This window comes from Juglans regia, chromosome 13 (genome assembly GCF_001411555.2).
Source record: "Juglans regia cultivar Chandler chromosome 13, Walnut 2.0, whole genome shotgun sequence".
Classification (NCBI taxonomy): Eukaryota; Viridiplantae; Streptophyta; class Magnoliopsida; order Fagales; family Juglandaceae; genus Juglans; species Juglans regia.
The window spans coordinates 31,403,277-31,513,049 of NC_049913.1; the positions used below are offsets into that span (position 1 = coordinate 31,403,277).

Sequence of the window (109,773 nt, forward strand, 5' to 3'; positions counted from 1 at the left end):
CTACTTCTGGAGCACCGCAACGTCTTTGCCTGTGCCATGATGAAATGCCAAGTATCGACGGATCGGTAATAGAGCACTGGTTCAATGTAAATCCTGAAGCCAAGAGAGTCAAGCAAAAATGCCATAGTTTCAGTTCAGAGAAGTATGCAGCCGTTGCTGAAGAGGTAGAACGCATACTCGCTGCGGGGTTTATTCGGAAAGTTTACTATCCCGAATGGCTCTCTAACGTTGTATTGGTCAAGAAGCGAGTGGGAAATGGAGGATGTGTGTCGACTTCACCGACTTAAACAAAGCCCATCCCAAAGATAGTTTCCCTCTTCCAAGGATTGACCTGATAGTAGATTCGATAGCCAAACACCCATTGCTCAGCTTCATGGACGCGTACTCTGGCTACAATCAGATCAGAATGAGTCTCGAGGACGAGGAGAAAAAGGCGTTTATCACCGATCGTGGACTTTATTGCTATATGGCGATGCCGCTCAGTCTCAAGAACACGGGAGCAATGTACCAGCGCTTGGTCAACCGAATGTTCAAGAACCAGATTGGGAGAAACATGGAGATCTATGTAGACGACCTTCTGGTTAAGAGCAAGAGGGCTGAAGATCACCATGATGACCTCCGTGAAGCTTTCACAGTACTGAGAAAGTATAGAATGAAGCTAAACCAGCAAAAATGCACCTTTGGAGTCGAATCGGGAAAATTTCTGGGCTTCATGGTCTCTGAGTGAGGAACCGAGGCCAATCCTGGGAAGATTAGGGAAATTATGGATATGCACCACCAAGGATTATCAATGAAGTCCAGAAGCTGACAGGAAGGGTAGCTGCCCTAGGTCGCTTCATTGCAAGGTCAACCGACCGGTTCCTCCCTTTCTTCAGTGTCCTTTGGAAAGAACGCGAATGGGAAAATGATTGTGGTAGGGCTTTCGACGAATTGAATGAGTATTTGGCTCACCCATCGCTGTTCAGCCAAACCACAACAGGAGAGGACTTGACCGTCTACCTGGCGGTGTAGCCCAATGTGGTATCCTCTGTGCTAACCCAAGTGGAGGAAGGTGTTCAACACCCGGTTTACTATGTGAGCAGAGCCTTTTGAGGGGAAGAAACTAGATATCCCCGAACAGAGATGCTGGCCTTCGTTTCAGTAGTCACTGCCAAGCAGTTAAGGCCTTATTTTCAAGCTCACCCCGTAAAGGTCCAAACTGATATTCCCCTGTGAAAAATATCGCAGAAACCAGATACTTCGAGTCGAATGACTAATTGAGCGATTGAGCTAAGCGAGTATGAGGTCGAGTATCTTCCATGAATGGCAATAAAATGACAAGTACTAGCAGATTTCGTAGCTAAATTCTCAGATTTTCCCGAGGAAATGGTCATCAGGCCCAAGGGCAAGCCATGGCAGGTTTACGTCGACGGCTCATCCTGCCGAACATGGGGCAGAGTGTGAAAAACTGGATTACGCGCTCAAACTCGGATTCAAAGTCACTAAAAACGAAGCCAAGTATGAGGCGCTCTTGTCGGGTCTAACAATTGCCAGGTTTATAGGCGCAACTGAAGTTGAAGTGAAAGCCGACTCTCAGATAGTGGTGGGGCAGGTGACCAGAAAGTTCGTCAGGAAGGGAGAAAATCTGAAAAATTATCTTCAACGGGTTGGAGAAGAGCAGCATCTCTTCCAGTATTCTATTATCCATCACATACCAAGAGGAGAAACATGGAGGCGGATTGGCTAGCCAAAACGGCCTCAGGGCAAGGACAAGTCCCACTCTCAGATCATGTGGTAATCCGAACTATTGATATGGCGACAGTAGGAGTCCGAGTGTCGACTATCGAGGTTCTACAACCCCAAGAATGGGCCACTGATATTTTAAAATTCCTTCAAGAGGAAATCCTTCCGGACGTTTGGGAGGAAGCCTACAAGATTAGGAACCAAGTGGCCAGGTTCACTATAGTAAAGGGACTCCTATACAAAAGTGGCTACGCCGAACCTCTGCTTAGATGCATCTCTTTCGAACAAGCTCAGTACATATTGGCTGAAATTTATGAAGGAGTTTGTGGGAATCACGCGAGCAGGAGGGCATTGGCATTACGAACTACTCGAGCAGGATACTACTGGCCTAACGCTCACAAGGATGCCGACGAGTTCGCCCGGAAGTGTCTTAAATGCCAAGAAAATGCCCCTATACCTCGTTGCCCTTCCAAAAAACTCACTTATGTCACTGCCCCATGGCCCTTCGCCCAATGGGGGTTGGACCTCATTGGCCCTCTCCCTGCGGGCAAAGGAGGAGTATAAAGCACAGGAACCGAGCCATGAGCTCTGACCTGCTAATAGCTATTCTCAACGCAATCTAATTGACTTGCCGAGTTTCGTGCAAAAAGAAAAAAGGAAAGCATTGGTGAGGGAGCAGGGCCCTCGAGCTCTGCCAACCTATAAGTGCCAATCCACAAAGCATATAGCACAGGAACTGAGCCATGAGCTCTGACCTGCTAACAACTATTCTCAACGCAGTCTAAATGACTTGCCGAGCTTCATGCAAAAAGAAAAAAGGAACGCGTTGGTGAGGGAGCATGGCCCTCGGGCTCTGCCAACCTATAAGTGCCAATCTACAAAATATAAAGTACAGGAACCGAGCCATGAGCTCTGACCTACTAATAGCTATTCTCAACGTAGTCTAAATGACTTACCGAGTTTTGTGCAAAGGTACAAAGACAAACGACCAGGTATACAAATATTTGTCTTATGAATAAAATCCCATTTTCGCAGGATTCTAGCTCGGTCACCTAACTAAGCTCGTAATTAGCGGGAAAAGGCAACAAGGAAAATTTTACATTGACCACAGCGGGACAAGAGAGAGGTGTAGTACAAAAAGTCTACGAAAGAAAAACAAACAAAATTCTTTATATCCCAAACAAGGTTACAAGCAGGGCAACAAGAAAACTTTTACATCGACAAAGTGGGACGAGGGCAAAGTGTACTACAAAAGGTCTACAAAAGAAAAAAAAAAAAAACAAAATTATTTGTATCCCGAACAGGGTTACAAGTAGGGCAACTATGAAAATCTTACATCGACCATGGTGGGACAAAGGTACAAAAAAAAAACTACTACAAAATTCAAACAACAGCAGTACAAAGTCTCCATCAATCAGAAAGGCATTGAGTGGGAACCCCGCCTTGGCCAGGCGGGGTTGGGAAAACGGTTAAAACCTCCCCTAGGGAAGACGGGCGCCCTGTAGATTCAGCGATGCATATCTTTCTTTCGTGGGAGAGAGGTCCGGCGGCACCTTTTCAAGGATCTCCGAGACGCAAACTGGGATTCAGGGTTGAGCCGGGAGGCGACAGCGTCTTTAGCAACAGAAGGTCAGTGGGGAAGCAACTTCTAAGATTTGATTGCTCCCCTGAACTGTTTGTTCCTACCCTCCTCAGCCATGGGTGCCGCGCCACCGCCTTGATCGAGCACCATACAGAATCTATGGGATGCAGGTTCTAGTTCAATGCTCACGGATCTTGACCCCCATAAGTAAGGGGGCAAGAACAAGCGAGGCGTCATAAGCAAAAGGGCAAGGATAGGAGATGTGTGAAGTTTGTTTTGTTTGCAACATCCGAATCGCCATAACCAATGGCATCCTGAGCACTAGGATAGAAGGTGTTGCCCCCCATAAACTACAGGAGGGAAGAAAGAGGCCATGGGAGGTCGGCAAAGTTGGGAAAGAAGAGAGAGGGCGGGGTTGGACACATTCCAGTGGAAGACAGAAAAGCCCCTTTTTATAGGTGGGAATGACTCTGGGCGTCCCCAGGGCTCCACGACTCCTAAGAGCTCCCTGGGCTCCCACATGTCCGTGGGGCCTCCCGGGTTGTCAACGCGTCCCTCATGATAATGTAGTTAATAAGGAGATTGATTACGGAAAGTCGCAACAATCAAGTTATACAGAGTCCAGGGTGCAGTTAATAAGGAGATTAATTACGGAAAGTCCCAACATGCGAGTTACAAAGAGTCCAGGGTGTAGTTAATGAGGAGGATTGATTGTGGGAAACCATAGTCGGCGCATAAAATGGGTTTTAAAGGGCGATTAAGGAAAAGGTTAAATGCAAAACTTAAGTCATGGGCATGATAATAACAGTTGGCATGACTATGCCGACAGAAGCGAAACAGCATTCAAATCAAACAAGGAAGGAAGAGGTGTCAGTAAAAAGTAGCTCCAAGATAAACATAAAATTGACAGTAAATCAAGATGCCCACGTGCGTGCATATGATATCGTATGACTCGGTAATCACTTGGACAAATATGGTTGTTACACGGTAGAATTCCCAGGTAGGGTTTACATTTAAAGAACCAAAGAATGCGAATTGACGTCATGCACCCGCACTTACGTGAAAACACAACGGAAATTTAGGCCAATATGTGGAAGTGCCCTCCAAGCAAGCAACTTCGCAAGGGTATCTGCTCGGTACGCGACAATGGCTGCCGCACGAAAAAATGGGGGGTAGACAGAACTATGCCAAAGGTCCCGTACGGGGTTAAAAACGGTGGAAGTGGCACCCACGCCATTACTACAAATCCATGCAATATGGAAACTTAGCAGGAATTAAGATCCTTATGTAGGAGAGCCTTGCTCGCCATTCGGTTCAATGACATTTGATACCAACGAATTGCGACAAGCGAAGCAAAAAAAAAAAATCACATGTGCGCACCAAGATAATGGGATCATTATCATTACAGTAGGCGGATTTACAAAAACAAACAAAAAAATAAAACAAAACACAACAACAACAAAAACTGGGAATTAAGAGGGGGCGCCATGAAAAGCCAAGGGCATTTCCTTTATACCCCATGTCAGCATCTTCTCGTAGGCCTTCACATTTGGTGCAATCCCTCAAAGATTCAAAGTGTTAAGATCTATCTTGGGGTTCTGAAGAAGCATTCCCTGAAGACGCTCAAGGCCATCCCTTTACCCGTTGATCCAAGCCTAGTTGCGGAGGGCAAGGGCCCTCATGAGTTGGGATTCCAGCAAGTCTGCACGACCTTGAGTTGCCTTCAAAGAGGACTCCAGGCAGGAAACGGAGGCACGGGCTACAGCCTTGGTTGTGATTCAAGATTTGGCTATTCCCATGTACCGATAGAACATACGAACCTGAATCCGGGTCGCACGCTTCTTCTTAGCCGCTAGCGTCTCAATTGTTCCCTCACTTTGCCTTAATGCTTCCTGAGTGAACTCCAGCTCGTTGTAGCTCGGTCGCGCATCTTTCCTCATCCGCCAACGCTTCGGCAACCCCAGTGCTCCTCTCCAAACCTTGCCGAGCAAAATCCAACTCACGCTCCATCCTCTAAATGTCAGTACGAGCATTTTCCCTCTCAGCCAAAAGGGTACCAGATCAGGCTCGAAGGTCCTCGAGATCTTTCTGTGCGGACTCCAAATCTGTGACCTCTGAGGCCATTTTAGCTTGGAGTGTGTCTATCTCCAAGCCCTTAAGCTGGAGCTCCTTGCCCTTAAGCTCGAGTTCTAGGCCCATAATCTTCATCAACTCTCCCATCTCCTTATTCAGCTTCCTCTGATCGCGAATCTTCTCAAGGCGGAGCACATTGCTCTCTCTCAGGGACTCATTCTCCACTTCTAAAGCCTGTTTCTCGTTCAACAACTTCACCACACGAAGATTCAGCAACTTGTTCAACACCCTCCTAAGTCTTGAAATCCTCTTCTAGAGCCTCTTGCTCTCGGGAAAATAGATCGGCAAACTGCTCAGCAGCCTGGGAAATCAACGTCAACCCAGATTCGTTAGCAAAAAAGGGAAGGAAGAACAAAAGGAGAAATGATTGTGCGTGAAGAACACTTACATTGGCAAAAAGGGGCTTGAACCTCTGGGCGTGTGATTCAAAATAAGCTACCACGGCATTCGCATGGCTGGGCCCGGGACCCTGTGATGTCCTTGGCTCAGACGAAGAAGATGGCTCGGCATGCATCAATGACATAATAACCTCCGCATGTGTGGGAGGTGGGGTATTTTCTCCCTCATTTAGAGAAGAAACCTCAATGGGAGGATCCTGTGGAAGGAAAAATTGAGAGCCTGGCAGACCCTCAGCTTGGGGTGAGCTCTCACCCTAAATGGCACCCTGGCGAAGGGGGCTGCAGCTCGGGGAAGGATCGTCCTCCGCCTCCACTGTCACGACGCCTTGTTGTAGAGGAGAGGGCTCAGCCTGAGGAACCTGGCATTCCTGAGTCAAACATCTGGCTCAGCATAAGGTAAGCCAACAAGTCACGAATAAAAGAAGAAAAACAGAGAATGAAGAACAGATACCTGGGCAACCTTTGCCGAAGGAAGAGTTTGTTCTGGGGTCGTTGAGGGGCCTGGCTCGACAATTGGCGCCAATACTGGTAAGGGAGCTGGGATCTCAGGAGGAATGGGTTTTGTAACCCCCTGGGAACTTGGCTCTAAGGTCTCCGACCTATTGGCAACCCCATCGAGGCGCGTCTCCATAGCCTCTGGGAAACCTAGTCCCTCGCCAAAGGAAACCTCCATCTCCGAAGGTAGAATGGTAGGAATGGGGATCGGGGAGCCACCAGAGTGAGCCGGACTAGAGGGCTCTAAAACTGGAACGGGGGGATAAAGAAAACACCCTTCTAAAGACGCTTCATACTCGACAAGCATCTCCTCAAACGGGGTTGGTCGCTTGCGTTGGGGGTCTTCTTCCTCGAGAAAAGCCTCCTCAAAAGAAGTAAAGACGCCCAGTGCCTGCGTCGTTCCCCAAGACTCTGGGCCTTCAAAATTCGAAGCAAAGAGAGAGGCAACGGCAACTTCTGCACCTCCTTCCTCCGCAGGACCTATTTTAGAAGGGTGAACGCCATTACCCACGATTCAAATGGATTTAAGCAAAAGGAAAGAACTTGAAAATTCACGATGGTTTACCTCCAGAAGGGCCGATATCTTAAACGGCTAGGCAGGAGCTATCCTTGGGAATAGCTCGGTGGGAGCTATCCTTAGGAACAGCTCGATGGGAGCTATCCTTGGGAACGGCTTGGCGGGAGCTATCCTTGGGTACAGCTCGATAAGAGCTGTCCTTGGGAGCAACCCGGCCAGAATCACCTTCAGGGGCAACTCGCTGAGAGTCCTTTCCCCCCTTATGAGTGGCGTCTGGTTTGATGGTACTTGGCAAAGTGGCTGGAATCTCCTTGGAAGGAATTAATTGGGTGGGGACAAATATCTCCTCCTTCGTGCGGGAACGCTTGGAATGGCTACCTTCGAGAGGGGAGGCTGGGCGACGTTTCTCCCTCGTTGGGGAAAGTGAACCCGATAAGAAGTCCCAACCCAACACATGGTTACGGGGCGGGAGAACGAGATAACGACGAATGAAGTCGTTGTTTAGTAATGCATCAGTCTCAGCTAGGTCTGGATGAGCCAATACCCAGGATACTACCGAGGCTATTCTAAATTCCTCCCTCTCCGACAACGTAATTGCGAGAGACTTAGTGGTTGGGACCTTACCCCAAACGGATCGGACTGGGAACTCGCCATATTCCCTCTCCCCCTCGAGGCATTCCCAACTAGTACCCCTTACAAAGAAGAATCGCCGATGTCATTCCTTTATTGAAGAATAACGCCTCTCCAAAGTGGTGAAGCATCTTTCGGCGGAATAAGATTCGAAGCTACAGCAATTCCCGTCAAGCCGATTGATTCAGTACACGCTTAGAAACTCATGGGCAGTTAGGTCGGGGTAATCTTCTGAGCCGCTCAGAAAGACCCAAAAGGCCACACAACTAGCCAAGAGTAAACGTCAGGCATTAGGGTTGAGTTGCGCCGAGGCAAGTTTCAGGAACTCTAGAACATCGCGCACTGGACGGCAAAATGGAAAACCCAATAGAAAACATATGGGGATAAAACGCCGCCGCCATCGCCAGGCCCTGCACGTCCACCATGGTGACTCAAGATGAGGGGACTTCCACAATGGTCCCATCGGGAAGGGGAAACTCCCTGCAAAACGCATGGAGTTCAGTTTTAGTCATGGTTGAGGTCCATCGATGCCCTGCAAAGTAGTTGAAGCGAGCTTCATTGGTACTCAACTTAAACATGATGAGAGGAGACAGGAGAAACTAGAAGAATGGATGGGAATTCAAGCAAACGGGAAGAACAAGACGAAAGCAGTAGAGAAGAAGAAAAGAAGAGACGGAAAATGGATATAAATGGGGGACAACAAAGGTGTCTTTTCGAGCGACAACACAAGATTCGAAGAGACACCTCTATGGTAAGGAGACTGCGTGACGTTTGCCTACCACACGCATGCACAGAACAAACCAATACCGAGTGATATGGGTATGCCACGAAGCCACATTCATTAATGAACTAGAACTGATGATTACGGTAAGAAAGAAGAAAGTTTTTGAATTTCCAACCCACAAGTATACTGAAAATTTGAGGGGTACTGTGAAGGGAGAAAATCCTTTATACTGGGCCTGAGTTGCAATAAGGGTATGGGGTAGGAGTCGGGTCGAGAATTAGGCCCAATCGTATCATCTAGTCTGGGCCGGTGAGATAAAGGCCCAGATCAAGGCGCGGCTAGGAGGCTCTGGTCGAGCTATGCTAATGGGACGGAAGATACGAATAAAGACTGGGAGGGAATGACACGACGTATGTCACCAAATGGAAGGTACATAGGATGAAAAGCATGCCGCATTAATGCAACCCAGAACAGAGGCTGCACAACATTCAATGTAGCCTAGAAATAAGACCATGATGCATTCAATGCGGCCAAGAGCAGAGGGTGTGCTGCATTCAATGTGACCCAAGACCTGAGCAGTGTACAGTAAGCCTGAGACCTTCACTGCTCGGCAAGATGACAACATAGAGGCTGCTCGGTGAATCAATTGCGAAGAGCGTATTATCCCCTGCTATGCAACACCCCACTATGGTGGGGGCCTTGTCGGTAACTATAAATAAGGGCCAACTAAAAACAAATAAGGTAATGAGAAAAATCTATCACTATCGTTACACGTTATTATTTTGATTTTGTTTCATCATCATCTTCACTATACTGACTTAAGCATCGGAGGATCAATGGACCCCGAGGCCCCCCTAGTTACTGTGTAGGTGATCACTCGTATACCAAGGGTGTGAAGTTGCCCAGGCCCGCGAAACACGACATCAACAATCACCTTTTTCTTTATCTCGACAACTTCCCCTTCTCTTTTGTTAGACAGCTCTTCTCTCTGGACAAAAGCCCAAACGGCTCTCTCTGTCTACTAAAACCCACCAGCGTAGGTTTGATCTTGCTACAGAATCGGTAAGATTTCTTCATTCTGTATTTGTTTGCATCCTAGATCTCATTCTTTCTGGCTCTTCTTTTTGGATGTCTTCATTTTCTCTCTCTGGCCAAGTGAGGCTTTCCTAAAATTGTCTCCCAAAACTAAAACACCCGATCATTGGTGGTTATAGGTATCATCGGCATAGCTATTCATCACTACCGCCACTGCACTTGCTTGTGGGTCCTCCATCACAGAATCTAGGGTAAATGAAACTCTCTCTCTCTCTCTATTTTCCAATCATTTTTATTATAATGATTTGAGGATGAAATTGATTTTGCCTAGTTTTGCTTAATCTAGTGTTTATTTTTAGGGATGATTTTAGGGTTTTGATTTACTATTTTTTTTAAATCAGTTATGCATTTGCTTCAACTTTGTTATAGTTTACTATAATTAATGATTGAGTATTGACATTAATTGGTGTTTTGCAGGCTTTTTTGCTTGGTCCTCTGATTTTAATTGGTGCTTTGCTTGGTCCTCTGATTTTAATTAGTGTTTTGCTTTTTCTTTTTTCTTTTTTATTGGTACTCTGATTTTTACAAACATGTAGGAGCAATGGTCGAGTATTGACATTAATTGGTGTTATATAAGCTTGTTGTTTTGCTTGGTCCTCTAATTTTAATTGGTGTTTCGCTTGGTGTTTTTGCTTGGTGTTTTAGCTGGAGTTTGTTGTTGTTAGCTAGCTTTGGAAGTTTAGTTCAAGTAGAATATTTTTTGCTTCAAACAAGAATCTATACATATATATATATATGAGAAATGATACTTGCAGTCGTGAGCGTGCAGTCGCCGTGCAGTCGCTTTGAAAAAAGTGAATAAATAAGGGACCCACCTGAAAAGAAATTAATTTTTTAATAGTAGACCCCACTCTTTTTCAAAGCGACTGCACGGCGTTTGCGCATTCCACGACTGTATATAGCATTACTCTATATATATATATATATATGTATATTTTGACTTGCTTGTGGGTTGGCTGAGTTTTGTTTTTCGTATTAGACTTCCTGATTTTTTTACTATACTGGACTTGTTGGAGTTGCTAGTTGGTTGCTGCTTCAAAGCTGGTTGTTGGTTGGAAGCTGGAAGCTGGTTGATGGTTGTTGGTTTCTGGTGCTTGGTTTCTCTTCGACCAATTGATAGAATTTTTTATATTGCATAGATATTCATGTAATGTAATGGAATGTCACTGATTTTGATACATAAAATTTGTATTTTTTGAAATTTTTATTAAGTTGATTTTGATACGTAAAATTTGTATTAATTTGATGAAATTGGTGTTGGCAGCACATGTTTTGATTTGTTGATGAAATTGGTGTATATTTGTTAATGTTCAATTTTAAGACAGCACAATTGATGCAAATTTATAGATCTTATGTATTGGGTTTTAATCAAGGTTTTTAATGTTGTGTTGTACGGGCCGGTAGGGCCAATATTTAGTGTGCCAAACCAGACTTACAGTAACATGCAAGAGGGAGATAGGTGTTTCGTACTGGGTCAAATACCGGCCATTTCGATGCGTTTCGTTTAATACCGACCAGTTTTTGGTGTACTGTCTGATTTTTCTATGTGCCAGCTGAAATTTTACATTTTTTTATTTTTAGTATATTTTCGTAATTTTCACTCCTGTTCTCACACTGAAAACTATTTTTTTAACTTTTTTTTTAATTTCCTTATCTCAAGGACTAAAAATCATATTTCTGCTCCCCTTTTCATGATGAAGAATGAAGATAAGTGATTATTTTTTTTAATAGTTGGATTGAGAACTTAGAAATATGTATTTTAACTTTTTTAAGACTTGCATTTATGTTATTTTAAAAAATAATTTGTGCATATATAATTAATTTATCTATATATAAAATATCTCGAAATGGTACTGGTATCAAAATATTTCGTTCTAAACGGTCACCGAAACGATATTCAAAACTTTGATTTTAATTACAAAATATATAAATAAAAAAATTAATTTTAGGATAAAAAATTAATACTAATAAAAAGATAATATCTTATTATTATTTTGACTAAAAGATACATAATTCAATATGTGAACCTTTTTCAAATGATAAAGACAACTTCCAAAACTTATAATTTTATATTTATATTTGGCTATACCAAATTCATTTTCCTTTGAAGAACATAGCAGGTTTGAAACCTGTTCAAGTTCTATGAAATCTTACCACTTTTTCAGAACCGAAAGCAGTTAAATAATAAACATGTCGGCCAATTACTATGTTAGCAATATTCATGATAAGATTTAAAGTCCACCTGTTGAAATTAAGGGAAACCGCAATACAATACGCCAAACACTTGATTGTGATCTCAGTTTTGAAATTTTAAAATGTGAACTTCAATTCTAATGCTTCCAAAACCTTTTGGCTTTTCTTTCTGCCGAAAGCTGAGACAGCCGAAATTGACATTCGTAAATGTTTCGGATAACAATCTTGCTTGGCACCGGCAGAGCTATCCAATGGGCATTGAAACGTGTTCTATTTATTCACCAATTACAAAATACATATCTTCCAATTCTCTACCGCTCAAATTAAACGTGCTTATCTTTTCATACACCAATATCTTGTAATTTATCTACCATTCTAATTAAATAATGCAGTTAATCTTCCTAGTCATCTAAATCTTATTAATCAAATCTTATCATTTAAATGATATGAATAATGTGTTCTACACAATGACATGAAAATAGAATAACTCCTTTCAATTACTTAATCTAGATTCCATTTTGATACAGAAGAATTCATAAGTATTGAATTTTAAGGTTTTTACATCACACACTGTTTATCATGTAGTATAATTTGACTTGAAAGATAAACTTTAAAATTTGAATATTACAAATCAAATCATATCATTTAAGCGATGTCGATGAGTTACTCTACACATCGACTTGAGAATATAATAACTCAAAATTCATATATGCATTTAATACTTTATCTATCACTTTGGATTGGATCATTTAGATTCATAAAAAAAAAAAAAAAAAAAAAAAAAAAATTAGAGAACATCTCATCAATTGTATCTTTCATACATATGTGATACAAAAAAAATGATAAAAAATGTAACAATTTTTACACTACTTTTCAATTAGTATTATTATATATTTGAGTTTATTTGATTTTAATGGATTTGAATTCAAAAATATTTATTTTACTGAAAAGTTATGAAAAATTATAAAATAATTGTCTGTATAAACATGAGGGATGATTCTGGGTAGGAGGTAATTAGAGCTGGTTTTCCTACTTGATTTGGTCATGATGATAGCATCGATCCTACTTGCTGTAACCAGACATGTAGAGGGATCTAGACTGCGAGAAGTCGTGAACACTACTCCGAGTTGGCCGATTTTAGACATGATAGCTAAGATCTTAGCCTCACAAAAAAAAATCAATAAACTATTTGGCGACTAAGATGAATATATATTTAAATTCAAACTTTACTACATATCAAATTACCATTCGATATATAATGACTCAAAAATCAGACATCAATCTTACTCATTTGTCATATTATAAGAAAAATGAATATTTACAACGAGAATAACTATTTACGATAAAAATAGACTGATTTTGATAAAAAAATAACTTATAATAAATAAATAAATTTTTTTTTTTTTTATAATTTCAACTTTGGAGTTTCGCAGTTTGATGAGTTCAATGAAAGCTTATCAGACTGCTAGCTAAGAGGACCCCCCTAAGAAGAAATGGCACATGGATACAATAAATACCTAATGTAGGTACAATGCACCACCTTATTATTGCGGACGAGTGGTCAATGCGAACCACCCATTCATGCAACCCCACTGCATGCACCGTCGATCGTGATTATGTTACTATCTCCCACAACACGTACATCTGTATGATGTGTTTTATGTCTTGCAATATGCAGTACGGATCGAACATAATCCCTAAAAGGACTCCCAACTGTCCCAAGTCTTGAAAACTGAAAGTTTAATTTGGATTGATCACATGGAACCAAGATCTTCTTAAGAATCAAGAAGATCTAGTTCGGTATAATCTAGGTATCGTTCACTGAATGGTAAATAATTATAAATAGGTTAGATCAAATTAGAATTACCAAGTGAACATCTAATATTGTGGGATAATCGAAATAATTATGAATCAAGTTTTCACAAAATGAATAGAGAAGTGCTATAGTCGCAAAGAGTTCTCATAAAAGTAAACTTACAACCTAACATATTTTTATATGATACGTTAGATTTATTTTATAATAAAAATAGTTTTATAATTTGACATAAAAAATTATATATATATATATAATAAAATTTCTTTGATGATTGTAAGAATATAACATATAAAATTAAGAATAAATCTTGTTATCAGTCACTATTCACTACTCCATATCACACACCCTACGTTGCCACTATTCTTTTTGGGGAGAGCTTGAGGAGAGAGAGAGATGTCGAAGAGAGACAGACAAAGGTTGAGGATAGCTTGAGGAGAGAGAGAGGTCAAAGAGAGAGAAAGCTTGAGGAGAAAGAGACGGTCGAAGAGAGCTTGAGAAGGGAGAGAGAGAGAGAGGTCGGAGAGAGAGATTGAGGAAAGAGAGAAGTTGCAGATTATGGCGATGAGTCTAACATATAGCTGAAAAAACAAGAAAGAAAAACAAAAAGTGTGAGGTGTGAGTAGGGGTGTGCAAAATTTCGAGATTCCCGACTCCATCCGACATCCGATCCAATTCTGACTCCATCGAGGTCAGAGTGATCGGAAAACGGAGTCGAAGGGCGGAATGGCTCCGAATAAGAAGTCGGAGTCGGACTCTGATTTTTTTTTTTTTTTTTGGAAAAAAATCCAGATGTAAAACGATGTCGTCATTTCATCATACCGGGGGGGTCCAAAACGTAGGACCACCCTTCCCTTCCCTTCCCTTCCCTTCCCGTCCCTTCTCCATTCTTCCTTCTTCCTTCTTCCTCCTTCTCTCTCAAGTCTCACGTCTGAAGTTTGAACAGCTGAACTAGTGAACCTCCACCTCGCCGCCTCGTTCCCTCTCTATTGCCGCCATGAGTCTTTGCTCATTCGTAGTGCGCAACTTCAATCCGAGCTTCAGCCTACGGTGAGAACCCGATTTCGAGCCCTAAAATTAATATGATTCATAAATTGCTTAATCCGATTCCGATTCCGATTCCGAGTCCGATTCCAATTCTGGGTATTTTATTGTGATTGAAATGAATTTTTTTTGTAAATTTGTAGTAAGGAAATGTGTTTGTAAGTTGTGTTGTATGCATGCATGCAATGTGTTTGATAAAATATGTAAGATATGTTTCTATGAAAGTAAACAGTTTCTCCTTAACACTTGTTTAATTTATAGGCCTTTTTTATGTTAAAAACATAGATTCATTTAATTGAGGTGCTGTTATTAATTTATAAAAACATATTAGCAATATATTGTTGCTAATTAATCAAGCACTGGCTAATTAATCATGCATCGTGGAGATGGCTTTTTTTCTTTCAAACAAAACCCAAGAAAACTTATGTGTTTTTACTCCCAAAAGAAACCACAGAAGCTTATTGACTCCCATCCAAGAAAACTCTATGTGTCCTAAGATACAGAACAAGGAAAAATCTAGGATGCCATAATCATGCGGCTATCTGGATCCAAATATACAACGGCGAACTCATTCTTCAGCGAGCTCTCGGAGCTTCACTTTCAGTTGGAAAATAATTATACTGACTCTAGTGGATTGTTATCTGCTATGGCTACGATGATGAAGACCAAATATGATAAATATTGAGAGAATATTGAGAAGATAAATAGATTGCTATTTGTGGCTGTGATCCTTGACTCCCGATATAAGTTGGTCGTTCTAGAATTTTGGATAAATTTCGTCCTTGAGGCAGTGAAGGATGCAAAGTTTATTAGATTTCTAAAAAGTGATATTGATGACCTATATAATCACTATAATAATAGTTGTCAGCCTTTATCTGTAACTGGTAACTCCTCACATTCGAGGCCGACGAGATCGACAGCTTTCCCAAGTGATACTGACCCATCTGTAGGGGTTAGAGGCCATCGTATTATACGGCAGTATCATCAACTCATGTCAACAAGAAATATTATGCATTGTACATCTGAGGTTGAATGATATTTTATGGAAGCTATTGAGGCACCTAGTGATGTATTTCAGTTATTATTTATTAACTTGGTGGAAAGTTAATTCCATCAAGTATCCAGTCATTTCCCGTATAGTCCAAGATGTGCTAGTCATTCTTGTTACTACGGTTGCCTCAGAGTCGGCATTTAGCAATAGAGGTCGGGTGTTGGATGCTTATTGGAGTTCATTGTCACCGTCAATCGTGGAGGCCCTCGTTTGCACACAGAATTGGATAAGTGAACTGCCCATTGGACTAGATATCGTTGGCGTTGATGCCGAGAGCTATAGGCTTGAATTGGGTAAGTTTATATGTTTTTAAATGATGATTTAATTATTTTTAATGTTTATAACTTCTACTTTTTATGATTTTATAGATCTAATTGTGAACCTAACATAATTGCCGATGACTGAGAGTCTGGAACGAACTCCCCTTGAGAGTTGGAATGGAGTTGAGAGAACCTCCTTTCTTGATAAGAATCAAATTATACTTTTACCGTATTTAATTTTTTATTATCAATTTTTTTCATTTATTGATTGCAACTTTCTATCTTCATTTCAAACATGACCAATGGAACAAAAAACATTTGAGTGAAATCCGTGTTTAATTTTTATGTAGTTATATTTCAAGGCTAAGTCAATGCTGTTATTACGTTATAAATGTGACTGTTATAACTTATGACTACATCATACATGTTATTTAGTTTTTAAACTATTGTATTTAAGGTTTTTTTTTTCTTTTTTTTTTACTTTTCAGTATTTTTTTTTTTTTTTTACAAATTTGGACTTGGGCTTTGGTGATCATACTTATGTAGTTATATTTATGTAGTTATATCCCGAGCAAAGACGTGGGATAAGTACTCTTTATTCTATTAGTACTTATCCATCCTCTCTCAAACGTTTATAATTTATTATCCAACTAAAATTAATCGAATTATATAGATTTGTACCATCATTCTTCTCTATATATACATACATGCATGAATATTATTCACACGCATTTACATACATGTATCTGATATGGTGATGAAGTTAATCTAGATTAATTAGCTCGAAGTACTACCTTTGATGGGCATAAAATAATCACCCCAACGACACCTGACTAAAGTTTAAAGACCCCACATGAGAAATTAAAGGCATATCGGTCACCATCCGCTTTTCTTTTTTCATTTTATTTTGTATATATTAAATGGACCACCAACATAAGCTTGTCCTTCAATTTCAACAATACAAAACATTAACAAGTAATTTATTATATATTTCCCACCATATAATTTTGCCGTCCCAATTGATTCATCCGTCTAAATACATTTTGAACTGTAAAAAATGTAGAGAAATAAACGGTCCAACTCTGAATAGAGGTCGGAGTTTCCGTTCAGAGGTCGGAGTCGGACTTCGACTCTAGTTCGAGTCGGAGTCGGAAGAACAATTTGGCTCCAACTTTTGTTAGAGTCGGAGGTCGGAAACGACAACTCCGACACCATTGAGTCGGAGCTCAGCCCTAGGTGTGAGGTAAAATAGTGCTTGATGTATAGCAGGCTCTAAAAGTAAATCCGGAGTGTGACTGATCATCCATCATGTACACAACTTTATCCTCAATAAACTTAGCATGAAGCAAGTAAATGAGCAATACTAATGATCTTACATCAATATTTGTTAAGTGGTGGTATTGTAGTGAAGCACTAGTCTTGAAGTGAATGTTTAATTTGGATTGATCGATGCATATTAGTGGTATTCAATGATGAATGGATTAGGATGCAGATCCATATATTTGATCATATTGTGGAGTCGATAGATAGTGTCTATCTATTTTTTAATTGTAGAAAGTATTTCGTTTAAAATACCAAATAGGATATTGATAAGAACTAACGATTTTTGGATATCATTCTATGATGGCAAATAATTCAAGTTCAATGAACGTTTATGGTGGGACAGTCCAGACTGTGAAATTATGAATGGACCAAGTTTCATAAAAATGAATGTCTTTAATTAATGAGTACTGCTATATCCACAAAAAAATTACACAAAAACAATTCTACAAACTGACGTGGCTTCATTTGATCCATTAGATTTACTTTATAATAAAAATAACTTTATAATCTGACGACCCACATCAAGGCACGTCAATTTGTGTGATTACTTTTATGTAATCTCTTTGTGACTAAAGTATTTCCCTTAATTAATACTTTTCCAAGTCAAGGTCTTGCACCAAATATATATATATATATATATATATATATATAATTAGTTTGCATCCAATAAATAGTGGAAAACTTAAACAAGTTGAATCAAATTAGAACATCTTGTTGGGATTAACTGGTTTCCAACGGCTAATTTGAAGTATAATAGCATAAGTAAACAAAAAAAAAATTAGACTATCACACAAACAATACCAAAATTTACATGGTTTGGCTTGAACAAGCCTACGTCTACTGGCGGAGTCAATCTCAAGGAATTCACTATCACAAAGATGAAATAAAAGAAAGAAATCATAAATCACTCATCAATTCCAAAAGCCCTAATACACCCAATAAGCTTTAGAAATCTCATAAAATGAGTTCTCTCTCTTTTATTTTTGTTCTAGCTGCAACATTTTTCAAAATTGTGCAAACCGTGTGTATTTATACTCAACGGTGCAAGAACCCTGTTTTACAAACATTCGCTCTACAGCCATTGAGCTGGGGGCTACAAAAATTTCAGCAAGAGCCACTAGTGGTGGCCACCAGCGAGAAGAGTAGCTTTTTCCAAACAAGATATATATATATATATATATATATATATATATTATAAAAAAACAAAAAACAAAAAAGGCTAGTTAGAATAAATTGAAAATCAACTGTAAATTAGGTTTTGTTTGTTTCAAAGTATATATACATGAGAAAAAGGAAAAAATGTTCTAAAAGATAATTTCATTTGTCTGTTGGCTTGAAAATCATTAGCACGCAGAAAATAATTTCAGATGATGACATCATGTCACTATCACTTTTCCGTAATTAAAAATCTAATTCGAACGATTGTATAACTTAAAACTATACGGTATATCTAGGACTACTCATAACCATTCTTTACGTCACAAAAATCAACATCTATTTTATCTCTCAAGAAAAACTTCCACGGATTGAATTACGACCCCCACTTCCATTTTTGTATTTGGAGCCAATCTATTTTCATAAATTTCTTTCCATAATTTCTGTCGAATAGTTGGCACTGCATTTATTTAGAATTTCTCCTCATAATGATATGGGTCCAGAAAATGACTAGACTACTTTTGCAGGTGTCAAGTCATTTTCAGGATTAAGAATCAAAGTGTCCACAAGAAATGAATGTTCCGAATAATTTTACATATAATTATAAAATATATAAATATTATATAATTATTTAAAAAAAATAAAATTTATTATGAAAAATTTATTATTTTATTTAAATCCTATATTTTATTCAGTAATTCACGATTGTAAATATTTTTTCTTATATATATATAAATTGGGTTATATAATATTTATTATTTACTTAATACGATCCAAAAATTTTATACAAACAAAATAAATGTTGTAGGCTGACTTCTTATATATCCCTTCTGCTTGGGACCCTTAAGTTAGGGCAATAACTTAAAAGGGATTTTTTGGTTAATCTGCATCATTTGCTCTTATCAAGTATAAGAGAAAGTAAATATAGTCTAATGTGTCTGTCGGATAAAGCTTTTCAGAGAGGAATTTTTAATTATTTGGTAAATATACTTTTAAAGTTAGTACATGAGCTTTTCAACAAAGTTTCAATTGGTGAAAGATCATTATGGGGCTTTACAAGCTTCCATTTTTGCAGTTGAGCTTGGATTGAGGAATATCATTTTGGAAAGAGATGCTCTCCAAGTCATCAAGAGCATTACACTGGCTAGAACTTCTTGGCATAACTCAGTGTCATAATTCTTGATGTAAAACAGCCTTCACAATTAGGTTTTGTTATACATCAGATATTATTCACATTCACACTTCACGTCTGATAGTTTTTATATATATATATATATATATATATATATATTTTTTTTTTTTGTCAGATTCATCACCTTCGAGCTCTCTCTCTCATCGAATCCCCTCTCTCTCATCAAGCTCTCTCTCTCTTTGATCTCTCTCCCTCAAGCTCTCTCTCTTCGACCTTTCTCTTAGCTTCGACCTATCTCTCTCTCTTCAAACCGCCCTCTCTCATCAAGCTCTCTCTCTTCGTGCTTCCTTTCGATGAGACTGGGATGGTGGGGTTGGGGCAAGAATTGATTCACTTGTTAGCTAACTCAGTTTGTCATATAGAGTGTGGGATGTGAGGTAGTGAATAATTATTAATGGATAGATTAATTTTTCACAACTTGTTAGTTGGTCTACCCAACACACTAGTAGGGGTCAATGCAAATGTTGCTACCCGCATTTTAGCAAAGAATTCTTTAGACCTTTTGGAGGATATAATTGATATGGATTACTATTCTTCTTGTATTCATTCTTTTATTTAACGAAGGCTATCAATAAAATTTGATTTTTTCTTTTTAAAAAAAAAGTTTCAATTGGTGTTTTGTATTTTTTAAAAAATGAGTTTTCAGTATTTTTTTTAGGTATTTCAAGCAAAATTTTCTTTAAATTTACCTGTTTAGAATAACTTTTACACTGTTAAAAATAGTTTTAAGCTTTCAAACACAAATCCAAACAGACAATAAATAGGATAGAAGAAGCAAAGAAAAGTTTTTGGATTTTTTATGACAGTCCTAAACTTCTGTCTGCCATTTTCCCCCAACAGGATTTTATAGTGACGTGGCTTATACACCATCGCAAACACGTTCATGTTGTACATGTGGTATGGCTACAACGGCGATCACACGGCAAACTCTTCGGTTGACTTATGAAATGAATTTGACTTATGTCCAATAAAAGATTATTGAACACGTTACACTACGCAAATGAATCGATGAGATGATTGAATTAGTCGAAGGGGTAAATCTCATTTGTTTATTTAAAATAATAAATTGCAAAATCAGCATCTAGACTTAAAAGTCTATGGTGTCTGGTGATTTATTGAAAAAAATTTTAAAAATATCTATTTGAAATAAAATAGTATCTGAAAATATAAAAAGAAAAAGACTTAAAAGGTTTAAAATGTTAGATTCTCTATCCTTTTATATTTATATTATTATTATTTTTAAATAAGGCTGTCATGTGGTGTCACGTATATTAAAAAATAAAATGAGTGATATAAATTAGAGAAATAGTAATCTTACTATTTTCATCTCTCTCATTATTAAAACTAATAGAAAAATTGTCACTTGTTGGCTATGTGTCACATGTGAGTCTCTGTTAGCTGACACAGGAAACAAATTAACGCAGGAATTAAGTTTTCGCTAAGGCCTGATTTGATTAGTGAAATCATCTTAATTCATTGTATCTTATATTATTTTATTTGATTATTATAATTTTCTCAAATTTTAAAATAAAATATAATAAATTATTTAAATTATTTAAATATTAAAATAAAAATAATATTAAAAAATAATATTTTATTTAATTTTTATCTAATCTCAATTAACTATTTAAAACTAGATCTAAATACATATACAAACCCAAACTTTACGGAAACAACGTCACGTCCAATTGCGTATAAGTTAAGTTTTGATAAAAAAATTGAGATAAAAATTAAAAATTGTATAAAATATTATTAGAATATTATTTTTTAATATTATTATTATTTTAAAATTTAAAAAAATAAATTATTTATTATATTTTATATAATAATTATAATAATAAGATGACTAAATCCAAAGAAAGAAAGTTAGTTGGCTGAATAGCTAGCAACGTTTTCCTCACGTCTGAGAGCGAGCTGCCATAACATCACCTTTTCTGGCAAGTGGGGAAGGACGCTCGTCATCAGGACAGGTATGTCAGCAATGGCAGATTAATGCAATGTCGTTTCAATTCTTCAAGGACAAATTAGGATCCTCTTTTTTATCTGACAGAATTAAGGGTGTGTTTGGACCAAACTCATCTCAACTCATCTCAACTCATTATTACAATTTTTTTAAATTTTAATATAAAATATAATAAATAATTTAATTTTTTCAAATTCTAAAATAATAATAATATTAAAAAATAATATTTTAATAATATTTTATCATCTCAACTCAACTCAACTCAACTCACTTCAATATCCAAACACAACCTTAAACGTCCCCACGAGACATGTGAATTTGTACAAGCCCTACAAAAAGATTGCCTAATTTGTGAGGCAACTCAAATTTCAATGGTACTACTGGAATACTTTGGGACATCCAGAGCTTGGTCTTTCTTATTTTCGTTAGTCATGTACGGGTTTAATAATAATTGATCTAAATGGTCAGATAAATACCACTCACGCATCATGTGGACTGAACAAAAAGTGCATGCATTAGCGCCTAGCTAGCTAATTTATCATGAATATACAAAACTAATTAACGCTAATACTTTTCTCAAACACACTAAAAAAAATAAGTATTTATAATTAATTATTTACAACAATAATAATTATTTACGGTAAAATAGATTTATTTTGTTTGAGTAATATTATTCATCATTTTAATTTCTATCATCTTTCCGTTATTTTATGATGAGGTATTAAGTGATTGAAAATTATTTATTATATTTTATTTATAAATTTAATATTTAATATCACATTATAAAATGATGAGAAGATAATAAAAATTATAATGATAAATAAATATTTTCATTTTGTTGACGCATTGCCATTGACTTCATAGTGATCAGGCCGAGTACCTGACACCTGTGTAAAGATATCCACATGTCATGACATGCAATACCAATCACACATATTCGAAGTCCGTGATTAAATACGTCACTACCAATCACAATCATTCCTAGTGGGTATCATTTCATGATACCACGTTACTATTTATTATTATTTATAAATAATTTTTTATTATTTATTAATTATTTATTACTTTTTAACTTTTATTTACATATTATTTGAGATCATCTTAACATTCAAAGATAACAAGCAATCACATAATAGCAAAAAGTTGCATATTCTCATCATTGATGTATCCACAAAATTAGGTTTAGGTTGTATTTAGTTGTTAAGTTAATCTCCGATAATTTGAATCAATCTGTGAATAATAATATTTTGTAGGTCATATTAAAATATGTTTGAATGTATTAAGTAGTTAGGTTGAGATATATATTTGAATACATAAAATAGGTTAAAATATATTTAACTTTTTATAAAAAGTTGAAAAAGTAATGAATTTTATTAATAATTAATTTGAGATAGAATAAAATGGATTCGACACCCAAACATACCCTTAGTCAGGTTGCCTTGGCAATTTCAATCAAGTTGTGGCATTATATATGCAATTAAATTAAGAATTAATTTGTGCATCAGTCGGAAGTCTCAGCACATTTAACGCATTGAGTGAAAAAAAAATAAAAAATATGTGAGGTATGCTGCGGCTTCTGGCTGATGCCCAGCAAGCCTATTAAATTAAATGGATTCTTCGTTGGCAACGTTCTATCTCATCATTCCCCCTTTTTTTTTTTTAACTACTAATAATTAATTATTAAATACTTTTGAAATATAAACATACAATACTTTCACTCTATCATAGGATATTTTATCATTACAAATTAAGGGTCATATAAGCAATTTTAATCTTGATATAATATTATGCGATACGATGATATATAGTGTATATCATAATTAATCCATATTTTGAGAATACTTAATAAATTAATACATTTCTCATATATAATATTTTCCATATTTTCTTAGTGGGTATATATATATAATTTTCTCAATTAAAAAAAATTGATAATTAATTTTAAAAAAAATAATATTTATAATTTTAAAATATATAAATATCGCATATTTTTTTTAAATAATAAATTTCATTTAAAAAAAAAAAGGACGCGAGACTTACTTTAACATTATTCTAATTTCTATTCATCCGATGACTGATAGATGTGGTCTTCCATCTGCCACATCGATTGTACAGTACCACCCATTTCCGTTCGATCAATAATAACATGTATATACTATATATTGCACTGCAGGCCTTGTTTTCCGTGTTAATTACTCATGCATCTAATTCCCTGAAGTATACTTATTTTTCAATCGAGAATCAACAAGCTAACTACTATAAATAGATCGATTAGTAAAAAATCACAACCTAATAAAGGTAACTAGACCATATATATTAATTAATTTTGTAACAATAAACTGAGATCAAGAATTGTTTCATGTATATATGAACTGATATTCGACTTAATTTAGTTTCATGGATTCTGTTACTTATAAATCGATCAGTAAACATATTATTTATTATTATATCTATTACATGCAGCTGCAAAATAAAAATATTCATAATTCTTTGAAAATATTTTAATCACAAATAGATTAAAATATATTTAAAATTAACGTAATTTGATGCGGTACGTCAAATTATAAATTAGTTACTTAACATATCATATAAAATCACGTCAACTCGTAAGTTTATTTTTATATAATTTCTTTGTGTCTATAACACATTTCTAATTCTTTATGTTAATTGATAGCTTGCCATCAATAATATGTTATATATATAACAGATTTACAAATTTTTTTTTTTTTTTTAAGCCTCGTTATCCTTAAGATCCGCAACAAAAAGGAAAGAAGACAAGTTGTTCCTACTTCCCTCTAATGACTTAGGTGTGTGTATATATATTATATATATATATATGTGCTCTAATTTTGATACATGATCTGGTAGTGCTAGTCGGATGCATTACTTGGTTTCCGTTAATATATACTTCCCTTTTGACCATCATGTTTTAGCCACAACCAAAATCCCAGGGCCATCCTGCCTCTGGAAAGGCCAGCCTCATGCTCAACTTCATAATTCCCACCACAATTTCACTCACTGATCTGCATCCACTTCTCTATCATGCATGTTTTCCTTTTTCCCAAGTTCAGTTCTTAAGTTGACCTAAAATATCTTAATACCCATAAACTGACCAAATACATCACGTTCCAGGCCCAATATTCCAGCATATATCAACCAGACAGTACTGAAATCAGCTAATTTTCTGCATCTGGCCTCAAATTCTTTCAACCCCACAAAAAGATTATAGTTCACAAAATTACCTAAATGATTTAATATGTGATATATATATATATATGTAGATCATAAAGTCGAAAAGTATATTTATATGTCCTTCTGCAAGCAAACTATATATGTAGACTGTACGAAATCTCTAGAACAAGCTTTGTAATAAAGATTGTAACCAATCAAACCAATTAGAACTAGAACCCAAGTTTACGGCACAAACCCATGCCGAAAAGCCCAAGATGCACTCGTGCCCTGGGTGTATAAATATATGCTCTTATCACCTTCCTGGAAACTACACAAAGTCTAAGCACACAGAGAGAGAGATCTACCACATCTGTGAGCAGCCTAGCTCTACCTAAATACTAACTTTGCTTGTCGTTTTTGGGTTTCCCCCCCCCCCCATATATATACATGGATACCAAGGTTTTATCCACCGGAGTTCGCTACACGAGCTTGCCGCAAAGCTACATCAGACCAGAATCCGAGCGGCCTCGGCTGTCTGAAATATCTGCTTGTGAAGATGTTCCCATCATCGACTTGGGTATTGCAGATAGAAGCAAAATTGTCAAGCAAATTAGAGATGCCTGCAAATCTTTTGGCTTTTTCCAGGTACTTTCCATACACATGAGATCAGAGTTCACTTAATTTTTTGAAAGAGAACTGTAGGATTATTTTGCCATTTTATTAAATATTTTTAGGTGATCAATCACGGCGTGTCACCGGAGGCAGTGCAGAAAATGTTAGAGGTGGCTATTGAGTTCTTTAGCCTGCCGGTGGAAGAGAAGTTGAAGCTCTATTCGGATGACCCTTCAAAAACAGTGAGACTTTCAACAAGTTTTAACGTGAAAAAAGAAAAGGTTCACAATTGGAGAGATTATCTTAGACTTCATTGTTATCCTCTAGACAAGTACGTACTTGAGTGGCCCTCCAATCCTCCTACCTTCAAGTAAGTCTTACTATCCTACTCTCCTTCTCTCACGGACACAAACACGCATAAAAAATTCACATTTGAAGAAAACTACACTTTTGCCACGTCCTTTTCCTCCGTAATAATAAAATCTCAACCTACATCCAATAGTTATTTTGGAGATAGTTTTATTTTCATGCCACATGGCGTATTTATTGAACATTAAATACTGCGTCAAATAAAATATTCTTTTAAGACGATCGATTGTACTAGGAATCTAAATAACAGAAAACTGTCTGATTAACTACGATCTTTAGTACTTTGCATGATTCTTTGGAATATTATTTTTGTCTTTACAATATTGATTTTAGCGAAATTAATGATTAATTTTAGAGTATTCCAACCATGCATCTTCTAAATAACAATGGAGATTCTAACTCATCTTTATTTCATAATAGGCGCTTTTAACAATGTCATTAATATGTGTTTTGACAGATAACTCCTTGAGTTGGTCATGCTTTAGCTATGTAGATAGCTATAATGTTCTCAAAATCATCTCAATATGATAGAATACCATTTCTATAGTAACTCCTTCATTTCTCTTACCATTATGCATGCCCTAAAAAACTTTAGGGTTTGGAGTTCTGATGTTCATCGCATGAGATATATTCTCTGTCCTTTCGACGTGTCAATTAAAACCACCAAGTCAAGTCCACTCTTGATATAACCTCATGGCCAGCCCATGTGCTTCGATCGTTCGATCGTGCGATTCCCGAACGTGGTTTCTGAAAAATCCAAGATACATCCAATTAGCATGTACTACTAAAAAAAATATAGAAAAGACACGCACACGCACATGCACTTTCTTCTTTCTTGATTTTCCTCCGAATAATGTTTTGTTTTTTGTTATTTGTTTTTTGAAAATACAGCACTAAAATGCTCATATAATGCCACCAATTGAGCTTTTATTTGTCCCGATGCCATATTTTTAAGATATGCGTGTCACAAATTATTCCATTCAGGACCCGTTTAAAATAATAAATGTCAATGCTTTATAAAATATTAAATACTTAATTTGAAAACAATCGAGAAGAGCCAAAAGAAATTTACTAAAATAATTCTAATATATCTTAATCAATAAAATATATATATACTTTTTATTCAAAGTTCATGCTTGCTTATGACAGTGAAAGAGACAGGAAATTGTATATATCTTTTGACACTAGAGCATTATGATTGGACCAAATATAATATCATCTTATTGGACCAAACTTTATTTTTATAATTTATACAAATTTTAAAAATAATATTATATACAATTGTCTAGTGCGTAAGTGTCATACAGTTATCTTGAAAAAGAGTCATGTGGTCCATTATTAAAAGAAAAAAAATTCAAGTGGGTCCCATATATATTTACATTTTTTAAAATAATTGTACGACGCTTACGCATTTACTACTACAATTATCATTTTTAAAATTTTTTAATATACAAATGTCGTGCATTTTTTTTAAAAAAATAAATTTTATCATAAAAAATATTAAAAAATAACTCTTTTTTAATAGGATTCACATTTTTATAAAAGATTTGCAAGAATCTTGTACATTTAAAATTTAAACAAATCCTTATTTTTTTTAATAAAAAATAAGTTTAATTTAACTTAATTTAATTTAAAGGAAAATACTAGTGTTTCTGAGGGAGCTCCTACGGGACTTTTACTGAAATTTATTTATTTATTTTTATTTTTTAAGAAAATATTTTTTTAATAATATTGTGAATTTTTTATTTTTTAATAATATTAAAAAATATTAAAAAAAATGTATGAAAATATAAAATACAATAGCGGAGGTCCCGCGTGGCTGTAGATGCACCATATTAAAGTAGCTTTTTCAATTACTGCTACACAAATTTCAAACAACCATCGGGGTTGGCGGGTCAACCCAGCTAAATGTGTGATTTTGTCATACTAGTTTTCAGAGTGGGACCCATGAATTAGAGTCATTTCATAAAGTTATAAACATTAATTTGCCGGTGGGATACGCGTATTGGAATTAAATATGGAGGTGAGACTTTTTAGACAGATCGGACGGTAAGGACACCACCCTAGTAGTAGACCAGGCTGACATCAGTACTATCGAGAATCGACCACGTAGTCAACACGTTACTCGTTAATAGTGGCTGACATCACGGAAACAAACCGTGTTGTCGTCAGCCCTATTCGAATCTCACGATCAAAATCTTGTTTATCTCTTGAACTCTGATTTTTGTCCAACCAACCATTGAAAACCAATTTGCATAGTTTACTTAGAAACAGAATTAAAATATTTCTTATTCTTGCATATTGACGAGCATGATTCAGATCCTACTAGATTGATTGATTATGCTCATATACTAACATTATAATTAATAGACTATGCAATTATTTTTGTCCTGTTCTAAGGTATTAATTTTTTTAAAGTGATAGTTGTAATCGTCAGTATATAAATATCGAATAATTATTTTAAAAAAAATATAAATAAATATAAAATTTATATAAAAAAATAATAATTTTTAATAATAAATTATATATTTTTTAAAATGATTGGACAGTATTTATATATTCTTCAATTATATGTACAATTTTTTTTTTTGTTTTTTTTTATTGTAAGTGGAGAGAAAAACGACAATAAGAGTTAAAAGTTCACTAATATGGCAGTCTTTTTTAGAATCACTACACATTACTCTGTTCGTATCTGACAAAACCTTGGAATTAGTGGAGACAAAACCTTGGATATCCTAGTGATAAAAAGAATACGTTTTCTTTTTTCACTATGGTGATATTTTTAGGTCTTGTTTGTTTTCCAAAAATATTTCATCTCATCTCATCTCATCTCACCTCATCATTATAATTTTTTTAAATTCTCACACAAAATAAAATAAACAATTCAACTTTTTCAAATCCTAAAACAACAATAATATTAAAAAATATATTTTAATAATATTTTATTCAACTTTTTGACTTTAATCTCAACTCATCTCTGAAAACAAACGGGCCCTTAAAGTAAAGTCCTTTTTTTTTTTTTTTTAGTTGAAAAGGTAAATAAAATAGAAAATGAAGTTTTCTGAAACTTAAGTTCAAGGAATGAGTTCTTTTTTTTTTTTTTCAACAAAAAAAAAAACCCCCCCTATTTCGGGGAAACAATATAGAGGCAAATAGTGTTTGTGAATTAAAGTTTAACCGATGATCTTTGTAAAATATTAAGAAATCTATTTTGGAAAAAATAGGGTGGCACATGCCTTTTTTAGGGGAATACTGCTAAATATAGTTCTTGGATATGCAACTTTTGTGTATTTTTTTTAAAAAAAATTGATAAATTTGTGATCCACGCAAAAAAAAAAAACTCACTTTTTAATAGTGTGTTTTACTATTTTTCAAAACAAGTACGTGATACTTGTACACTTTATGACTGTATTTATAATATTATTTTTTTAAGACATTTTTTTATCAATATGTTTTAAAAGATATTGATAAAAAAAATATTGATAAAAAAAATGTCTTAAAAGATTTTTTTTTAAAAAAATGTATACTAAATCAACACTTGCTTTTTTTTTTCTTTTCTTGGAGAAGAGAACAGTCAGGTTCCTTTCATAGACAAAGATATCAAGAGAATATGCTAAGAAATCAATGGAAAAAAAGGCACGAAGATGACTCTGTCTCATTGTCTGGAGTAAAATGAAAAATAATTGCATTTAACGTCATTTGTTACGTACGAAGCAGTGATTAAGATCTCTCTGTTTTCGTGGGTCAAGCTTTGAAAACATATCTTGTTTATAAAACTTGGTTATTATGATCATGCATCATCATCCTTGTCTTTGTCATCATCTGTTTTATTGTGAATTTTATTTTTTAGTGCTTATAATATTATATATTATTACCATTGTTTAATTGGACTACTTGTACTTCTTGTAATTATACGTCTCGTAAGCTTCTTTGTCGATTAACAATTATTTGTAATTGAGGGATTTGTGGGTCTCGATTTATAATTCCATTCTATTTCTTAATTATTAAGTTCGATCATGGATGATGTCTCCTTACGGCCACCCTATGCGAATAAAAAAGTCAAGAAAAATATATAAATAGTAATTGGAAAAACAAATATCAGGTCTTTGTGCTTGTAAGTTTCATAGATTCTCAGATCAAGCTACAATCTTCTTACCCAAATATACAATTTAGAGATATATAGACTCGTTGTATTTAATATTGGGGTTTACAGTAATCACGGGCAATTCATAAACCACGTATGTCTCTTTTCGAATTGTAGAAAATGTTTTAATAAAAGATTATAGAGGATGTTGATCTTAGATTCTCTTCCAAGATACTGCTTGCTTACAACATATTTTATTTTGCATTCAACTCAATTGGATCTGGGTTTGTAGCTCCCGGCCATTTCAATGTCTTCTTTCATATCAAGTTCAAACATACCTAATGTTCCCTGCTTTTGCTGTGTGAGATAGAGCTGTGTAGAACCAGCAATCAATTAGAGCATTACCAAGTTTGTGCATATCTGAACGAGACCAGATCGACATATTGCAGTGTTTACTGGCATTAATTCCAAGTTGATTGAATGTTTAAATGCTTATGTTTTCTCAGTAATGTACTCAAACAATCGGATTGGCACCCATAATTGATGAAGCTAATGTAACATTGTCTTGCATTGATAGGGAAATTGTGAGCAATTATTGCATGGAAGTAAGGGAACTCGGGTACAGAATACAAGAACTCATAGCAGAAAGCTTAGGCGTGGAAAAGGATTCTATAAAGAATATATTGGGAGAGCAAGGACAGCATATGGCTGTGAACTATTATCCACCTTGTCCCGAGCCAGAACTCACCTATGGATTGCCTGGACATACTGATCCCAATGCCCTCACAATCCTACTTCAAGACCTCCACGTAGCAGGCCTTCAAGTTCTCATAGATGGCAAGTGGCTTGCTGTTAATCCTCACCCAAATGCTTTTGTCATTAATCTCGGCGATCAATTGCAGGTAACGGCGATACATTACATTATGTGAAATCACCACATGTCCCAAAAACTTAAACCAATGGGAATACATAAATTTAATTACTTTCACTGAGCTTCCAACTTAGATATTATTATACAAGACAATTTTTAAAACTAATAATGTAATGTCGGTAAGAGATTTTGTCTGGTTTCCTAAGGATTTGAATTTGACATGAGAACGAGTGATTGCAGGCATTAAGTAATGGCATTTATAAGAGTGTTTGGCACAGAGCAGTAGTGAATGCTGAGAAGCCAAGGCTATCGGTAGCTTCGTTCCTCTGCCCATGTGACGACGCTTTAATCAGCGCCCCAACAGCACTCACAGAAGATGGATCTGCAGCAGTGTACAGGGGTTTCACATATGCAGAGTATTACAAGAAGTTTTGGAGTCGGGACTTGGAAAAAGAACACTGTCTCGAACTTTTCAAGAATCAGTAGTAGCCTTAATTAATAATTGCCCACTTCTCGATCGTCAATTGTTTCTTTTTCTTTTTCTTTTGTCTACTTCTAGTTTGGATTTTTCTTTTTACAGACGGAGCTCGTCCGCTTTGCTACACACTGACCATCAATTTATTTAAGAAAACTCCCCCATTGCTTTTTGGGGAATGATGGCAGCGGTGTACTTCTCTCCTCTGTTTAATATGTAACAAGTTGTATTGAACCATAAACTAGGTAGAATTATCTGATCTGTTAGCCATAAATTTAAATACTTTGGCTGGTTGTTATGGTTTTTGGACGAAGCTGTAGTGCAAGGTTATATTTTGTGTAGTGTAAGGTTATATTTTGCCACTTTCTTTGTGGAATACAAAGCATCAGAGAGGAGCGACGTTGAGAGCGGGTATAAAGCGGGGTTAATCACTACTTGTTCGAACTCAAGATCTCTGTCCATAACTCAACATCTCCATAGCTTCACCACCATGAGAGGGGAGACTCCCTTTCAAGATAATATTCAAAACCTTTGAAAGATAATTTCCATTACAATCCCAAGTCAGCAATGCTGGCCACTTTTAAGGGTCACTTGAAGTACCCTCTTTTATGCAATCTCCTCGACTCTAATTAATTTCTGGGTTTACAGCTTTCTGCAAAGTTTTCAAATGAATCTTCTTTACATTCTTCCTTAATTTCTGCATTTTTCATGCCAATGCACACTCCATTTCTTATATAGCTTCATCGAAGAGCTTGCCTGATTAAGTGCTAAAACTTTTAAAACAAATCCTTGCTCTATGGAAAACCCACGGAGCCAAAGACCGTTAACTACAGACTGCTATAATAATTCTTGTTCATTGTTCACGCTTTGATAAGCTGCCAACAGGATGAAGCACGGCGCCCACGGTAAGTTTCCAAGATTTCATTCAATCTAATTTTAAGAAATCAATCTACTTTATTACTTTTCCATTGTTTCTTTATATATATATTATATTGTTTTTTATGGAAGATGATTATTCCCTGATATTCGCTACTCTCATTCTTTACAGAGGAATACCTTATACATGTAAAGAACTTTTGGGGTTATGGATAATCGCAATTATGGATAATCGCAAAACCAAAGTTTTGTAAAATAGCCTTTTCCTAGACATAAAACTAAGAAGAAGTAAACTTTACAATGGCCATGCAGATAACAGAGTATTACAATCAAATCTAAATGTCTACTGCCTAAGGTATACCGGTTTTATCCAAAATTAAGATGAATGTCATCCAAAATATTAAGAAACTCAGTAGCTAATGAAAAAATAGCATTATATCCTGCAGCCCATAGTTTAGCCATCAGCCAAGCACTTACTTTCTCTATAAAAGTGATGAAGCTCAAAAAGGAAGCGTGCATAGAAAGTTTTGAAGAAGGGTCTGGTTCAATGAATATACCAGAGCCGAGAAGATGATTTTTATATATAAAAGTGCGCACGGAATTAGTCAGCTAAGTAATGGCCTAATACTTACAAAAGGAAAAAGTTCCTTTTAAGAATACTTACAAAAGGAAAAAGTGCCTTTAAACAACTAAAAAGGGAAAGCAATAAAATGTAGTCAAAGATTTGCTCTTCGGAATTCACTGCGTGCCGTGATGCTTGATTTACGGGAGTTGCTTGCTTGACTTTCCAGATCTGATATTGCTTGATTTATGGGATCTGGTTTATTGAGACTTGCTTGACTTATGTTAACATCCCCCCACAAGCGAATGGGGGGGCGCTCGCAAACCATGAGCTTGTCTCGCAAAAAACAGAAATGAGAGGAGAGTCCTTTGGTAAAGAGGTCTGCCAACTGGTCAACATGGAAATAAAACGAAGAGTAACATCCTTGCTGTGGACTTTCTCCCGAATGAAATGAACATCAACTTCAACATGCTTCCTACGGGCATGGAAAACCGAATTAGAGGCTAAAGAAATAGTTGTTAGTATTTTTAATAATTTCTTTTCTTTCCAGTCACTCTAGTAGCCGTTGGTTAACGGGCTTAACTTTATTATGGCCTTAGTTTTACTTTATTGATTTTACTTTATTATGACTTTATTATAATTGGACGTTGGCCTTTAATTCTTTTTTCCCGTTGTATCCATTTTCGTCCAGAGTTATTCTTTGTCCCCTTTATATATATATATATATATATATATATATATATATATTATATATACTTTTAAAAAAAGTGAGATAAGAAAAAATAGGTTTAGAGAGTATATATTTTTTTAGAGTATTTTCACATAAAAGAAATGTATTCTTTTGGTGCAGCTTTGAGCTCAACTACTTGTGCAGAGTTGGTTCGGACTATACGACGATCATTTGGGCTGTTGTATCCTAGATGAGTCAATTGAAGAAGAGTTCTGTTGCACCGGTTAATTTGATACTTTGTACACCGCAGAGGACTTGAATCTCTTTAAAAAGAGCGATATTTCCGTGCCTCAGTCCAAACTGGTTTCGTTTGAATGTTAATTTCATTGTAATTTTCATTACATTATTGTATATTTTACTAACAATTTTAAGGAGAGTTCAGATGGAGCCTATAATTGAAAAATAAACGGAAAGCGATGGACTTCTCAATAAGTCATTTCAATTTGTTGAAGGGTGGTGGACAGATTTTGGTGCCAATAGGCATATCTTCTATGATAAACGTATGTTTAAAAATTATACTCATTTTAAAGTAGAGAAAGATATTACACTTGGTGATTCTAGTAAAACTAAGGTTGTTGGGAGTGGTGAGGTTGAACTGAAATTTACCCCTGGGTGTATATTGACGCTTAAAGATGTGCTTTATATGCCGTATATGAGGAAGAATTTGATGTCAAGTTTTTTACTCAACAAAGTGGGTTTCAAACAAACTATTGAATCCGATAATTTTGTTATAACGAAAAATGGAGTTTTTGTGGGCAATGGCTATGCATGTGATGATATGTTTAAATTGAATGTTGAGCATAAAGCATCAAATGTTTCTATTTACATGCTTTAATTTTTGGCATGCACGTTTATGTCATATCAATAGTAGATATGTTGCTATCATGAGTAGTTTAAGATTAATTTCCAATATGACAAAGGATTTTAAAAAATATGAAGTTTGTAGTCAAGCAAAAATTACAAAACGGTCTCATAGAAGTGTTGAAAAAAATATCAAATTGTTATATTTATTTCACACCAATCTTTGTGAATTTGAAGGAATTTTAACTCGTGGAGGAAATAGATATTTTATCACATTTATTGATGATTTTTCAAAAAATACGTTTGTTTATTTATTAAAAAAATAAAAGTGATGCTTTTGAAAAATTCAAAGAATTCATCCATGAAGTTGAAAATCAATTTGGTAGAAAGATTAAAAGATTTAGAAGTGATAGAGGCCGAGAGTATGATTCAAATGAGTTTAATACTTTTGTTCAGTCTTTGAGAATTATTCATGAAACTACTGCACCATACTCACCTACATCTAACGGTGTCGCTGAGAGAAAAAATAGAACATTGATTGAGTTGACGAATGCTATACTTATTGATTCAGGCACTGCTTTAAGTTTTTGGGGTGAAACAGTTTTAACTGTTTGTCATGTTTTAAATATGGTGCTTTACAAAAATTCAAAAACTACACATTTTGAATTATGGACAGGGTATAAGCCAAATTTGGGATATTTTAAAATTTGGGGTTGTCTGGTTTTTGTAAGGCTAACTGATCCTAAAAGGCCCAAATTGGGTGATAGAACTACCACTTGTATCTTTCTTGGATATGCAAAAAATAGCACAGCGTATAGATTTTTTCATATTGGAAATAAAGTTATTTTTGAATCAGGCGATGCAATTTTTCATGAAGAAAAAATTCCTTTTAAATAAAAAAAATAGTGGGGGTCAAGAATTTAGAAAATTTATTTTTTTCTGAAACTAATTCTTCTACTCTTTAGAAAGTGAAGAATTTTTTAATTAAGGAGTAAGAGAGCTAAAATTGAAAAAAATTTTGGTCCCGACTATTATATTTACAATATTGAGAAAAATCTAAAGAATTTACAAGAAGCCTTAGCATCACCTAGTTTTGTATTTTGGAAAGAAGTTGTGGATGATGAGATGGATTCACTAATTTATAATAAAACTTGGAAATTAGTTGAATTACCAACGGGTTGCAAATCCATAGGGTGTAAATGGGTCATTAGAAAAAAATTTAGGCCAGATGGAAAAGTTGAAAAATTCAAGGCAAGGCTAGTTGCAAAAAGTTTTAAACAAAAAGCCGACCTTGATTTTTTCAACACTTTTTCTCCAATTACAAGAATAACATCTATTAGATTATTGATTGCCATTGCAGCAATTTTTAATTTAAGGATTCATCAAATGGATGTTAAAACAATTTTTTTAAATGAGGACCTAGATGAAGAAATTTATATGGACCACCCCGAAGGCTTTGTAAAGCCTGGCCAAAAAAGCAAAATGTATAAGTTGACAAAATCTCTATATGGCTTAAAGCATGCCCCTAAACAATGGCATGAGAAATCTGACTCTTGCATGATTGAAAATGGCTATAAGTCAAATGAAAGCGATAAATGTATTTATCATAAATCTTGAAAAAATTCACATGTTATTATTAGCTTATATATTGATGATTTATTGATATTTGGTTCTAATTTGCATGTCATAGATGAAACAAAAAGCATACTTAGTAACCATTTTGATATGAAAGATCTTGGTGAGGCTAATTTTATTTTGGGTATGAAAATCATCAAAACAAGTGATGGTATTTTCCTTGATCAATCGCATTACGTAGAAAAATTATTGAAAAAATATAATTATGTTGGATGCAAGCATGTTGTTACTCCTTTTGATTCTAGTGTTCATTTATTTTCTATTGAAAATGATGATTATGTGATTAATCAAGAGAAATATGCTAGCATGATTGGGAGTTTACATTATGCGACTGATTGTACTAGACCTGACATTGGTTATGCAGTAGGAGTACTTAGTAGATTTACTACCAAGCCTGGAAGAGACCATTGGTATGCAATGGATCGGATAATGAAATATTTATCCGGTACAAAATATTATAGCTTGTTTTATAAAAGGTATTCTGCTGTACTTGAAAGTTTTAGTGATGCTGATTGGAATACCTTGTCAGGTGATTCTCTTTCAACAACTGGTTATATTTTCACCTTGGGTGGTGGGGATGTATGTTGGAAGTCTAAAAAACAAACGATTATTGCTAACTCAACCATGGAAAGTGAGCTTATAGCTTTAGCTTCAGCAAGTGAAGAAGCAAATTGGTTGAGAGATTTATTACATGAGATTCCCTTATAGGAAAAACCAATTCCACCAATTTTAATTCATTGTGATTGTACTGCTACTATTGGTAGGGTACAAAACCGTTACTATAATGGTAAATCTAGATCCATAAGAAAAAACTACAGTACTGTGAGATCTTATTTGACTGATGATGTTATTAACGTGGATTATGTTAAATCTTGTGATAATCTTGCAGATCTACTTACAAAGGCCTTGACAAGAGAAAGGGTCTGGAATACATTGAGGGGAATGTGATTAAAACCCATAAATTCATGAGCCATATATGAGGATACACAACTTGGGGACTAGAGATCCTGAGAACCGGGTTCAATGGAAAAAACGAATCATGTAATGGTCGTAAGGAATGCACTATTTATTTTATTTCTCATTCCTATGATGTGGGGTAATGTTGTAGAGGATGAGTTTTTGTTGAAACTCTTAATGAAATTTTGTATCTCTTATGAGTAGGGTGTAAGAATTACATGAGCATCCTTGACATATTTCACCTATGTGAATGTGAGAGTGAGGCCGCTCTCTATGAGATTTGGATTTATTCTCAAATACACTCATGAAACTGGGATTAGCACAAGGTCGTAATGTGCTGGCTAATAAAACTCATGTCAACACCTGGGTTATTGTGTGTGAGTAATACTTCTTTATTTCCCTTAAGCAGTCAGTAGTAAAGGTTTTTATTTTATTAAGTGAGGGTTCAATGCAGAGCATACCTTCATGATGCATAATAATCATTTTTTGTCTAGAAGTATCTCTTATTTATATTTTATTATTATTAAAAATAGGGGGAAAATGTTAATATTTTTAATAATTTATTTTCTTTCCATTGGCTTTAGTAGCTGTTGGTTAATGGGCTTATCTTTATTTTAGCCTTAGTTTTACTTTATTGGTTTTACTTTATTATGGCTTTATTACATTTGGACGTTGGCCTTTAATTATTTTTCCCGTTATATCCATTTTCGTCCAGAGTTAATTCTTTGTCCCATTTATATCCATATTTTTGAGAGAAAGTGAGATAAGAAAAATAAGTTTAGAGAGTATATATTTTTTAGAGTATTTCCAGATAAAAGAAATGTGTTCTTTTGGTGGAGATTTGAGCTAAACCACTTGTGCAGAGTTGGTTCGGGCTATACGACGATCTGTTGGGCTGTTGTATCCTAGAGGAGTTGATGGGAACCAAGATGGGCCTAGTCTTAAAGATCATTTGCAACTTCCAGATGGGCCAAGAAGATTAAGGAGATAATGCAAGGATTGATGCAATCCACTTGGGACAAGTTTAGCAAGAGCCCACCATTCAAGCTGGGGCTTGAAGGATAAATATCCAGTTTTAATTCATTTGATCAGCTACGAAAGAGGGCAACGACAAGACTGGTTCATATCAGGAGTCAAGTCAAGAAGAGTTCTGCTGCACCGGTTAATTTGAGACTTTGTACACCGCATAGGGTTTGAATCTTCTTAAAGAGAGCGATATTTCCGTGCCTCAGTCCAAACTGGTTTCATTTGAATGTTAATTTTACTGTAATTTTTATTACATTATTTTATATTTTACTAACAATTACCACAATGAATAATAGGAGGAAAAACTAGGAAATGGACAGGTCCTTGAGAACCATTCGAATCCAATAAACTTTAGCGACAATCATGGCAAAAGCACAGTATTTAGCCTCCGTACTTATTGGGAAACAATGGATTGCTTCTTGGTACACCAGGAGACCAAGCAATGACCCATAAAAACACCATAACCCTTAGTAGATCGGCGAACATTTGGATTACCGGCCCAATCCGAATCACTAAAGGCCTATAAGGGGAGAGAATATAATCCATGATCAATAGTGCCTTTTAAATAGCGTAAGACACGATTGGCGGAGGACCAATGTACAGTGGCTGGAGTCTGGAGATGCTGGCACAATTGATTGACCAAGTAGGAAATCTCAGGTCGAGTGAGAGTGCAGTATTGAAGAGCCCCTACAATTTGTCGATATTTGGTGATATCAAGGAGAGGTTCCCCAGAATGAAAGGAAAGTTTGCTGCCTGCAACACAAGGGGCAGTATAGAGCTTGGCTCCGATCATTTTAGCACGATGCAACACATCAAGAATGTACTTTCGTTGACGAAGATGAAGACCATGAGCATCGCGAACTACTTGAATGCCAAGGAAAAAGGCAAGGGGACCAAGATCCTCCTTCAAGGCAAACTCTGTTTGGAGCTTAGAAATTGAAGAAGAAACAAACGCATCACTTGAACCTGTGATTAGTATATCATCAACATATATTAAAATGTAAATGATAATACCACCTTGGTGAAAAGTGAAAAGTGAAAAGTGAGTAATCCACCTGAAAACCAATAAACCCAAGATCAACAAGAGATTGAGAAAGCAGTTTAAACCATGCTCTTGGGGTCTGTTTAAGGCCATAGAGAGCCTTGTTGAACTTGCACACATAATCAAGAAACTGGAGATCAACATAGCCATGTGGTTGTTCAATATACACCTCCTCATCAATGGTCCCATGCAAGAATGCATTGGAAACATCCAATTGATGAATTTTCCAACCAAAGTGAACAGCGATAGCCAAGACTAGCCAGACAATGGAAGGTTTGATAATAGGGCTAAAAGTCTCTGAGAAATCAATACCAGGAACTTGTTCAAAACCCTTGGCTACCAATCGAGCCTTGCGACGATACCAATCGAGCCTTGCAATGATCAAGAGACCCATCCTCATTTTGTTTAGTTTTGTACACCCATTTAGTATCAATAATATTCTGGTAAGTGAGATGTGGACAAAGGGTCCAAGTATTATTTCTCACCAATGCAACATAGTCTTGGTTCAAGGCATTTCTCCACTGATTAGAAATTACGGCTTGAGAAAAGGTTTTGGGCTTAGGTAAGAAGTGGTTGTATTAAGAATAAGAAGCAGATGTTCTGTTGAGTAAAAAGAAGTGTAATCAGGGAAAGATTTGGGGCGTAGAGAACCGGTTTGGGAACGAGTGGTCATGCGTGTAGGGGGAGGAAAGTCAGGTATGAAAAGTGTGGAAAGATAGAAAATCTCAAGATTGAGGGAGGATTTTGACTGAGGGGAGATTGTATCCGAAGAGGGAAGGATGGGAGAGGATGTTTCGGTGAGAGGAGAGATTATAGAGAATTGGTAAATTAATGGAGATTGGGAGGAATTATTATCCGAAAGAGTAGATAGAGAATGATTTTCGGTGGAGTGATTTTGGTGGAGAGATTTATGGGTGAGTGATTGTCGGTGAGATGTTGGCTAAAAGAGGAAGGTGCAGTTGAGATATGGAGGGAGGAATTACCGTAATTGAAGATGGAGTTGTGCCAGCCAAATTTGAGGATGGTATAAGTAGAGTTTGACGTGTGGGAAAATAAAGAAGGTCATGTTGATCACGTTGGGATGAACTGGAGAGTTGAGAGAAATCCACCTTTCTCTGTGCAGGAAATAAATGTTCACCAAATACCACATGTCGTGAAAAATAAACCTTTTTTTATATTGGATCAATCAAGACAACGATATCCCTTATGGTTAGAAAAATAACCTAAAAAGATACATTGTTTGCTTCTAAAGGCAAGTTTATTGGCGGCATAGGGTCTTAACAAAGGGTAGCATGCACACCTAAACGTCTTAAGTTGGGAATAATCAGGCGGTTTTTTAAACAATTACTGTCCAATCTCCATGATATGCTGGTGTTTACGCTTAGCAATCCCATTTTGTTGTGGTGTATATGGACAAATCAACCGATGGTGAATCCCATTTGAATTTAGAAAAGAGATAAATTGACTGGATGTGAATTCACCACCATTGTTAGATTGAAATTGTTTAATCTTGCATGAGAACAAATTTTCAACTAAAAGCTTGAATTTAACAAAGCAAGAATAACCATATGATTTTTGAGAAATAGGATACAACCATGTAAATCGAGAGTTGTCGTTAATAAAAATTACATAATAGAGACAACCGCCTTGAGATTTAACAGGTGATACCCATACATTAGAATTGATAATTTTAAAGGAACTAGAGACACCCTATTAGAATCATTGAAAGGAAGTTCTTGTGCTTTTCCCAACTAGCAAGTAGAACAAAGATATCCTTGAGAGGCCAGCCCTTGAAGAGGAATCTTGAAGGAATCTATGACACAATGAGTAATTCGAGTTGAAGGATATCCTAGTCTCGCATGCCAGACGTCTATGGAAGTTTTAACGCCAAAAAGAGCTACTTGTGCACAACATCTTTTTAAGGTATTTTGATTGAGATGCACAGGATAGAGGCCATCTCTACTCAGACCCTCCAGCAAGGTGGTTCCTGTTTTGTTGTCCTTGACAAAGAAATAGGAATCTGTTAGAATAAAAAGCAATCATTATCAACACAAAGTTGTTTTATGGAAAGAAGGTTGGTCATGGCATCGGGTGAATGTAAAACACGATTAAAGATTAAATTTGTTTGTGGAGTGTTTAGAGAAAAAGAACTTGTGTTTTGGATTATAAGGCCATTATCATTACCCACAGCTACCGTTCCAGTGCCACCATAAGTCTCCTAAAGGGTGAGATTTGCTAAGTCATTCATGATATGTTGATTGGCTCCACTGTAGGCAAACCATGTGTTGTTTTCATGGTGTGCATTATTATGTGCCACCATAGCAGCAAGTTGAGAGGGAGGATGTCTCCTTTGATAGCTGTAATCCATCCTATGATAGCAGTCCAAGGCATTATGGTTAAATCTTCTGCAGATCTGACAAGGTACACATGCAGGAGAGTAGTTGTGTTGAGGAGAATGTTCACTGGAAGTGTCATTAAGGTTCGGCTGCTGGATTAAGGGCCCAAAGTTTTTAGGCTTTGGCTGCAAGGTCCTTGGTGGAAATTGATTCCAGTCAGGAGGGAAGTTGTTGTTGTTTTTAGGCTTCCTTGGACCATTCTTAAATTGATTTTTAGAGGCTGCCACCATAGCAAAATTTTGTAGCTTCATAGTTCTATGATGTCGAGTTTGATTCTTAAAAATAATCTCATAAGACAAGAGCTCTGATTGAAAGTCATCTAGATTCATCATGTTATTTCATAGAGCAAAAGAGTAGGAGATAGTAAATGGATTAAAGGAAGGATTGAGACCTCCTATAATGTAGTTGATTAAATCCTCTTCACCAAAAGGCTTTCCAACAACAACTAGTTGATCGGCACTCATCTTGGCAGTGTTCAAGAATTGGTGCAACTTTGTTCTACTTGATGCAAGTTTTATAAAATACGCTTCAAATGGTTAATTCGAGAACGAGCATGAGATGCGTATTTGTTTGCCAAGGTGTTCTATACTTGCTTTGCCGAGTTTAAACCATACACAGATGGTAAGACTTGATTAGCAAGTGGAGTTGATTAATCCAAGAACGAATTGGTTCTTCTTAAGCCAGAGCAGGAAGGCATGATTGATTTCAGTTGATGGTTCGCCTTGACTGTCAAGCACAAATTTCCACGGCCACAGTTCAGATCCATCCATGAAACCCAAGAGATCATAACTTCTCAATGCTAGTAAAAACTAAGAGGTCCAGTTTAAATAATTTCCACCATCCATTTTCACCGAAATGAGTTGAGCTACATTTGGTGGTTTGAAAACAATTGGAGTGGTAGTGTTTGAAGAGGCCATTTTTGCAGGATCAAGCGTGAGCAATATTTGCTCTGACACCAAAAAATATTGTAAGAAGGGTCTGGTTCAATGAATATACCAAAGCCGAGAAGATGATTTTTATTATAGAAGTGCACACGGAATTAGTCAGCCAAGTAATGGCCTAATACTTACAACAGGAAAAAGTGCCTTTAAACAACTAAAAAAGGAAAGAAATAAAATGCAGGCAAAGAATTGCTCTTCAGAACTCATTGTGTGCCGCGATGCTTGATTTACGGGAGTTGCTTGCTTGACTTTCCAGATCTGATATTGCTTGATTTACTAGATCTGGTTTATTGGGACTTGCTTGACTTATGTTAACATGCATAAAGAGAGATTTTGTGTCATTCTAGATCTCAAAAATTATGTTGGGGATGGTGTTTCTTATTGAACCAGTTAACATTGGTTAGAGAATCAGATTCAGTAATCAATATGATAATGCCATATTTAGGAGGCAGAAAGTTCAACATATGAGTTTGTTCCCCCCTTCAAAAATAGGAAAACCTATGAACAAAACAACCATCAAGTAGAGGTTTTCTACTGTCGGCCGTGCAGTTGTCTTCCTTGCATAGATTTTGGTCTCTTCTGGTCAAGATCTACGGAGGAAAACCTAGAGGATTTGTATACACAACTCTTGTTGACGATTGTGGTGGAGCCGAAAAAGTTAGAAGATGCTATCATAAGTGGGGGTAAGTGTTTGATACTAAAGGTGTTAACAGATAAGTATTTCAACAAGGAAGTCTTCAAATCCACGATGAGGAAAGTCTGGAGGCCTGAGAAGCGAGTTAGTTTCGAGATTTGAGTTCTTCTTTGTTTCTTGTTGATTTTGATGATCGCATAGACAAAGAACGCGTGGTTAGAGAGGGCCCTTGGTCGTTTGACAAGCAAATTGTATTGGTAAATGGGGTAGATGGCTGTCAACAGGTACAACAAATTCAAATAACAGAGGCTTTGTTTTGGATTCAACTTCATGATCTCCCTCTTATGGCTATGAATGAATATATAGGGTGTTTGGTAAGGAATAAAATAGGTAAAGTAGAGGAGGTAGACCTGGATGAGGGTGAAATGGCATGGGGGAGTACATGCGCATCCGAGTTGCTGTTAATGTTCTAGAGCCTCTGTTAAGAGGTATAAAAATCTCCATTGGTGTAGGCAAGTCTTGTTGGGTCAGATTTTCCTATGAAAAAATTCCTAATTTTTGTTATGGGTGTGGTCGTTTGGGCCATGCAGACAAAGAGTGTAGTGAATTGAAACAAACGTCCATGCAAGCTGATGGTATAGTGTTTCCATATGGTGCATGGCTGAGAGCTCGAGGTTTGGTGAACGTAGAAATGGCTTAAAGAAGAGGGAAGCTGCCCAAGACAAACCAAAAGTTCTTCCGGCGGGGTTACGACTGGAGCGGCCGAGAGAGGAGGGGAATATGGTGTGAATTACGGCCTGGATTATTATGAGGGGTTTCAAATTGCAAGGGAAAATGAGATAATGGTCTCCGCAAAAAAAGATAAACAATTGGTGAAATTAGTGGAGAAAAGCTCTGAGAAGATTGATGTTATGAGTAAAGAAGGGACCTCTAAATCGAACGATGAGATAAACTGTAATTGGAATGGAAGAGAAGAATTGTTAATCAATGAGGGTGGGCAGGACTTAGATGGGCCTATTATAACAGATCTCTCCAAAGGGGGGTTTATAGCTATGCAATCAAGTGATGGGCTTCCGGGGGCCCAAATGCCCACTATGAAGGGCTTTGGTATTAAGCAGAAACCAGATAGTCTCAATAGTAGGAAGTGGAAACAAGTGTCTTTTTCTCCACGAAACGGCAGACCAAAGTAAAGTGACAAAACGATCGGTATCTGGTTCAAGAAAAAGGAAAGGGGGTGCTAGCGTAGAAGAAGGGATTGATGAGCTCAAGGGCGGTTTGGCCAAGTATCGTATCATCACCTTGTTTGCTGTGGAAAAAGATGAGGTCTTTACAGTAGATAGATTGGTGGTGGCAGGGGTCCAGCATTGCTGGGAACAATGAAGATTATGAGCTGGAATGCACGTGGGCTTGGGAACCCACAGGTCATTCGAACCCTCTGTGATTTGACCAAGAGGGAAGGTCCCGATGTGTTGTTCTTGCAAGAAACTAGACTCATGGTCTGTGAGTTTGAGAACTGTAAGTACAAATTAGGTTTTTTAAATTGTTTACCGATTGGCTCTTGTGGAAGGAAAGGAGGTCTTACAATACTATGGAGAAGGGAAATAGATTTATCTATTATTAATTTTTCTAATTTGCATATTGATGCCGTGGTAAAATGTGATACTGTAAGAAACAGGTTCTGGTTTTTAATTGGCATATATGGAAATCCAGACTCAAACTTAGACACAAATAGTGGGATTTGATTAGATCATTATGTAGAAATAGTGGGAATCCTTGGTTGATTCTAGGAGATTTTAACTAAGTCTTACATCATCATGAGAAGAGGGGTGGGAGGCCAAGAATTGAAAGGCAAATTGCATCTTTTAGGGAGGTGTTGGAGGAGTGTGGTTTGAGAGATTTGGGTTTTAAAGGGTACTCTTTTACATGGTGTAATCGTAGAGAAGGGGCTATATCAGTGAGAGGCTAGATAGTGGTCTGGCCAACTCTAAATGGTGGCACATGTATCCTAATGCTAGTGTTACTCATGGATTGATGGCATATTTAGATCATATCCCTATATAGGTGGACTTGGAGGGGCAATGGAGGTTTTTTTTTATATTTTATTTTATAAGAATGTTTAAGTTTGAGGCTATGTGGGTGGGTAAGCCAGCATATGAGGATATTATAAAAAATACATGGGGTAGATGTGATTCTCAGACGAAAATGATTGAGGTGAAAGGGCTAATAAAGTCTTGTGATAATCAGTTGGCTGTATGGAATAGACATTCTTTTGGTCATGTGCAAAAAAAGCTTCATCAAGCAAAACAACACATGTTAATGCTTCAGGAAAAGGTTCATTTGGGGGCTAATAGAGAGGAAGTTGATTTGGCATGGGACGAGGTGCAGAAATGGCTTGAAAGGGATTAGGTTATGTGGAGACAAAGATCAAAGGCCTTGTGGCTCAAATAAGGTGACCAAATATCAAAGTACTTTCACATGAAGGCTTCTCAGAGGAGAAAAAAGAATAAGATAGGAAAACTTCAAGATGATAATGGGGTGTGGCAGGAGTTAGAAGGCAGGGATATGCTTATCATGGATGATTTTAGAAATTTATGCACAACTTCTAGTCCACTGAACTTTTTGGAGCCTCTTGTTGGTAGAGTGAGTAACAGTATGAATGAGGAGCTATGCAAGGATTATTCTACATAAGAGGTAAAAGCAGCTCTACAGCAAATGAATCCCACAAAACCTCCATGCCCAGATGGCATGTCTCTAGTTTTTTTTCAAAAACACTGGAATGTGGTGGGTGAGTCAGTGACTTCAGCTGTCTTGGATGCATTAAATATAGGTTCTTTTCTAGCTTCTTTAAATCATACACATATTATTCTTGTCCAAAAAAGAAGTCTCATTTAAAAGTTTGTGACTATAGACCCATTAGTCTTCGTAATGTGGCTTATAAATTGATTGCAAATGTGCTATCCAATAGATTAAAATCTATTTTGTCTTGTATTATTGGAGAGAGTCAAAGTGCATTTGTTCCTAGTCAATTAATTACGGATAATGTTCTAATTGCCTATGAGACAAAATGGGTTCTAAAACAAAAAAAGAGAGGGAAAAATGGGTTTATGTCTTTGAAACTATATATGAGCAAGGCATATGATAAAGTGGATGGAGTTTTATAAAATCAGTGATGGAGGTTATGGGGTTTAATCAGAATTTTATTCACATGATCATGTACTACATCAGCTCAGTATCTTTCTTTGTGTTGATAAATGGTGATGCAAAAGGGTCAATTGTTCCAAGTAGAGGATTGAAACAAGGGGACCCTTTGTCCCCTTATATCTTTGTTATTTGTACTGAAGGTTTGACTACTCTTTTAAAAGAAGCTGGGATGAGGGGGGATCTCGGGACTGAAGATTTGTAGGTGTGCTCCAATTATAAATCATCTATTATTTACAGATGACAGTGTTATTTTCTGCAAAGCTGAGGTAGGGGAGAACAAAAGAGTGCAGGCCGTTTTAGAGAATATGAAAATGTGTCTGGTCAAAAAATTAATAAGGAAAAAACTATCATGGTGTTTAGTGGAAATGTCAGTAGGGAGGTGAGAGAAGAGATAAGGCTGCGGTGGGGAAATAGTGAAATCCAACAATATGAAAGGTATTTAGGCATTCCACCAATTGTGGGTAGGTCAAAACACCGAGCCTTTCAATCCATAAAACAAAGAGCAATACAAAAACTTCAATGTTGGAAAGAAAAATTGCTATCACATGGGGGAAAGGAAGTGCTTTTAATGGCAGTGGCTTTATCTATCCCTACTTACTTTATGAGTTGTTTTTTGCTACCCTCAAGTCTGTGTTCTGAGTTAAAGGGTCTCATGTCTAAGTTTTGGTGGGGTCAAAAGGGAGAAGAAAGAAAATTTTATTGGCTGAGTTGGTCCTAAATGTGTGAGATGAAATCATGTGGAGGGATGGGTTTTAAAGGTCTTAGGGCCTTTAATCTGGCTCTTTTGGCAAAACAAGGATGGAGGCTAATGAAGGATAATAAATCATTATTTTCCAGATTGTTAAAAGCTAGATATTTTCCAAATTCTAGTTTTTAGCAAGCTGGTTTGGGAAATAATCTATCTTATACTTGGAGGGGCATGTGTGAAGCAAAGAATGGATGTTTGCTGGTTGTAGATGGAGAATCGGAGATGGAAGAACTTAAGAGTTTGGAGTGATCAGTGGATACTAGGGCATGCTGAGCTAGTTTCAAATGGGGTATTTAGACCAGATGATACGCAAGATGACTTGGTGGCAACACTTATTGATCATACTGATACAAGAATGTGAAATGTAAATAAGCTTAGAACTCTCTTCAATCCAAGTGGGGTGGTTGATATTCTTAAAGTAGTGATCTGTCCAAGAGATTCAATGGATAGCAGAATTTGGGCCCATGAGAGGAGTGGCTCATTTAGTGTGAGAAGTTGTTATAGATTCATCAAGGCAAGACAGGGCTCAAATAGTGTTGAATCCTCAACAGTTGGTACTTATAAGGTCTTATGGAAATAATTATGGAAGATGAAGGTGCCAAGTAAGAAATTTTTTTTGCTTGGCGTGCTTGTAATGATGGGCTCCCTACAAAAGAGAATTTATTAAGAATACATGTATTAACTGAAGGGAAATGCTGTTTTTGTGGGGCCGAGGGTGAGGATCTACATCATGCTTTGGTTAGTTGTACTAGTCTTTAGAAGGTATGGAAAGCACTGTTGCCAGGCATTGTTATTAATCCTAGAACGAAATTTTATGAGGTTGCATTGAAGTTCTGTGAGGGCAAATCAAAGGAGAAGCTGCCAATTTTGTTTTGTTTTGGCATGGAGTTTTTGGTATAGAAGAAACAAGATGGTGCATGACAAGGTGCTGTTGAATCCAAAGAAAGCTGCTGAGAATGGTATTGTGTTGGTCAGAAGCTTTAAGAAGGTCAGACTCAAATCAAGTACCCAACTGAAGAATCACTTTCGATGGAAGCCCCCTCTAGTAGATGTGCTGAAACTCAATGTTGGTGGTGGTATTTTTGAATATCAAAATAAATCTGGTTCTAGGGAAATTTTGAGAGATGACCAAGGTATTGTGTTAATGGCAACTAGTCTGGTTGAGAATGAGGTTGAGGAAGCTGAAGCTATCGAATTAATTGCTATATTCAGAGGGCTTCAGCTGTTTGTTAGCATGGGCATCTCAAAACTTATGGTAGAATCAGACTTCTTGCTGGTAGTGGAGGCCTTAAGGCAAAACAGCATGAAGGGATCATTGTTAGGCTTATTATGTAGAGAGATAGAGTCTCTTTCTTCCTGTTTTGTTGAATGTGATTTTGTGTATGTGCATAGGGAAGGTAACATGGTTGCTCATAGGCTAGCTAGAAATACAAAAAATGTGGAAAACATTACTATGTGGTAGGGTAGTGTTCCAGACTTTCTTTCTCAAGTCCTGTAGTTTGAAAAGTGCCTCTAATCTCCTTTTAATGAAATTTCTTTTCTTAAAAAAAAAATACAAAAAAAATACAAAAAACAAAAAACAAAAAAAAAACAACCATCAAGTGTTAAGATCCCACTACAACATTGCTGAGTCCGGGTTATCCTAGGGGCACCATCAAAATTCTCCATTCTTTTCTTTATAATTTCTTCACTCTTTCTTTTTCAATGATTATATTTTTAAATATTTACCAATCATATTCCTTATTTTCAAATGTCAGAGTTTTTTTAAATGGTCATCTTTTAATTATCATATTTTTCAAGGCCATATTCCCCAACAGTGGTTTCATTCATGCATGCCATTTTCTCCAAGTAAAAGCACTAGAGAAATCCAAGAAAAAGGCGTAGCTAATGGGAAAACAAGATACAACTATGTGAAGCATGTATTAGCTTAATCAAAGATACTCAAGAACTGTCCATTTATATACGACGTTCATGGATAAAATGTGCCTTAAAAACTATAGGAGTGAGTAAAAGAACAATTTTAGCTAATACATCTTAAATTTAGGAGAAGAAAAATAAATTTTAGCGATATGGTGTGCTATAGTGCCATTATAAATTTAGGGTGGAGCTTTTACAAAATGCCATTGTTGAACCCCACTCAACATAATATGGAGGTACTTGGGAAAGGTTACTGTAACACTCCCTTCGCGTAGGTTAGGTGTGTCACGTATTTTTCATGAAAATAAACCCGACAAGCGATTCTCTAATTTCATAATTGAAAAATAAACTGAAATAATTTATTATGAAATAAATTGTCTAATAAAAATTTGTCTTCCAAAAACATTAAAGGAATAAACTGAATAAATTCATGTCATAAAAGACACGTTTTATTTGAAAAAGTCTGAACTAAAACTAAAATGCTCCTTCTACTCCTGGCTTGCCTGCTCGTAATCATCATCTTCACCTAGGTGGTTAAAAACATGAAAATAAACTAAAATGAGTCGATGACTTAGTAAGAAATCTATCACAACGAAAACGTAATAAACATAAGATTTTCATAAGAACTTTCATGCTGAGCTTAAAAATTCATGACTATTCATGCTGATGCTTATGCTATATATAATTGGTTTATCTGAACTAACTGACTGATTTATCTGACTGGCCAACACACTTAACCCTGTGTGCAAGGTTGTGCACCAGCCCCACATCCCGCTGCAGCAAGGGGAACTGCTGATAGTATTCTAGCATACTATGGTGGACCACGACTGAGTTCGTGGCTTGCACACCATCCTGAAACTGAACTGCATTGGTACCATGCATCTGAATGACCATCTTATTAACTGATATGATCTTATCTTACACTTGAATTTAAGATGGCTTACGTGTCTTATACACATGAGATGCATGACATAATACATACATAATTATAATTTCTGAATTTAAACGTGATGCGGAATGATATGATCGTATGGTATGCTGGATGACATGCTTGCATATGATATGAGCGGTTCATAAATAATGGCTATCAAAGAACTGGCTTGAATAATACATACATGTAAGCTAACTGTGATGATCCTAATTTATGATCAAATTTACTTACCTCGCTGTGCTTCTTCCTGAATATCACTTTGTAACTCGACACCTATACGCAATAAAATTATCACTAAATCTGTTTGGAAACAATATTTACTAATATCCTACTAAATCAAATTCACAATCTAATAGGTAGTCAAATAAATCTTTGTGTAACACCATAATCAATAAAAGTATTTAAATTACTTAAAGTACTAATAACATATTATAATTTAGTAGAATACTTTAGCTATTTTAAAATAAGTCATAAAACTTCAATTCTTAAAATAATTTTCCTTTCTTAACATAATTATTAACTCTTATAAGAAATTTAATAAATATTAATATCATTTAAATATTCTTAACATATTTCTCTATTTTCAACCTACAACTTTAATAGCATAATTATAACAACATCTATTAAAGTAGACATTAGAATCTCATTTAATAAATCATTCAAAATAATTTAACAACTTTTACTGTTGAAATATGATATCTAATCTATCAATATAATTTAACTATATATACATATATATATATATATATGAATCTAAAATAATTGGTGGAAACATTCGATTAATAAAAGTAGACTCAATCATAATATTATTCAACACTCATAACTTATTCCTTAATTTATTTTTAAAGTATAACATAATAATTTTATTAAAATCTGACTGAATAGATAAAAGAATATTAAATAAACTATAAGCTCCATAATATACCTTTAAACACGTTTTAAATTCCTTAAAACATTTTCTTAAGCATAACCCAACAGCAAATAATCAATCCCACAAGAATCAAGCACAGTTAAAACCATATACTAGTTTATAAAATTAGCCCCTTTTCATAAAATAGGAAAACCCGAGGCTCGCATGAAGAAGTCCACTAGGAACCAGGGCTTTCGGACAGATGGGCTTTAAGGCCCACGGCCCATCATGAAATGAAGGGTGACTACCCTTCAGGCAACACACGGCAACACGATTTGAAGGAAAACCGTGCGATGGTAGGGGACTCACCGAGGAAAGCGGCGCGGATCGGTGGCCCTGGGCGGCAAACGGGATCACGGTGGCGGACTGGAGGCTCCTCTGAGCATGGTGGTGAGACGCCGAGAGAGAGAGAACGTGAGTCGGAGAGAGGGTGCTCTGTCACGCTGAAACGCTGTCAAGAGAGAGAGGAGGGTGGCAACGGCAGTAGGCTTCCCGGAAGGGAGTAGGTGCGACGGGACTAGGACGGCCGGCAGTTTCTGTGGTGGCTGGTCGGTGGTTCGACGTCCCTCTAGGTGGCTACCGTTGAAGCAAAACAGAGGCTTCGGCCTTCACGTCCGTGGCTGCTGCGGCTTGTCTTCACGGCTGGGGATGGTCCAGTGTCTTCTAAGGTGGCCGTTGGTGGCGTCGGCGTGTTCTGGGCAGCTTGGAGTCGCCGTGGTTGATGGTGGTTCGCGGCACGACATATTAGGTGCTCTGTTTCGTGAGAGAAAAACAGAGTCATTCTTTTCTGTCATTCCGTGCAACGTTGGTTTCTGTTTTGGTCTAACGAGGTCAACGACACTACAGGTAGAGGGGCTGAGCAAGGCTCGAAGTGGTTCTTGGTCTGCGGCGTGAGGTTTTCTTCATGCAGAAGATCTAGCGTATAAACATATATATATATATATATATATATATATAAATAGGTGGTAGAGAACACTCTAAAAATAAAACCCTAGGGAAAGAGACGTGCATGCATGGGAGTGGAGACGTGCGGGGCGGAGAGGAGGGAAAACGTGGAACTTAAAATATGAGAGTAGTTATCCTAATAACAATAAAATCTTAAATAGTAATAATAATCATAATACGATAATAATTCTATTAAAAAAAATTTACACTTTATTAATAATATAAAAATTTGATAAAGTAATAATAATAATAATAACAAATATAATAAATTTATAGCTATATGAAAAATTTTACATAAAACTTATTTTATATCCTAATCTTAGGATCGGGTTGTTACAAACTCCCCTCCTTATAAAAATTCCGTCCTCGGAATTTGCTAATACCTCAAGCAACCTACATACTTGTCCATCACATTATTTCCATGTTTCTATTTTAGATCTTCGATCATTTAGTCGAGCCTATCAGTTCAAAATTTTAAACCTCAATTATTAAATCTTAAATCTCATATTTTTCTAATCCTTTTACTCGTGCACTTACTATCAATGATCACACGCTTTAGAAGTACTATACAAGCCTAAAGTGTATACCTCGACAACAAGATTGATAAAAACCTGTTGATAATATCACTCAATAAACTCTTTGCATAAAATGATAAATAAATCTCCTCATATAATAATAACCTCAAATAAAAAGCAATTTAAAATTCTCCAAAGTTCAAAGTCTATAAAATATCTCAATTCTAAAATTCTCAAAAAAAAAATGAAATACCACAATGATCATGTGCCTATGGTTATGGGCCTACATCTCCAATTATAAGCATATCAACATCAATTAAACTTCCAGATCAAACATTGGCATCTGGTGCTATTCTCTAATAATTGTCAACCTGACCATAAAAACTTTAATGTGCATGTCTAAGGCATACGTATACTTAAATCATCTTCTACTTGTAAACCTTAAATTCTCGTACCTCAAAAATATATGACATATCAATTTCTTTCAATAGCTCTGTTGTTACCTAACTCCACAACACATGAGATTTTTACTAAAATCTTTTGTCCACTATTCATGTTAGGCGAGAGAATTCATAACACCTATACTATACCTTCCATCAGACATTGTGAAATACCAAATACCATATGTAAATCTACGTCATAACTCCAAAATCTACTAACAACATTCCCTAATCTCATTAAATAAGACTCCATCAAATATAAGTCATCAACATCCATTCTCATGAACAAAAAATATACTATCAATCCTAAAATAAAAGTTTCTCAACTTCACATTTCTTCAATCAATTGCACTGTCATAACCAAATTGACATGTAACTCTAGTATACATAATTCTCATAAAATTCTAAATATCCATGCTACATGAAATTCCTCGAGTAAGGTGCCATAATCTAATGTAACCATGAACTAATATATTGATATTCACATAAATAATAACTACAATGATGGTTCTACTAGTAAAAACCATAAAGTATTCAACTCTAAACAAACCTTGATTACTCGCAAGCAGGCTAGGAGCATCCTAGTTAACTTTAACTAAAAATTTTACAAAAAATTTTTTTTTTTTTTTTTGAAAAGTCTACAGAATCGACCGGCTCTGATACCAAATTGTAACACCCCCTTCCCGTAGGCTAGGTGTGTCACGTATTTTTCATGAAAATAAACCCGGCAAGCGATTCTCTAATTTCATAATTGAAAAATAAACTGAAATAATTTATTATGAAATAAATTGTCTAATAAAAATTTGTCTTCCAAATACATTAAAGGAATAAACTGAATAAATTCATGTCATAAAAGACACGTTTTATTTGAGAAAGTCTGAACTAAAACTAAAATGCTCCTTCTACTCCTGGCCTGCCTGCTCGTAATCATCATCTTCACCTGGGTGGTTAAAAACATGAAAATAAACAAAAATGAGTCGATGACTCAGTAAGAAATCTATCACAACGAAAACGTAATAAATATAAGATTTTCATAAGAACTTTCATGTTGAGCTTAAAAATTCATGACTATTCATGCTGATACTTATGCTATGTATAACTGGTTTATCTGAACTAACTGATTGATTTATCTGACTGGCCAACACACTTAACCCTGTGTGCAAAGTTGTGCACCAGCCTCACATCCCGCTGCAGCAAGGGGAACTGCTGATAGTATTCTAGCATACTATGGTGGACCACGACTGAGTTCGTGGCTTGCACACCACCCTGAAACTGAACTGCATTGGTACCATGCATCTGAATGGCCATCTTATTAACTGATCTGATCTTATCTTACACTTGAATTTAAGATGGCTTACGTGTCTTATACACATGAGATGCATGACATAATACATACATAATTATAATTTCTGAATTTAAACGTGATGTGGAATGATATGTCATATGCAAGCATGTCATCTAGCATACCATACGATCATATCATTCCGCATCACGTTTAAATTCAGAAATTATAATTATGTATGTATTATGTCATGCATCTCATGTGTATAAGACACGTAAGCCATCTTAAATTCAAATGTAAGATAAGATCAGATCAGTTAAGAAAATCTTATATTTATTACGTTTTCGTTGTGATAGATTTCTTACTGAGTCATAGACTCATTTTAGTTTATTTTCATGTTTTTAACCACCCAGGTGAAGATGATGATTACGAGCAGGCAGGCTAGGAGTAGAAGGAGCATTTTAGTTTTAGTTCAGACTTTCTCAAATAAAACGTGTCTTTTATGACATGAATTTATTCAGTTTATTCCTTTAATGTTTTTGGAAGACAAATTTTTATTAGACAATTTATTTCATAATAAATTACTTCAGTTTATTTTTCAATTATGAAATTAGAGAATCGCTTGCCGGGTTTATTTTCATGAAAAATACGTGACATACCTAGCCTACGGGATGTAGCTCATTTTTTTGGAGACTTTTGTCTTAAATCTAAGGCCTTTTTTGTAAGATAGAGAAGTTACTGCGAGTGTCCGGAGTAGTTTGGGTTACCACGTAGTTGCCTTTCTGATGAGGATTGCTATTTCCAAATAACTAAGTCAATTCTATAAGATGATGTTAAATGACTTCTCTAAAAGCCTCTGATGTAGTGGGCTCATGAGATGCAGTCCTTCTGGCCCTCTGGTTGACTGTTACAGTTAGCCCTTTGATGATAACCAAGGCCTCAAGAAAATCATCTATAGAAATCCAAACTCAAAGATCTTATTTCTTACAAGAAGTACATCATTTTCATATTACTATGTTTTCTTTAGTCTTCTCTTTCTGCTCTGACTAGAAACCACATATATCAGAAAGCCACCAGCGAACCAGACACAGTCACAACCTCAAAACCCAAATGCAGCTTTATAATGAATTTCATGATACAGATATTGACAACACAATCCAGCCCTTGAAATCCAACCCCTTTTAGCCAAGGACTCAAAGCTTTTTAATGAATTCCATAATATATGTGTTGAAAGCACAACCCATTACTCGGAACCCTTGAAATCCTGCCCCTTTAGCCAAGGCCTCAAACTCCTTCTCTGTCCTCTCCTTCCCACCAGGATTATGAGCCAACATGATAACATCTATATGGATGACTCCCTTGGCCGCGAGGCTAGTGTCTGGTGCTACTGGAAGAATACATTCAGCAACAATCACCTTCCCATTGTCTGGAAGAGCTTTATAGCAGTTCTTCAGAAATTTCAAGCAGTGCTCATCACTCCAATCATGACATATCCACTGTACATCGGGCACACGAATGTCAGGAGCATAAATCAAGGTAGAATGACCTTTGACTAATCAAATCTTTATTATATTTCACTTTCATGTTAGATTCATTGATCCATTGGTCAGAAGGTTAAAATGTTTTCCCTGAATAATCTTATGGTTACAAATTATAAGCACCAAGACTAATCTCTACACTTAGCTTCCCTTTCCTTTAAAAGGTAAATTCAACAATCCTCCGAAACCGTTCTAGTGCTACTTTGAAATTAGAGTGGGTTTGAAGTTTGAACTTCCTTTGAAAATGAAATACCTTGTATTGTGAGAAATCTGAGGTGGCATAGATGGTACCTTGAGTACTAGTGATACCATTTATGTGTGAACCATCAATAGAATCATTGTGGTTTTGTATGATTGGATCCAAGAAAAGTCAAGAAGGGGAGTAGGTAAGAAAGTGAAAGGATTTCCATATTCAAATGCAAACCCACCTTCATGAAAATGGCGTCTCCTTTTGGAACACTAACAAACATGTCTCCTCCTACGTGGTCCACACCTGCACAGCCACCATTTCTATCCCATGAGTTCATATTAAACCCAAAAACATAAGAAAGAACAACTTTAACATGTAGCCAACAGCCGGGTTCATATGGAAGGAATGTCAGGATATTTTAGTGCTTAAACCATCTTAGAATTACCAATAATAGCTTTAATTAAGCAGGCTATTAAGTATATGATCATTATTAAGCTTTGGTGATGTAGGATTAATATATACCAGGATAAGATGGTGCATCCTCGATGACATGCGGCAAATCGAAATTGAAGCCCTTTATAGAAGGGTATTTAGATACGATCATACTAAGGACAGCCCCTGTCCCACCACCAACATCCACCACCGATGTTAGGCCTTCAAAGCCTTTATAGGTCTCTAGGATTTTCTTCATGGTAATGGTAGAGTGATCAGACATTCCCTTGTTGAAAACCTTGTTAAATCTAAGATCTTTCCCATGATATTCAAAAGAGGTCACTCCATGGGCCCTGTTGAATGGAATGCCACCTTCTAGAACTGCATCTTTCAGGTAGTACCTATAAGAATATAAAAATAAGTTGAACATATTCTGATCCATGCAAAGCATCTTTACCATACACCTAAAAACAAAATTAGGTGAAGAATTACTCCTGCCAAACATCTTTTTCATACACCTACAGACAACAAGGCTCTCTCTCTCTCTCTCTCTCTCTCTCTCTCTCTAAAATAATTGAATCCAATCACGCTTTTCAACTTCCTTTGCCAATTAGACTATGGGCTTTAATTTTCAACCACTAAATAAAGTTAAGAGTCCTCTTTTTTTTTTTTTTTTTGGTGCCGAAAAAAAAGACTAGGTTCAGTTTGGATACACAAATCTTTTTATCTCATCTCATCATTATAATTTTTTCAAATTTTCATACAAAAATATAATAAATAATTCAACTTTTTCAAATTTCAAAATAAAAATAATACTAAAAAATATATTCTTACAATATTTTATTCAACTACTACTCAAAACATCTCATCTCATCTCATCTCATCTGAACTCTCTATCCAAACCCAACAACTTTATTTAGTGGTTGAAAATTAAAGCCCTAGTCCAATAAGATGGTTGAATTGTTCTTCTCTGTTCCATATAATGAACTTTGAACAATGCTACAACTCCAGCTAGAGGCTCCAACCTCTAGCATGTGTTTTTATATATATATTTTTAAAGTTATTTTTTATATTGATTTTTTAACACTTTTAAATATTTTTAAAAAATAAAATAAATTTAGAATATCATTAAAAACATTTCCTTAATTAAAAAGTAAAAAAAAAAAATCATTAAAAAATATTTCCTTAATCACGAAGTAAAATAAAAAATTATTTTTTATTTTATTTCGTGATTAATGAAGTATTTTTTAATAATATTGTGAATTTTTTTTATTTTTTTAAATTATTTAAAATTGTTAAAAAAAACTATATAAAAAAATAACTAAAAAAAAATACATGAAAACACATGCTAGAGCCCCAGCGCTCTAGCATTATTCATGAACTTTTTAAGTATTATAGGACTTTTTTTTTTTTTGAGTTGAGGGGGGGGGTTTGGAACTCGACCTCCATTTTGTAGGCTGTGGATTATATCAATCAAGTCAACAAGTATTATATAGAACCTAGTTTGCTACAAACAATGAACATTCACTAAAATGAAGTGGGATAGGCCAAAAGTTTTACAAAAATTGAAAAGGCAATAAACATTGAATAATAAGTTAGTGTGAAATTGTGGATGAGATTGTAAATAATTTGATGAGATGAGATGAACCCAAAAAATAAATTATATAAATGCCAGAAGACATATATAATCATCCAAAAACCTAAATCAACAAATAAAATTAAAAAAAAAAAGAAAAAAAAAGAAAAAAAAAAGACAATTGCTTCTATTAGTTATCAAAATCCACTTTTTCTATATTAGGTTCTGACTTTTAACCTATCAAGAATTTATCAAAATTTTCATCTTCTACGTGGATCATGCATGTATGCTCACAAGTGTTGGGGTATTATAATTAGAGGAATGTTATGCATCAGCTGTTATTTATTCTCACATTCTATAAAAAAGGACCTCACTTATAATTTTTTTGTAGAGTATGAAATGGTGAATAGTGAATGATAAAAAAACCTTTTTTTTGTTTTTTATAATTGTAGGCATAAAAAAAGTATTCCCAGCATTTGTAAAAAGCAATGAGAGTATATATTTATATATATGATCGTCCGATCTTAGCGGTACGTGAGAGAGTGGTTCTCTACTCTGGAAGTGGGTATGGTCCCTATTCCCATGATCAGATAAGTGTTTGAGCAACAAGCAATCATGTTCCTCTCTAATTTTCTTTGCATAATATCCACAACTTAAAAAGAAGAGAACGAAAGAAAATATATATATATATATATATATATATATCTTATCAATCATGAACAGCCATAAATCCAAAAAGTATTTATTTTCTTCTTTTATTCTCTATTATATTCATATCCGTCTACTAGATAATAACCCATCACCAAGTACTCCTTAAATCTAGATCAAAAGCACTAAAAAAAATCATGATAATATTCTATTGTATTTTATTTGAAAATTTTTTAATGATTATATAAGATTAAATAAGATAAGATTAAATTAGATGATTTCTAAAGTTTTAAAAAAAAATCATGATAACATTTTATAATCAACTAACGCAATGATAATTTATAGTGGGCTGAAATAACATTTAGGTTAGTGGTTACCGTAATGTCCCAATCAAATGAGTTTACTGAATGAGCATGAAGACAATTAAAGCAAAAACAGAAAAGACTAAAAACGCATCATTAAATTTAAGACTACGACCTCATGGACAGCATGCAGTACCCAAAAGATGCAATGAGACTCTCATTAAAAAAAAAAAGAAATCATAATGATGATGTATTATATATAACAAATGTAAGTAATAATAATAAAAAAAAAACATTATTTCCTTTACATCATGCCCGTCTATTTACGTGGAGTGGAGATACTAATGAATCGTTTGGTTGTATAAATTATTTTATTTTATTTTATTTTATATCATTTAATTATTATAATTATTTAAAATTTTCATATAAAATATAATAAATAATTCTATTTTTTCAAATCTTAAAATAAGAATAATATTAATAAATTATATTCTTAGAATATTTTATTCAATGCTATCAACTTTCATCTCATCTGATCATATTAGTGTAACCAAACGAGAGACGCTCCGTTTGAATATTGAGATCATCTCATTTCATCTTATCTCATCTCATATCATTTGAACTGCTCCCAATATCTGCTTCTATTAAAGAAAAAATATTTGAAGTAAACCGAAAGGTAGAATTAGAAGAAGGAATAGTTACCAGCTCTCCATGAGGACCTTATCCTGATTCATGAGACAGAGAGGAGCAATAGATACACCATCCTCATTCTTAGTCAAGAATTTGGAAACAGGGCCCAGACCGTACAGCCTCTCAACCCTGCCATCAGGGAGTGTGCGCAGGGAGTAAGTGAGAACAGAGTAGCTAGCCAGGAGGCGAAGGATACGGTCCAGCATAACAGGGGCATCTGGATTCGTGGTTGGGAGCTGGGAAGCGATCTCTGAAGGCGAAAGATATGCGCCACGCCCAGCCTTAGCCATTATCTCCAAGAGGTCGAGCTCTATGGCTGATTTGAGTACCATGGGAAGAACAGAGGCGCTGGCGAGTTGCATGGCAAAGAGGTTTGCTTCTTCGTCGGAGACTTGGGTTGGAGTCATCTGGGTTTCACCGGTTGAACCCATTTTTTGGCTGGTTTTTGTGGGAGTCTCTGATGAATGGAGAAGAAGCCAGAAGGAAGAGAGAGGCCGAGGAAGCTGATGAGCTGAGACAGAGGCCGCAAAAGTGGCAATATTTATATGGTTTTTGGCTCAACCACCACCCATCAACTTTGATTTACAATTGTCGTTTGTAAACCACCTTCGTAATGACAAGGCTTTAGAGTTTAACCTGTTTCTTTTTCTGTTTTTTCTTTTTTTCTTCCCCTTATCACTATCAATGGGTCTGAAGTGTGGTGTACTCTATTTAAAAAAATAATAATATCTATGGTTAAGTACATAATTTTTTATATAAATTTAACATTTTTCTATTTTAGAAAAAAAAAAACGTGAAATTTAGTGATGGATTATTTTTGAAAGTGCATATTACAGCAATCACAAGCCGTAAATATAACATTGACAATCGACTAGTCAAAGTCAAAATTTGACAGCTAAAAGTTAAAAAGTTCTGTAAGTATAATTTCATGTTATTTAAATATGATTATTATATTATCTTTAATTTTTTATATAATGATTAGCTTAAGAGATAAAGATAATTCATTAACTTGAATTTAATTTTAAATTCTTAACAAATTATATATAATATTAAAAATTAAATATATCTATATAAATATTAAAAATTATATTTTTTTTATATTAAAAAAGGAGGCATGCCGAGTGAAGGCCGGGCTCCACTGGAGTCAACCCGGCCCTCGCCCAGGGGGGTGTTGTTTTGGGCTTTACTGCCCACCCCTACCAAACAGGGCCCGGTGGATTCACCATAACCAAACCATTTGCACTACACCGAAAAAGAAATCATTGAGATACGTGCTTGATCTCTCTGCCTGGTTAAGATTTGGATGGTTTTATTTCAAATAAAGCTTAAAGCGTTTGTACTGGACAACATATATAGGACAATTTTAATGGATACTTAATTTTATAGTCTTTAATCTACCATATAAATCTTTAAGTTTGATGCTATGCAGTATGCACATTCAAATGTCAATCTAAAATCCTCGATCCATCCAACCATCAGATTATACGAACATTTTGTTCGTATAAAAAGAACTTGAATAACCAAAATGGTATTTCTTATGATTTCTTGCAATCCACTTAACCCCCTTCTGATTTCTACTTATCAATATAGATTCATTCCAAAAACGAGTGAGACCAAATTCCATTTTTTTTATGAGTAATTAACTTTAATCATATGAAATATTTAATTAAAATGTCTAATCACTTCTAAATTCAACACCAAAAGAGTAAGAAAAAAAAATACAAAAATTAAAAGAGTGGGGTCCTTTTATAAGAGTGAATTTTATCAAGTATGAAAGGCAAGCCGTATACAGTTTGACTAATTGAACATTAAAATGAAAGCAATGTGATTAACACTTGTAGTACCACTGTAGCAAAGCCACGTAAGGTTACAGGTTGGAAAGCATGGGTCTTTGATTGGTTGGCATTTACATTTCAAATCAAACAACGTCTCACCTAAACTCGATTGAGACAGTGGTCGCAGTTGGTGATAAACGACAGTGCAGAAACATAACTTGACACCACCTTTGTTCTGGAAGTACATCAACATATCATCCTATCTTTACCTACTTCCCACCAACCTTGATTTCCTCTTCCACTACTATAAAAATTAAGCTTACGATACCTTCCTTCCCTTCTAATATGTTTAACATACAGGGTGGAAAATCGTTTTCTTAATTTCTTATCTTAAATTTTATGATATTCAATCATATCAGCTTTTTTCCCCTTCATTGATAAAATGTCCTTAATACAGAGACTGAAATTGTAAATACATACTAGCTAGCTACTACATACTAGCTAATAAGAAACTATAAAGGTGAGTCTTTGTTACTGTGAAAATCTAAAAGACATGGTAGAATTTTGATCAGGGATATGCTACCATACAAATTATTAGAAGATGCACATTGCGCAATAGAATGAGTACATCGGTTTTGGGACCGATGTATCTTTTCTAGGACCGATGTATCTTTTCTGCGTCCCAACTTTCAAATTTTTGTAGCAGTATTATTGTATATCTTATTGTTCCTTCTGTGATCCATTCTGAATTGTGTTGTGGTTGTGTCAAGGCTGTTATCACCACTTAGGAATCTCCTTCTATGATTATCTTCTTAAGGTTCTTTGAAGATGCTTCATTTACTCCTATGAAGGCTGCTAATGTCTCACTCTGGTTTGGATTGTAGTTGCTCAAAAATTCTGTTACTATGGACACAATTGTTCCATTATGATCCCTACATATTGCTGCTACCGTGCTTCCTGTTGACCTGACAACTACATCAAATGAGATTGAGTAATGTTCCAACATAGGGGTACCATCTGAGGCCACTACTTAGTATTTTCCATTCCCAAGCCTTGTTGTGTTCCTTATAAGCTTTGATGATTTTAGGTACAAAAAGGCCAGTAGGTACATTTTGGGATTCATGAATGATTTGGTTTCTATAAAACCAGAGACTGTCCATTGCTATAACAACAAGTAATTGGAATTTTTTAGAGTCTTGTGCAGATTGGTGATAGGGTTTAGGATTGCTAGAATCCAACTGGTGATATCTTGCCCCACTGTGGTAGTGATATCCAGGGGCCAAGCTGATTGCCTCTATAGGATTCTGGAATAGAGACAATTCAGAAACAAATGTGAGGTTATTTCCTCTGCTATTTGGCAAATGGGACAGAGCACTTGGTCTTCATCAAAAGGTATGCGGATTTTTAACAAGGATTGAATAGAAAGAATGTTGTTTAGCACTTTCCATAGGAAGAGTTTAAGTCAATCTTGTATATGCAAAGACCACAGTTTCTTCCATATTGAAGAAGAATGAAGATTGCCATGGCTATTGGGTTGGCCTATCAGAGCAGCATATGCAGATTTTACTGAGAATTTTCCATTAGAGTGATGCAACCATTTCAGATTGTCCCTAATATTGTGAAATTGGTATTGGGTAAGAGGAATTTTTTCAATTTCCTTGACAATGTCTTGAGAAAACAGAGTTTGGAAGAGTAGAGTATTCCATCTTCTAGGCTCCTCTAAAATTAATTCAGAGACTCTTAGCTGGGAGTCAGTAATATTGAGTATAGATGATGGGATTAGAAAGGGAGGGGACAATGTGGGAATCCAAGGATCTTTTCAGACATGGGTGTTTGTTCCATTATTAATCTGCACGTAGAAGATAGAAGCTAGAAAATCTCTTTGTTTTAACAGCCATTTCCAAAACCTAGAATCACCTTGTTTTATAAGAATATCCAGCCATGAAGCACTTTTCAATTATTTATTAGAAAATGATTGTTTTTCATAGACAAGTGATGTTATGAACGAGGGTCCATCCTAATTTGCAAAGAAAAATTTTGTTGAAATAAGAAATAAGTCTCAGACCTAGACCTCCCATTGACTTAGGCTTACAAATTGAGTTCGAAGATTTAGGAGTGAAGTTGTGAGATTTTTTTTAGATCAAACCCCCACCATAATTTCATAAAGGAGTTATCACTTTTTCTTGCAATGGTTTTTGGAATCAGAATGCTAAATATCATGTAGACAGGAATAGAGCTAGCTTCTGATATGATGAAAGTAGTTCTACCAGCTTGTGATAAAAGCTTGGTTTTCTCTCTTGCCAATTTCCTCTAGATTTTATCCCTTACTTCTTGGAAATAGTTGCTATTTGACCTATCAAAATTCAACTAGAGGCCTAGGCATTTAATCTTAGAAGAGTAAACTTTGAAGTGCATTAATGCTTTGACAGCTCTGATTATTGAAGGAGAATAATTTTTACTGAACTGGATAGAGGATTTATCCTTGTTAATTTTTTTACCAGACTAAGAAGAGTAATTGTTAAGGCATTTGAGATAAGGATTTGCATTCATAACAGAAGCTAACCCAAAGAGAATTAGATTATCAACAAATAGGAGGTGGGTGAGGTAAGGCCCATCTCGACTAATTTTAATGCTTTCGATGTTTTCAAAATGCTCCTCTCTAGTGATTAGTCTAGAGAACACTTCATTACCAATTATGAACAAAAAAGGAGAAAATGGGTCACCTTGTTTTAGTCCCCTGGAAGGATGAAAGTACTTCACAACCAATTATGAACAAGAAATGAGAAAATGGATCACCTTACCTTAGTCCCCTGAAAGGATGAAAGTAGCCACAGGGTTCTCCATTGATTATCATAGAGAAAACAACTATTGAGATGCATGCTTTAATCCAATTAATCCAAGTATGATGAAAATCAAGATAGATCAAAACCTTCAGTAGAAAGTTCCATTCCATATAATCGAATGTATTTTCCATGTCAATTTCAATTGCCATGAATCCTTTATTTCTTCTAGTGTTTTCTATAAAATCAAATATTTCTTGGGCAACTATAGTATTCTCTTGGATTACTTTGCCAAGGATGAAAGCAGATTGATGATGAGATATGAATCTGTTGAGTACAATCTTAAGTCTATTGGCAAGAATTTTGGCAATGATTTTGTAACAAATATTAGAGAGATTGATTGGTCTGAATTGATGAACAGTGTTGGGGCAATCAGTCTTGGAGATTAAGACATGTGAGTATGATTAAGCTCTTGGAAAAGATACCCATTGGTGAAGAAGTTCTTTATGGCCTTTGTGAGATCTTCTTTGATAATCTCCCAATACTGCTTGTATAAGAAGTCAGTAAAACCATTAGGTTTAGGGGACTTAGAGGAAGGTGTTTTTTCTAATGCTTGGTATGATTTCTTCTTCAGAGGAAATTTTACAAAGGATGTCATTATCCAAATTTGAAATTTTATTGGAAAACAAGTTATCCAGATTTTTAAAAATGATCAAGAAGCATGCATTTAATGGTGGATGGATCATAACCCACTGATTAGAGGGGTTTTTCAAGCAAGAGATATCATTCCTTCTCCTTCTCATCTTGGAAGTCATGTGATAGGGTTATTGAATTCCTAAGATTGCTTTGATATGTGAATCTGGAAAGTGTGACTTGGTGGCTTTTGTGTATGATTTTCTTTGTTCTCATTCGTTATTTTGGCATGAAAATTGCTAGGGATTAGCAATAAACAAGTTGGGGGTGTGATAAGTGCATGAAAGTGCACGCTAAATATTCTATTATTGGACTAAAATGCTAAAATGTGAATAGAAATCATAGGAACTAATGTATATTCTTTAATTGAGTTTTTATTTACTTTGGAATGCTTCTAAGCAGATTTTTATGTTTAATTTCCGAGTCTATAAAAGAGCAAGTTCAAACACAGTCAAATTCAAAAGACTTACAAGTGGGCAAGATGTTGGACCAACCTAAGAATTTTTAACGAGTGTAAGACTCTTCAAATAAGGATAATGATGGAGTCTGAGAGTAATTCGGATCAAGAGAAAAGTCAGTCTGAAATTCACTAGAAGACAGCATGTACATACTTTAGTATTTTGATCATAACTTGCTGCTCTAATATCGGATTGATACGATTATTGATGCGTTGGAAATCTATCTTAAAAGGCTATAAAGCTAATAGGAATTTTCAAATTCAAACTCTTGAAGTGCGTACGTGGCTGCCAAGATGAATCTTAAAATTTAGGTGATTTTGTAGACGGGAATATGAAGACATTATGATTTTTTTTCCTACCCTATATAAGCATTTGATTAGCACAAAATTGGAAGTTGAGAAAGGGGGAGACAACTTAGTTCTAAAGAGGGGGAGATGAAATTAATTTTCATGGCCGTTGTTTACTTTATTTTTCTATTGAGATTTTTGTTATCCATTATATTTATGGGTAACTAAATTCTCAAGTAGGGTTAGGGATGAACTTGCACATTAGATGGTATTTTTAATTTATTTTTAATTTATGTATTTGATTTTTAATTACTAAAACTCTTTTGATTTATCATTCTCAATTCATTGTTGATATTTTATTCTCCAAATAATCATCGAATTTATTATGTTTATAGATTCAGTCATACTTTTTCTATTGAATGGATTGGCTCTTTAATTATGTTTGGATCAATTATTTTTCTATATTGATTTAATTCTTTGCTGCAATATCGCTTCTTGAGTATATTGTCGTCGTTAAATTTTCTCAATAGTGATAAAAATTTACGTATTTTAGAAGTGGTGAATGATTTTTCAAATGGTTAAATTTGGTTTAATCTTGGTTTATAAATCTATACCTTCCGATTAGGAATATTAGGAATTGAGTTCCCAATTAAGTTATTCAATGAATTAAGAATAATTAAAATATCATATTTGTGCAAGGGATTTCCGACACTTTAATGTCTGTCAAATTTGAGAACTTTTTCTGTTAGTCACTTTGCTTCACTTTAATTTGCTTTTAAAATTAATTTTTGTTATCCATTAATCATTTAATATATTTCCTTAGTTTTTTTGTTCCTTTTATAATTCTTTTAATTTGTCTCTCTATGGAATCGATACCTCAAAACTGTGTTATAACTATCGCATTATTTTTTGGGCGTAATCACTAGTTGTTGCTCGATTCTGTTTCATTTTCTGGCTTGTTGGTGGCTACTCTGAGTGTCTCATTCTCTTTTCGGAAGGTCTCTAATTCGGTAGTTAGCTTCCCTATCAGTTGTTCCATCGCGGCGAGCCTTGCTTCCATGTTTGTTGACGTTGCTTCTTCTTGCCCCCGAGTTTTCTGGGAATGAGTTGTTGCATGCATACGAAGGATACGTGAAATCTATAGAGATCCCACAAACGGTGCCACTATTGACATTGTGTTTCGTACGCCTTTGGTCTGGGTTCCAGCAACTCGGATCTTGAGTATTTCACGTGCACAATCAAGAAAACATGGAGAGTGGGGGGCTTTGGTGGAGGTCGTGGAGTCTCTGATGCTAAAGTTAGTATATCACCTTAGTAGTTCATATGTATGCTTAGAGCAATCAGAGAGAGTTCTTTATACTTGAGGGTCGACTTTTATACTAGATTTCTGGGTGGGGATAGCTTAAACCTGGTTTCAGGGACTCCATGTCACTTCAACTGGTCACTTTGTCAAAATCCTTTAATGCAGCGTGACTTCTAGGGTGGTTTCATTAATGCGACGTGACTTTCGGGGTGGTGCCATTAATGCAACGTAGAGTTTGGGAAGTGGCACCATTAATGCGGCGTGGCTCCCTAACTCACTTTATCCTACGAACGTTTCCTATTAAGCCCCTCTATACCTGCTGTTAGGAGATCAAGGGTTCTCCCTATTTCCCATCCACCTGGCTACGCAGGTTCCCGATGGTAGGGTGTTATCAGGGAGGTGTCAGGGAGGAGAGTTCCATCTGCCCCTACCATTCGTTTTCCCCATGCGTTGGTGAGTTTCACTCATGGGCCGAGTACTCTGTAGAAGCCCACTGACTCCTTCGAGGAGGGTTGTGGGCTTGGCTAGGCTTGCCCGGGCTCTCTAACTTACTTCCCCAATGGTCCCTCGTGGGCTTGCTATACGGGTCAATAGGGGGAAAACCCCCTTACAGATACTATTTTTTTATAAGACCTAAACCAACCATCTATTCAAAGATACCAAATATACCTAGTCGTTATTATTAATGACTTATTGAATAAAATAAGATTATTTGAACATTGTTGACAATCCTAGAAAAAGTGACCTCCTAAGAGAAATGTCAATCTGGTTATCTTATTTTATTAATTGTCGTCTAATGAGTGGTTTTCCATACTACAAGATAGTGCATATGGATTTGTGAAAAATAGCTCAAACTTTATGTCTTGTGAGATTGCTTACAAGAAAAACTACTTTTTGGAGTTTTTGTTCAAAATTCAAAGACAATTAATAAAATGTCGAGTACAAACAATCTATATTTTAAATTGAGATTATCATTCTATTTGGTGTTTACATTATAGTTTGCTCAAGTTGAGAATTCGTTAGATGGTAAATATGACTTATTTGACTAAATAAGTTTGTGATGCGATTTGGATAAATCATTAAAAGTAATAGCTAGACTATTGTGATTGTCTTTGGGGCGAAAGCCCTAATCGCTTTATCCTTAATAAAAAAAAAAAAATTGTTGTTTCAGATGCTGTTGTTGAGTAATCTCTCTCTCCCTCCCTCTCCTCAGATTGTTGCATGAGATTAGCCAAGACCGACTCCAATTGTCTTAAAAATTTGTGGAGTTCTCAAGTCACTCCAATCCCCATATTGCAGCTGACATTAGTGATATAGTGCTTGCTTTGGTTTTTCTCTTTTTAGCACTAAACCTTGGATCCGGTAAGATTTTCTCCTTTCTAACAGAAAATTTGAACATCTTCAGATTGAATCAAATGCTATAAAACCTGTCAACACAAAGAAATAGCAAAAGTCAGCAATTCAACTTGTTGTTGATGACCCTCCCTCACTCCCAGAAAGTAACGAAGGCCCAAAAAGAGCAGATAAATGTGGACTGCGGGTAGATATTCTCGGGAAATTACTCGGGCCAGTGTTATCAACAGTCCAAAATAACGTTGCACCGACAGAGAGAGATTATGGTCATGCTGATGAATTTGTTATTGGTAAGGCAAGCTCCTAGATATACAGAATTTTTTTTAATTTTTATTAACTTAATAATTAAATAAGTATTTTTAAATAAATATGTGATTTTTTTATTTTTAAAAAATATCTAAATAGTTTAAAAAATGGTGAAAGAAAAAATAAAAAAAATAAAAAAAAAATGTTTGAGTTTTCGGTAGAGAATTTCTGTAGAGGTAGCAACGTCCAATTATATAAGTCTCGTATATTTGTTGAGATGTTATTAAATGGTGTAAAAATAGGAAAGCGACCCAGACCGGCTGGGAGCTTTTCTCAAATAATAATAATTTGATGCCGTAAATATAAATTAGTTTTCATTCTCTTAACAACGAAATAGAGGGAGAAAAAAATAAAATAAAACAAATAAATTTCTTTTTCTATTGCTTCACTTTCTCTTGAGTCTTTTAGGCATATATAGTTTATTTTTACAACTCTTTTTAATTTATTTAATTTAATTATTATAATTATTTTAAATTTTTTATAAAATAAATAATTTAATTTTTTTAAATTTTAAAATAAAAATAATATTAAAAAATATATTTTAATATTATTTTATTTAATTTTTAACTTTAATTGTTGAGAAACGAGGCCGCGAAGGAAAAGTCACGGGCTTCTCACATTTGTCACATTTGAACAGAGCTCAGACTTGGCCCAGATTGTTGAGAAAACCGTTATTTCTTATACACAGTTCCCCTCAAAAAGCAGCTCATTCACCGGTTTATCGCCACTGTTAAGAGTCCCCAGTTCCCACTCTCTTCTTCCACAGCACAGACAGAAACAAAAACCAAACCTCCAGAAGCAGCAGCAGAAGAAGCCATGTCACCTGGACCCGTGGTTGAGGCTACAGAGCCCGAGACCGAGCCCCTGGTCCCCACCACCGACGAACCCAAGAAGAACTCTGAACCGCAGGTCCCTCAATTAATACTTCTACACGTGTTTAAATTTCTTTCCTTTTCTAACTTTGGAAAAAAAAATTCTGTCCTTTGGGTTTCTGTGTTTTTTAATTGAAAAAATATTTGCATCATGCAGCCGCTGCACGCTCAGTGCATTAAGGATAGGTTTGAGGAATGAGATGAGAATTTTATATTTTATTTTAAAATTTAAAATATTAAGTTTTAATATTATTATTATTTTGAAATTTAAAAAATGTGTATTGGGATTTGAAAAAATTGAATTGTTTATTATATTTTGTATGGGGATTTAAAAAATGTGTAATGATAAGATGAGATGAGATGAGAATTTTGTGTTTTGGTTTTGGCCCCAAACCTGCCCTAAGTGTATATAAAAAAAAGAAATAATCTTCTTTGCAGCCTATTGGAAAAAGTTACCGCACACTCAACGTGCTGAGTTAAAAAAAAAAAAAAAAAAAATTTATGTGAGGTGTATAAAAAGTGTAATGTATAGTAAACTGATGAGTAACATTTTTCTAAAAAAATATATATATATTTATATATGAGTTGTGCTGCGGCTGTAGGATGATATATAACATTGTTCTTTTTAATTTAAGGAGACGTTTGGATTCGCAGGACATCTCAGCTCATCTCAACTCATCTCAGCTCATCTCATTACTATTCATTAATATTCAGCAACTTTAACTCACAAATTTCACTTCTATTTGTGTGTGTTTTGGCAGAAAGATGAGGTTGTTGTCGAGGATGTGAAGGAGGATGCGAAGGACGACGACGACGACGAGGAAGACGACGAGGAGGAGGATGAGAAGGAGGATGGGGATCAAGGTTGTCTTTTTAATGTTATTTCCTCTTTTACACTCTCTGTTCTATCATGGGCTTCCTGCGAGTGTTGCTACTAGGGATTATTTGTGTGGTTGTTATTTATTTTCAGCTTAATTTTGAAACCTTGGATTTGTTTTAATGTTTTGGTTTGAAAGTTAGTCTGAAGTGGGGTTTGGAACATTTTTTGAGTGTTGTATTGAAGGTTTTGGGATATGTTTTTGTCATGTTGTGTAAATGGTTTGTTTGCTTGGTTAGTTAAGAAATTATAGAGGGAAAGTATTTGATTGATATATATTGAATATAGGAGACTTCAAAGATGAATGAATTTGTTATTTGCTTCTCCGAAAGCAGAAGTAAGAATTCTTTGTGTGAGGTAATACCACGTAAGGGATATGGTGTATGTAAGAAAGCTTTGTGCTGATCACCTTGAACATGAAATGAGTGTGTTTTATTATTTCTTGTCAAAAACTTATTGGAGGAAATCCAAATTTCGAGATAATAGGAGAGACTTTAATTGTTTGCAAGTTTTAATTCTTTTTTATTGGTTTTCTGGTTTGTTAAACACCTTTGTCCATTGTAGAACTCTCATTTATTCTTTAATGTTTTTTTTTGTGCGCTATGACTGATATAAAAAAATGTATTTTTTGTGCTATGTTGTTGTCTGTCTTTGCGCATCTGCTGCTATTTCTTGTGCTAAATTTGTCTAGGTACCATAGATAACACAAACTACAGAGACTGTGTGGCTGCTTTCTTAAAGATCATTACTTGGTTGTGTTTGGTTTCATTATTCAACTATTATTGTTGCTTGAAAGTCAGGTTATCCGTTATTGGGCTAATTACATTTTGCAGCCTCGGACTAACGCTGATTTGCAATGTGCATCCTAAACTAGCAACAGGTTTCAATGTGAACCCTCCAATAAGATCTGACTATTAACATCATGACACGTGGCATATTTTCTTTTATCTCAACACTCAGATCTTAAAGGGGGGTGTCTGTTGGAGCCTATTGATATCTTAGGATGCATTTGCAAGTTTTCATAGTATCAGGTGGAACAGAGTTTTCCTCCAAACTGGGTTAGGGGAAATGTGATACCCCCCATATGATATGGATAAGGGTAGGTGGTGTATGGGATCCCACATTATTTGGGAAGGAGAAGTTCTTGCTCTTTATAAAGTTCTAATGGGACTCCAATTGTATCATTGACTAGTCCTTTTGGAGCATAGGCTAAGTGGTTTGGGCCTTCCATTGGGGCGTTACAGGAAACTTCCTCCAACCTATCTATAAATATGACGAGTGTCCATTAAACATGTGAGTAGCACATGCTTTTTTAAAAGTTTATCATAAAAAAACTGATGTCTCCCTTCATTAATAAAACTTGTGCTTGCCACATGCTTAAGCAATGCATTTCAGTTTTTAAATGGGTTTGAGGAAACCAACCCAATTTGGAGGAACACTTGGGTGCAAGTTGCAAAAGGGGTGCTAGTTTGTGGGTGCAAAGTGCAATTTATGGTGGAGTATTACTTGGACATTGAGTTAAGTAAATATTTTCTATTTTACTCTTCTAGTTTTTTATTGGAGAATGAGGTGCAGGTGCAAATGAGGGTTCCAAGCAGAGCCGAAGTGAAAAGAAGAGTCGCAAGGCAATGTTGAAGCTGGGTATGAAACCTGTTACTGGTGTTAGCAGGATTACCATCAAGAGAACAAAAAATGTTAGCTTTTATCTGGTCCTCTCCTGGTGTAATCAAAGTGTATACGTAATGATGGAAACTCATTTCACGTTTTTTTGTTGTGCAGATACTATTTTTCATCTCAAAGCCTGATGTTTTCAAAAGCCCACATTCTGAGACGCATGTCATATTTGGGGAGGCAAAGATAGAGGATTTGAGCTCTCAGCTGCAGACACAGGCTGCTCAGCAGTTCAGAATGCCAGACATGGGATCCATTATGGCAAAACCAGACATTTCTGTTGCTGCTGAAATGCCGGCGGATGAGGAAGAAGAGGAGGTTGATGAAACTGGGGTGGAGGCTCGGGACATTGATTTAGTCATGACTCAGGCGAGCGTGTCAAGGAGCAAGGCCGTCAAGGCTCTCAAGACTCATAATGGGGACATTGTGAGTGCTATTATGGAGCTCACCACTTAGACATCTCCCTAGTCTATTCTGCAGTGGTGCTTTCAGATGACGAGTCATGGTATTTATGTCATCATTTAGTTTTTGCAATCAATTCGGCTCACATCTGTTTTTTGTTGGACTTGAGACAGTTTTGGGTCACAGTAAGGATGCGTTGTCCTGCTGAGTCAAGATACTCGAGTCATAAGGTTTCGTTACCGGTTTTTTTGTTCCTTACTGCTCATCTAAGCCTTGATCCCAACTACTCGCTGTATGAATTTCTTACAAGATATTCTGGCTGGCAAAGCAAGTCTTTCTCTCGTAGTTCCTTCTAAGAATTGTTTGCTAGAATCGCCTAGAGTTTCTGACAATATGTGGCATGAAATCAAAGAGTGGTTCCGTTATATCTGAGAATTAAGTTCATGTGAATATACGGCTTTTGAATTTATACTCCGTAGTATTTTGCTCGAGTTTGGGATTGGATCCAAAAAGCAGTGAGTGCAGATGCAATATTATCCTGAATTTAAATGGTTTAGCAATGTTTGACATGCATGCTCGAAGTTAACACGTAAATTAGTTCATGTTCCTTAACTTCAAAGATCCATATAGGACCATCTGTTTGAGTTGATTTTGTAGCGCTATAACTGGAAAGATGTAAGACGGACTGCCTTGCTGTCGGTGGACGCTTGTTTTATAGCGAGGTATTTTTTTAAAATTTTGCGTCAATTACCAATAAAAGTAATTTTATAATCTGAGATATCACATCAAGTCACGTTAGTTTATAAATTTACTTTTGTTTAATTTCTTTATAGATATAAAGCATTTCTTTTTAGAATTTATGGCGACCTCTAGGAGAAATTGCATTTCGAAGAATTGATTCGAGTCCTTCTTCCAGGGGATTTTTAGAGAGAAGAGAAGGGGACCTTATGTATTTTTTACCAGTTTTGTTGTGAAATACTATGTAAAGTACACATACCAACGATGACAAATAAAATAAAAGCAACACAATCAAGAACACGACACAGTATTTACGTGGTTTGGCAAATTGCCTACGTCCACAGGAACTGCAGAAATCTTATTAACCAGAGGAGATTACAATCACTCAATCTCAACTCACTCTCTAGGGCTTTTTGCTCTCTCACACAATATGCACCCACAAGACAATTGTTCTCACTCAAAAATGCTTCTTGGCCGTACAACACAAGTCTAATATGACATATATATAGTGAGTAGCACTGGAAACTCTAATCTGGCAAAATCTGTGTACTTCGCTCGAGCAGACTGTCGAGGGCGACTCGAGCGAACAACCAAATGAACATTGACTCGAGCGGAGTGTCAAGCGAACACTAGGGTTTGTGTCTCGCTCGAGCAGAGTGTTGAGCGATACTCGAGCGAACCTCTCTGACTTGCCTTCGCTCGAGCGGTACGTCGAGCGATGTCGAGCGAACCTTGGCTCGAGCCAACAATCAAGCCAACTTTAGCAAACACCTTTTCAGCTACAAAACCAGTCTCCCCATATACCCCAACAAGTTCGACATTTCTTATTATAATGCTTATAATATTCTATCACATTGAAAAAAAACACGTGTAATTAAATAAAATTAAAATTTTCGTCAGCACAATGGAAGTGTAATATTCTAATTTTATGAGCCAATTTATCCAACAAATGCAAGAGTGACCTGAAGCATTCTGGCCTTAGAATAATACCCCAATATACACGTACAGTACCTTGTGATTTCTACGTATTCGTCTACTGGAAATACCATCGCCATTGGCATTGATGAGAAATGAGAATGATAACCGTACTCACGTGTCAGACGAGGTTATATCACTGCAAATCTTTGATACATTCTATATCTTTCTTTTCGGACCTTTATATTTTACATCTTTGACTTCAAATTGCAGAGAGTTCTGCGAAGGGTTTGTGACTTGGCAAAAAGCCATAGAAAAGAGAAGAAGATGCCTACATCCTGCTTGAAAACACATAAGGAAGAAGGAAAGAAAACTCTTCTTTTGTCATAAACACTCAATAATAACTATATAATATAAATTACGAAAACTATTACACATTATTAGTTCAATAGTCATCCTTTTTTTTTTTTTCATTTATAAATGTGCCATTAACAGATATTAAATGATTGACAGATAAGTGTAAAATAATGAGTAGTTTCTCATATGAGAAGGTGATAGTTCTCAATAATGGTCAGTTGGAAAATAAAAAATCAACTATAATCCTCTACGCAGTCCATGTTTTCTAGTCATAATATTACTATAAATACTAAAAAAATACCTTGTAATAGAAGACTCAAAGAATGAGATAAAACGATTCGCATGATAGAATTTATCGAAAATCTTATCCCTGTACTTAATATAACCAGGATATTAAGAGTATTCGACTTAGTGCACAAGTTACTTTAAAAAATTAGCCTCAGAAATTTAAATAAATAAGAGGAAGACATTTTTTTAAGAGTATTGCTATAGAGCAACCACTGTAGCTGTGCACACATATTGCACAGACCTTCCCCTCTCTCTCTCATCAGATCTCTCTCATCCCTCATCGACTCTCTCCCTCATCTTGGTCTCTCTCTCATCGACTCTCTCTCGTCTCGGTCTCTTTCTCTCATCTCAGTCTCTCTCTCATCAGCAGCTCTCTCTCTCTCTCTCTCTCGCTGAGTCTCTCTCTCATCTTAGCTTAGCTCTCAATGGCTGCTCCTGTTTCGACACGTAATGTACGCAATTTAGATGCAGCAAACAGTGACTGCTCCCAAGACTTTTTCTTTTTTTAATATTCGTTTGCTTTTTTATATTGTTATTGCGTGCAAAATTCTAATGGAAAACAATAGGGGTTAAAAAGATATTATTTGAGAAGGCATTTAAGAGGTAATAATGGCAAACACAAACAAACGAAGGGAAAACATCATGTGTTTCCATGGTAGGGGTGATGGTCATAGTGGCGATTTATACAAGTTTTACAATGTAATTCTAGCAGTTTTTCTTTTAAAGAGGAGTTTAGCGATTATTGTTTAATTAGGTGTTGAATTGATTTGCATGATCAAGCATGTATTTAAAGTTGAAAGTTGAAAATTGAGATATTAATTTTCAATTCTTTTTTTTAAGATATTTATGCTATTTGAAAATCAGTGAGTAAACATACCATTTCCTTTTTATCACTCATTCATTTATTAAAAAAAAAAAAATCTAAATACTTTTTCTTTTTTGTGCAAGCTAATATGATGGGTTTTCACACCAATAATGTATTTAAGTGCCGTTTGGATAGTGAGTTGAGATGAAAATTAAAAAAAAAATTATTATTAAAATATTTTTTTTTAATATTTTTTTTATTTAAAAATTGAAAAAGTTGAATTATATATTATATTTTGTGTAGAAATTTGAGAAAGTTATAATGATGAGATAAGATGAAATACTTTCACTATTAATAAGTAGGCTTCCAAATAAATTTTTTCCTTAAAAATAAAGTCCTTTATACGTTCCAGCTACATAGTTTAAGCTTTGACTGCCGAAGCTGAGGCCAAAACATTCCCTCAAGAAATACGTTCCTAATACACTTCAAAGGGAGCAAAACACCAAAAGATAAATTCAGGTACTGAAACAGAAAACTGTGCAAATTAAAAGCAAAAACATGTTCTGAAAATCCAGATAAGTTTAGAAAGCTTTTTACAAGTTCACAGAGCAGTCGTATATACAATTTTAAGAGAAATATCCATTATTTTTATACAGAAACTGCATCAAAGTGTCTTCCAGACGATATGGAGCCATCTACGGCAGGAACATTCAGGTCTACCCTAAAGCTCCTCCTTCATTACATGCTCCCAATCTAATGAAGTGCCGTCATACCAGCCTTCAATAAGTGAGTCTCCAGGCTTGTTGGACTGGAAAAATTGGATCATTGGATCATTCCCAGGTAGATGACAATCCTTCACAGTCAACTTGTCTTCGGTACCGTTGGCAGTGGGATTCTGCAAGACAGGTTCCAGCTTTTCATCCACAATTCCATCCCCTGATCTGTCTTTAGTAATTGGCCTATGGTTTTTCTCACATGCCAATCCAAGATGAATAACCTCTTCCGGTTCCTGCTTTTCCGCGTCCATGAAACTTAAGTTTTCATCCCGGCATTTAAGCATAAGGAATCTGGCCATGACAGAAGCCTCAATATCATCTGAATGGCAGCTTCTTGTTAAAATGGGAGGATTCTGGGTGGGAATATCCATGATTAGAGTCCCCTTCGCTTCAGTTGCTTCAGGTTCCGAATTGTCAATTTCATTCCAATCAGGAGAAACACTCTCAGTTAATGGTTCCTCTAAATCTGTAGCTTTTATAGAATTCACAAGGTCAACTTGGCATTTCAGAATATGAAACCTGGACATAACATCATTCACATGGCAGGTTGTGCCGAGGATAGGTGAATTCTGATTGGAAATATCCTGTTTCGGACACTTTGCTTCTGTTGTTTCAGGTACCAACCTGTCAACCTTGTTCAGATCAGGATACACATTTGAGCTTGATGCTTCCTCTAAAGCAGTAGTGGAATTTGAGTAATTAATCTGATGCTTTAGAATACCATATCTGGCCCGAACATGCTGCATAGAAGGGGTATCCTGGATGGAAATATCAGGGGAAGGGCCAATGTTAGCCTCAGGTACCAATTTGTTGAGCGTGTTTAAATTACAGGAAGCCTTGGATTTTTGCGTTTTCTCCACATCCATGGTATTTTCTGAAGCATCTGAAGCACAAGAATATTAGGTTTAAGCTATAACGAAGGAATGATTGGTCAAAGGAAAAAGTCAAACTTTTTTTGGGTAGTTAAAAACTCTAACCTTTTGCCTTGTTCAACTCAGATTTTTCCATCTCGATCTTCATACGATTGTAGCGAGCTTTATAGTTGATAGAACATACTTCAGCTTCAGCCTCAAGCCATAAATTTTTAAACAAGGAGCATTTTGGCTCCATTTCTTCCTCATAATCAAAATTCTCATTGAGAACCTTCATAATAGCCTGCAAATCATGATCCACAGTGAAGGAACTAAAGTTCTATTTTCTTTTTGTGTCCCTTCCCTTTGCCATTCTTCAGGGGGAGAATGGATTAACATTTATTATGGTTATAAACAAGAACAAACAAAAAAAGTGCCTGCATAGAAACAAAAACAAACAGAAAACGTACCTGCGTCATATTATCTTTTTCCAGCCTGCTGGCATCACCCTTCACAGAAACAAAATCCGATATCATCTCCATTTTATTACCTGACCCAATGTTATGATGCTTTTTGTCATGTAGACACTTAGGATCATGCTGGTCCTGAGCAATAATAGGTGCATCCTTTGTCAATCCAGGCCTGTCCACGTTCACTTCCTGAAGTAGACATTATCCATCCAACTTAATGTAATATTACAAAAACAATGGCACTGATTTATGTTTTTTTAAACACTGGAACCACAAACAACAATCAATGCATCATAGAATGGAAGGTTGTAGACTGGATAACTCAGAATCTAATAGTAAGCTTGCAGGGTGAATAAGGAAATGTTGATTTACAGTCACAATCTAAATAAAAATAAATAGAGCTTAGATTGCTGAATAAACATTATACTGAACAGTCAGAACTATTGCCTTCCAGTCAGCTACTACACATCATAGGCATTCATCTTGTTTCAAGAAATTATCATTATGTAGCTAGCTTTTTTTTTTTTTTATGTTGGGAACCTCTCCAAGGCAAGGCCCTTCGGACCAACCCCTGCAGAGTAAGCCCTGGTCCCGTGCACCACACCCTCAGAAGTTTCCCTACACGGAACTGGTTAAATCATTGGCACTTTATCAAGAGGTGTGGCCCCAAAGGATTATTTGCACCCATGAGGTGTTGAAAAACTTGCTCTCCTAAGAAAGATGCAGGTGGCTTACATATCTGGGTTCTGGAGAATCTTTAAAAATCCTGCACAAAAGCTCATTGGGCCGTAAGATATTGCTCTCATATGAAAGAAGGCCATCTTTATTTTTATAATGGCCTATACAAAAGCTTGCCATTCTTCACATTTTTGCGCCATTTATGTGCTTATCTTTTATTAGTGAAAAAAGTACAATCCAATGGATTTGCAATTACCCTTTATCTGGAAGGTAACTTATTTCTTACCAAGTAGAGAGCCAAGCTTTTTTTTATTTTTTATTGGCACCGGGTGTCCAGGAACAGCGTCCCGACAAATCCTGATGGTGCACAGGCCCTCGGCAAGGAGTTTCCCGTAAGTGCACCTCAGGTAAATCAAGGAAAAAATTCTTCAGTCCGATGGCACCTAGAGATTGTTTGCACCCAAGGGGATTTGAACCTTAAACCTATGGGGAGCATACCCCCAAGCCCAAGGCCTTTACCACTTGAGGCAATCCCTAGGGGTTGAGCCAAGTTTATATCGAGTTAAAACAGAGCAAAACAACATACCTTTGGACGCTTAGCTAACTCTTCTAGATGTTGAGCCATGCCTTGCTGGAGAAAGGGTGATTCTTGTGTTGGAATCATTTTTTCACCATCCTTTAATATGCATCGATGAAGATTAAAGATGACATCTTTAATGGCCTTGCAATCTCCTTGCGTCAGTTTAAGCGAATCATTTAAAGAGTGAAATAGAAGCAAGTCAGAGAGGTTACACATTGTGCTAACCAGCATCTGGACATCTATATTTGGGGTTGAATCTGCCTCATGCAGTTTGGTGAGCTTAGCACAAGCATCTTCCACCAAAGATGCCGAAGACAGGCCATATCCAGTGTTATGGAATGGCACATTAGATAAACCATTTCTTGCAGGATCACCAATACTCGATCCAGAATCTGCAACACAAGTATCTGACGAGTGCTTCTTTTCTGGAATCATTATGGTTGCTTCAAAATTTTGATGCGTGGTGAGGGAGGGTATTAAGTCTGATTCAACTGTGGACATGTTGAACAAGGCATGGTTCTCCCCTGGCTCACAATCGTTACCAGAATACGGGACCGCATAGCCACAACTTGATTTTGAATAAAACGGTCCAGTATTTACAGAATCATCTGATCTAGGTTCTCTAGACAAAGAGTTAGCATCTGAAGGCCTCTTCGGAGGAGGTCTTAAACCTTTCTCCACATACACTGTTTTCTCATTTGGATTTTGAGAGGAGACTTTTACAGCATCATCAATGTTGAGAGTAAAAACCTGAGGCACCTGAAAATCTGAACTATTATTTGATTCTAATTTCTTAAAATATTGACAACTGTCAGTTTTAGAAGCTTCAAATGGAGAAAAACAAGTAACTGAAACTCCTTTCCAGCATGGTGAGTCCACAGCAGGGTTATAATGATCTAAGCTCTCAGAAGAATTTTCAACAGGATTGATAGCTTCAACAAAATCAAGTGCGAAATTGAAGCCATCTGAACTTGTATGAGAAACTTGAAGTCCACATTTTGGTTTAAAAACTTGGTCCAAGGCATCCTCAGGAATTTCTTTCTTCTTTGACAGCTCTTCATTTTTTGATGAGAACGACTCCACACCAATAGGATAATTTTTATCTAGGTGAATGCTAAGTTGGCTTGTATCAAACAGAACTTTGCTTTCAGACCCTATCAAAGGATGAAATTTGTTTACATTGGAGGGACTATTACCACAAAGATCTGGATCAGCAGCATCAGTACCAAAATCCATATCCACTAGTGGACCTTTATTTGGTGCAGACAAGCTGGTGTTGACATCTGGTGGTCTAATGACAAGTGAATGTGAAGATGTCACGAATGATGCACAACCACTCAGACTAGCATCATGATGTCTTATAGGTTTCTCATTTGAGGCACTGCATGGCACTTGATATTTGTAGATATTCGTGACTGGTATTACGGATGGTGTTTCGTAATGGTTTTCTGGAAGTACTGAAGGGGAACCCAAGAAAGAAGTTTTTGAATAATCAGCAGACATAATTCTAGAATTTTTCCCAGAGAAGGATTTATCATTAGTCTGTTCCATACTCACACATCCACCACGCTTTTCCAAACCCAACATATCAATGATATGGGAAGCTTCTGCACATGTGTCCAAACCCTCAGATGCATGACTTCCTGTGCATAACAAACACTCATAAAAATTAAGGGGAAAAAACAGATGCCACTTCTATCACAGGTACCCTTTATATTATCTTTTTGTTGTCCCTTTCTTTTTTCTCACAATCCCGAAGCAAAGTTTCCTAAAGAATAAACAACATATGAATTCTAATGATATACCTACACACAAAACACACCAGAGATTATGAGTGAGACTAGTACTGGTTCAACAAGAATATAAGGAAAGTCTTTTCTAAGGCATAATAATAAAAAAAAGGATGAAGTAAAGTCTGAGGAAAAGGAGGATAGCAAGATGATACTTTGATCACCCAATCCAATCTATCATGATATCCTTTTCAGTTCAAACTCCAACAGATGAATTCACTGACCATTCCAATCCCTGCGTCCTTTCTGAACTTTTCCCTTTATTGTGGAAATGCATGTGCGCCTTACACAATTGGCAAAAATATCAATTTTCAGTATACAAAGAAAAAGGGAAATCAAATGTGTGTATAACACAATCCCACGCAACATGATGGCCAGAGAAAGTTGACTACAGGATGTACCCTAACCACACCTTTCCACAAGAAAAACCATGGGATCCACCAGAAGATTGGAAAAAAAATCTCATAGAAATACTATTGATGACAGTCAATTAGATTTTGCATTCCAGAAAAAGGGTCAATTTAAAGAGAGTAGAAGGACTTCATTACCAAGTAAAAACATCCCAAAACGTATCCTGATTTACAGGAAAATTCTATATGCCGCATTCCCATCCCACGAAGAGGTGGAAATTGTCCATCAACCTTTGAGTTTTTCGTTAAAAAAAAGGGATGATCCAATGGTGATAAAAGTGCCACATTTTACATAGTGGGATGAAAGTGGGATGAGAGTATGGTATGTACCATTACTCAATATGAACATAAACTAAATCAGAACAAATTGACCAATGAACTTCAACCATAATAAACTTGAGAATGGTAATATATAGAATCCACAAGCACCAAAAATAACATGCATTCTACCTGAAAACAATGTAAGAGAAATGATATTTGCAATCATAGAGTGTGCAAGCACCATGTACTCATTTTGAATAAAGTGAGTAAATATGATACCCACGTGAAAAAATTAATTTCTTAATAGTAGATGGCACTTGCACAACTCATGACTGTATCTAACATTACTCATAATGAAATAAGGATATATGTGACAAGTCAAGGAAGAGATACCTTGGTTCACATCGTTCTTGTAAATGGGAGAAGAATCACCCATAGTCGACCCCTTTAAACAGAAACTGCCATCAATCTCAACCTGCTTATCATGCTCCCACTCTCCAAGTCCATTACATGAGCTAACCCAATCAACTGTATTATCCCAACCAGATTGAGCATGATCATTGTTGGAGGACCCACCCCAGGTTGCAACATTGGAACAAGATAACCAATCATAACTATTGTCATCCGGAACGACCAAAGGACTATGGTCTTCAATTCCGGGCGGGACATATGTGGGATAAAATTGTTGGGCTTTAACAGTACTCGCTTCCACACTGTCGGAGCGTTGAACATACAAGTATGTATCAATCGGTGCTGATGCAACAGGGCTCAATGGAGACAAATGGCTATCAAGTGACCCAATATACTGCGAGGCAGCATATCCATATGCATCCGATGAAGGCACTGGATCGTATTCTGGATCATGGTTTGGAAATAAACCAGGCCCAGAATTGGGATAGCGAGAAGGGAGCCAATTGTGCAGAGAAGAGTTCAAGGGAACACCATAAGAGGGTTCAGTCAAATCTACAAGTGGGCTTGAAATGGGTTTTGGAACAACCATAAAAGGCGGCGCTAAAGCCGATAGATTGGAAGATGATGCTGAAGATCCTCCATGACCGTAAGACTCATAACCCGGCGGCCAAAAGCTCATCATATTTTTTTTTTCTTTTAATTTCGTTGGTTGTCGGAGAAATTTAGTCAAACTGATCAAAACCCAGATAAGTTTATATCAAACCAAGGACAATCAAGTAACAATGAAATCTAATCTCGAAAGAATTCAAAAAGAAGTTGATGGATAAATACGATCAAGAACAATAATAATAAAAAAGCATAAACATGTAAAATAAATTATCATCTCAGAGATATAATATGAAACCTGTTAATGAATAACGGTGCCGTGCTGGTAAATTGTACAGAAAATCAAAAGTATTACAGAGATTAATACCTGAAAAGAGACGAGCGAAATAGAGAGAACAGCAGTGTGGTCTCTGTTTCAACCGAGGAAAAAGGAGACACTGATTAGGTGACTTTTGGGCCTCGGCTCTTGGATTAGCCAAATACTTTTTTATCATTAAATTTAACAAATATCATTCATATTTATTTTATATTAAATTAATTATAAATTATTTTCATCAAAATTATAAACTACAATAAATCTATTCTTATTTTTAAATATAAAAAAAACTATAACAAATCTAAAAATATTTTTTGAAATTATTATATTATAGATATGATATTTTTATAAAATTTTACCATTTATATACATATGAGATTATTATATTATAGATTATTAGATTATTCATATGAGATTTTACCATTTACATTTATGCCAAATTTTGTTGAGAATCATCATCTTGAAATTTTATCTTTTTTTCATTATTTCATGGTATCATTAAATTAAATGATTATAAATTATTTATTATATTTTATATATAAATTTATTATCTAATATCATATTATGAAATGATAAAAAGATAATAAGAAAATAAATGATAAATAATTTTTTCTTTTGCCAATTACAAAGAAGCCGTTGATTAAAATTATCAATTTATTTGTATCTTAAAAAAAAGTATCAATTTATTTATTTATTTTTGAGTTTTGCTACTCATCATCCTCATACACCACACAACACATTTTAAAATAATATTTTTAAAATTTTTTTAAATTTTATTCTTCTTAAATTTATTAAATTCTTCTATTCATTATCCATATACTACATATTTGATAAGAAAAAAAATATGGTGTATGGTGTGTGAAGATGATGAATAGAATTTTTCTTATTTTTTAATCTCTTTTGTTTAATATTATCTTTTAATCTCTTTTTATTTTGGGCAATTTTGCTTCCTTTGTAGGGTTTTTTATTTTAAAAAAATAAAAATAAAAACTATTTTTCTAATTAAATTACGGTATGAATTGATAAGCCTAGAAATTAATTAAAACTTGGCTGAAAAATCAACCTTCTTGAAGATTTGTTATTTATTTCACCAAAGGAATAAGCCAATGTAATATAATTTTGAGGACATGAGATACCAAAATAAAAAGAAATGAAGCATGGCTTTGAGACCGTGTGAGACTAAAATACAAAATAACAATTTGGGCCTACCACACAAATAAAGCATGGGTCGAAGCCCAAAACAGTATTGCATGCTTAAATGCTGGCTCCATAAAAGCATGCATTTAATGGGCCAGTCCGGGCCGATAGACCTCGATCATTTGGTGCTTTGTTTATTAACCCAAGTAGTCTAGAATTGGACCCAGTCCAAAAGATGGACAAAGGCCCTTGGATCCGATCCATTTGTTAGATCTTAAGGCTTCCTTTAGATATAGAAATATTCACAACACATCTCATCATTACAACTTTCTTAAATTTTCATATAAAAATAATAAAAATTCAACTTTTTCAAATTCTAAAACAATAATAATATTACAAAATAATCTTATAATAATATTTTATTCAACTCATCTAAAACTATTACATTTCACTTTATCTCACTATCCAAATGAGCCCTAGATGATTTGCGAAAATGCTCGTTCACGTTATTTGGAAATAGGAATATTGTTATTTCATGACAATAGCTATTCTGTGTGTCCTAAAAGTGTAACCAAACAAAAGTATGGGTTATTCTACAGGAATAATAACTAGTCTTTCCAGCACCCTTGGAGTTTGATTTTCTCTCCAAATTATCAGGGATTGAACCATCTCGATCGATTCATCTGAAATAAATTGTACATTGACTCTCTTCGAGTTAGAATTGCTTACCAACACCAACCTGAATGGATTAGCAGTCCGTCTTTGATCGATCTAAATCGGCTTAATTAATATATATGGAAAATATAAACATGCAATTATATTGTCATCAAGTCGGGATTCCTGCATGCTAAAAATATTTCTGCCTAAACTTTTTTAAGTCATAGATTAAGAAAAAAATCAGAACATGAAATGGGAATATGATCCTTTTCATTTCACTTTGAAGTGGATTGTATTCACTTTATTTGTAAAACATGGATGTTGTTACCCTTTCGTTATCAATTTAACCACTTTTAATTAGAAAAACAATGACTAAAATATACTGTGTTTTACATTAAATAGATATTATTGATCATTTGAGTGAAAAGGGACATCATAATTATCTGTCTGATCATGAAATATGCTCTACGATATTTATCGAGTATTATAGGACCAACTTCATACGCCTATCTCTCTCCTATTGATTTTAGATTTCGAGTAAAAAAGTTAAGAGATCTTAATCTAATTTTCAATCTTAATCTTATGATTATCAATAGGTACAAAGTGTCCAAATCTCTTTCAGAAATAACATAACTTTTTATATATTCCTCCTAAAATACCAAAATATATATATATATATATATATATATATTTGTTTCTTCTTCTTATTCTTGTTGCTAATTTATTAGACACTATAAGAAAATCGCCATTTCCAGCAATTTTGTCAATGCCACAAAACATTCGCCGCAATTATCATGTAATAGCAATGGAATCGTTGCTAAATTTCGTAGCTAGTTATTCTAAAGAGGTTTCATGAGCAATGCCTTCACTTATTACGATAATTTTGTGATCTTGATCTTTAGTGATGGTTTTATCATCACAAATTCTCTTCTTTTAGTGCGTCGACAAAATTCCAACATAAATAATACTATTACAGCGATAAAAACTATTTGCCGCAATAACCTAGTTATTAATTTTATTCTTCTAGCGACATTTTGGATGTTTTTCTTCTTATTTCCAACATTTCATTCTTGATCTAACCTTATCTCTGCTTATTAATGTTTCGATTTCTTCCACCAAAAGCCCTTACAGGACTTGTTTCTCATCGCGGCAAGATCTTCGTTTCAACAGCAAGTCTCTCTCGCCTTTTTAATGGCGTTGGACAAGTTTGCATGTGGCTTATCTCAGACATCGACCTTCGTATTGATGTTGGTATTGGAATGAATTTGTTTTCTCAATAATTTCGTATAATGGAGCACGATTCAAAAGTGGGCAATGAACATCTAAAAGTCGATTTGTAGTTTGCTTTGACGAGGAGTTGGAAGATTTTACTTTTTATCAAGGTATTTTTTTCCCCTAACTTAATCCTACCAGCAAAATCTCAGCTTCAATTTGTATCCTCCATTAATTCTCTATTTTTACATACTGATGATACACATAAAATTTTGTAAAGATAAAGTTGTAGTCTTTTGTTTTGTACTTGTTGGCCGTGGTTACTAATTTCTATGCTGTGGTTTATTAATTGGACATGCAGTTCTATCAAATTAAAACTGGGGTGCTCTCCCCCATAAGATATAAACTTGTATTACAGCCTACCATATTCCAGAATGGTATCCACCTTATAATTGCTTGATATTTGTTCTCAAGCCTCAGCCCATTCCCCTTTTTATCCTATGCTATTCCCCAACTTTCAGAAACTCTGCCAGTTTATACTTTGGGAGATCATTGTGATTAAGAATGCCTTAAATATATACAAGGCAGTAACCTTTCAGAGTACAAGTTTAGTGGATTATTGTTGTAATTATAATGATAAAGACAATGATGAGGCTAATTACCAGAGTGTGATGGGAAGAAATAATTGGATGGCAAAATTATGCTTTCTATAGTAGTTGAATATGAGAGTGATGACCGTAGAAAAATAATTGTGGCTACTGTAGTTTAAACAACATATCTATTCTAGTTGCTCGATGACCATTAACTCATTGTGCTTGAAAATATCAATTTGTTAAATAAACTTTTATCATAGCATATATGTTTATTGGCACTGGAATCTGCCCACCATCAGTCAACAAATTGAAAGGGCTTATTGAGATCTTCAACGCTTTTCGTGCATTTTTCGATTGTAGGCTCCATTTGAAATCTCCATAAAATTATTAGTAAAATACACAATAATATAATAAAAATTACAATAAAATTAATATTCAAACAAAATTAATTTGGATTGAGGTACGAAAATATCGCTCTCTTTAAGGAGATTCAAGCCCTCTGTGGTGTACAAAATCTCAGATTAGCCGATATAACAGAACTCCTCTTGACTTAACTCCTCTAAGATACAACAACTCAATTGATCGTCGTATAATCCGAACCAACTCTGCACAAGTAGTTGAGCTCAAAGTTTCACCAAAAGAACACATTTCTTTTATCTAAAAATATTCTAAAAAATATATATATACTCACTAAACTTATTTTTCTTATCTCACATTTTCTCAAATATATGTCACACCTGTACCGAAAGACTAAACAAATATATATAAACCGGATAAAAAATGACTTTGGACCCAGTGGACATAACGCAAAAAATAATTAAGGAGCCAACGTTAACAACCCTTTAATGCCAACATCTACAACTTAAATAAGCCATCTTAATACCCAAACCCAAAGCAACGACAACTAAATAACAAGCCCGTTGACACTTAAACATATATCAATATATGGTATTTGAATGCAGGCACTTAAAGTAGAAAAAAGTAACGGTAAAAAAATAAATAAATATTATTAAAAATTACCAACAAAACTGATATTAACGGAAAAATTTTTTTTTTACATCGAAATAGGACACTTTTTGTGACGAATTTAGGCGTTGAAAAATGCGGTTTTTCTTGCAGCGGGAGGCATATATATTAATAGCCTTATGGACGCCAAATATTGCGAAGTTGCTATGTCCTTTTTTTCAAAAATCCTGCTTATAGAAGAGGCCAATTAATTGGATCCCAATTAGTTCATTATTTATTGACAAAAAGTTTATTAGTTTGACAGCAAATTAATCATGATGTTTTTCTTAATTTTTACTATTATAAATCGAACTGATTGCTCTATTAAAATCAGCTATATATATAATAGCATGGTGTCGATTGGTTGTGTTTGTACCCTAATTTTATGCGAATATATAATTCATATGATATGAGTGGTTTGATGATAATTAACTCGTTAACTGCGTCTACTTTAACCTTTTTATAGTAATATTCAAAAGGCTTATGCATGCTTATGTATTTCTTCAGTAACAATTATTTTTTTAGTAGAATCAGTAGTACTACTTTTTCAAATCTTATATTTTATTCACGTGAAATCTAAAGTTTGTGATCGTAGAGAACGAAAGAACTATATATTAATGTAATCATTCTACGAGGCAAATAACTTTCCTAGGTAGGCGACAATCAAAGAGGATAGAGATCCGTTAACTTTGACTAAAATAACTAGTACTAATTAATACTGTAATTATTGTTATGAACTATAAGAGAAAAACATAAAATAAAATTAGTAGAATTAATAACCCATGACATAAGCTGGTTAATTGCATGCCTACATCCATGGATCGAATTATAGAGAATTTTATTTAGAAAGATAACCAAATACGTACAGTGCATATCATATATTAAGGCTCTGTTTAGACAGTAAATGAAACTAGACAGTAAAAGTGTTTCATTTTATCTCATCTTATCATTATAATTTTTTTAAATTTTTATACAAAATATAATAAACAATTCAATTCTTTCAAATTCTAAAATAATAATAATACTAAAAAATAATAATATTATAATAATATATGTTTAAAATCATCTCATCTCATCTTACTATTTAAACGAAATCTAAATTTTAATTAGTGGGTCAGCTCATCAAACTGGACCACCACAAAAACAACTAAATTACATGGCGGCCAATAATTATTTTACCAAAAAACTATTATACTTTGAGGTATGGCTCTCAATAATCAGGCCGATAAAGTCGACCCATTAATAAATTTGTCATGTTGCCAATAATAGCATTGATTTAGAGAGATCCCTGTACAACTCATCATCATTATCTGGTTTTATAATTTAATTTAGGTTAATTAAATTCCTGTGAGTAATGTTCTGCATGATGTGAACTTTTCGCAAACATCCTTAATTAACCATGCATAAACAGAGCCTTGCATCATCTCACAACATTAAATTTACCTAAAAAATAAATTCTATTCTGCAGTCATTACTGTAGTTTGTTGTGCCACTACCCTTTAATGAAGAAAAGCAATGAAAAAAGGCTCATGCAAGAGTTCATTCAAACATTGCATATTACTTTTCTGAAGTAAAGAATGAACCTGACATAATAATTTAACAGAAATCTGAGGAATTCTAGCCAGTACTCATGTTAAACCCCAAATCTAAGCCTCCCCAGAAGTATCTCCTAAACAACATTCAAGAAAGCATAGCAATGTTTTGCGAAAAAAGGAAAAAGATTATATATGTATGAAGAAGATGGTGACCTAACTAAAACTAACTGATCAGCAGCTAAAAATAAACAATGAATGAGGACGAGTCTTGGGTCGAAGTTGGAGAACTCAGACGAAGATTCCTGAGACCATGAAAATGCATGCTACGCCTTGGTGGTAGAAGCCACTCCGTCATCCTTGTAAGCGCCGCAGTATACTCCCCCAAGAGCTCCGCCATTACAGCAACCATCATCATCTTCTTCTCTTCCTTCTTCCTTTGTGTGAAAGCACTGCAACAAGAGACGCCTAGCTAGAAAGTACAGATTCAAGCTTCAAAGTCCCGAACAAATTAACAATGGAAATAGTTATATATAACGTGTGGCTGGCTTTGGGAGATTGATTTTGGTGCTGGGAAAAACAACGGCAAAGTTTATAAGAATGTGGGGATCGATCGATAGCAGGCTGCAACTTTTTGGGCGGTACTTAATTTCTGATATATTGCATGTGGGGGGGTTAGGCGCATCATATCAAGAAAAAAACTGGTCCCAAGATGGTGTTCTTGGTCAGCTGACGCGCAAACGGTAATCATTAAGGTTAAAAATTAACCACGTTCTAGGTTTTCCAAGATGTTTCTTGTCTTGTGTGAGTACTACCTGTGTTATCACGTTTTGAAACTTTTTTCTTTTACTTTTCTTTTTTGCCCTTTTTTGGCTTGTGTGGAAGGAGCCTATTGGATAGGATGATGGATATCGGATGTGGGGTGGCTTGAAAGTATATATTATTTATTTTGAAAGAATGGAATGCTTTGGCATTATCAGACAGTGTACGCTAGATAATCTCTGAAGGGACGTAGGAGAATGACATGTGACCTGCCTTGTCATGTTTTTCTAACTTCGAGCATTTTATGGTAAAGAAGTACCTTTGAATTACGTACTGATCTGGAGCTCCTTCCTAATCATACATACATACATACATATTGTAAATGTGATCAAGGAATATGTTAGCTAGCAAAGCGTACTATCCTCGCTTGATGGGTTAACAACTTGTCTGGACTCTTATCGGATAAAGTGTAGCCTACATGTAGTCAAGAAACCGATGCTTTTTTCCCCCTTTTCTTTTGGCTATACCTAGGGGTGCTATCCACACCTCCCTAGCGGGCAGCCCTGAGCTCTCCCCCACTCTCCGTGGGCTGGTGCTTCCATCTTGATGCTGGGGGCAGATTGACCCGAGGGCCATTTGCCCACCGTGTGGTATCGCACGGGAAAAGAGTGATAGAGAGAGAGGGGTAAGGGAAGAGAGAGAGATACCTGAGATTGGGAGTGACGACAAGAGGGAGAGAATTTGAGAGACTGAGCGAATACGGCGAGAGAGTACAAGAGGCAAGAGGTGTTCACTGTGCGGCGCGAGATCAATCAATATATGAAGGCTACACTCAAAATTTTAAAATTCTCCACCTTGAATTTGAAAAGATATATACTGCAAATAATATCAAATCAAGAATCCAATTTGATTGTTATCCTGATTTGATTTCATAATTATCAAATCAATTGATTTAGTTTTCATAATTATCAAATCAAGTGATTTGATTTTCATTATGACAAACATATTTATCTCATACTCTTTTTATGTATTTAATAAGAAAAATGATATTTACAGTCAAAGAATGCATAAACGTTGCGTACTCATTTTGAAAAAATATGAATAAATATATATAGAATCCACATAAAAAATTAATTTTTTAATTATACGTGACTCACTCTTTTTCAAAATGAGTGTGCAACACTTGTATAACTCATGACTATATCTAATATTACGACTCATTCAATAATTATCTCACTTTGTATTCAACAACATATGAGAATAATAAAGATCATGTTGCTGTCAAATTGTCTCTCACACGCTCAAAAAATTTAAAACTTTTGAGAACTCTTGTATGTATAGAATTTAGAAGTAAAAATTCCCACCGTTTCGCAGATTGTAAGGCATGAATAATGGTGTTTGGTGTCGGCAAACTTACAATATATAACTAGTCGGAGAAAAAACCAATATAATTGGTAAAGGTCAGAAATCATTTGGTTGTTTTGATCACCTAACATGCACGACTTATGAAGGTTACGTCCACCATTTTAATTCTAATTACGTGCTCCATGAACAGTTCGTACGTTCTAGAGAGTGAGACTGTATCATGCGCATGCCTGTTCTGACCCTTAATTTGGGGTTAAGTTCAAAGAATCGAAGGAGAAATTAGATGGCAATATTTCGCTAGCTTGTTCAAATCCGATGAAAGACGTAAAATTAGGCAAAAAGAAGCATCACCGTGTTCCCTTTAGAACACAGATCACGACCAAAGCAGAGAGTGATCTACATATTAATGATTGAGAAATTAAACAATTATATATATACAAAATGATAAGATCTTTACGCAATGTGTTTTTAATGGCTGAATCTCCGGTACTCAATATTCTTCGTTTTATACTGTGAGACGGAATTAAAGGTAAATTTAGATCTAAAATTTATCTCAATTCATCATTATAATTAATTCAAATTTTAACATAAAATATAATAAATAATTTAATCTTTTTAAATTTCAAAATAATAATAATATTAAAAAATAATATTTTAACAATATTTTATCATTTCAACTCAACTCAATTCAATATCTAAACGCAATCTAAATAAATAATTATAAATCCTTTCATAAGGAAATGGATTCTTCTAATATTTTGATCATGTTGTCCTGATCTGGATTCCAAAATCGTGCGGCTTTTCTCTTTCCCCTTTATGGTTGCTAGCACATTCACATTGTACTTGTTTTTATCATTTAAGTTTTCAAATAAACTTAATTTATCATAGCATCAAAGTAGTGTACCTATATATATTTGCAAATTTCTCTTTTTCTCTCTCTCTCTCTATATATATATATATGGTGCTAAGTTGTCCTCTAAATGTGTCCCGAGTTTGCCCCTCACATGGCCTTGCCATGTCAGCCTTCTTTTTATTAAAAAAAAAAAAAGAGTGAATTATTCACCACACATGTAAGGGAGGCAAACTGATCAGAGGTACATTTAGGAGACAACTTAGCATTTTTCTATATATATATATATATATATATATATATATATAATATTACTCCAACAGATCCGTAATTGTAATTAATTAAATTATTTATTTGTAATCAATTATTTTTAACGATTAAATTACTCCAACAGATCCATAATTATATATATATAAATTATTTATTTATATATATATAATATATAAACATAACTGTCTGTTTTATAATTTGAATGTTTTGCTCTTTTGGGACACCAAGAAGCCATCCATTTAATTTACCCTCGATTTCATTTTTATTTTTAGTCCTCCCTGGTGAAAAAAGTTTAGGGGGTTGCAGTTCTTATCCACAATATATATATCATTTCAAATGCAAAGGATCACGGTGGGTAAGCAATGATGATGGTGTCAGTAAAGCGAAGGCCCAAGAAAGCAATGATTGAGGCCTAATTTCTGGGGTGGACCTTCTTCCTCGACAAATGGGGCGATTGAATTTTTGAAGCAGCTCACAGATCATCATGCACGAATTTGGTGTTACTAATGACATATACAATAATGCATATATATCTCATACAGACATCATTGACACTGCTATCTATGCTATTGTGCCAGTTTTCTTTTATGCACGTTTCGTTTGTGTATGATGGAGTTACTAGTGTCGATGTATTCATTAACTTAAGGAAGTGGTCCAATCCCATTATCACATATGTGAGATGGTGAATTAATGCATGCTATGATCTGCTATTTTTCGGATTTATGGACCAGCTGGGGACATGATAACATCATACATACACATACTAGTAAGGATAACGTGCGCCCAGTTAACTATTTTTGTTATATTTCAAAATTTTAACTATAAACAAACTATATTTTGACTATATTTTTACAACTTTTTTTTATTTACAACACATATTATACACATGATTTATAGAATATTTATAATTATAATACAAAGACTAACATGAAGGCACTAATGATAAGCAATATGTTTCAGAAGTTACTGTTTTTAATATTCGTCTAAAACGATTAGGAAGTGTTGAAATTCCGATGATGTTATTAGAAGTAGCAATTGTCGTTATTGCTAAAGTAGACACGTCGTTGTGAAATCTACTTTCTGAAACGTTAGTATTTGAAGAACATCTAATTTCTCTTATACATAAACCTTCGTTGTCATTTGAAGTATAAGAAATTTAGATAAGAAATTTCTCTTCTTTTTCAACAAAGTTCCTACTTTTTTTTTTCCTCAGATTGAGTAGCATACCAAGTTCTTTTTATGACAGTTCTTCATGATTCTTCAAGTTTTATTTGTAAAGAAATTTAGATAAGAAATCATAAATGATATTTGTGATATTAAATGTATTTCTTTTTAATAATATCATCTTACCATTTGGCATATGTTATGAGAAATTAGCAATTTTGTGTCAATTTGATAGGCTAATCTAAAAAATAAATAACAATGTATCAAACACATAGCATACATGCATATATATGGAAATATAAAACACAAACAATGTTATAACTATTTATATCTAAAGCATAAGAAAGTAACATCTATTTAAAAACATTTTTTTCTAAATTATATTAAAACATCTAATATAATATTAAATTGTCTAGCAATAAGAATCCAAATTTCCATATAATAAATATTAATAACAAATAGTTATAATTGAGAATTACAAGTTTATATATTTGTTACAAAATAAATACAATAAGCATTTACTTAACAATAAACGTACTTGCAGAAGGTAGAGGACAAATATAAAATCAGTGCATGGAAGTAGAAGAAGCCAACAGTGATCGGGATGGAGAGCACTGAAGTAAGCACAGAAGCACCAGATCTGTTATAAAAAATACATTAAAAAACAGAACATAAAAATTCTGTAATTATATTTCTTAACCCATATTAATATATATTAACAATTACAATAGATTCCTCCGAATTTATACGAAATATATACTCAGAACAGCTCCTACTACCTGAACCCTGTACAATCTTATCTATTTAGGTATGAAAAAAATTTCAACTATTACTACTACGTACTAATAATAACATTAAATATTAATAAATTATATTAAATCACATGAGTATATTAAACACATTAATTGATTTAATAAAGGTGTCCATTTCTTACAATTATTAATAAAATATGTTTTTTTTTTATTTTGTTAAAATTTATAATTATATTGATACAATTATTATAGTTAATTTTAATAACTATAGTCGACTGCATATTGTATTTTATATTTATTAGATAAGAAAAAAATATTAAATTATTAATTATTAAATATTAAATAATTAATTTCTACTTTTTTGCACATACATATATGTCTACAATCTATTTCACCGAATTTGACAAACTTGAGTCTTTGAAGGTTTGAAGAAATATAGAACAGCGTAAATTTGCAAGCAAGTAAAATGTAATGGCTAAGATGCGACCTTAACCGATGAGATGAAGAGATTATGGTTAAAATTAAAAAGACAAAAAAGCCCCTCAGCAAAAACAACGAAAATGTAATTCAAATAGTAAATCACTGAAAGAAGAAAGGACATTTTCGGAAAAGAGATGAATTTACAAATATATACAGTCGGTGTAAACGGTGATAAAAAAAACAAAAAATCTATTCAACCTCCTACTATTCACACAACCTCCACACTCCATATTATTTTTAATTTTTATTATTTTTTTCTTTTATTAAATATTTATTATATGAATAATGAATAAAAAATTTGAAATAATTTAAAAAGAATAAACTCAAAAAAAAATTTTAAAAAAATATTAAAAATTTAAAAAATTTAAAAAAGTGTGGAGTGTGAAGTGTGGTGGAGGTTGTGTAGCAAAGCTCTAAAAAAAATAGTCATTAAAGTTGGCAATTTACCCAAAACAATAGGGGCAAATATGGAAAGTAAATAAAAAAGAAAGGCTATTTTGGGAAAAGAAATAAGTTTACAAATATATACAGTCGGTGCAGACGGCGGGAACAAAACAATCAGACTATTTAGTAATTTCGTGAGAAAAATAGGGACAAGAATGGAAAACAAAAACAGAGGCACCGTCATCTCCACGAACTGTGCTTCCACATTCTTGGAAGCAGGAACAACCTGCATGTCCGCCATTAATGAAAGCTAGCACAAGTTAACATGCATCCAATAACTGCTAGATCTGCGTTTTTATATCCACAGCGATTCAGATTCTTGTTGCTTCCGAACTATAAGTTGGTAATATTGATGAGTAACATTGATGATCATTATTTCAATTATCGAAGGCCTTATATAGGATTAATAGGACATAGATTAAGGTCTAAGATCATTATGTATCCTGCAAGACTCCCCAGAAAAGAAAGTTTCCCCCTCCTTTACATTTTTTTTCATGACGTCTTGAGTTGGACGTTGAAGAGGATCATGCTCTGATCGATTAAAGAGACAGCTTTGGTCAGAGCATCCTCGTTTGATTGGCCCGTACATTTTTAAAATTTAATCAATATCACATTCTTTTTATATTTATCTATTTTATTTAAATTTAATTTTTACATTAAATTAAATATTTATTTTTTATATAATAATAAAATATTATTAAATTAATAATTTTTTTATTAAATTTATTTATATTATATTTTATAATTCTACCAATTTAATATTAATAATAATTATATTTTAATTAAATTAATATTTAAAAATTATATTTTCAAAAATTATTTAATGTTAATAATAAAAAATTAAGATTAAACTGATCTAAAATTTTATTTAAATTTCTTATTTCCTAACTAAATATCTAGCAATATATTCATTTCAATATCAATAAAAAATCTGTACTTATATAAATACTTACAAATAATGAGAGTAAGAAATTAATATTTTAATATTTAATAAATTAATTATAATTCTCTATCTTTAACTAATTATTGTAATAAAAATTTAAATTATTTTAAAGATGTCCAATTAAACTTTGCCAAGTCAATAAAGATACTCCTAGGGATCAGAATTTCTTGTTTCGAATGAATATAGGGTGATGACTTGGATGAGTACAAAGCTGTGTCATCTTCTTTTCTGGGTAACGAAAAGTTCATTCATGCATCTGATCGATCACCCTTTTCGTGCTGTTCGATACTAGTCATAGATGTTGGCTCCCATGTGGGTTGTTTTCCTTAGCAACGAATCTCGATTAAGAGAAATGATAATTGAAATCGTGAATGTTTAAATGTTGCGTAATTATTTTGAAAAAAAAAAAATAAATATTTATATAAAAAAAAAATAATTTTTTAATAATAAATTTTATTTTTTTTCAAAACGATTAGACGATATTTATGGACTTCACAATTACAAGTATTATTACTCTTCTATTAATTGAAAAATTTTTTTTTTTGAATAATACTAATTGGAAACTTGAGATCATAAATAAAAACTGAAGTATTAATTAAAGTATATATAATATTAATTTAAGTTGTTTCTCTTTCATGACCAGCAGCAAACATGTCCCGTTTCGATGTTTCATTTTCTACATTACTCATTGGATTATACCATGCAGCATGCGCGCACATTAATCTTTTCTCGAGATGACAACCTTTACCTCGTAAGAATATTTGGAGAAATAAGACATTAATGTCAAGATCAGTGCTATGATCATTCTTTGTTTGATTGGAGAAAACTCGAGAAAGAAAAATAATATATATTAATGTAGCAATGAACTGACATTTGCATCATGATCATGTGTAAGCAAGGTTGAGAAATTAAACATCAATGATCATAACCTTTAACTTTATTACGAGGTTGACTAGGGATTGTTTATTGCATTAATATTTTCCGCATTTGGAATTGAGTGGATCAGCCTACAACTATCTGATCATATATACAGTGTAGATGAAAAAAGGCAATTGAATTGAGTAATGGTAGTGATCATAAACCCTAAATGCACAGGTATTACGTAAGTCTTTTGTAAAAAAATAAATTTCATTAAAAAAAAAATGATTTTTTCACACTTTTTGTAATGGAATCCACTTTTTCGTAGTACTAGTACCTAGTATATATGATGTGGACCGGAAGATGCCTATGTAACTACATGATAAATGAATCCTTCCTATAACTTCATATGATCTTTAGGAATTGTACATTGATTTATGCAGGAAAGAAGGCAGGATTTATGGTGAGGGGGGGCCATAGAATATATAAAAGTTTGCATATAAAATTAAAAATTAAAAATTAAAAATTAAAAGACTATTTAAAAACATGCATAAATGAATAGGAAGTTTCAAGTTTGAATGTAAAATAAAAAATAAAATTAACATTAAAAATCATGCCAATTGATCTCAATTTTCTTTCAACAAATAAAGATCATTAATTATTACATTCATTTTCAATATACACTAGCAAATAATTTATAAGAAAGTTGTCATTTATTAATTTCTTTCGAAATCTTATCTTAAGTATACTGTTAAAAATTGAAAAAATTCGTTCAATTTATTTTTATTTTGAAATGTAGTCTTAACAATGTTTATGGTCGATTTAAAGTTTCTCGCTTATCCATATCAAAATAAAACGTAAAGAAAATGACTCATGAAAATTCATATTATGATATTCAAAACTAATTTAAACATACGTATAACATAATAAATCAAATTAAAAAAACTTAGGCATACATGATGAATCAATAAACATATATATGATTTATGGAAAGTAAAACATATTTGGAATTAAAAAAAAATCACATCCAATACCCTTTTCTTTTTATTTTTACATAACTTTAGATTTGAAAACTATCAAAAATTGAGGGGGGCCTGTTCCCCTAAATTCATCACTGGATTTATGTATTGAAAAATACATGAAGAGAAACAATAAATACATAAATATTACTATTTATATATATTGTTCATTTTCTTTTAAAAAAATGTTTTAATTATAAAATTTTTTTATAAAAATAAATTTATAAATTAATATAATTTGATGTAAAATTATATATTAATTTATAAATTTATTTTTACAAAAACTCAGATTTTCTCTTAACCTGAATTTTATATCATTATTAGGAGTATTTTTCAATTTCAATAACTTTATCAGCCTACCCTCAATGCCTTCAACTTTAGAGGATTGACACATGCATGATCACTGTGGTCTGATGTGACTGAACTGTCTTGGCATGGGTATAAGACAAATGAGCACAGATGTGCGACATGCAGCATTGAATCATCAACAAAACATCACTCTCGGCCATGTTAGAGAATCATGGGGTCCCAGTCATGAATTCTAGATATCGATTTTTGCGTCTCGTTCGGACTATTGATCAGAATTATGACGACTGAGATCTCAAACGCAGTGGGGGCGTTTCCTCCATGTGAAACCCACGCCTCTGGTTTGTCTCAGAGAATCTTAAAAAACCTGCTTATCAGTATTATCCTTATCCTATCCTTCTATTTTCATGTGACATCCACAAAGATTATATATAAATAAATATATATATATATATATATATATATATATATTTAACAAAACTTTTTCTATATCTTAACATTTAGTACTTTTAACAGCATCCACTAAGGGCAGGTTTGGGACCTTAAACAAAACATAAAATTCTCATCTCATCTCATCTCATCATTACACTTTTTTCAAATCTTCATATAAAATATAATAAACAATTTAACTTTTTAAAATTCTAATACACATTTTTCAAATCTCAAAACAATAATAATATTAAAACTTAATATTTTAAACTTCAAAACAAAATACAAAATTCTCATCTCACCCCTCAAACCTACCCTAAAACAAAAAGGAACCGCGCGCATAAAGATGGATATATTCTGAAGACTTGGGAGTACAATGATTGTTTAGCGTAAGCATGTTAAGATGTTCTGCAACTTCACTGAGCTCCTCACAGGAATCCATGGATCGAGTCTTTGCTTGCTTTACTACTGTTGCTGAATGCCATCTATTATATATATAAACCAACACGTGAAAATGGGAATCAGAAAGGATTATGTATTATTTCAGTGTAATTATTACGAAAGTAGAAAGTTTTCCAAAGTTATGGATAAGTAAAGGGAAAGAAACTAGAGCATGTTGATGATCACCATGGTCCAGGTTATTTCACTTTGCATTGCATCTCATTGGCTTCAATTACTAATTAGCATTGCAAAAGCATAGAGAGGCAATTTAAAAAGTATTAGGATATAAATTCAATAATGAAATTTATTTTTCGTGGGGCCCACTTCTTACAAAGTTTTGTGAAAGACATAATTCACATTAAAGATTTGTACCAACGTTACTTTCTACTAAAAGAAAAATTATATTTACAATCGTAAGTGCATAAATATCACGTAATTTCTTTAAAAAAAAAAATAAATAAAAGAATCACATGAAAAAATTAATTAATTAATAGTGGGTATCATTTTTTTTCAAAATGATTACATAATATTTATGTACTCTACAACTATATGTATCATTACTCTTAATAAAATGAATGTTATTATTCAACCCACAAGTTAATAAGAGTGTTATAACATAAATAAATGATTAAGTTTAGTTCTTCTCATCAATTTAAATTTTGGAAACAAGTGATGCTTTAACCACAAAAAAAAAAAAAAAAAGCTAATTTCATTGTAATCACACAAACTTCATCATTGCTCTTATTTGTATGATTGCAGTCATGAGGTGAAAGAGAAAAAAAATTAAACATAGTGGATAAGTGGGTATTGGATTCTATTGAAACGTTTTGTAAACTAGAAAATATGTAAAATAACAAAAATAAATTAGAAAGATAGAATCTGGTCTTGAGGTACAATGTGATAAACGTTTTCTTTAGAGTAGATTTCGTCGCCTCCAAATTTAAATATGCACTAGGCTTTTTGATAGTCTACACCTAAAATACAACAACGTCGGTTCTCATCAATCTCCTTGTCGGTGCACACAAAACGAGATTCTTGAACCCAATAAATATAAAATAGCCAAAGCACAAAGAAAGAAAGATAAAAAGAATGAGAAAATGTTTCCCTAATTGTTTTAGAGAATTTGGAGTCCATCAATTTGTGGGTGGGGTTCCCTATTTATAGAGAATGAAAGGACACTTGTGAAAAGTTACAACTTAGTTAAATGAAATGATACTCGTGAAAACTCAAGACATATAAATGAAAGGGTATTTGTGAAAAGTCACAACTAAAATGAATGATCACTTTTGAAAAGTCATTTTTCAAATATTAGAGAATATATTGGAAAGATTTCTAGTTCGTTAAAGGACACGACCTTTTGTTTGGTTGGCAAGCGGTTAAGACTCCTATCTCCAAGAGGCATGCATTAGTTCAAGTTATCATGACACTTTTTCGTTTAAATCTAGACAACCGAACCGATTCATTGAACAATGATAATGGTTCACATTATTTTTTACTCAACATTAAATATTTTAATCATTTTTAAGTTAAAAAACCAACAATCCCCCACCTAATTAAAATATTTTAAAAGATAGAATAGAATAAAATTTTCTTTGGGCTAAGTACCATGCATCAACAAAGCTAGCTTGCTGCTTTGAATGTCTACCTAGTGTTAGCGTTTTTCCATCTAAAAGATCCATAGTGAACTAAGTCTTGAACCATAATCTTTTAACTCAAGTTTCTCCACACCACACACATAGTACGATATATATCAGGTTCATTTCAAGGTGGTATATAAAGGTCGTGTATCGTATCTTGGATTCATGAGCGCTCTAGGGAATAGCCCAATTATCATAGACTGCGGCCCCACAGTCATACTCACATAGGTGACTCCTCCAAAGATACTTACAATTCAATACCTCACCTTAGTTTTGGACTCATTCAAAGCATTTCGTTTTTCCTTTGACATTGCATTTGTAGCACTCACACTCTAGGGATGAACTTATAATAATATTTTAATAGTACTATCCAGTCACTCAAATTGTTTGTTCTTCCCATTGAACCATCTTTTTGAGATCTCCAGTCAGGATGGTTGGGTTGCCGCTATTGATGACCTAATTAATGGGCTTCAATCCCATCTCCCTTGATGTATGTATAACCTTCGACTTTGTCAATCCTTTCGTCAAAAGATCTGCTAGGTTATCTTTTGACTTTACACATGCCAAAGTCAGGTATCCATTCTTTATCAAGTATCTTATCGTAGAATGCCTGATACTTAAATGTCTCCTCTTATTATTAAAATGTTTATTATTACAAACACTTATCATAGCCTAGTTGTCACAAAGAACATAAATAGCTGCCATTGATTTTTTAACTAGTGGAATTTCTAATAATAAATTCTTAAGTCACTCTACCTCATGTCCGGTAGTATCCAAGGCTATTAGCTCAGCCTCCATAGTAGATCGTGAAATCACAATTTGCTTGGAAGATCTCCAAGCCAAAATTACTCCATCAAGAGTGAAAATATACCTACTCGTTCCCTTATGATCTACTATGTCAGCTATCTAACTAGCATAATTGTATGCTTCTAATATAGTGGGATACCCAGAATAATGGATACCATGTGTCATGGTTCCTCTCAAATATTTAAAAATTATGTCCAATGCCTTCCAATGAGAATCATCAGGCCTACTAGTATGTCCGCTAGTATATGTTGTGAGTAGAGTTAAGTCTACTCACAACATATAAAATATCAGGTCTAGTAGAATTAACAATATATAGTAGCATACCAATAATAAAGAAATATCTCAGTTGTGACACATGATCTCCAAGATTCTTACTTAAATGCAAACAATGATCAAGAGGAGTACTGATAGGTTTGCATTTGAATCTCTCAAACTTTTTAAGAATCTTTTCAATATAATGAGATTGATTTATACTAATATCATCACGAGATCTCATTAATTTAATACCAAGAATTACCTGTGCCTCTTCCACGTTTTTCATGTCAAAATTTTTAGATAAAAAGTTTTTAACATCAAGAATAATATCTATATTGGTACCAAATATGAGAATATCGTCAATGTAAAGACATATCATTATGTATGCACCATCAACTATTTTAGAGTATAAACACTTATCCGATTTATTTATCTTGAAATTATAAGATAAAATTATTACATCAAACTTTGGGTCACATTGTTTAGGGGTTTGCTTTAAACCATAGAGAGATTTAATAAGTTTATAAACTTTCATTTCCTATTCTGGAATCACAAATCCCTCTGGTTGATTTATGTATATCTCTTCTTCTAGATCGCCGTTAAGAAATGCGGTCTTTAAGTCCATTTGGTGGATCTCAAGTTTATGGATCATTACTAGAGCAATTAGAACACGAATTACGGTTATTCTAGTAACATGACAAAATAATCAATTCTCTCTCTTCGTGTAAATCTCTTTGCAGCCAGTCTAACTTTAAATTTATCACTAATACCACCAGGTCTTAATTTCTTTTTAAAAATTCACTTGCATCCAATGGTTTTACATTCAGGAGGAAGATCACATAAGTTTCAAGTGTCATTAGTCTTAAGAGATTTCATCTCATTATTTACTATTTCTTTCCAGAAAGCAGAATTAATAGAAAGTATGATATCCTTGAAAGTCAACAGGTCTTCCTCCATAGAATAAGTATAAAAATCACCAAAATCATTTTCCTTTTTAACTCGTTTTCCTCTTCCAAGTTCATTTTCTAATCCAGATGCACTCTCAAGATTAGATATAATGGTAGGTTGACTACTGGTGGAAAGAAAACTTACTGTAGGTAAAGATCTTTCTAATTTATTTTTGAAATAAAATAGATCTTCACAAAATGTTGTATCTTTAGACTCCATGATGGTCTGAAGATCAATACCTTGTACTTCTGATTTTATAATAAAAAAACCTATATCCAGAACTATGTCTAGCATACCCAATGAACACTACATCTACTGTGTTGGGATTTAATTTCCTTTTCTTAATTTTTGGAACATTAACATTTGCAAAACAACCCCAAACTCTAAAGAAAATAATATTGGGTATTCTACCATTCCAGAATTCATACGATGTCTTGTCAGATCTCTTAAATGATAGATAAAACAAAATGCAAGTATTGTTTCCCCCCACCATTGCTCAGATAGGGCGGAACTAGAGAGCATGCATTTGACCATATTACCAATGTTCTATTTTTCCTTTTAGAAACATCATTGGATTGAGGAGAATATGGAGTGGTTTCCTCATGTATAATATCATTCTCCTCATAATATTGAACAAATTGATTAGAGGAGTATTCACCTCCTCTATTAGACCTGATAATTTTAATCTTTCTCTCCAATTGGTTTTAAACTTTAGTTTTATAAACGACAAATTTATTAAAAGATTCATCTTTTGTTTTCATCAAGTAAACATAATAAAATTTAGACATATCATCTATAAAAGTAATGAAGTATTTATTATCACCTTTAGAAGAAACACCATTTAAATAGCAGCCATCACTATGAATTAATTCAAGTAGCAACGAATTTCTTATAGCAGATTTAAATAGCTTTCTAGGTTGTTTTGATTGAACACAGATTAAATATTTTTCATCCAAATCAACAGGAACTTTAGGAATAATCTCTAAATCCATCATTCTTTTAACATTATGATAATTAACATGGCCTAATCTAGCATGCCATATTGAAGAGGAACATGTAGAAAATGTAAATTTATTATTAGAATCTAATTTATCTACTACATTATTTTGAGTATTTATTATAAACAAATCATCACTCACATAACTTTTCTTCACAAATGACTCATATTTAGTTATAATAACTTTATTGGATTAAAATAATAATGTGTAGCCTACCCCACTAAGTAAAGATCCACTAATTAGATTTCTCCTCGCCTTTGGTACGTAAAATATTTATTCTAAAAGAAAAGTATTTACAGATGTTAATTTGAGTTCAATTTTTCCTATTCCAAATACTTGTGCAGAGGTGGAGTTGTCCATCGTCACTTTCATGCCGCTTGTATCTTAATATATTGAAAAAATATTGCGGTTAGAAGTGACATGTACATTGGCTCCTGTGTCTTCTATCCAATCAGTAGCACTACAAGCCATATAAAATTGAAGACTTATGGTTACATACCGTTCATCGGTTCCAACGGAATTGGTCCCGGAAAGCATCATATGAACTTGTAGGTTAGGCGATCTTGGTTATTCATTACCTTAATTTTTCCTCTTCTTATAATGATAATTTTTGGCCAAGTGACCCAGTTTGTTACAATTAAAACAAATGGGTCTTTTATCATCTTTGTTGATATAGGACTTTAGTTTCAAATTATTACTATAATTAGTTTTACCCTTATTGAATTTGGACTTCTGATGTAGTAGATTCTTATATATTTTATAGCATTCTACAATATTTACTTTAAACTAAAAATCAGAAATCAATGGTGGGACATGATCATTTTCCAAGTGTTGTTCTTGGATCTTAGTAACAGAGATCAAGATTTCCATAGTCATATCTTCAATCTTGTGTTTAAGAGATAGGCTAATTTCATTGTAATTGCACAAGCTCCATCATTGTTCTTATTTATATGATTGCAGTCATGAGATAAAAGAGAAAAAAAAAATTAAACAGGTTGGATAATTGGGTATTGGATTCGTCAGAAATATGATGATCAGTTCATTCCATGCATGTGCAACAGGATTTGATGAGCAACCCATAATCTATCTTCATTCAGATCTTGACAAAGACTCGTTAAACAAATAATTAATCATGCTATTGTATAGCATGTGATTCCAGAGTCCACATTGTTATGGAGGTCGACAAAATGATACATGAATCTTGCAAATATATAGTATTCCCAGATGATCAGACTAGGGTACAAAGAAAGATTCTCTTTTAGGAACCGAAGCTACCATTCCTTCGCATCGATTACATCAATATTTGTTTGATATGCCTAAAATCATGTGAAATATCAGTGCCTGATAATATAATATTAGGTGCGCGCTTACTATAAAATCATGGGAATTTGATTTTGGGTAAGCTGTACTTTTTATACATAAATTATTATTCATTTTAAATATTCACCCCAAATTATTAAAAGTTCTATCTCATGAACAATCATATTCTAATAATGGCGCAATGTGAAGCATGCATATTCATTGCTAAGAGGTTAAGGCCTAGTTTGGTTTGGGTATTACTATTCATTATTTTATTATTAATTTTTACTTACTTTTTATTATTATTCACTACTATTCAATATTCTATCTTTACTTTTTCATTACTTTTTTACTACTATTCACAGAATACCTCAAAATACTTCGCTACCCAAACACAAGCTAAATTTAATTATATATATAGTACTTATGTTTAATTTTTCCTTTAATTTTGTGATTGTTTCTGTAGATTAGTGTCATATCAGGCTACATGTGTAATTATATAAAGATCAAAAGTGCTACAATCATAAAAAAATTTATAAAAATAAATTTACAAACTGAAGATACGTCAATAAAATGATATTAAACTTCCTACTAATAAGATAAAATTAAGAAGCATGCAAGCGAAGGACACATATTTCAACTGATCAGAATATTCTTATTAGATTGGTTTGATCTGGATAAAAATGGCCATATAGTATGCAGATATCCAATTAAATATCATACAAAGATATCATACAGAATATTGATTTATATTATTAATCAATTTGCTTTAATTCCATTAATTATTTGACGCCTTCCACCAAACTTCAGTACTCATACCCTCACGCGAGTGGTACTGCTGCTACTTGACACTTCACATTCTCATAACATTCTTTGATATTATAAGAAATTATTATGAAATGCAACATGCATTCGGGTTTTCATCGCTGAAGAGCTGAGGAGGTGGGATTCGTTCAATCACAAACAGTGGCTGATCATAATAGTACATCATCCTCTTCATACCCTCCTCATCACCTCCACCTTCCTTAATGGCTTCTAATTCCTTCATTTGATCTTCAGCACCCTTATTGTCTTCTTTCTTTGCTTCTTCTGGTGGTTTTTCCTGATCTTCTTTCTTTTCTCCATTGTCTTCTTTCTTTTCATCAGGTTTTGCTTCTTCTGCTGGCTTCTCGGCTTCCTTATTTTCTTCTTTCTTCTCGGGCTCAGGCTCGGGCTGTGGTACAATTCGAGCTTGCTTTTTGGTGCGTCTATAAACATAGGCCACAAGCTTTTCTGCATCCATGGTCCCCGTGACCATGACCTTCTCAGAACTGAGCTCGGTTACGACTGTTTGAACACCTGTAACACAACATGAGTAATCAAATTTCAGATTCATTTATTCCCTAAGACAGATTGTGTCTGATGATTTCGTTTTTTTTTTTTTTTTTTTTTCCCAAATTAGAACATGCCAGCCCCCTATAAGGATAAAATACTCTCCAATTTATTCACTGAATTGTATGGTCCTGCCACATAAGATGGCCAACCATGCATTTGGATCAGCCAGATGCTGATTTGGCTAGGTCGTAGTGGCTCTAGACCCTCAGGCAAAACCAGGAATGAGAAAGCATCGATCCTTTATGGGATTCCTTTCATGTCAACTTTCCTCATTGTTTCATGCAGTTGGTCAACCACACTCAAATAATTAACTTAGCTTATAGAGTATCTTCCTCTGAACTATCTTCCTCTTAATCATTAGTAGTACCTCTCATCTTGAGTATCTTCCTCTTAAGTTGCTCTGCACAGGCCTCACAGTGCATGTTTACCTTGAGTTCCACTGTCACTAATCCAGTAACCTGGAGTACAGTAAAGCAAGACTGTCTTCAATATGCTAGTAAAAAATTAAGTACTTTACTAAATTAAAAATTTTTTTTTTTTCTTCTAGTTTCTAAGTAATTAAAGTTACTGCATAAGACCTGTGAAGTAACAACTTCTGGGATGGGTTCACCCTCAGATGCTGGTAATGGGGATAAGACTTTTGCTCTTCTTTTAGTCTTTTTGATGATTTTCATGCACACAGCTTGAGGCTCCACTATCCCCTTTATAGTCACTTCGTTTTTAGCCATGTCAACCTCAACACCCTCCACTCCTGATGACAATCATAAACAGAAGTTATAGCGCACACACGTTCCTGCACATGCACACATATTAACTCAAAGAAACTAAACTTCAGTATAACCATTAATAAAGAAATGGGACCTCTAATCCTCATTATTGTCTTCTCGATCTTCTTGGCACATCCAACACAATGCAAATCCACGTACAAGATTAATGGAGATGGTGGTTTTGGCTCTTCCTTCTCCTGATCCTGTGGCTTCTCTTCCTTATTCTCCTCTGTTTTCTCTTCTTTTTTCTCTTCTGCTTTCTCCTCTTTCTTTTCCTCTGCTGTAGCTTGTTTCTACAAATGCAAATGAAATAACAACCAATAAGGATAGACGAAATGTAGCCCCCCAAAACAGCCAAAACCTCAATAAAAATGAATGAAACTCTAAAATGCAAAGAACATGCAGAAACTTACCTGTTTAGCTTCTTCACCCATTTCTATCAATCGCGAGTAAGATATAATTTAAATTAGAAAGGGAAGGAGAAAGGGAGGGAGGAGTAACAATGAGAAGAGAGTGATTATATATACAGACACTGAAATTATAATGGATGGAAGGTGGGACTGCTGCATATAAAGCAAAAAAACTGTAATATTCCTGAGCACATGCAGTGCCACTAACTGTGCAAAGAGCCACTTAATTTAATATTCCTTTTCTGATTATTTTTCAAACTCCAAGGCTGAAGAGGAACCTCAGAAGGGGGAAAAACCAGTGTAGCAGGGTCGGCAGATTTATAGAGAAAATAGATAAAGTAAACATTGAAAAAAACACAGATGGTAAATACTTTCAATCACCCACCGACCGGGTTGATTTTTTTTCATAAGGTGGCCAACGTTAGAAATGTGTAGCCATCTCATGTGGACAACCTGGATAACTTCATCCTAATCAACGACTTGTTATATCTGATGTGGGAAAAACCACACGTTTTTTTTGCATCTGATCCCCACCAATTTAGCAAATGAACAACTACCGCCAAGCTGGTTGGTTGCACTTGGTCCTTGGTTACTTCTAAGTGTTTTGACATGTATCAAGTCTTGAGTTCAAATCTAAATATATTCACTTTAGATTATAAGTATTTGCCACCTAAGAATTCATTGAATTCTCTAGTGTGACTGGGTTTAAGCTATAGCCTATAGCTCAAACTCGAGTTGAGGGAGAGTGCATATGGCTTCCCACCTTCTAGGTCCCTCTTGTTCGATTCGCAGCAGATAATGTGTTACCATGGTCACGCCCACGAAAGGTAGCCACCTTCGATTGTCTCTCCTACACTTTTCTTTAATAAAAATCTAATAAAATAAAAAAGAACTCATCTAAGATATATGGTTAATTAAATTAGATAATTAATATCTTTTTTCATTTTAGATTTTGTTATCTCCAATCACACATATTGTATTTTAAGTAATTGACTTATAAAACAACTCAACAACATGCTACATCAATTGGTCCAATTGAAAATGACAAAAATCAAAACGAGGAATAGCTTGTTATTGCCCTATGTATATTGGTATCTTGGCTTCTTCACATGAATTAGTACCTATCATGATTAACACTTGATAGTCTAGATATTGGCTTTTATGCTATTAGCAATAAGGATCTAAAAATCTAACAATAAGTTGTTAATTGTCTCAATGTATGTGTACACCATATCAAAACGACATGTTGCATGCTAATTGTCTCAAAATGCTGAATAAAGAGAACAGGCTATATAAGATTTTCTTTTTCTTTTTCTTTTTCTTTTTCTTCTTTTTTTTGTCTGTTGAATGTGCTTATAATTAACATTTGTGCCGCTTTATTTCCAGCAGTATTCAGTATTTCTTTTGCTTTCAACGCAACTATGAAATGATACGTCCAAATAAATAAATAATAATAAAAGAAAAAGTTATAGATTTTATGAATGGTATGCAGCATTAGTCTACAGTACCTTACTTTTTGACAGACACTTGTGCATATGCTTCATCCCATGTCCACTGACGTATTTGATATATTGCTTAGCTTAAATTTCTAGTGTTATGTTTACGCATCAAACTTGTAAGAACTTATTTATCTCAAAGGCATATGGCTTTATAGAAAGGGAAATGCTATGCATCAGCCCCACACCGGCACACACTTCACATCACTTTTTTTTTTTTTTTACACTCAATAGGTTGAGTGTGTGCTGGTGTGGGGCTGATGCAAATATTTTTCCTTATAGAAAAGGAGCAACTGCTGTGATCAGGACCTAGATGTACACCCTCCAATTACACACCACCACATCATCATTTTAGTAGTTCGACAAAAGTTTTGCTACAAATTAGGAACTGTTCACATCACACACTCCATACCTATAACTTTTTCATAAGATGCGGATGTGTTTTTCATAGGGTGTGGGGCGTAGAATAGTGAATAGTGGTTGATGAGAAAAAAAATTTCATTCGACAATGAGTTTTAAAACTATATCGGATTAAGATTTTTTAGAAGAAAAATATAAATCTAAAACTATAAATTCCTAAAAATCTTAATGCTTATAATTATTTTTAGGACAATAGCCAACCACCATTCCAGTCGCCACTTCGGTGGCGGCCGATGGTAGCCGAAAAATCACTAGTGTTAGTTTAGTTGGATCCAGCATCGGAGTCGCATAACCTTGTCAGACCTAGTGCCAAAGTGATCGGATTTGGTCAAATTTGGCACCACCCTCTAGGGCTCATACAGTCACCCTAACCCAAAATTTACCCTAGGTTCAAGGTCTATCTTGGGGTGGACGCATTAGCCTTATGTTGGAGGGTGTAAAAGACTTTATCTAGGTCCTAATTGTTGATCAAAATACATATAGAGAAATGCTTTAGTCACAAAAAGATCCCATAAAAATAAATTTACAAAATGATATAGCTTGATGTGATATATTATATATATTGTAAAGCTACTAGTACTTTTATTATAAAGTAGATCTAACATATACTATAAGAAGACTTCTTATTTGCGATTAGTTATTTCCAGCTAAAATGAGTCTGTTTCCGTGACAAAAAAAGTCACAAATACCCGTTTTTCTTATAGTGATATCATATAAAGTCATGTCAATTTGTGGTTTTATTTTTATGAGATTTTTTTATGGTTATAACACTTCTGTGTTTGAAGTAATTTTATTTGAAGTAATTTTATAAATCAATTACTTCAATTGAAAAACTACTTAAAATATGATACATTAGTTGGTGTGATCAGGAATAACAGAATTCAAGATGAAATAGTTTGGTAAGATAGTGTTATCACATGTTTAAGAAATCCCTAGCTGACCCATCATTTCGTGGTTGCCAACGAAAGAGAGAGCATTTGGTAAACCCAACAGGAAGCTTTATGGTAACCCAAAATGACAGCAAGAGAGAGAAAGTGAAAGGGGAAAGAAAGAAAGTCGTTGTTATTAGTTCAGGTTTGTGATATGAAGGGTAGCAACCCACGTGAGATCAACTTAATTTCTTGTATGCAATGCAAATATTTACACGCAAAACCAATTATATATATATATATATATTTGCAATCCCCACGTTTCGTTCATCCCAAATTCAAGAGTCATGGAAAATGTGAAAGTCATTTGCTTAGCGATCTGATTTATCGAAGAAGTACATCCTAAGTAAATCTTATCCTTTATTCTTTCTCTATAGGCACTTTTATGAGATCTTTTTGTGACTAAAACCGAAAGATCGAAGAGCCCTTACTTTCTAAGTGGTCGGAC

The 109,773-nt window shown here is 34.6% G+C and overlaps 5 protein-coding genes across 5 annotated transcripts; 2 read left to right on the plus strand and 3 right to left on the minus strand.

The window, feature by feature from the left end:
- Positions 1-24,610: 24,610 nt before the first annotated feature.
- Positions 24,611-31,234, plus strand: LOC108996968 (protein DOWNY MILDEW RESISTANCE 6). Its single transcript, XM_018973030.2, has 4 exons — positions 24,611-25,106; positions 25,196-25,443; positions 30,104-30,428; positions 30,638-31,234. The coding sequence occupies exons 1-4, from the start codon at positions 24,909-24,911 to the stop codon at positions 30,881-30,883; spliced, it is 1,017 nt and encodes a 338-aa protein (XP_018828575.2). The 5' UTR covers positions 24,611-24,908; the 3' UTR covers positions 30,884-31,234.
- A 23,080-nt stretch (positions 31,235-54,314) lies between these two features.
- On the minus strand, positions 54,315-59,313 carry LOC108996985 (caffeic acid 3-O-methyltransferase). Its single transcript, XM_018973051.2, has 4 exons — positions 58,750-59,313; positions 55,612-55,922; positions 55,328-55,392; positions 54,315-54,857 (listed from the first exon to the last, which is right to left on the minus strand). The coding sequence occupies exons 1-4, from the start codon at positions 59,166-59,168 to the stop codon at positions 54,555-54,557; spliced, it is 1,098 nt and encodes a 365-aa protein (XP_018828596.1). The 5' UTR covers positions 59,169-59,313; the 3' UTR covers positions 54,315-54,554.
- Positions 59,314-68,297: 8,984 nt separating this feature from the next.
- On the plus strand, positions 68,298-71,964 carry LOC109000812 (nascent polypeptide-associated complex subunit alpha-like protein 2). Its single transcript, XM_018977826.2, has 4 exons — positions 68,298-68,601; positions 69,326-69,428; positions 71,017-71,135; positions 71,221-71,964. The coding sequence occupies exons 1-4, from the start codon at positions 68,509-68,511 to the stop codon at positions 71,566-71,568; spliced, it is 663 nt and encodes a 220-aa protein (XP_018833371.2). The 5' UTR covers positions 68,298-68,508; the 3' UTR covers positions 71,569-71,964.
- A 3,163-nt stretch (positions 71,965-75,127) lies between these two features.
- Positions 75,128-81,907, minus strand: LOC109000868. The gene is made up of 6 exons (XM_018977885.2): positions 81,818-81,907; positions 80,827-81,575; positions 77,979-79,615; positions 76,715-76,903; positions 76,371-76,548; positions 75,128-76,276 (listed from the first exon to the last, which is right to left on the minus strand). Exons 2-6 carry the CDS (start codon positions 81,524-81,526, stop codon positions 75,339-75,341), a joined length of 3,642 nt encoding a protein of 1,213 aa, XP_018833430.2. The 5' UTR covers positions 81,527-81,575; positions 81,818-81,907; the 3' UTR covers positions 75,128-75,338.
- A 22,755-nt stretch (positions 81,908-104,662) lies between these two features.
- On the minus strand, positions 104,663-106,771 carry LOC109006140 (heavy metal-associated isoprenylated plant protein 9-like). The gene is made up of 5 exons (XM_018985326.2): positions 106,484-106,771; positions 106,165-106,363; positions 105,882-106,054; positions 105,671-105,761; positions 104,663-105,267 (listed from the first exon to the last, which is right to left on the minus strand). The coding sequence occupies exons 1-5, from the start codon at positions 106,502-106,504 to the stop codon at positions 104,822-104,824; spliced, it is 930 nt and encodes a 309-aa protein (XP_018840871.1). The 5' UTR covers positions 106,505-106,771; the 3' UTR covers positions 104,663-104,821.
- Positions 106,772-109,773: the final 3,002 nt, after the last annotated feature.

Coding starts and splice junctions, on each gene's coding strand:
- LOC108996968 (XM_018973030.2), top strand. CDS start 24,909: ATGGATACCAAGGTTTTATCCACCGGAGTTCGCTACACGAGCTTGCCG. Junction 25,444..30,103: donor TCCAATCCTCCTACCTTCAA/GTAAGTCTTACT, acceptor TTGCATTGATAG/GGAAATTGTGAGCAATTATT. Junction 30,429..30,637: donor ATCTCGGCGATCAATTGCAG/GTAACGGCGATA, acceptor GAGTGATTGCAG/GCATTAAGTAATGGCATTTA.
- LOC108996985 (XM_018973051.2), bottom strand. CDS start 59,168: ATGGGTTCAACCGGTGAAACCCAGATGACTCCAACCCAAGTCTCCGAC. Junction 55,923..58,749: donor AAGGTCCTCATGGAGAGCTG/GTAACTATTCCT, acceptor ATATTCTTATAG/GTACTACCTGAAAGATGCAG. Junction 54,858..55,327: donor GAGACGCCATTTTCATGAAG/GTGGGTTTGCAT, acceptor CCCGATGTACAG/TGGATATGTCATGATTGGAG.
- LOC109000812 (XM_018977826.2), top strand. CDS start 68,509: ATGTCACCTGGACCCGTGGTTGAGGCTACAGAGCCCGAGACCGAGCCC. Junction 68,602..69,325: donor AGAAGAACTCTGAACCGCAG/GTCCCTCAATTA, acceptor GTGTTTTGGCAG/AAAGATGAGGTTGTTGTCGA. Junction 71,136..71,220: donor CCATCAAGAGAACAAAAAAT/GTTAGCTTTTAT, acceptor TTTGTTGTGCAG/ATACTATTTTTCATCTCAAA.
- LOC109000868 (XM_018977885.2), bottom strand. CDS start 81,526: ATGATGAGCTTTTGGCCGCCGGGTTATGAGTCTTACGGTCATGGAGGA. Junction 79,616..80,826: donor CAAGAACGATGTGAACCAAG/GTATCTCTTCCT, acceptor TGTTATGCACAG/GAAGTCATGCATCTGAGGGT. Junction 76,277..76,370: donor TGAGTTGAACAAGGCAAAAG/GTTAGAGTTTTT, acceptor CTTGTGCTTCAG/ATGCTTCAGAAAATACCATG.
- LOC109006140 (XM_018985326.2), bottom strand. CDS start 106,504: ATGGGTGAAGAAGCTAAACAG. Junction 106,364..106,483: donor TGGGTGAAGAAGCTAAACAG/GTAAGTTTCTGC, acceptor TTGCATTTGTAG/AAACAAGCTACAGCAGAGGA. Junction 105,268..105,670: donor GAAGATACTCAAGATGAGAG/GTACTACTAATG, acceptor GTTGTGTTACAG/GTGTTCAAACAGTCGTAACC.